Genomic DNA, 143,758 nt, shown 5'->3' on the forward strand with positions numbered 1-143,758 from the left:
GCAAGCCACGTCCAAATTTGAAAGAAATAAGTTAGAAACATATTTGCATATATTACAGTTAAGAACACATATTATGACAAGAAACATCACTTTACAGGATTCTTTACTGATTCCTTTTCCAACCCCAAGGGAAACCACCATTCAATTTGTAAAATTCCCATTACCTACAATTTTTCAAGGGTGATATATTTAAAAATCAGGATGTACTATTTGTATTTCTTGTAATATATTATAAATAAAAATTTTTAAATTGTGGTTGAGAAAAAAATTTGGGCATATATCACTTAACTACTCAAAAATATCTGAATTGTTGAACTTCTATTTCAATGAAGAACTTTGCTCAAAACGCCTGTATTTTGTGTATTTATTGATGAATAAGAATTAACTCATGAACATTCAGTGGTATTATCCTGCAGAACATGAAATTCCACAAGCCACACTGCACAGTTCTCCTAAGTCCGGCCCTTCAAACACATACTGTCCTGGATGCTACAGACTCCTCTCGGGTTCTTTGCTCAGAATAAGTGCATGTCCAATTCCAACCAAGAATACTAACCCAAAGAGGAGACAGTCTCTCCCATAGTCTCTAACTGAATGGTTGCAAAGGCAGTCTGCTTTATTGTTAAATGGCACTTCAGGGATTTCACATTTCTTAAATTGTTTTCCCTTTACAAAACCCATATAAAAAAGTAAATTATAAATTCTTTACGTTTTGGATGTTTTGTTCTGTTCTGTCTGAACAAACTATTTTGTGACCAAAAATTTAAAAAAAAGTCTATTACAGTTAAGTATACTGTCTCCTAAAACCTCAATCAGAGGATAAGAGGATACCACGTATTTCGGATCTGACACCACTTTTCACAATTAGGAATGTATTTTGTAGGTGAATGAAAAGAAAGGACCCAGGAAATGTGCCCCAAACTTGGCATAAAGAAGAAATCTACTATCTCGTCTTTTACGACTTGTTAAATCTTTTGCGGTATCTATACATTTCTAAACCTCATACACACTGTCCTAGAAATAAACCAGAAGTCTTGTTCCAACCACACAAACTTAAAAAAGGGGATCGGGGGTTGGTGCACTGTTTCTTCAATAAAAATCAGAACATTCATTGAAGAATGGTGGCTAATTCAAGAGGGGCTAATTAGGGATCCCCCTGATCAAAAGAGAAATTTACATGGTCACAAGTGAAAGTTGCCATCGAAGTTTTTAGTTCTTACCTGAAGGAATAAATTTCATCTAGCCCATCTTCACCTTCTAAAGACATCATCACCTTTTTCACCATCCGAATACCTTCTTTTTGCTGCTCAGTAATTCCTTTTAGAGGAAAGGAGGGTTCATGGTGGTCTGAGCTTGAGTTACCATCTCCCCTGTCCCCGGTTCCATCCTCCTTGCCAACGGGGAAAGGCAAACTATCGGGAAAAAAATCAGCAGTATTTAAGAAGACAAGCCCTGAAGCCAAAAAATAAACTGGGCTCCAATCCTATGACTGTCGCTCACTGGCTATGAGAAAATGGGCATGTCGGTCACCAGAGCTTTCTATTCCTCATCTGTCAAATGGCGCTTATCGACCTTAGTCAATATTCTATCAGTTTCAAGTGACGAAAGCCTTTTTGGCCTGCTAAAGGGGGGAACTTATTGGTTTATATAACCAAATAACTGAAAGTGCAGGGTTGCACATGGCCTCAGGACCACTGGACCCAGTCGCAAACACCTCAAGGACTACCTGACCCTCCCACTGTCTCGGTGTTGTCTCCATGTGCCTTCATGCTGGCTTCCCTCTCTGCCTGGCTGCCTCCACATCGCCTGAGTGCACTCGAGCACACACTGCCCAGCTCTACTACCAAAGAGAATGGACTGAGTATTTAATACTATATTCTAGTCTCAAATTCAAACAAGCTGGGTATCAGTGGTAGCCTGGGGACTAGAAGATGTTGGCCCTCAGTCGAGTCATGAGGTTAAAGGGTAGGAAGGGGCGCCTGGGTGGCTCAGTTGGTTGGGCGACTGCCTTCGGCTCAGGTCATGATCCTGGAGTCCCGGGATCGAGTCCCGCATCGGGCTCCCTGCTCGGCGGGGAGTCTGCTTCTCCCTCTGACCCTCCCCCGTCTCATGTGCTCTCTCTCTCTCATTCTCTCTCTCAGACAAATGAATAAAATCTTTAAATAAATAAATAAATAAATAAAGCGTAGGAAGGATTTCTTCCTAGAAAAAGGTGGGCGATGTTCTAGGCAGCCAAAAAGAATAATAATAAAAAATAAAATACACTTTAATGATCCCTCAATGTTATTATGAAGATTAAATCACAGAATGTGTACAAAATACTTAAAACTCAAATACTGTTACCTTTATTACTGTAGATCTAGAATTCCCATACAGACATCACTTAATTGCTGGAAATAGGGCAAATCAATTTTGTTCTTGTGTTCCACTCCAGTTGTTTGAAATGAGACTAAAACTAGATTGGGATTACCAGTCACGGAGATATTCAATAATCAATATACAAATTGAAAAATCAACCAACCAAACACACTTTATGGTAATATTCTATATGACTCTTTACAAATGCTTTCATGCAAACAACCTCATTTAATCCTATCTATTAGGTGGACAGAGATTTCTACCTCCATTTCCTAAAAAGCAACTGAAGCTACAGAGATGAACTAATCTGGCCAAGCCGCACAGCTAGTGAGTGACACAGCAAAGACTGTCACCTGACTGAAGGACAAAGTCCTTTCCAAGGCAGCGTATCACCTCACTGCCCCTGAAACCCAAACAGTAGACTTTTCAGTTCACTCAACATCACCTATTGGTCACCCCTATGTGGATGGTTATTTTTAAGGTAATTTCTTTACCATTTAATTTGCTATCATTAAAATAGCGCTCCCTGGGGCACCTGGGTGGCTCAGTCAGTTAAGTGTTTGCCTTCAGCTCAGGTCATGATCCCAGGGTCCTGGGATTGAGCCCCACATCGGTCTCCCCACATCGGTCTCCCTGCTCAGCTGAGAGCCTGCTTCTCCCTCTCTCTCCGCCTACTTGTGCTCTCTGTCAAATAAATAAAATCTTAAAATAAATAAATAAATAAATAAATAAATAAATAAATAAAATAGCGCTCCCTATTTAAATGTTTTCTACGTGCACTCCACATGACAGATATGCATGTCCTGTGTGACCTATCGGATAAAGAGCTGCCAGGGATCGGGGTATGGCACACAGGATCTGCACCAGGCCATTGCTGTTTCCACTACAGCAACATGGAAAAAGGGGAGAGTGACACGAAAGTCAAGAGTCAGGAAGCTATCCTGGAAAAAGAAGTCACAATAACAGTCCTTTCTACCCCAAAAAAGTGGTCACAAAAAAATGTATATATCTCAACAGCCAAAAGAAGAAACTAAAAACAAGGTCCAAGGAATGAACTTGCTCAGAACACAGTGCTTCTTGGGCCTGTTCCAACTGGAACGATCAATCATACCTGGGTACAACTAACAATTAAAACAGAAACTCCACTCTGTATGCTGGAGATTTATAGCACAGGAACAGAGCGTATTGCCCAAGAAAAAACACAACCGGAACTAAACAGGGACCTACAATAAGGCTATGTTCCTTCTTCAACACACTTTATAGTATCACTCAGACAAAAAAGCCCTTTCCAATGACACTGACAGAAGTGCAGTATGCTTCAACCATGTAAAGGCATCCTGAAATTATGAACAGGGAAGAGGAGCCAGGCAGGGCTTTTGAAGTACTGAGAAAACCTCAACTCAATAAGAAGTGTCACTTAAAAAGCACTTAATTTCTCTGAAGTACTATCTTTACAAGTATCATTTTGATGGGTTATTCTGAACTACTTTTCTATAGTTCTACAGAAAGGAGATGCCCCTCAGCAGTCTTAAGAGGTACATACATGCAAGAGAGGTTCTTAATTCCCCATAGCAGCATTTCAAAGAAGCCAAAGGCTTACCACTCTGAGCTAGAGGCTTCCTGGCACAGCTCTCAGTCTGAAAAATGAGTGTCCCCAGAAGACAAATAAGTCAACATCCTATACCATCACTCTGCTTTCACCAAAAATAGAGGACAAGCTAAAACGGGTTTCGAATGCAGCAGGATTAGTGTGGTGAAAAAACTTTCTTGTTAGGGATAGAAGATAAAGAAAGTAAATGCCTGGGGTGGGAAGGGGGGCATTCAAGTTATTGGGGAACGAGAGAGATTGTCTTGCAACGAATTGTGAAATATTTTGTGAACGTTTTTTTTTTTGAGAGAGAGAGTGTGTGTGTGTGAGCGGGGGGTGGGGGATGGGGGTGGGGGATAGGAGGAGGGGAGGGGCAGAGAGGGATCTTAAGCAGGCTCCAGGCTCAGCACAGAGCGCAGTGCAGGGCTAGATCTCATGACCCTGAGATCATGATCGGAGCCGAAATCAAGAGTCGGATGCTTAACCCACTGAGCCACCCAGGCACCCCTTCTGCCAACATTTTTGCCTGTAATCTGCACACTCCATTTCTAAATACACACAAGCAAATTACATTTTACATAAATGTGCATATCCATTAGATTTGAAAAAGACTTATAAATAAGCATTCTATGTGTTTAAAATGATTCTCACATTGACATTTCTCTCTACCCTAAAAACATCTACTGCCTGCAAAACACAGTACCCTAGAGCTGTTTAACAAAAGAAACCATCAATCTGGTAATTGTTTGTATAATGTCCTCTATGTAGGCAGAGATAAACTGAATATCCTCAAAAGATTCCTCAATTCTTTGAGTCCAAGAAGAGCCAACAAACAATCTGCTATTGAGCTAAACTCCTGTTTCACTGTGACTTTCATCCCTTTATCACCAAAACTCAAGAGTTCCTGGAATAGCAGGTACTCCAGCGAACGTCTGCTGAAGTCAGTCATCAGACATATTTCGACTCTAAGCACAAACAGAAGACTCGTGGGAACCAAGCACTCTATAAAGGGGCCCCACTCCCTGTGTTATAAGAGTATAGGACTGGTCTTCAGACATTATTCTCATGGTCTTACAAGAACTGCAGGGAGATGCCAAATTTCTTCAAGTTATGGATTATAACATCCAGCTGATCTTTGCTGAATGGGCTGCTGAGGTCAGTGAACACTTCAATATGCTTCTTCTCAAACTTCTTTCCTCTAAAAGAGAGTTATCACAGTTAGAAATCATTCTCTGAATTATTGCCCACAAACTCAAAAATACTTGGTCACTGAGCAGAAAGAGGCTAAGAAATGAATCTAGTTAACAAATCTAGATAGTTAACAAAGCAGTTAACAAATGTGATTACATTCTAGAATCCCATGTATCATTGATGCTTAGTTAAGTTCCTACTAACATATAATCAAATAGCTACAATCTACAAAACATATAATCAAAATTTTTGAGCATTATGGAAATATTAAATCCCAATGATGTGGTCACTGTGATTAGAAAGGATCCCTTTCCAACCTCCACTTAGGCAGAATGTAAACAAGGAACTCTCCCAGTGATGACAACATCAGCCTTGCAAGGGTTCACTTTCCAAATACCCTGGTCTGATTCCACTCACAGGGCTAGTGGCAGGATTTTACACAAATACACAGAGAAATGATAATACAAATTTAGGCAAATTTTGTGCAAATGTTCTTCCTAACAGCCAAGGGGTGGGTGGGTGTGTATATATTCAAAGACCCACATTTTAAAGGTACAGCAATTAAATAAGTAATGAAGTAGGAAGCTGTGGCCAGAGCTATGCATTTAATTTTTTAGCTTTTAAAAAAAAATTTTAAGTTTTTATTTTAATTCCAGTTAGTTAACATATGGTGTTATATTAGTTTCATGTATTTAATTTCAGTAAGATTAGGAACAATACAACTTAACATTTTTTAAAGTTCCTGGTAATTAAGTCAAAAAGGAAGGAACTTGAAATAAGCCAAACATTTATTTCTCCCAGCAAAATTCCCATCAACTATAGCCCTTTCTCTTTTTAAACTCAAAAAAAAGAAAGGGCAAACTGGACCACTGAATTCTATCAAATGTTTCCTTAGCCACACAAACATGCGGCTCGATTACAATGAATCACACTACGCACAGAATACTATGCACAGAATACATCAACATGCAATTTTTGCTGAGAGGCTCATTTCCATCTTTCCTCAGTTGAGACACTTACACAGTTTCTTGTTGAATCACATCCATGCACACAATGAGTGCATCCAGGACTTGGCTAGTTAAGGGCAGAAGATACCACTAAACAGTCCCTTTATCCCAAGAACATGCAACTTTTTTCCAGTGAGGTCCACAGGGCTTGCAACTGTGGACTCTGGACTGACTCTGTGATGATTTAAAAGTACTTGCCAAATTACCTTCTTCCAAAGTTTATTTCACTAACATATACTCACATATGCTATATACCAAAGTATATATCAAAGGATAAATAAAATAAACTCAAAGGTAATCTAACATATTCCCATTCATTGAGACAAAAATTATGATGCCATTTTACAATATCTGGAATCCATTTTTGGTGATTATAGTCTATTCTTAAAGATGAAGTGAGTTAAAATTTAGCATTTGCAACTAGGCACAGCAGCACCTCCCAGTGATCAGGGATACCATTACTGCTTAGAAAAGTAAGAGTAACCCCTTAAAATCATAGCATCTGTGGAAGAAATGAGAAATCTCAGTTTAGATGTCAGTCTGATTTTTGGCACAAAAATACCCTCCGTCCAGGAAAGCACTGAGAATACTAGTGCTATATTCTACTTATATCTTCTCTACATCCAAACATTTCTAACCATCACGACCACCAATCCCTCTGCACATATCAATACACAAATATACCCACTAGTATCTTCCCCTTATGGTGCCTCCCAACCCCTCAGTATCACTGGTAGAGAGAAAGGGCTAGTAACTGGAGGGCCCAATCCAAACTAATTAATTTCACATTAAATCCTAACATATACCACCTCAATGTCCCCAGAGCCAAAAACATCCATATACTCAGAGCTGGGACTCTAGGGAGCCTCACCAAACTAGATTATGATTCCCCAGATTAAAGGAAATTTCTTAAAGAGTCTTCTCTGGCTGAAAAAGGATACAGTCAGCTTGTTGAGAACCTGGTTGGATTTTTCTTTCAATGTCCTCCAGCAAGTCAAAATCTGGTAGCATCAGGTGTCTGTGCACTGTGATGTTCTGATACTGATCCTTACCAGCAAGGGCATTCTCAGTGCCATCTGTACCAAAAAGGACTAATGCAACTTCATCCCTGCTCTCAGCAAACACCTAGAGAAGAACGTTAAAAGGTTAAGAATCACTGAGTATCACCCGGAAGCCACTAGATACCTAACCTTCAGGGAGTAAGACAACCATAACTCCCTATGGCATCTCCCTGGGGCCACCGTCAACAACAGAACACTGGGCTAGATGGCCCACGGGACAATGACAGACAATTCCTAGGCTCTAAGACTTTCATTGAGTATAGGTCCTATCATTCATTTCAACAGAATTTAGGGGTAGGGGAGTGGAGAGTGGTAACTGCTCTTGATGACTTCCAGCCAAATCAGACTCTAATTCTCAATGAAAACTAATTATGGATAATTTGAAATTATTTTAGTCTATCTTTCTGGAATGACTATTCAAGGTTTCAATTTTCCAGAGGATTAGAAAAATAATTGCTGGTTCATGTCCTGTATCCCAGCAATTTCACTTATATGTACATACACCATAGAGAAATTCTTGCACATGTATTCAAAAAGACAAGGACAAGAACATTCACTTCAAGAGGGTTCACTTGGACACTGTTCGTAACAGGAGAGAAGCGGAAACTAACTACCCATCCACAGAATGCAAAAACACACGACAGAATATTTATAGAACAAAATATTACACCTCAATAAAAAATGAATAAATTTGTGCATGGTTATCAGTATGAATAAATCTTAAAAACATAAGGTTGAGAAAAAATAAGTTCCAGAATTATAGGTACCATATAAAAACATTACACCATTTTTTAAAGTTTCATACGATACTAAATATTATTTATGAATATGCTTACATCCAGAAGTATAAAATATGCATGGTAATGACTGAAAATTCTGAGGAAAAGAGGAAAGGAGAGAATTGGGAAGAGATACATAGGGGGCTTCAAGTTTATCTGTAATTGTGTGTGTGTGTGTGTGTCTTAGATTTTATTTATTTGAGAGAAAGTGAATGAGAGAGAGAGTGTGTGCATTCATGAGCAGGGGGAGGGGCAGAGGGAGAAGCAGACTCCCCGCTGAGCAGGGAGCCCAACATGGGGCTTGAACCCAGAACCCCAGGATCATGATCTAAGCCAAAGGCAGATGCTGAACTGACTGAGCCACCCAGGTGCCCTGAAACATTTCACAAGAAAATATAAAAACAAAAAACAGAATCTGACACAAAAGGTGGTTCTTTTCCGACCAACTTAACCTAAGCCTTTTCCATCAGTGGGAAGAACACTGCAAGGGGAGAGGGGATGGATTCTGTCATTCTTTATTGTTGTTTGGTCTGTTAAATTCCCAGTGTGCTAATAATTCCAGATACAATTCCCAGCTGCACATGGGGAGAAAAAACTCTAGCTGTTGAGGTTCAAACATGTCCAGCACACTACGGGGCAGCCCAGCTAGAATTCTATCTGTGTCCTGGACAAGACTTCATCTTAAGGCAAGGTAATCTTGCTCAACAATAAAACCTCAGCCAGGAGAGGGAAGGAAATTTTGAATGCAGCATGAGACTGGCACCAGGTGCTGTCTCCTAGCCTTCCAGATTCAGACTCCCAAGGAAGAGGCAAAGCCAAAAAGAAAAACTGGAAGCACAGCTTCTCTAAAAAAAAAAAAATCTAGGGGCATCTGGTTGGCTCAGTCAGTAGAACATGCAACTCTCCATCCCGAGGTCGTGAGTTCAAACCCCACATTGGGCAAGGAGCCTACTTTTAAAAACATAAATAAATAATAAAATAAAAAACAAAAATCTGTATATTTAGGCATAGCAGCATTACTTAAATACAAATAACACAAACTACTATAACCAGGAATGGGGTTAGAGGCATTCTCTTGACACATCAAGGACTCCAGGTCATTAGAATTTGTTAACATCTAGGATGACGGGGGTATGTCACAGTGCCTAGTGAAGAGGACAGCACCCAGAAGAAACAATGGAGGTGTCCAGGAGGGGCAGCAGCTGCCAATGAATGAGGCAGAAGTTCATGGGCTTAGGAAAAGTAGCAGTCATACCAAGTAGAAGGGACAGAAATCAACAGGGGAGTCTTATTCACCCCCACCTCCCATTCCTGCCCTATGAATGTGAGCTGGTCTTAGTGACCTGCTTGGCTCCTAAGAGCAGAAATGACTTTCTGGGATTTCTAAAGCTGGGTCATAAAAAGCCACATGCAGGTCTCTTAGAATACCCACTCTTAGAACCTTCCTTCTTAGAACTAGCCGCCCTCCTCTAAGAATCCCAAGCTACATGGAAAGACCACATGTAAAGGTTCTGATGGACAGTCCCAACTGAGCTCACAGCTGGAGTTAAGCCGGAGGCTTAACTTCTAGCCATGGGGGTGAGCCATCTTAGACATCCGACTCAGTTTAGCCTTCAGGTGATTCAGCCCAGCCAACATCTGTGTGTGCCCCTGCACAAGCGACCACAAGAAGCCCAACTGAGCTACACAGTCATCCCCTAAAACCAGGAGAGATGATTAAAAAAAAAAAGTACTTTAAGACATTAAGTTTTGGGATAATATGTTATCAGCAAAAGGTAACTGGAATAGGCACAAAGTAGTTGAAGGACTTGTTTAAGATTACCAGATTAGTAAAAGTCATGACAGAGCAAAGATTCAAACCCAGGCCACCTGGCTCTAGAGATTGTATTTGTAAACATTTTTACATTGCCTTGTTTCTGATAAAAATTATAATTTCTACTGGAGGGGCCAAAACAAAGGAAGAAAAAAAGGTCAGGCTCTAGTGGTAGTTGGACTTGCACATAAGTATATGTTAAAAAACTCCTCAGATTCCCAAAAATACTGAGGCTGGAGGCACCTGGGTGGCTCAGTTCATTAAGCATCTGACTCTTGATTTTGATTCAGGTCATGATCTCGGGGTCCTGGGATCGAGCCCCCATGCTGGGCTCCATGCTCAGTATGCAGTTGGCTTGGGATTCTCTTTCCCTCTCCCACTGCCCCTGCCTCTGCTCATGTACTCTATCTCTCTCTAACAAAAATTAAAAAAAAAAAAATAAAGTACCAAAAATACTGAGGCTGGACATCATAAGCAGGCTGGTATCTTGCATTACTAAGTGGAGACAACAAGCAGTTAAAACAAGAGTTATAAGCTCAAGACCAGTGTGAAACTTACCTGTCGCTGCACAAACATGGTCATCACCTTCTTTGCTAGTTCAAATGGGGATTCTTCACCAGGAAGCGAGTTACTCATGGCAGAGCCCACATCCATACACAGTACAACAGCTGCCTAGAAATAAAGTCCCAGAGTGAGAAAATGTTGATAATGGTCATAAAAAAAGAAAACAGGTATGGCCTATGTTTATTTCACCCACAGAACCTATACTCTAGAAGACTTAGGGAATGCAGGTCATTCCCTAAGAGGGAGAGGGAGTGTTCTACTTAGAGAATGTATATAAGACATATAAATGTTTACTACAGAGGAACTTTAAATAGTCCTAATATTTTCTGAAAGATAGAAAGCCAGGATAGGAGCATGCTCCAGGAAGCTGCTGTTCTTCGGCCTGAGCCCAAGAATAAACCCAAGGGGAGCAAACCTGAAAACAATCTATAGGCCAGAACTAAGTCCAGCGCAGCTGAGCCCAAAATACATTAAACAAACTGCAGTTGATTTTGCAGAACCACAAGCATGAGAACAGATGCTTTTTTTGTAAGGCTCTGATTTGGGGGTAGCTTGTTATGAAGCGTTTTTGTGGCAACAGGTGACTGCTACAATCTATACATACTAAAACGATATACCCCAACAATTTGAATCAGTTCATGAACTGGGGATCTAAAATGAAGACTAAGACACCAAATCTATCCTAGTAGGGGACAAAGACACATAAACAAATAATAACAGCACAATATTCCATGCCAGATGTGTGCCATGGGCACTGAGAGAGTACATGGGAGGGGCATCTACCCAAAACTGGTGGAGGGGATAAATGAGGGGTAAGGAGGCAGAAAAGGCTTCTGGATGTGATCTTTGAGTGAGTCTTAAAGAACAGGAGTCAAACATGTGAATAAGGGGAGTTATAGGTAGAGGAAACCACACAGACACCTAGTCATTAGGTAGCAATCCCATACGGACGGACTAAGGAAATAGGGGAAACAAACTAAAATAAAACAGTTACATGCAAAGTTCTATGTTTGGCATCCAGAACTCGAAAGAATATGAGTCGGTGGAGACCTGAACAAACAGCAACTCACGATTTCAGTATGGATTATAATGTGTCACCAGTATGACATGGCTACAGCACTACATTCCCCACACCTATCTCATGTTTTTAGGTCGTATCAACAGTGTGTTGAATTCAAGGACGGAAACAAAGATCTAATGGTGAAAAAAAGACTAGGTTAGCAATCTGGAGATCTGAGACTTAGTCCCACCTTTATTACCAATTAGCTCTGAGTCCTTGGGAATGTCACTTAACCTCGCTGTTAATTCTAGGCAGGAAACAGTTGTCGGACTAGATGAGATCCAAGGTCTTTTCCAGGTCAATGGTCTTTGGCAGTGAGTCTCACCTGTGCTTTGTACTAATCAGACCACATGTGACAAACTGTGCGCAGTTCTGTGCACATCTTATGAGAAAGACTAATTACAAGAGAACATGAAATATGCAGGTTAGAGAAAGATCTACAGAACATGGGTTGTGAGGAACAGTTGGAAAAAAACTAGATATTTGAGGCAGATGAGAAGATTTAGGGGAACATGATAGTTCCAACTATTTGGCAGCTGTGTTATAAAAGGACTGGTCAGAGAGAGAGATGGAATGGATCAACAGATGGAAGTTACAGGAAGATTGGTTTGAAGAAAAATAACATTAAGAAGTGACCAATAGGGCGCCTGGGTGGCTCAGTTGGTTAAGCGACTGCCTTCGGCTCGGGTCATGATCCTGGAGTCCCGGGATCGAGTCCCGAATGGGGCTCCCTGCTCGGCAGGGAGTCTGCTTCTCCCTCTGACCCTCCCCCCTCTCATGCTCTCTATCTCTCATTCTCTCTCTCAAATAAATAAATAAAATCTTTAAAAAAAAAAAAGAAGTGACCAATAAAAGAACTACTGTTTTCTGAAGCAGTGATCTCCTGACCCTAGAAGTGTTTGAAAAATCTGGGGTGCCTGGGTGGCTCAGTCAGTTAAGCATTCAACTCTTGGTCTTCGGTCAGGTCTTGATCTCAGCCTCATGAGTTCAAGCCCTACATTGGGCTCCATGCTGGGCATGGAGCCTACTTTAAAAAAAAAAGTGTTTGAAAAATCTGGATGCATTCCTATGAGAGAAGTTACAGATGATTTCTAAATTTGGTTATATCTCAGGCAACAGATGGAAAAGAAAGACTTTAAGTTTTTCCCTAGTTTACAAAGCACAGAACATAATGCACTAGTTTTTTTTTTAAGATTTTATTTATTTATTTGACAGAGAGAGACACAGCGAGAGAAGGAACACAAGCAGGGGGAGTGGGAGAGGGAGAAGCAGGTTCCCCGCCGAGCAGGGATCCCGATGCGGGGCTCGATCCCAGGACCCTGGGATCATGACCTGAGCCGAAGGCAGACACTTAACAACGGAGCCACCCAGACGCCCTGAACATAATGCACTAGTATTAAGAAATTAATGGAGTAAAGACAGGACGTTTGAAAAAAGGGTGATAATAAACTACAAAATTCTTTGAAAACAATAAAATTTACACCCCATAGCTTCAATGCCCTGAGCATAAGAATCTTGAAATTAAGAGTTCCAAGATATGTCACTCCATTTATCTAATATACCAGAAAACGGTTTTAAAACTCTGTTAAACCAGAAAACTCTAAGTTAGATGATAAAGGCTTTTTGGTCCAGAAAACTTTTTTTTTTTTTTTTGTCCAGAAAACTCTAACTTAGAAGAATAAAAGTCCTTTACTAGGAATCAAGTATCCAGAAAATGGCATCAAAGGGTTTTACAATATAGGACTTCTTTCTGGAAGCAGAAGAATGGTCTGTGTGATACTTCAAGTTCCTATCCGGCAATAGTAAGAAAACCAGGAAAGGGAAACTGAGCAGCATAGCAACTCTTCATTTACACAAGGGGGTGCCTGGGTGGCTCAGTCGTTAAGTGTCTGCCTTCAGCTCGGGGGGTCGTGATCCCGGGGTCCTGGGATCAAGCCCTGCCTCGGGCTCCCTTCTCGGTGGGAGGCCTGCTTCTCCCTCTCGCACTCTCCCTGCTTGTGTTCCCTCTCTTGCTGTGTCTCTCTCTGTCAAATAAATAAATAAAATCTTAAAAAAAAAATACACAAGGAAACAATACAGGTTGTTAGAATTTTGCTGCAAGTCCACCTGCCATAAACAGCTGCTCCATTAGAGCTGCAATGTTTTCAGCAGCTGACAGAGGAACAGAAAGGTAAGTGGCATCAAATGTTCATAATCGCTTTAATCAACATTCCCCAATGGGGAGTTGTGGGGACTACGGATCAGTTGCTCAAACTCCTATCTCGCTTATCTGTATACCAGATGCCTACTAAAGGGCCTAGCCTTTGGATGTTTGGATGAACAAATAATTCTCTGGAACACACCTCTCTCTAGTGATCATCCAGAGACAACCACCACTCTCTGCCTACACTGAAAAAACCATTTTAAAAATTCATCATATTGTCTATTATTAATCTGGGACACTGAGGGTCATAGGTTCCTAGCAACACAGATGACTCTGAAACCAGGCAGCCTGGGTTCAAATCTGAATTCCACCTCTCAGGGACTGGATAACCTTGGGATAATCATTTCACTTTCTTTATGCCTCAGTTTTCCCAACTGTAAACTGGGGATAATAATTCTCACCTCATGGGCTTGTTGTGAAGATTACATGAGATAGGAATAAAGCGCTTAGATCAGTGCCTCACAGAGTAAGATTTCGATAAATGTGAAATATTAGATTATGATGGGGTAATATGACGCTTTACATTTTAAGATACATGTTTTACTGACGGTCCCTCTCTGAAGTTTTACAAATCTGTGGGTAGGTGTTTATCAAAGCGAAATTTCATTCTCCTATAGACTGTAAAAATCCAGGCTCAAAAGCAATGGAGGAGGTGAAGGAAGTAAGGGAAGAGAAGGGTGGACTAGGGTAATAAGAAAGGAGGCAGGCGGAAAGGAGAAAGTGGTGGGATGAGGAGGTGGAGAGGGTGGGAGTGCTGAGGAGGCGGAGTGAATGGGGAGTGGGCGAGGCTCAAATTCAGGTATTCGGACTCCAGATCCCCAGCGGGTCTCTCCGTATCCCTCCGGCCAGCCCTCGGGACCCAGCCGTGGCCCGCCGTGATCCCATGATTCCCGATCCGGAACCACCCTCTCCGGATTCCCTGCACCCGCAAGGCCCAAATCCACGCTCTCTACCTTATTCCCGGACCGCGCCATGTTGCCGGTGCGCGGGTGCCACGGCAGCCTCTTCCGGGCGGGAACCCCGAGCGCCGCTAGGAAGGTCCGGCGGAGTCTGAGCCAGAGTGTCGTAAAAAGAGCCGCTTCCCACAGAGCCTGGAAGAGGCGGGGAGACTGTGCGCTGACGCTCTGAGCATGCGCAGCCCCTGCGTTCCGCTCTACGAAGGGGTTTGTAGAGTTGCTCGGGTCTCTAGACCTGGATTTGGAGGAATGACTTCACGGAAAGGTTCATTTCCGTTTCCTGGTGTTGAGAGTCACCCCTGCAGCGTTTTGTGTCAGAGTTGTGGACTTCGATTTCCTTGAGTATGAATATGAATCCAGAAAGTCACATAACTTCTCTAAAATCAAAAGGGGGAGATAATGAAAGGCTTCACAGATGCGATGGCATTGGAACCAACTGCTGAAAGAACAGATAGTGGGATTGATTCCTTACTTTGCTGATAGTGGGATTGATTCCTTACTTTGCAGAGGAATGAGACATGCACAGGCCAGGAGGCATAAAACAACACCTGCTAAAGATCTCCCAATAGTTTGAAGTGTCGCTAGTTCGGAAGGAAGGAGGTGAGATTTAATTTGGAAGGCCAATCTAGGGAGATGTTCTAGAGGTGGGGGCTATCAGTCAAAATGCCTGACATGCTCACTGTTGTAGAAAGTGGTTGGGGTTTTCGAATGTAGGTAGGTGAGATCCAGAGCCCACGTCCAAGAAAGAATTCTTGAGAGGTCTTTGGTGCAAAAACGTGGATTTATTAAAGCATAGGGACAGGACCTGTGGGGGCGCCTGGGTGGCTCAGTCGTTAAGCTTCTGCCTTCGGCTCAGGTCATGATACCAGGGTCCTGGGATCCAGCCCCGCATCGGGCTCCCTGCTCCGCGGGAAGCTTGCTTCTCCCTCTCCCATTCCCTTTGCTTGTGTTCCTGCTCTCGCTGTCTCTCTCTCTCTGTGTCAAATAAATAAATAAAATCTTAAAAAAAAAAAAAAAAGCATAGGGGCAGGACCTGTGGGCAGAAAGCTGCACTGGGGTTGTGACAGGTGACTGATTATATATACTTTCAATCTGGGAGGGGATTAGGGGGTAGCGTAAGTCTCTAAGGAATTTTGGAAGCAAGGTTTCCAGGACCTTGAGAGGGCTAGCTATTGTTAGGAAAAGGTCATTTATTACTGTTTGGTAAACCCTCAGTCCTGAGACCCTTCAGATGTATTTCGGTGCTTGGGGGATGATAGCAAACATGTATCTTGGGGGGGTAGAGATAAAGGAAGTTTCCAGAGGAATTTTTATATGTTAAAGTAGACTCACAGGATCATGGGGGGTTGGGCTAAGATTGCCTTTTGCCGCTAGCAAAGTATTAACATCAAGGGGCACCTGGGTGGTTTACTCGGTTAAGGGTCTGCCTTCTACTCAGGTCAGGATCCCAGGGTCCAGGGATCGAACCCCTCAGCGGACTCCCTGCTCAGTGGGGAGTCTGCTTCTCCCTCTGCCCCTCCCTCCGCTCATGCTCATGTGCTGTCTCTCTCTCTCTCTCTCTCTCTGAAATAAATAAAATCTTAAAAAAAAAAGTATTAACATTGAGGCAGCTGAGTTCCTAGAGGAATATCATTCTGCCTGTTTCAAGGACTTGTTAATGGACTGTAAAGTAGTAGGAAATTTAATTTTTCTTTTGCCTTTATTTCCCACATCACCCACCAGCCCTTTTCAAAAGAAAATGCCCAGCTTTCTTTGAAGGAGGCAGGCCCAAGCCTAACCTTGCCCATAAACAGCTGTTTTCTATACCAAATAGCTGACAAGCTATGAGGTGATTGGACAAAGGGTCCTGCAATCTGCAAAATAGCTGCAAACCCCTGTCCAAACCGGGAAATCAAATCCAACCAGATACTCTCCCTCTTGAAAACGGACCTGGAAAAAGCAGAAACTAAAGCTGGAAAGATAAGGATGGAGGGGTCTCGAGGGAGCCAATGTTATAAATGCCCTGAAGCCATAGCGTCAGGCATTTTCAGTGTGCTCATAGAGCCTAGGAGGTTCTTCGTAATGAGAACATGCAAAAGAAATGTAGATAAAATTAAATTTCCTTACAGTTTGCAGCCCATTGACAAATACTAGAGACAGGCAGTGACATTCCTCAGGGAACTCACAATTGCCTTTATGTTAATGCTTTGCTAGGTAAAAAGCAACCTTAGCTTGATGATAGCCAGACCTCCAAGATCCTGCAAGTCTTCTTTAACGTATGAAAAATCCCTTTTAGAAACTTCCTTCGTCTTTACCCTTCCCCCCAACTTAAAAGTATATAGTCAGCTCCTCACAATCCCAGGGCAGCTCTTTCTGCCCACAGGTACTTTCCCCAGGGTTTAATAAAAACAGCATCTTGGGGCGCCTGGGTGGTTCAGTTGGTTAAACATCTGCATTCAGCTCAGGTGTGATCCCAGGGTCCTGGGATCAAGCCCTGTGTTGGGCTCCCTGCTCAGCGGGGAGTCTGCTTCTCCCTCTCCCTCTGTCTGCTGCTCCCCCTGCTTGTGCTCTCTCTGTCAAATAAGTAAGTAAAATATTTAAAAGAAAAAGAAATTTAAAAAAATCTTTTGGGGGGCAGGGGAGGAAGCGAAGGAGGGGCAGAGAGAGAGGAAGAGAATCTTAGGCAGGCTCCATGCCTAGCACAGAGCCCAACCTGGGGCTTGATCTCACCACCCTGAGATCATGACCTGAACTGAAATCAAGAATCAGTCAACCAACTGAGCCACCCAGGCACCCTAAAAACACCTTTTTGTGCCGAAAATACCTGAAGAATTCTTTCTTGACCGTTCACTCCTGGCCCACATCACATCACTTCAAGCTTTCAAGCCCAAGGAGTTCTTTTGAAACTCAAATATTAATTTTTTTAAATTCTCTCCATAAAATGTAAGAGAGAATTAGTAGTAATTCACTATGGTGAAAGAAATTTGTATGTTTCATGTTGATGATAAAAAACCTCTCCAAAAGCCTGATATACAAGGGAAGCCATTTCAGAGGTCCGGAGCCGATGGCCAACAAAGAATTCTTGAGATGTCTTTGGTGCAAAAAAAGGTGATTTTATTAAAACATCAGACAGGACCCTTGGGCAGAAAGAGCTGCTGCACCAGGGTTGAAGGGGTGACTAATTATATACTTGGGAGTTGGGGGACATAGGAAAAGGGAGGTTTTCAAAAGAACTTTGAGATGCTAAAGAAGACCTACAAGATATTGGAGGCCTTGCCACTGTCAAATTAAGCTTGTTTTTCCCTCTAGTAAAGCATCAGTAGTAAGACAGTTGGGAGCTTCCTGGAGGAATGTTATACTCTGCCTATCATAAGTCCTTGCCCATGGGCTGCAGGTTATAAGGAAATTTAATTTTATTTACATTTCCTTCTACCTTTGTTTCCCACATCACTATGGATGGGTGGGTGATGTTAGAGCTACAGGAAATTGAGTCTATGGGTCTCTGGAAGTTAGGCTATGGATAAGAATACTTTTTTCTTGTAAATTACTAAGACATTTGTGAACTAAGGGAGACTTATGTCCTGCTGGACTGTGATCTCTATCAGTTAGCCATTTGTTTTTCCTTCCCTTAGCTTTAGGGCAGCCAGGAGTGCCCGAGTAATGCCACACACAACCCACCTGGAAGTGGGGGGGAGGGGAGGTTGTGGGGTGTCACCTTGTGCTTTGTCCTCAGCCTGCCTTCTGTTCCCTCGTCAATTGTAAATAACCTTTGTTCAGACCCAAAGCCTGATTTATGGGCCACCACACATGCATTGTACATCTGCTTTGTGAATGACAAAAATTATCTTGTCCTTGAGTTATTGATCAACACTCCTATCCCTTTACAGTAAAACTAGTGATACCTGCCCGTATGCTAATCTATAATCTCAGTGAAAAAAGTACATAACCCTGTAAAAACTGTTCATTTTCCAGGGCACTTTCTTCCCTGTGAAGAGCGTGTTTCCCTGGCACCTGTTCTAACTTGGGCTCAAATAAAACTCTTTCTTACTTTTAGAGATTCTGAAAGGTTTGTTCATTTTGTGTCAACCATATCAGTGTTTTTATCTTGTATGTAGTTTCTATTTCTTTTTTTTTTTTTTTCTTCCTCTCTCTCCTTTATCTCTCTTTTCTCTCCCTCCCACCCACACCTCCTCCGGTACAGGTTTGTTTCCTGGGAGAAATAAAAGAGATTCTAGTACCTCTGCTTGTTTGCATCTCAGGGGGGAAGGAGGGAGGGCCAATTATGTTAGCCACTAGGCTTTTGCAACACTGCAAAATATAAGTCCTGGGTGGCCATCAAGGGCACAATGAAACTTTCAGGTCATCTAAACTTTAAAATTTAGAATTTTGTTTTATTGAAAATCCTGGAGAATAAAGGTTTTATTCCCTCTTGGACTTTGAAGTGATATGAAGGTGTTGCTCAATGTCAATAGCCAAGATGGCTCAGGAATAGCAGTATCATCATAGTGGATCAGATATGGTTTACCCAGCTCAGTGTATTATGGCTGCAAAGCCATCAGAAAGCGCAGTCCTCCTTGATGCTCACCATAAAGATTAGGTAACTATGAGCTAACAGAATGTTCATAGATGGTATTAATTCTCTAGGTATTGCTGACAGCAAAGATGAGATTGCTTTAGATCTCTTTGGTTAAGTCTTCCTGCCTCTAGTCTAGGCTTTTACATAACTTACTAGAGCCCTTGTGAAATGATTTCAGTTTCTTCCACTAGGTTGTGAGCCTAACTAGGCTGAAGGCCATGTCCACTTCATCTCAGTATCCCTTGGGCCCCACCCTCACCCCATCCTCCTCCATTCCACCACAGCCACCATACCCTAGTCCTAATCATGATTATTTTTGGCCTTTGCCATTGGTTTCCCTAATCCCAGAAAAATGTGACAAATGCAGTTGCAACTTCCTCATGTAGGCTTAGCTAAATATGTGATCTGTGGAAAACAGTCCACCTAAATGGAATCCCCATAAATTAGTGGTACGTGGAAAGAGTCAAGACATAAGGATCCATATTAAGCTCATTATACATATATAGGACAGCCATCATGCTCATCCTTTTTCTGGAAATGGTAGCATTCAAAGCAATTTTGGAGAAATTCAAAGACCATGTGAACAAAATTAATTTGATTTTATTTTTATTGTCTTTATCTTCATTTCAATTGTTTACATTTCTGCAAAAGCACCAGAGAGCACCAAGTTTACTTTCAAAAATGCTGGGCAGAGTTTTGTTTTGTGTGAAACTAATACTAGTTTTTGTTGTTGTTGTTTTTAAAGGGGGTTCTTCTGAAAGTGGCGTTCACCATACTTTAAGCAAATGTCCTTGGCCTTCTGTGGGAGAGCACTACTGACCCATCTGGTTTGATTCACAGCAGTTCTTAACAGATTCTTCCTGAGACATGAACAAGAAATGGGCACCAGCTGTTCTTGCAAGGACCCAAACCTCCAAAATCTGCTTGATCTCTTGGGATTCAATTTCTTGACATGAGAAAGACACCCTCAGGAAGAAATTTATAAAGAAAAAAAAAAGGTCAGGGCGCCTGGGTGGCTCAGTTGGTTAAGCGACTGCCTTCGGCTTGGGTCATGATCCTGGAGTCCCGGGATCGGGTCCCGCTTCGGGCTCCCTGCTCGGCAGGGAGTCTGCTTCTCCCTCTGACCCTCTCCCCTCTCATGCTCTCTCTCTATCTCATTCTCTCTCTCAAATAAATAAATAAAATCTTTAAAAAAAAAAAAAGAAAAAAAAGGTCAGATTCTATTAACCTGGATTCATCTGGTATACGCCCCCTAGTGGCCAGGAAGACACAATTTCACAGCACAGACAAGATACTGTTCCTTAAACTCCAGTAAGGTCCTAGTGGGTGAGGCTGTGAGGTCTTGCCAAACAACAGAAAGCTAACCCTGTGTTCTATGTGCTTAGGGCTACTGATCCCTGGTGGGGGTTGTTTGCAATCCCTCCCTACACAGTCTTTAATACGTAGATTAGATTAAATATCACTACCCAATCCTGCCTTCACTACCAGGAAAAAAGTTACGCTACTAATTGTATTCAGCTCTTCACTCTTCCGTTTCTAAAAACCCTGAAACCACATGACATTACAGACTAATTGCAAAGTACATGAACTGCTAATATCTATTTATAGCATATACATAGTATATGTAACTAGTATCTATGTATAAATTCTCTGTGTAACATTTGGTCCTAAATAAATAAATAAATAAAATTGTATTAGCAGTTTGGGATCTGAATATATTTAAATAATTACCATGAATGAAGCTGAGATTCTTTTATGCCTACCAAAATAGCCATGTTTCTCTTTTTGCTTAAATTAGCAGAACCCAAATATTTAACCTAGACTATTGCTACCTAACCAAAAGACTACATTTCCCAGCCTCTTTTCCTTGTGAGGTCATGTGACAAAGGCCTAGCCAATGAAATACAGGAAGTGTTGAGTGAGACTTCTGGGAAGTCTCCTTAAACAGGGAAGAGGTGCACTTCCTCTATTCTGCAAGAACCGTGGATGTGATGGCTGGAGATGTAGTCAGCACTGAGGATAAGGACAAAGAAGGCTATATCCTACTAATGGTAGGGGAATAAAGCCTGGGGTTTGGATGACTCCATCAGGTCCCCTGATGGTCTGCCTCTGGACTTCTTCTGTACAAGAAAGAAAGAAACTTCTATCTTGTTTAAGTCACTGATATTTAGGACTTGAATTATATGCCACTAAACCAAAATCTAAGTGATACACACAAATCTTTACATTCTGCTGCACTGTGGTAGCCCTGTCTCTTAAGTGTTTCTCTCCATCCTACTTACTATCTTTTTGGTGAACTTGGTCTCCCTTGAGCCTCCTTTTTCTCCAGGTCACATTTAGTCACATCCTCCCCTGGGTTCCAGGCACCAGTAACATCTTCAAGCTCCAGAACTTACACACAACTGAGCTCCCTGTCCCAGATAAATGGTCATTTTAGGACAGGTAATGAGAAGAATTCATCAGTGGATAGACTGCTTTGGCACAAATTGCTTTTCCGTTCCCTGCCCTCCTGGAACTGCCAAGATGGTAGAACAGAACAGTGTGGGCTAGAGTTTTCCAGAACTGAGAGGGGTAGGGGTTTAATTTAAAGAAACAATCTTCTGGAATTGGAAGACGATATATAGGCTCCTGGGACCAGAGAAGGACATAAGTTGTTGGACATTTAGACAGTGGAAGTTTCTGCTTCCTGGGTGGGGTCCTTGTTGGAGAGATTGCCTGAGATATTGTCAGATTCAAGCAACTCTACAATGCTATAGGGAGAACAGTCCTCCAGACCTAGCTTGCTGCAGAGCCAGCCACAGAAGCCTTTCTCCATGTCCCGGGCAGCTTGCCACCATGCTCCCCAGGACCATGAGAGCTGGACCACGGCAGCATAGAGACCCAGGGAAGAGGCCATGGCCATGATGAGCACTGGATAGAAGAGAATGAGGCAGGGGCAACATGAGATCTTGTGCCAGAAGGTCCTCTCCTCATTGTACACAAGGAAGATGTTGTACCAGGTGATAGTGCCATAGTAGAAAGAGACAACAAAAGAGAGGATAAAGACCACAGGCAGACAGACCAGCGTCCAGAGGACCACATGGGGCCCACGGTCTGCTCCCATTTGGCAGGCCTTTCTGTCTTCAGGGGTTATCTCCCTTGATGACCCTTTAGGCTTGGTCAACTCTTGCAGCTCCTTCTCCGTCAGTGTGACATGGATGTCCACCATCTGGCCCTTTTTCTTCCCTCGTGTGATGGTCCCAGTTAATGTGACATAGCGGCTGTCCAAAGGCATGTTCCATATCCCTGCAGGGCATCAAGGAGGTGACGTTAAGGTCAGAAGAGTGGACATTTCATCACAGTGTCACCACCTGAGCTAGAGGCTGAATACCACAGTTCCTGTTTTTATAGCACCCAGCACAGTCCCGGAGTCCATGACTCGGGGATGGAGTGGATGGATCTCCCTCAGGAAGCTGATTCCTGACATTACTACTCCCCCAGGGAACTCTTACTCCACACATGTGGACTCTGAAAAAATTGCAAAGCAGGTTAACTTGCTTTTCAAGTTCTCTCTCCACTTTCCTGGACCTCAAACTCGACACGATCTCTGTAATACGGAGGGGTGTGAGGAACTTTGCCATAGACTCCACTTTATAATGATCTTATTTCTAGTTTATAAGTGCATGAGTATCCATTAGTATGTGTGAAGATTGTGCTGCGTGTGTATCCTACTGATGTGCACTGCACTCCCCTTCCCTGCTCATCCCTGTCTCTCTGCTTTCCATCTGTTGCTGCACGGTGATGCTTAATCCGGACACTCGACGGCTTTGTTAGGGGCAACAGACATTCTTATACATGCATCCTTATGCCCATGGGCATAAGTTTCATGGGGTAGATACTGAGAATTTCTAGAACATAAGATATGCAGTTTGAATTTAATAAATATTGATAAATGTCCCTACAAAGCGGGTAAAACAGATCCCATTTCCACTTGAGGTATACTGACAGTACATCTATTTTCTCACATTGATGTTATCATAGTTTTCTCAATTTTTGGCCAACCTACATGTAAAGGAATATTGTAACTCACATGTAATTTGCATGTTCCTGATTATTATAAAAGTCAACTATTAGCTTCTCTATCTTATGTGTATTAAATAATTAGCAGTCTTAAAAATAACTAAATAATAAGCATAGTCTGCTTGTATTACTAATTTCTGTGTATAAATCGGTCTCTTCTATTACACTAGTTCAGAAAGGACAGAGATCTCTTCCACATCACTGCGAAGAGAACACAGTCAACGCTTCATAAATACTGCCCATTTGTTGAATGAAGACTGTAACACTGCAAAAAGAAATGTTATCAACAAGACGAAGTAGGTCAGTGAGCAAATCCCTGTCTGTCTTCTGGAGAATCCTCATTCCTTCCTGTGGCCTTAAGTAAGTGGCCCCAGAAACTTACCATCGTCTGCAGGATAGTCTAAGAAATCATCCCCCTCCTCTTCTTTAGGCTGGTCTCCACCTTCATATTCCCCGGGCTCCTCATCCAGTTTCTCATTTTCTGACCGGTATATGATGATAGATTCGGGGCGGGACTCTTTCCTCTTCTTTTTCCTGCGACCCATTGTGGATTCCCCATCCAGGGCCAAGGCAGCAGCCACAGCCTTCCTCAGAGAGCCCTGGTGGTGGGGGCTTGGGAGCTGGCCCTCGCCTTCTACTGGCGCGAGCTCTTCCATCCTGCTTCCTCACTCTAGTTACTCCTTGTGAAGAGTCTGACCTGCTTCGGCAAACTCACCATCCACACATCACAGAGCTTCTTCCTGGATGGGGCTATGCAAAGATGTTCCATCACTTGAGTTCCACAGGAAAGATAGGAAAGCAAAGCCATCAATGGAAAGGAAATAGGAGGACACCTGGGTGGCTCAGATGGTTAAGCGTGTGCCTTCAGCTCAGGTCATGCTCCCAGGGTCCTGGGATCGAGCCCCACATCGGGCTCCTTGCTCAGCGGGGAGCCCACGTCCCCCCCTCCTTCCGGCTCGTGCTCTCTCTCACTACCTCTGTCTCTCTCAAATAAATCAATAAAATATTAAAAAAAAAAAGAAAGAAAGAAAGAAAGGAAATAGGATGAGATGGAAAGGGGTCTGGGAAATGATTCTCAACTTGGCCAAAGGCTTCTCCTCCCTTTACTTCTCATAACACTGTATTTTGGGAGTGCTGTGGAAATACGCTGACAAGATTGGATTGTTGTGAATAAAACTTTGTGTTGCAATATTTTTGTCATTTATGCAAACTTACAATATTATGCAAAACCCATCAGTTTAGCTGGGAGATATTGAGTATGAGGAAGTTGCGTGAGGAAGACCTATAGATAAATGGGACTTAAGAACTATTCTCACTCCCATGAAACATGACAGTTTGCATGGCTAGGGCCAGTATTCCAGGCAACTGGCTGTCAAGTCCTGCATTACGACCATACTCAAAAGGATGAATGAAACTTTCGTTAAGCTCCCCGAAGACGGCACAATGTCACCAATCGTGTCTACCATGGTATTCTATGAATAACATGTCTCCTGGCTTCTTGTTAGCCCAAGATCCCAGAAAATTCCAGGGATCTGTCCTATCACATGTGGGGAGACCAGTGGAGAGGATGCACACTTTTCCACTCTTAAGATTCTCTCTCCTCTTTCTGTTCTCCAGGTGAAGAGAGGTGGGGAGAGAGGAGAGTCTACATAACATTTTTTAAAGACGTGATTGGCCTGTGTTTTGGGTGCATTGAACCATTAAGAGGAGAGAAATGCTTTCAGTGCTGCTACTGAGGAGGGGAAAATTAGCAAATACCCAGCTAGTCATATTTAGGCAGCTAGTTGCTCGGATGCTTTCTATTTTTATTTTTAAAAAGATTTTATTTGTAAGGAATCTCCACACCCAAATGGGACTCAAACTCACAACCCTGAGATCAAGAGTCTCATGCTCCACCAGCAGAGCCTGCCAGGTACCCTGCTCATATGCTTTTTTTTTTTTTTTAAAGATTTTATTTATTCATGAGAGACAGAGGGGGAGAGAGAGAGAGAGAGAGAGAGAGAGAGAAGGGGAGGGAGAAGCAGGCTCCCAAGGAGCAGGGAGCCGGATGCGGGACTCGATCCTAGGACCCTGGGATCATGACCTGAGCCGAAGGCAGACACTTAACCATCTGAGCCACCCAGGCGCCCCTCATATGCTTTTTTAAACAACAACAACAACAAACAAAAACAAAAACTCAAAAGTATGTTATTATGGACAGTTTCAAACATACTAAATGGAGAACATTTTTATTATGGAAAGAGGCAAACCTGTACAAAAGACAGAGAACAATTTTAAGGACCCCTCATTGTCCCTATCACCCAGTTTCAACAATAATCAAAATATTCATAGCCAATTTATTTAAAGGCAAATCTCAGACACCATTTCATCTATTTCAGTATGTACCTCTTCCATATAAGGAGTCTTAAAAAAAAAAAAGACATAACCAGAGTATCATCATCACACCTCATTGTTTTTTAAAACAATTATTTAATATCATCAAATATCCGGTCAGTTCAAATTTCCTTGTTTGTTTAACAGTTTAAAGTCTATTTTCTGGAATTAGGATCTCAATAAGATCTATGCGATGCACACAGACCCTACCTATGCCTGTTTGTGTACGATAGTTTTGTCCAATAGAATTTCTGCATTGCACCTCACATGATGCTAGTACAACTGAGGAAATGCTTTTTTGAAAAAAATTGAATTCTAGCCAATTTAAAAATAGCCACACGTGCCTACTGACTACTCTATTGGACAGGTCTATATGCTCTCCCTCCAAATATTTTCCTTCCAGTTTCTTTGTTAAACAAAGTTGGTTATTTACCTTGCAGATTCACACAGCCTAGATTTTGCTGACTGCATTCCCATAGGGTGTTCCTCGGAACCATGTATTTCCTGTAAATTGGTAGCTAAATAGGCTTGATTGGATTCATGTTGGAATGTTTTGGGTTGGTTGTTTTGGCCAGACAATGTTATAGAGGGCGTTTTGTACTTGCATCTGAAGACACCTAATGCCAACTGGGCCATTTTTTTTGTGAAATTAGTAGCCATTGATAATCATTGGCTAGATCCATTAATTCATCAGGAGTTGCAAAATGGTGATATTCCAATTCTCTCATTTCTTCTTCATTTATTAGCCAGAATACTCTCATGCACTTTTAACAAACCCAAACAAACTTGGTAGAGGAGGCAAGTGGCCCTGTTATTATCCATTATTATTGGAAATAATACTGGGAAAATATCTTTCTGTAATGACTGCAGTGACAGCTTCTATTAGTATGAAAAATTTCTGACTATTTACCTAATACATTCCCCATTCACAAATAACTGTATTTACAATTGTGCATTGCTAGATTCTACTCACAGCCCTGCCACCCCAGGATCCTGGATACTGGCCACTCTCCAGTGACTCCAGGTTGCCAGCTTTCTGTTACTTTTATTCTCAATTTCCAATTCCTCATTGTCTTTCAGTGGTCTCTGAGTATTTCCTTTCTTTCAATCCCACGTGCATACTCTTTGATTTCTCCGTATCCCCAATAGTGAGGCTTCTCCTCTCATTTGTCTTAAATGGTCCTAATGTCCAGTGGGCTGGCCCAAGCAAGGGGGCAAAAATAAAACAAAAAATCTAACAAGGCTCTAAATGCCACTCGATTTGAAGCAAATCTCATGTCTTAAAATTATGCATCTTTGATATTATCATGTGACAGGGCCAACTCTATATCATATTTCTTCAAATGCCAAAACACATTCTTTTTTCCTCATCTCAGTGTTTCTAAAATTTGGATGCAACTTAATACCAACGGAATGACTTTTCACCCCAAAGGCTGAGCTACCTTCTCAGCAAGTAGCTCTGCTCCACTACCCTTTGCCCAAGTTCTTCTTCGTCATCTATAGTTGTTAATTTTCTTATATGCCTCTCCACTGGATTGCAGGTACTTAGTCTCAATCACCTTTGTGTCCTGGGCACACAGACTGGAATAAAGAAGGTGTTGACTGACAGAAGTGAATATGTCCACAGGTAGAACTGGAAGGCTATAGGAAGTCCTCACAGCCTGACTTTGCCTGGGGCAGGGGAGGCTGTTTGAAAAGAAGGAGCCTCATTATCTTCACAATCTTATGTAAGAGCCTTTAGGTGATGTGTCTAAGAACAGAAAGATCCAGAGCACAAAGGCTTTCCAAGATAAATTGAGTCAGGACTCAAGGAACTCAACCATTAGAAAGATTTGAGGAATCTGAAGAGAAGCCAGAATATGGAACTCAACCATTAGAATACTGAGTTTGCCTTAGGGAGTGTTTAATTTTGCCGTAAGGGTGTCTATAAGCTCAGACGGTACTCTCCTACCAAAGTAGCCCCAGGACAGAAGAGTAGCCATCCAGCCAGAAAGGACTAGAAAGATAGGCTGTGTGTGGCTCTCCCTAAGGTTTGAGTTTTGTTGTTAAAAATGTATGTGAATTTTGAATTATACTTTCTAAGAGTCTGTATTTAATATAAAATGTTTTCCCTGCTGCAAATCCTCTAGTAAAAATGATACTTGGTAAGTCATATCAAGGTAATTCTATGATGCAAGTGATCTCTGAACGCACCACTTTATATCTACTCTAAGGGTACAAACACCAGAGCTTGAGAGTGTGAAAATAAACCAAAGAGGTTTCATTTAAAATAGAGTCAGGAAGCCCAGGCAGGGGAGCTCTCAGGCATCTACCACTCCTTGCAGCCTGCACAACTGGCAGAAAGAGAAAGGTAAGAATTATCTTGACAGTTATCTTTTTTTTTAAGTTTTATTTATTTAAGTAATCTCTACACCCATCAGGGCCTGAACTCACAACCCCAGCATCAAGAGTCTCATGCTCTACCAGCTGAGCCAGCCAGGTACCCCTCTTGAAAATTATCTTAAGGCCATTTTTCACATAGGAATTTCATCGCCTGCTTTTATGAAAAGGAAGGATGAGTCTTCCCTGCCCCAGCAACAATCACTAACCACTGCTTGCAGCCAATGTGAACCAGCCACAGCCTCGAACTCTTTGTTTTACAATGAACTTTTGTTCAAAACAACCCTCCCCAATTTCTTCCCAAAACTTAATAAAAGCTGATCTTCCCTTTGTCTCTTTGGACTCATCTATGGTTCATCATGCATGCATGGAGTAATAATCACTGTTAATGGGCTTTTGCAAACAGAATAATGTGTGGTGTTCTAACTCTTCAGTTTTGGGTGGCTACAACAGACCGGTGTTAGATAATAGTAAGAGTTTCTGGAGCCCTAGAACAGAACACAGAAAACAGGAGTCAAGAGAAGCACTGGCGTCTCTTGGGGATGTAAAGAGAAACATGACTATCTTGTCAGCTGATGGGGTGGTGGGAGGAACAATTCTATCTGTAAGCAAGGATGGAGATGACCCTTGGAAACCCCATTAAAATCCTTTAGAGGAAGCATTAAGTATAAAGAGTTGGTGAGCTCCTGGTAATTCACCTTAGGGGTCTATTCCCTGCTTCCGGGCACAGCTATTTTTAGACAGGTATACAGCCAGTGTCTACTTACGAAATAGGTAACTGTCCCTGATTCACCTCAAAACATGATTTGAGGGGCTCCTGGGTGGCTCAGAGCCCCACGTTGGGTGTAGAGCTTACTTACAAAACAAAAACCAAACAACAACAACAACAAAACCCCCATGATTTGAGAGTACAAAATGGCCCGACAAACTTAAAGTTGGTTTGTTTGGTAGCTCTGGTAAAAGATAGCCATCAGAGCCAGTTTTGAACTTGTTCAATTGATCAACAACAATTTCCCTCAATGGAGATGTTTTGGAAACCAGCCCATTAGAGTCCATCTCTCATTTCTAAAAGTCAATCAGGTCAGTAAATTTGCCTGTCAGAAGCCAGGGGCTTCCACTGATGAGTGGGCATTCAAAAGCATATTCACACAGACAGTTGTTGATCAAACAGGTTTAAAACTGCTTCTGGTGACTACTTGTTATGGCTTTAGAACAGTCTTTTCCTAAATTTGTGGGAACTTTTTTATTCTATTTGCCATGAGGCTGAAATGAGATCAGCTGTGTCTCAGAACAATCTATTGTCCTGTAACAAATTACCCCAAGTTTAGAGGTCTAAAAAAATAACCAACTATTATCCTACACAGTTCTGTCAGTAATCTAGGAGTGTCTTAGCTGGGTGGGCAGTAGTCTTCTGAGTCTGCTTCCCACCTACAGAATTTGGGAGTCCAAAGGCCTTTTTTCTTTTGGACAGTCTCTGAACTCTTTAGGTATTCTGTCAATATCATTTTCTTAAAAACTTTGTGGCTCCCCTGTGAATAGTTTTTCTGGGTCAGAAAATGTGAGAGTGCCTTAGTTGGATGTTCTGTCTCAAGGTCCCTGAAGATGGCAGGGCAGCACTCATCTGAAGGCTTGGATGGGATCAGAGGATCTGCTTCCAAGATGGCACATTTGCATGGTGCTGACTCAGTTCCTCCCTCTGCAGGCCTCTCTGTGCTGTGGGCTGTTTGAGTATCCTCACAACAGTGTCTGGTTTCCCTCAGAGTGAGCGATCTGGGAGCAGATATTTTTCTTGACCACTTCAACTGTACTTCTTTTTTTAAGTTTATTTATTTAGTTTTTGAGTAATCTCTACACCCAATGTGGGGCTCAAACTCACAACCCCAAGATCAAGAGTCATGTGCTCTTCTGACTGAGCCAGCCAGGTGCCCCTCAACTGTACTCTTGATCCTCTATCTTCTTCAGCCTTTATCTCCTCCCTTTCTAATATCTCCAACTTCTCCCCCTTTGCTGATTCCTTTCTGCCTGCCAATAAACCCAGAAGACCCCAGGTGGAAAACTAGCTTTACTTGCCACTTATTCTATCCGATGTCCTGTTTCTCTCTTTGTTTCATAACTAAGCTTCTCCATCAAATAGTCTACATCCAGTCATTATCAGTTCATCCTCTCAATGTCTTGTTCCCTTTACCATCTTTTTCTCCCTTCTCCCGAACGAACCCCTTTCTAACACACACACCACACAGACACACACCCCACATGCACACGGGTAAGTCACGTGAAAAGATAAGGAATAGGCCAGGAAATGAGCATTTATCAAGTCTTATGTGCCAGGCTGTAAGCTAAATTTTTTGTACGTTACCTCATTTGCACATCTCAACAAGCCCACTATTAAATAAAGAAGTGAGAGAACCTGAATTTAAGCCTAAAGTGCATAACTTCAAAAGCCCAGAATTTTCCCTCCAAGATTAGTGGTGGCTGCAGTAGCCAGCTGATGGGTTTTTGTTTTGTGTGGGTTTTTTTGGGTGTGGGGCTTGGTTTTGTTGTTGTTTGTTTGTTTTCGGTTTTTGCTGTTTCAACCTCATTCCTCTTTCCTTTGGTGATAGAGTCACTCTTTTCTGTGTGGAATAATACAACCTTGAAAGTTACCAGTGTGACCATAGTGACGATTTTACCATGCTTATTCTCCTTATCCATACCACAGCCCTAATTCTGCTTATTTCCAGGTCTTTCTTGAACCTTCCCTTACCTCCTTTGACTTTCTACCTTCATTCTCTTGCTACCTCAAATCCTCCTTTTGCCTCCTTTATTCCTTCGTCTGTCTCCTCCACCCATAATAGCCAGTGCTTTGGAGACTCAATTCTCAGCTGATTGCCCTCTATTCTCAGTAATACATTCTCTTCCTCCTGTTGAAATATGCAGCCTTCCTGCCTACCTCTGCAGGACACCTCTATGCCAAGAATGCCCAAATATAGATGTCAAGAATTAATGTATCATCCAGATGGATTTCCAGCAGCCTAGTAGATATTCTCCACCTAAATATCTCATCATTTCTGGCTATGCATGTTCGAACCAAACTCATCATCTTTATTTCTAGCTGACTTAACCTCTTAGTGTTAGCAAGAGGACAGGGAAAGGGGGAAGGGAAAGGAGAAAGGGATGGAGAAGGAAACCCTATAACATTTATGTTGTGCCTATTCTCATAAAAGATAACATTTGTTGACAACATCATTTGTTAGTCTCTGTGTTAATTGCTTATACATGGTTTTCCCATTTCATTACATTCTAATACTTTTTTGGACAATACTAGGTGCCAGATACTGTACAACTGTCCTAGGCACAGCAATTTTAAGAAACAGAAGGTATTGGGGCACCTGGGTGTGGCTCAGTCATTAAACATCTGCCTTCGGCTCAGGTCATGATCCCGGGGTCTTGGGATCGAGCCCCACATCGGGCTCCCTGCTCGGCGGGAAGCCTGCTTCTCCCTCTCCCACTCCCCCTGCTTGTGTTCCCTCTCTCGTTGTCTCTCTCTGTCAAATAAATAAATAAAATCATAAAAAGAAACAAATAGTATCTTACAAATGAGGACATTTGGACCTAAAATTAGTAACAACTAAAACTTATTGGATGGTTACTATGTGTCAGGTGCTGTTCTAAGGGCTTTACAGTAATCATATTGTTTAATTGTCTTTTTTTTAAGATTTTTTATTTATTTATTCATGAGAGACAGAGGGAGAGAGAGAGAGAGAGAAGCAGAGGGAGAAGCAGGCTCCCAAGGAGCAGGGAGCCCGATGTGGGACTCGATCCCAGGACCCTGGGATCATGACCTGAGCCAAAGGCAGACGCTTAACCATCTGAGCCACCCAGGCGCCCTTTTTTTTTTTTTCATCAAACCAATGAAGTAGGTACAATTATTATTACCATCTAGAGGAGCAATTTGCTCAAGGTTACGTAGTAGTGGGGCTGGGACTTACACCCAGGTTTGCTCATTTCAAAGCCCATGTTCTATTCATGGTGCCATGCTGTCTGTCAGCATTTACCCAAGATTCTATACTTAAACCCTTAGAGTTGTCTTCAATGAACCCATTTCCCATGTTAGGGATAGATTCCTATGTTTCTAATAGTAATCAATTTCTAAGTCCTGCCACTCATTCCCATGAAATCTCTTCCTTAAATGTCTTCACTTGAATTTCTACTACCCCCATTTGCCTCTAATACTACTTCCTCCAAGCTGGTTTCTCACCTTCCATTTCAGAATTCTTCCTCAAACGTGTTAAACGGTGATTAACAAAATAAAACATCATCTTTATGTTGTCCAGTAATCATCACTATCTTGTCATGACTGACTAAACTCTATCTAAAAGGGTCTGTCTGGAGTTGAGGCTCTCCCCATTCATGCCGCTGCTAGGGTTCAGGAGCAAGTTTTCCTCTTCCCCAGAACATGACTAGTCAACACACATGAAGATGGTGATGGAACCAACATTAAGTATATGTGCTGACGAGTTATGTTGGTTCCATCACCTTCTTCACTCTTCTCCACCTGTTTCAAGCCTGGCCCAAGACAGACTCACTCATTCGTGTCCCCTTCTGTGACTACTCCAGCCCACCCATCTGTCCCCACCCCAGTCCTAATGCTGCAGAAGAGTGGGGAGAATGGAATGAGTGTTCAAGTACAAAATGTGTACGATGGATTGATACCTCATAAATATTACTTTCCAATCCCTTTCTTTTGCCTTCTACTCTGTATTTCAGTAGCATTTGTCATCTGTACTATGCTCTCTCAGTGCTAATTATGCAGCATTTCATATCATCTGGTATTGAGTATGAATGGCTTCATTATTTTTCATTCATCTTCCCAGGGAGATTATACAGTTTTAGAAATCAGGACCTGTCTTCTTCTTCTTCACCTCCAATGGAAAGACCCCATGGCTAGACATGTGGCAGACACTCAATATGTCCTTGCTGACCTGATAGGACGGAGGGGAAGGGAAAGTGCCTAATCAGAAATAGGATATAAATGGGGGCACCTAGGTGGCTCAGTTGGTTGAGCATCTGACTCTTGATTCCAGCTCAGGTTGTGATCTCAAGAGTCGTGAGATCCAATTGGCTGTTGGGCTCCTGGCTCAGCGTGGAGTCTGCTTGTTCCTCTCCCTCTGCCCCTCCCCCGGCTCATGCACACTCTCTCTCTCAAATAAATAAAATCTTAAAAAAAAAAAAGAAATAGGATATAACTGTTAAGAAAGGAAGGCTTAATTATCTTCCCCATCTTCACACACTTTATTATGCTGTCAATATCTGATCTGAGAAGCAGGTTCTGAACATTTCTCCTTCCTTTTAGATTCCATAAAAGAGAGAGTAAAACAAATTTCCCCAGTTTCCAAGGTTTTAATCAGTAGAGTTAAGAGAAGAGAGAGGACTTTGCTCTTTTCTCTGGAAGTTAGGTCTCACCCACCCTCCACTTCTGCTGCCCTCTGAAAATTATTAACAAACATGATACAGCAGGACACTAACTTCAACTAATCACTAACTCCAAATTCTTGGTCATCCTAGGGGGAAAAATAGGTTTTAAAGAACATGCTTAGACTCTTATGCATAAAATAACTGGTTTTAAGCCACTCTTGAAGGAAATTCTCCAGATACTTCTTAAATTCATCCACTTTTTCCCACCTCTATGGCTATCATTCTTATCTAAGAGGATTTCCTTCCTTCCTTCCTTTCTTCCTTCCCTTCCTCCTTTCTTTCTTTCTTTCTTTTTCTTTTTCTTTCTTTCTTTCTCTTTCTTCCCCTTTTTTTCTTTCTCTCTCTCTCTTTTTAAAAGATTTTATTTGTTTATTTGAGAGAGAGAGAGAGAGAGAGAGCTCATGCCTGGTGTGCAGAGCCCGACGTAGGACTCAATGCAGGGCTGGATCCCAGGGCCCTGAGATCATGACCTGAGCCGAAATCAAGAGTGGATGCTTAACCAACTGAGCCACCCAGATACCCCAAAGTCATCCTTTCTTATGTGTGGTTCTAAAAAATTGCTCCTTGTCTTCTGGCTTCTCCTCCTGCTGTCTTCCAATCAATTCTCCACTCAGCAGTAAGAAAGATCTTTTGAAAACATAAATAAACTCATGCCGTTTTCTGCTTAAAACCTCTAGTGACTCCTCATTGTTATAAAACAAAATCCAAACTTTTTCATATGGCCCAAAGACCTACCTGATGTGGCCCCTCTCCACCCTGCCATGCTATGCAATATACCACCTCCTTCATATATACCTCCTATGCTACAACCACACTGGCTGCCTACACATTCCTCAGGAGCACTAAACGTTTTCCCACTTGAGGCCTTAAATACCGTCTGCCTTGCCTGGTCTCCACAATCTCGCTCTGTCACATGGCCATCTCCTTGGTATTTCCCAAGGCTCTGTTCATTTGTCAGCTCCTCCAAAGCTTTCCTGACACCAAACCTAAAATAGGCTCCCTGCCCTGCCTTTCATGATTATCACAACAGCCTGTTTCCTGTACAAGACTTATCAACATCTGTAATTAAGTTCTATTTTTTTTCTTTAAGATTTTATTTATTTATTTGAGAGAGTGCACAAGCAAGAGAGCACAAGCAGGGGGAGGAGCAGAGGGAGAGGGACAAGCAGACTCCCTGCTGAGCAGGGAGCCCGACATGGGGACTCGATCCTGGGACCCCAGGACCATGACCCTAGCTGAAGGCAGATGCTTAACCAACGGAGCCACCCAGGTGTCCCAAGTTCTATTTCTTATTTTGCTTGTTTATCTTCTATCTCCTCTACTCGACTCTCAGGTCTAGGAAATGCTACCATATAAGTAAGCCAACACACAGATGTCCAATAAACAAATTTTTAAGTAACTGGATTAATGATTTGGGTTGGGGGGGAAATTTGAACTGGTAGCAATTAAAGATTAGCCTGATTTTGTCAAAGACTGAGGCTGAAGGGAAGCTTAATATAGAGACATTACGGGGTGCCTGGCTGGCTCAGTGGATGGAGCGTGTGACTCTTAATCTCAGGGCTGTAAGTTCGAGCCCAACATTGGGTATAGAGAGATTACTTAAAACAATTTTTTTAATCTTAAAAAAAAGAGAGAGGCATTAAAAAGTTCCTCTATGCTTAATAAACCCTATTATGGTATAATTGTATCTATTTTCTCCTCCAATAATGGAGGGTTCTGCTGGTCACATGACTTCCTTCCTAAAGATAACATTTCCCAGCATCCTTTGCATCAGGTGTGATCATATGGTGCCCTGTGCCATTGATTTCAGAACAATCAGGGGTTTGGGTTTTTTGTTTTGTTTTTGTTTTTTTTTTAATTCCCCACTCCCCCCAGAGTTTTTTTTTTTTTAAGATTTTATTTATTTATTCATGAGAGACACAGAGAGAGAGAGGCAGAGGCAGAGGGAGAAGCAGGCTTCCCAAGGAGCAGAGAGCCCGATGTGGGACTCAATCCCAGGACCCCGGGAGCACGACCCGAGCCGAAGGTAGACGCCCAACCGTCTGAGCCACCCAGGTGCCCCAGAGTTGTTTTTTGTACCTTTACCCATATGGTCACATCTCCCTCTTCCAAGGAACCTGAACTGGGGCTGGAAGGGTAGAGTATGATCATTTTCAAGTTAACTTACTACTGTTACTATTACTACAGTGAACTGTGCCTTGCTCCTGCCTTACAGCTCTTTCAATTCTCTCATTTGTGTATCTGTCACCCAAAGGGCCACATATCACCTATCTGAGGTGGCCATACTCTTCCAATAGCATTGTGGTTTACCACCATGAGATGTCCTACGCCAGCAAGGAAATAAAATGCTTACCATTTTAACCACCGAAAATCACCATTAGCCCCTCTCAGGAAGACAGTCTCACCAATGTAAAGGTGGAAGGGAATTTGGCCCGGGCTGATGTCAGTGATTGGAGCAATGATGGAACAGCAACTTAAAACTCCCAACCTCTAGCCAGTTGCTGTGAATTGGTTATGAGTTAGACTGCATCCTGTTCCTTCATGGTCCTGTGAGCAGCATCTCCTTTGTCACTGCTCAACCTACCTGTCCTGAAAGGCTCTCACATTGAGCCTGGTTCATCATCTAGAAGCATCTGGCTTGTCTACAGAGGAAACAGTTCCTGGTAGCGAGGGTAGTGGGTTACAAGGAACTTGAGCATCTCCATATTGTTAAGAGCTGTAAAATTGGATCTTCACTCTCTGATCTTTTGTTTGTTTATAGGGAATAAGGGTGGCCCTATTCCCACTCCCGTCATACCTACATGCTAGAATAAAAACTCTACAAAGGCAAGGACAGGGGCGCCTCGGTGACTCAGTCAGTTCAGCGTCTGCCTTCAGCTCAGGTCATGATCGCAGGGGCCTGGGACGGAGCCCCGTGTTGGGCTCCCTGCTCCGCAGTCTGCTTCTCCCTTTCTCTCTCTGCCTCTCCCCCTGCTCATGCTCGCACGTGTGCTCTCTCTTGAATAAATAAATAAAATCTTAAAAAAAAAAAGGCAAGGATAGCTAACTGTACTGTCCACTGTATTGTATCCTCCATGCCTTGAACAGCACCTGGCATGTGGTATGGAATTGTTTGTGTGAGCTGGTTCAGTTCCGAACTGCTCTTACTTCAAGGTGGGGGGGTGTGCGGGGTGGCTAGATGCCTCATTGACATTCTTCTAGCACCAAGATTCAGTGAGGCTGAATGTTGGGAATCTCACAGGCCCCTGTCAGTATGAGCCAGCAGCTGTTTTGAGGCAGGAAGAAAATGAAGTTACCAGGCAGATGGGGTGGGGGAGGGGTGGGAAGCTGGGTGAGCAGCAAGAACATCCCAGAAGATGAAGGGAGTCTGTGCTAATAGGGTATGACAGAGTGGGAGTGTGGAAGGATCCTGGCCCAGGAGATGCCTTTTTCCCTGGGACAAAGGGGGCGGTGATGCAGAGTGCAGGGTAGCATTTGATTCGGCCAAAGGAACATCAACGTAGCATGGCGTGGATACCTCATGAAGTGATGACTCAACCAGGAACCAGAATTAAAATCTAGAAACAAGGAGTCTCTGTTGCCGTACCTCTAGGCTTTTGGGGTTAGCAGACTTTCAAACCCTGACTGAGGCAAGAGAGACGGGGCAAACAGCACATGCCTTTTCATTTTAAGGGATCTCTCAAAGAGACCCCAACATCTCTCTGAATCACAGAATCTCTGGACTATGAGAAAGAGCCTTGCTGACTGTTCAGACTGTAACTTCATTGCAGCCAAGGAATGGCTCTTTGTCATACTCAGCAGCCAAAACCTGCTTAAAGCCAGCCCAGTCATCTTTTCACTGGAGGACTGCAGAATCCCTCAGTCCTCAGCTGCCATACAAAGGCTACAGTAGAACCAGGCCCACACTGACCCACCCTGGCAGAGCTCTGTGAATCCACAGGTCTAGACCAGATCACAACCACATTAAATTATATCTTTGATAAAAGTATCTTTAAAAGAAACTTAGAGTGTTCTTTGCTCTCAAGAAAGCACGGAATTTTCTGGAATAAGAAAGCCCTTAGAACTGAGTCACTATTTCTCATCATGTTAAAAAAAAAAATACTTTATCACTGGACTCAAAGCTCTTATCTAGCAAATGGGAAGCAGAAGGTGGAAGAGATGTCTTCCTTTCTTTAATGAGTATAGATTGGAACCTGTCATCAACAAAAATAGATGGGCAAGTTTTCTTTCTTTCTTTCTTTCTTTCCTTTCTTTTTTTTTTTAAGAGAGAGAAAAAAGCACAGGAGGGTGGGGGGCGGTTAGGGGGAGAGGGAGAGGGAGAGAAAGAACCGCAAGCAAGCTCCGTGCCCACAACCCTGAGATCATGACCTGAGCCGAAACAGACTCAGATGCTTAACCGATTGAGCCACCCAGGTGCCCCAGGGCAAGTATTTCTTAAAGGAGATCAGAGAAGGGTAAGGTGAAGGAAGATCAGAGAGGAAGTGATGTCTGATTCCACTTTTAACAAGACCCATTTCTAATTCACTTTGTGAGTAACTAGCTGGTGGGTGGGCCCAACAAAAGAATGAAGGCATTTGTTTGCTTTTACATCATTTTAATACCTTGTAGGGGAAAATACAGTACTCTTGACAGCAGACAGAAATAGCATCTTCCCTGGATTGTTAAGACCACAGCACCACCCACATTCCCTAGATCTGCCAAATTCTTAGGCCAAGTCTCCCTAGGCCAGTCCAGGTGTAAGCTCTTTCTGGTGGGTTGACAGTATGAAGCTAGATGAACAATATGGAGGAGAATCTGAATAATAACTCACCGCTACTGGGCATCAAACTGCGGATGAGAAATTCCCCCCCATCCTCAGAATGCTTGCTTCCCTACATAAGGAATGAACTAGAAGATAGGATCTCACACACCTACATTAGCGTTCTTGCATGAAACACACACCCTCGGATTCATCAGTTTATGCAGCCCGGTTGAAATGGATTAGATCCCAAATCTGGTAAAGATAGTCTCTTCCCTTCATTCCTGGGCGGGGAAAGGGAGATGAGGTGGAGGTGGGCTCGAGTTTATTTTTAAAATCATTTATTATCTTGGTTCTGTGGATAACTGCAACTGCATCCTCCCCTCCTCCACCCTACCCCCCCCCACACACACACACCTCTCAGCGCCCAGCGTCCCTTCCAGGGGCGGAAAGGATCTGGAGGCCAGGTTTATTCCCCCTCAGCTAAGCCTGCCCCTTTCCTTCCCAGCCAGAGGCGCACCACAACTGCAGCCAGAGCATCTCCCGACGTCCGAGGCGGCGGGCGGGCGCAGTACGGCTCCCGTGCGCAGCCTCTCTTTCCCCAGATGCCCTGGAGAATTCATCTTAATTAACCATGAGAGCTATAGCACTGAGGATTTTTAGAAATCGAGCACGCTCCCGCTTTTTGTCTGCTTCCCTTCCTCCGGTCCCCACAATGGCCTCGAAATTTAAAAACAAAAACAAAACCCCAACGAACAAGGGATCTCACCTACACATGCCGGGGACAAAGTCTGGCAGAGGATCCAGACCGAGCCTAGCAGCCGCCACCGGGGAGCAGCCGTCCGCCGGGAGGATGGGAACCTGCCGCGGCGGGAGGGCGGGGCGACCGGGCGAGGCGGGGCGACGGGACGGGACGGGGCGGGGCCCCCGGCGGTCACGTGGGCGGGGCCCTTGGTCCCGAGCACCAGGAGGGCCGCAGAGATTCAGTGACCTCTGCGCTTCCCGGACTCAGGCCCTCGGCCGACATGGGCTCTTGCGGCGAGTGGAAGAGCTTCCTGGCGCCCGGATTGCTGCGGCACAAACTGGCCATCGTCACTGGCGGGGCCACGGGTATCGGAAAGGCCATCGCGACAGAGCTCCTGCAGCTGGGTACGTGAGCAGCCCCCCCTGGGTCAGGCTACCTAGATCCTAGGTCCGCAGAGACACACACCGGTGTGACCTGGGGTCGGGAGCCGGGAGGTATTAGGCAGGGCTGGGAGACGTGGACTTGCCAAGCCAAGATTCTGTACATGTGGGTGACATTGAAACCGCGGGGGAAAAGGAAGAGTTCTTTCTGAGAAATGCTGGAGACACGTTGAAAGATGAAACCACTGTTTGTAAACTAAAGGGAAGACTTAGAATCAAAGATAACGTGCTCGAGGTAGGGAACAAGGAGACCTGTGGAAACATGCTATGGAATTCTTTATAGTTGTGTTTAAAATGAATCCATCCTATGTGTATTACCTAATGAGGAAACGCGGGAAGACTTTTAATATTTTTCTCTTTATCACTGGTTTATTTAATTATATCATCATTGCCATTTCTGGTTCTGTTTTTATTAACTGACTTTTCTCCTCATTATGGGTTGTATTTACTTGCTCCTTTACATGACTGCTAGACATTTGAGTTTTACCTTGTTGGACGCTGGTTATTTTTATATTCATTTAAATATTCTTGAGCTTTGTTCTGTGTTAATTGCATCACAGAAGTTGTTACTTCCGTTATTAAGTTACTTGGAAGCAGTTTGATACTTTATATGTTAAATGTTGACCTGAAGGGCCTTTCATCTAGGGCTAATTTTGCTTCACTACTGAGACCATGCCCTTCTGAGTATTTTACCCAGTGCCCCTTCAAACAAGGTTTTGCCTGGTTGGGATACTATTTCCAGTGCTGTCTTGGCCTCCCTGGACTCCCAACTTCATCTCTTCCTGGGGGTCTGAAAGGGTTCCTCCTCCTCCCTGTGCTGGAATGATCACAGGGCTCACATTGTTTGTCTCCATTCTCTGAGATCGCTGTGCCATGCTACCCCATGTCCAGTGCCTGAAAACCATCCTGCATTATACTTTGACCAGTTTTTTAGTCCAGACCAGTTTTGGTCTGGAGGGTAAACTCAGTTACTGATGGTCCATCTTAACCAGAGGCAGAAGTCCTGATTCATTTTTTTTATGGGTACACATGAAACACTTCCTGACCTTTTTTTTTTTTTTTATTTGGACAACCAGTGAAAGCACATTTACTTATTCTTGGACTGTTTTCTTTCAGGGTGTAATGTGGTGATTGCATCTCGCAACTTTGATAGATTAAAATCTGTTGCAGATGAACTGAAGGCCAGCCTGCCCCCCACCAACCAGGCTCAGGTCACTCCCATAAAATGCAACATCCGCAAAGAAGAGGAGGTAATGCAAAAATGTCTGTATCATTTATTCATTCATTTTATTTACAGGAGTGTTCCTAAACCTGTGCTTCAGATGTTCCTATGGTGGCTGTCTTGGATGAGGTTAACTAGAAGCAGATCCCGTAAAAGAAATTCTTTTGCTAATGATTTATTGAGTGTATTACCTCCAGGGGGAGGGGATGGAAAGAAACAAGGAAGCTAAGCAAGGATGTGGTCTAAGCAAGATTACTTTTTATGCCTTTCCCCCTTTAAGTCATTTCTTTTCTCTATTTTTTAAAAATATTTTATTTTTAAGTAATCAGTCATCTCTACACCCAACATGGGGCTTGAACTCACAACCCCAAGATCAAGAGTCACATGCTGTACCAACTGAACCAGACAGGTGCCCCTTTTAAGTCATTTCTTAGTGTTAATTTTAACCTGATTTCAGTTACTGTTACTGATACCATTTACTGTGACAGACTGCAAGTTCTTTCTTCTCCTAGAGTTAGGTGTCAGTCCAAGTAGCAAGTTAGGTTATTAACTAGTTTACTTTTAACATTCTTATTTAGGTGAACAATTTGGTCAAATCCACCTTAGATACTTATGGTAAGATCAATTTTTTGGTAAACAATGGAGGAGGCCAGTTCACCTCTCCTACAGAACACATCAGTGCAAAGGGATGGCATGCTGTGATTGAGACCAACCTGACAGGCACCTTCTACATGTGCAAAGCAGGTGAGTATGATCAGTACCCCAAAAAGTCAAGATTCTTTATTTAAAGATCATAGAGAATCTTTTTTTTCTTTAAAGATTTTATTTATTGATTGATTGATTGATTTGACAGAGAGAGAGACCACATAAGCAGGGGGAATGGGAAAGGGAGAAGCAGGCTCCCCGCTGAGCAGGGAGCCTGATGCCAGACTTGATCCCAGGACCCTGAGATCATGACCTGAGGCGAAAGGAGAGACTTAACCGACTGAGCCACCTAGGTGCCCCTAGATCATAGAGAATCTTGAAAGAGAATTGTTGGGGGCTCAGAAACTCCATGTCAGCAGCACGTACTACCCTGATTTACTCGCATTCAACACAGAAATGTAAATTGTTGCATTTCTGGATAGTAATTTGACAATATTTGTAAAATATGGGTATGGTTTGATCTTATAATTTTATTTCTAGGAATTTATCATGAGAAAATTATTATGAATCTGTACAAAGATATAGCTACAAAGTTGTTCCTGAAATTAAAAAAAAAAACAACTCTCACACTTAGTTTTAAAGAAATGAATCTGTTAAATCTGTTGTAAGGGACTTTTCATTAACTTGTCAAATCTTCAGGGAGAATGCCAGACAGAGTCCACATTCTTTCTGACTAACAACTAATTAGCATACATGCATATCATTGGATTGGAAGTTATATTTCATAGGTGGTGACATTCAACTCCTGAGGTTGAGTAACTCAAGGGTTTTGTTAAAAACTATCAAAGACATTTTTATGATGAAAACCACAGAACGAGTATAATTCCAACCCAAAGGGTTTTCTCCCTAATATGGATTAGGCTTTATATTCTGAATATCTCTAAGTCAAAATTTTGCAGACATTCCCAGCTTTCAACTTTATCTAACTAGTAGTATAAAGCTTTATATTCGTTGTCGCTGGCTATTTCAGTGTAGAGACCATTGCAAAAACAGGAACTTAAATAAGATAGTTTGTTTCTCCCTCACATAAAAAGTCCAGGTAGATAGTCAGGGATAACGTGGTAGTTCCATAATCATTAAAGACTGTGATGTTGTGATTTGTAATGAGTATATATTTTGGTCTGTCTCTGGTTCCTGGTTCATAGTTTCCAAGGCTCTTGGAATTTCCTGAGCAAGAAGAGCAATGGGAGAATCTTTTGTTATAATATTTGGTCTCTTGTCTTAATTCCTGAAAAGGCTTCAGGGCCACACAGGTGAAATGGGTGTCTGTTATTCATAACAAGTCCTGTTCAACCACAACTGAGTTTATGTTAATGAGGTGACTTTTGGAAATCCTGTAAAGATGGGTGTGGGCTAGTTGGTAGGGAACCAACCTTGATGAGAGTTGGACCTCAGTCTTATCTACTGATTTCTGGGAAAAGGAGAGGGGGCTAAAAGTTGACTCAGTCACCAGTGCCAGTGATTTAATCAGTCCGAACTACATACTGAGGCCTCCATAAAAACATAAAAGTACAGGGTTGGTAAATCAGAACACTTTCACGGGACACCCTGCCAAGTCTCAAGCTCTACAGAGGCAGAAGCTTCTTTGTTCAGGACATTGCCCAGTGTATTTCTTCATCTGCCTATTGATTCATATCCCCTAACATCTTTTTTTTTTTTTTTTTAAGATTTTTATTTATTTGACAGAGAGAGACACAGCGAGAGAGGGAACACAAGCAGGGGGAGTGGGAGAGGGAGAAGCAGGCTTCCCGATGAGCAGGGAGCCCAATGCAGGGCTCGATCCCAGGACCCTGGGATCATGACCTGAGCCGAAGGCAGATGCTTAACAACTGAGCCACCCAGGCACCCCTGATTTCAGAGTTATAATATAAAGTACTATTTAACCAGAAGCAGAAAGTCTGTGTAGGGTAATTTAAATAAACTTATTTTTTTCTTTTTTTAAAGGTTTTTTTTTTTTTTTTTTGAGATATTTGATATGGCACATATTTATTTTCATTTCCAAACTTTTCTGGGCTATTCATGACCTTTTATTCTTTCAGATGAATTTTATATTTAGGTTTTTTCCTCAAAAATCCTGGTGGGGGGGGTGGGGGGATGGGTTAGCCTGGTGATGGGTATTGAGGAGGGCACGTTTTGCATGGTGCACTGGGTGTTATGAACAAACAATGAATCATGGAACACTGCATCAAAAACTAATGATGTAATATATGGTGATTAACATAACAATAAAAAAAAATCCTGGTGGGGAATTTGATTGGAATTGTGTTCAACCTATCAATAATTTGACAATATGTTGAAATATTATTTCTGCACCATGGCACATCTTTCTGTTAATGTATTCTTATTTTATATATTTTGGCAAAGTTCTGTGGTTTTCGTCATGCAAATCTTTTTTTTTTTTTTTTTTTTTTAAGTAGGCTCCATGCTGGTCATGGAGCCCAACACAGGGCTTGAACTCATGACCCTGAGATCAAGACCTGAGCCAAAATCAAGAGTCAGACGCTTAACTGACTGAGCCACCCAGGAGCCCCTCTCATATTTTTTTTACTAAGGTTATACCTAGATATTTTGGATGACTCCTTCTATTTTTTTTTTTAAGATTTTGTTTGTTTGAGAAAGACAGAAAGAGCACGAGCAGGGGGAGGGGCAGAAGGAGAGGGAGAAGCAGACTCCCCGCTGAGCAGGGAACCTGATGTGGGGCTTGATCCCAGGACCCTGGGATCATGACCTGAGCTGAAGGCAGATGCTTAACTGACTGAGCCATCCAGGCGCCCTGACTCCTGCTTTTTTAAATGGACTCTGTCCCTAATTATTTTCAGCTAGATTATTGTTGGTTTATGGAAGAATTATTTTTTCAAGTTGATTTTGTAGCTTTATCTAGTAATTTGTATCTTTATCTAACAGTTTTTGAAATTAGTCTTTCAGATGTTTTAGCTACACAATCATGTTGTCTAAAAATAAATAATGTATTTCATTGAGTCAAAGATACACTCAATGTATCTTTGGTGAAATGCACCATCATTTTATATACTACTAAGAAAGTACAAACAGTATTATTGGTATCTTAAGAAGCCACCAACTGTAAAACATATCCCAGTTTCAACAATGTGAAAATAATATGAAAGAATTGTCTTAGAGCCCCAAAATACTATATTTTATGTCTTCTTTTCCAGTGGATTTACCTCCTTTTTCTGTTATATATTATGAATTGGTAAGAAATTCACTGGAAAGCACTGGTGAGAAATTCACTGGAAAGCATTAAGTAATACTGGGAATGTGTTCTTATTTTTGTCTAAGCTTTTAATAGGAATAGGTCTTGCATTGTTCTCTGGCCTTTACATTCAAAAAATTAGATTTCTATTGAAGTGAATCTTGAGGGTACATATCTGACATTGTCTTGATTTGTATGAATAGAGTTGATGGCTAAATATCAATTGGGGCTTCGAAAAGGATAAAATACTTAAAGAATGAGGGACGGCTGGGTGGCTTAGTCAATTGAGCGTCTGATTTGATTTTGGCTCAGGTCATGAGCTCTCATGAAATCGAGTCCTGTGTAGGGTTCTGTGCAGGGTGTGGAACCTGCTTAAGAGTCTCTCTCCCTCTCCCTCTGCCCCTCTGCCCACCCCACCCCCCACCCCCACTCCTGCTCTCTCCCCATAAAAAAAAAAAAAATTGAAAAGAAAGTACTTAAAGAATTAAGTTAACAAAAGAAGGATAAGACTTGTATCTAAAAACTACAAAATATTGTGACAGAAGTGAAAGAAGATAAAAAACTAAATGGAAAAACATTCAATGTTTATGAATTGGGAGACTCAATATGGCTAAGATGGTAGTTCTTCCCAAATTGATATGTAGGTTCAATGCAGTCCCTGTTATTTTTGCAGAAATTGATAAGCAGATCCTAAAATACATGTGGAAGTGCAAAGAACTCAGCATAGCCAAAGCAGTTTGGCAAAACAGGAAAGTTGGACGACTTATACTTCTTGATTTCAAGACAACGTGGTACTGGCAGAAGGATAGATGTATAGATCTTTTGGACAAATTTGAGAGTCCAGAAATAAACCCTTATAGTTGTGATCAAACCCTTGCATTTATGATTTTTGCCAAAGGGGCCAAGGCAGTTCTATGGGGAAATGATAGTGTTTTCAGCAGATGGTATGGGGACAGTTGGATATCCACATGCAAAAAGTAAAATTGTATAACTTTTAAGAAGCAAATAAAGGACAAAATCTTTATGACCTTGGCTTAAGGATCTCAGAGTCCTGAGATACACCGCCCAGCATACCATGCACAAAGTAAAAAAAAAAATGACAAATGTGACTTAATCAAAATTAAATACTTCAAAGACAACATCCAAAAGACAACATTAAGAAAATGAAAAGATAAGCCATAGACTGGGAGAAATCACATCTGATAAAGGACTTGTATCCAGAATATAAAAAGAACTCTTATAATTCAATGTTAAGAAAACAAACCAATTAAGAAATGGGCAAAAGATTTGAATAGATATTTTACCGAAGAAGATACATGAGTGGCTAATAAGTACATCAGAAGATTCTCAGCACCATTAGTCATTAGTCATTCAGGACATGCAAATCAAAACCTCAGTGAAATATCACTTCATACCCACTAGAATGGCTATAATAAAAAAAGTCGGGCAATAATAGTATGGAGAAACTGGAACCCTCATGCTTTTCTGGTAGAAATGTAAAATAGTGGAGACACCGGAAAATAGTTTGGCAGTTTCTTAAAAAGTTAAACATACAATTACCATATGACCCAGCAGTTCCATCCCTAAGCATCTATCCAAGAGAAATAAAAACATGTCCAGGGGTGCCTGGGTGGCTCAGTCAGTTAAGTGTCTGACTTCAGCTGGTCATGATCCCAGGGTCCTGGGATTGAGCCCTGTGTTGGGCTCCCTGGGAGTCTGCTTCTCACTCTCTTCTGCCCCTCCTCCCTGCTTGTGCACTCGTTCTCTCTCTCTCTGTCTCTCTCAAATAAATATCTAAAAAAAAAATATGTCTACACAACACTTTGTATTCATCATCACCCACCAGTGGAAACAATCCAAATGTTCATCTGCTGGTTAATAGATAAATGAAATATGGCATATCTATTCACTGGAATACTATTCGGCAAGAAAAAGTTAACTATTGATACATGTTACCACATGGATGAACCTCACAAACATTATTCTAAGTAAAAGGAGCCAGACACAAAAACCCCCATATTGTGTGATTTCATTTATATGAAATGTTCAGAAAAGGCAAATTTATATAAATGGAAAGTAGATGAGGGTTTGCATGGGGATGGCTTGGGCTGCAGATGGGCACAAAGGAACATTTTGGGGGTGATGGAGTATTCTAAAACTGGATTGTGATAGTGGTTGCATGATGCTGTATATTTATTAAAAATCATTAAATTGTACACCTTAGAAAGTGGATGAGTTTCATGGTATGTCAATTATATTCAATCAGGCTTTTTATAAAAAGGAAATATAAATTAAAATTTTAAAATAGCAAGCAAGATGCTGGGACAGTGTATGAGAAGAGAGTCATGTCACTATTTCATATGATTGTCATTGGTCTGTTTCCTACAGTTTACAACTCCTGGATGAAAGAGCATGGAGGATCTATTGTCAATATTATTATCCTTACTAGAAATGGATTTCCAGGATTTGTGTAAGCATACTTAATGTATATGTATTTTTTCCTTTGTCTTTGGGTTTTGTCCTCTGAATAGGGGGGAGTAGGGTGGAGAAAATTTCATAAGTCACAATCCTTAATCCTGTAATGAGTTTCGATCTCAATATTTAGCATTGCCCTTTATTTGAACTTTAAAAATGTACGTCTAAAACATTACCATGCATAATAGGCTTTCCAGATTTACCAAGAAAATAAAACAAGAGGCCGTGTTAATTTTTTATTGTAAGTCTGTCCCAAATATTGCATGGGGCATATTTACGCTAAAATTTTTTTATTGTTGTTTATCTGAAATTCAAGTTTAACTGAATGTCCTATATTTTATCCAGTAACCCTAATCCAGATGTCACTAAACTGGTCATCATTGTCTGGAGAGATCTTTTTTGTTAACATGTGGAAATGAAACGAATTTAGATTAATTTAGATTTGAATACTGTGAATATACCTCTTCAATTTTAGACAGAACTGCTAAATTGTTACTCCATAATGGAGTTTGACATATTTGACTCTTATTCTGATTTTGGTAAATTTTTATGTTGGAAATAGATTAAAAAAAAAGTCAGTCAGTGAACTAATTTAGCCTACTGGCTCAGTAGATTCTTTAGTAATAATCTAAAAGAACAAAGAAAAACAGTGTGCCAGGAAGCTACTTGAAAACCACACGTTTAGCTGTTAAAAAGTCTGATTTACAAAAAATTCTTTTTGCTGATTTCTTTCATATCTTTTATAAGTTCTGATTCCTTCCCCTTTTTTATTAAAATTTTTTAAAAATTTTCCAACATAGAATATTTCTTCTTATGAAATAGACCTATCTTAGCATTATAAAAACAAAGCATGCTAGTTTTTACATATATATAAAACTGTATAAGGTACAAAGTTGAGTGCTCTATACCTTCTCATCCCAGAGATAACCTGTTAACCAAGTAAGACAGTGACCTGAATTCCTTTATTAGTAATATGTAATCTGTAACCTGCAGGGTGATATTTTGGCACTGCATGAATATCCTGTTTGCCATTGTGATTTTGCAAACATTGTTGATTCTTACCTGAATCACTTATTACATTAGGGTGAGAAGATGTTGATTTTTCTGGTTTCATAATTGCTTCTGTATTTATTAGCTGATATTCTTCCATAAAAAGACTTTTCTGCAAAAATTTCCTTCTTTATATATTTATTATCATTATTATTATTAAATTTTTTGGTATACCACTATTATGGACTTACAGATTTCATATTCCTCTTTTCAAGTGCATGTAATAGCTCAAACTTAATAGAGATTTGTATTGTTTCTACATTTTGCATTACAAATAATTCTGCAGTGAATAACACTGTACATATTTCATATTTGTAGAGTTGTATCTTCAGGGTAGATCCTGGAAGTGCGATTGCTAGGTGAAGGTGAAGGGTAAATGCATACTTTTAGGTATTTTCCAACCAGCAAAGTATGAGAGTACGTGTTCCCCAGAGCCTGACCCAAAATGTGTGTTGTCAACTTCTGGACAACTCCGATGGTCAAGAAATGGTATTCTCAGTGGAGCATCTTTTGATTTGTTGAAAGGCTATCTGGATATCTTGTGTGTATGTTTGAGTTGTATTGCTGTCTTGGCACATTTTTCTTAATGTTGTCTGAGGCTAGTCTATTTTTCATTACATCTGTGCAGGGGGGTTTGGTATGAGCTGCTGATCTTTTGGGTCACTGTCAATAATTATGAAGGCCGGAGCATCTGGGTGGCTCAGTCGGTTAAGCGTCTGCCTTGGGCTCAGGTCATGATCCCAGGGTCTTGGGATCGAGCCCTACATCGGGCTTGCTGCTCAGTGGAGAGCCTGTTTCTCCCTCTTCCTCTGCCTGTCGCTCTGCCTATCTGTGCTCATTCTCTATGTCTCTGTCAAATAAATAAATAAACTCTTAAAAAAAATAATTATGAGGGCAAAAGATAGGTCAAAAAAGCAACTCACGTCTCCCATGGACAGTTTGTAACTCAAATGCCATCAGTGGGTGAATGACTAAACACACTGTGGTATATCTATATAACAGACTACTACTTGGAAATAAGACATAATGAATTATTAACTCATGTAACAACATGGATGAATCTCAAAGTAATTATTCTGAGTGAAAAAGGCCTGATGAATAAGAGCGTATATTGTATGATTTTATGTGTTTAAGTTGTAGACGCATTGAAAACATTGGTTAGTGCTATATTCACTGAAGAGTTGTGCATCCTTCTGCCTCCTGTTTATAAATTAGAGGAAGAAAATGAAGCAGTGTGACAGCCTTCAAGACAGTTTATCACTCATAATCTGTTCCTGCACAGATTGTAAGAGATTTTAAATCATGTCTGATACAGAAATAAGGCCTTAGTACTTAAGGAAATTGGTCATTGAAAGAACAGTTGTGAGACTTGTCATGGAAATGGTAACATATAATCTCAGTCAACTCACAGTTCAAATGTCAGTCCTTCTGGGCTTTTCCTTTAGAAGAAGAGTGACTGGAACAGCACTTCATGTGACCTAGTCATCAACCCAAAGCTGGATTGTCTAGCATCTATTCTGTTCCGATGGGAACCACTTTCCCTTTCTGGAAAGGGAGTCTTTACAAACCCCGTTGGTCCATTCAGGCTTCTCATCCACCTGGACCATCCAGGAATGCCCTTCAGAACAAAGTACTAGATAAGCTGTAAGTCTCTGGATTTGGATGAACTCTTTGCTTTTTTCTTCACAAATGTCACAGTTTTTTGGGGGGTGGTTATTATATTGTTGTTATTGTTGTTTTTTATCCTCAGAGATCAGCTGATTAGGATATGCTGTTTTGGGATCCAGAGGAACTTCTTTCAGTTCTCGAATAACTTTATACAGAGCTGAATACCATGGAGGAAGACTGCATCCTTCTTTCCTTAACTGGAAAGGATGGAGAGCAGGGGCCTCAGGCTCTCACACCTGTTGCAGATGCTCTTGACCTTCACCAGCAATTTCACTTCTGACATCACACCCTTCTCCGTCACCTTCTCTGGTAGATCTTTGAGTATGGAAATGTAGTCTGAACATGCTGTTATGTTTGCATTAAGTTTCTGCTGAATGTCCTTCTCTTCAGCTGTGAAGCTTGAGAAAACTATGTAGGGGAGGAAAAAGAATTTTCCCTCTACCCTTCTGAGCTCTTAGTTGAGACCCGTGTAATAAAAGAAGTTAACAAGACCATAACAGACAACTTTATTCATATGTATACATCATGTATATGTGGGAGAAACCCAGGGGAAAATAAGTAGCTTCCCTGAGTGGCTTAGAACTCAGACTGAACCACTATCTTAGTAAGGAAAGGGAGGAGAGATGGAGGCCTCATAGAAGAGAGTAAATGATTTTTAGGAAAGATGCATGGGCCCCTTGGAAGAATAGATGGGAAGTATGGTAGTTTGTGACAGAGTGTTTCTGGGTTGTGGTGTCAACTTCTAGTCTTTATACTTGTGACCAGAGGCAATCTTCCCTGGTTGATGAAACCCTTGGGGAGGGGATTTATGGTAATTGAGTTCCTTTTGGTGGAACCCAGTCTATCTTTAGGCAGATAAGGGGAGTTCAGAGAAAGCTTCTCCCTGCATTTGCTATTTTCAAGTGTATACAGCTCAAAATAGTATATCAAAACAGCATATTTTGGGTGGCATGTCCTGAGCTCCTACTATCATATTTTGGAGTGGCATATTCTGTTGCTCTTCATCTGCCTCTTGCTCATGTTCAACAAATTGGTCCAGATGCCGAAATTCAGTAATTTCTGTCTCTGGTTTTCCACTGCTGTCTCTCAGTTCTAGTGGCTTTCTCTCTTGGGTGGTTACCAGTTTCTGAACGTCTGCCACTTGCTTCTTCAGGGGCTCAACATACTGCTGAGCCTTTTCCTATGATGAGAGGCAGGACCTCATGTGGTGGCCCTGGTGATCAGGGCACTGAGTGCAAGGGGACAAACACCTCTAGGTCCTCCTCACAGAAAAGGGTCAGGGCTTGATTGTGCTTCTACATAAGCATGTCTGTTCCTGCCCCTTCCTCTTGCTCCTTGTGTTGTGGAGAAGCCTGGCAATTTCCATTATCCTTCCCAGCTGAATGTTGCTTTGGGACCCCTCTTAGCATTGGTGGCAGTAGGCAGGGCAAGGGAACGTGTCCTGTAGATCAACCCAGGACTGCTGGATGCAGTAGCAACAGAAGTTGTGGCCACATCTGATGGTGATGGAGTTACTTGGGTAATTCTGACAAAATAGTTGGCTTCTGCCTGGAGTCCCACCAGGGTTGCTGCAGCCAACACTGGGACAGAGATGGGTTTTCTTTAAGAAGGTTGGACTCTGTAGGTCTTCTCTAGTGAGTGGTGGATATGACCCCAGATCGCACATACTTGGTGCCAACGACCTTATAATTAGAAATTCTAAGCCACAGTGTATCTGTACCTTGTGCATAAGACCCCCTCTAGATGCAGACCTAACTATTTTGAACTTATCTGGAAATGTATTAAAATTTACTTCAACTTTGGTGTGTCTAGAAATTCTATTGATACTATTTTTAGCCCAATATATAAATTTCTTATCTTTTATCATCTAAAATTGATTTAAAAAATAACCACACTTATAACCCTCAAAATTACCAACTTCTTACTTTTTCTACATAATAAAAGATCTTCAAAATATTTCTCTTATGGTCATGGTGTTTGGAGGGTCTTATGTGTGCCTGTAATGTAAGGTTTGTTTGACTATCAGAGAGCTGTGTTTTTGTGTTTTGGCTTTAACATTGAAGGACCCACTTCTTTCCCACTGTTCAGACAAGGACTCCAAAAGACAGACTCAACAAGAATATGTCTGTGGGGGTCTGACAGGTCACTGACATACCTGTCAGTTTAGTTAACAAGAGAAACATTCAGTGGAAGCTGATTGTAATTTTTATGTTTTGTCTTTTAAAGGCATAGTGGAGCTGCCAGAGCAGGGGTTTACAACCTCACCAAATCCTTAGCTGTGGAATGGGCCAGCAGTGGAGTAAGGATCAACTGTGTTGCCCCTGTAAGTAACTGTTCCGTATGAAAGCTGTTGACAAATTGTGCTTTTCTGATTCCATTTGTATTGTCGATGGAGGTATTTGTTAATATGCATGCATACTAAAAAAGATTGGCTTTTAAAAATAGATAAAATTGGAAAGAAGTATGCTTTGATTTACAACTAGACTGTCAAGAAGGTTACATTAAGCCAATGATTATCAATCTTGACAATATATTAGAATTATCGATGAAATGTTTAAAAAATATTGATATGTAAGCTTGACTCTAAACTATGGAGTCTAGATGTTGCTATTTTTTTAAAAGCCACCCAGGAAATTCAAATGCACAGTGAAGATTGAGAACCACTGCTTTACAGAATGAATATTTGCCAGATTATTTTGTTATTTCTTGGTGTATCATTAATGCTTCATTAGGAGAGAGAGAAAAAAACTAAGGTCTAATTCCAAGTTAAAGATTGATTAGAAGTGAAGAGAAAATGTCTTGGCAACATACTTGAAAGCTAGTAAAAGCTAAATAAAAGAATTCCCAAACAATTAAAATTTTAGTTTATTTATATTGGATTCAAATATTTTATCTGTGATTTCACCATAATGAAAACATTGCATTTTCTAAGTCTCACGGAACCACAGCCCAGGCTTCTGTCATAAAGCAGAGAAACCTGGTGGAAGATAGAATAGACTCCCCTATTCCCCTTTTCCTACTTAAGTGCCCCTCTGATCTATCCATTTAATTATGTTTTTGGAAAACACATATTTTCAGGAAAAATGTAGGGCTTGGCTGGCTATTAAGAGAGAAGGGGTGACAAAATGAGCATTCAGAGAATCCATTTGTAATCATGTTTGAGGATATTGAGAAAAATTAATATTAGAAATGTTGACTTTTCGGGGCATCTGGGTAGCTCAGTCATTAAGCGTCTGCCTTTGGCTCTGGTCATGATCCCAGGATCCTGGGATTGAGCCCCGCGTTGGGCTCCCTGTTCAGCAGGAAGCCTGCTTCTCCCTCTCCCACTCCCTCTGCTTGTGTTCCCTCTCTCGCTGTGTCTCTCTCTGTCAAATAAATAAAATCTTTAAGAAAAAAAAATGTTGACTTTTCTAATTAAACTTAACCCACTTTTTGGCATTGGTCAATGACTGCCTTGATGTCTTTGTCATTTTAAAATTTAGTTTTATGTACTTTATTTTGTTCTTTTTTTATTCTTAAACTTAGGGAGTTATTTATTCCCCAACTGCTATTGACAACTATGGTCCTTTGGCAAAAGACTTATTTGGAAATTTCTTTATGAGAATCCCAGCGAAGCGAATTGGAGTTCCTGAGGAGGTAATGTATATTTCTAACATTGATTCCAGTTGCTTTCATTTGTACTTTGGAAAATTGGAACATTTGGTATCCTTTTTACACAATCTGGTTGGCTGATAGAGATGAGCGCTCCCATTGCCACCAGCCCATGCACCCTGCACTTTCTGGCTCTGTGCCTTATACACTCAGAGCAGTCTTTATCCAGAACTGAATGCAGTGTGAATTAAGAACAGCATGGTTTTATTTCACTGCACTTTTCAGCTATGTTATCTTATCACATGGCCTTTGCTGGTACACAGGACCCTAAGCCAAATCAGGTGATGATGGCTATGTGAAGTTCCATACTTGATTTCTGTAAGGTGGCCAGATTTAAGTATGTAGAAATCAGTAGCTTTCTTAAAGGCCAGCAATATCAGTCTTAAAATACAATGAAAAAAGGATATCTTTTCTACAATACTAATAAAAATGGAAATACCTGGCATAAACTTAGCTCTGAACGACAAGAAATTTATTCCTGAAGCACAGAAAAAAAGAATAAGTAGAAACATGTCATATTCCTCAATGGAGAGAATCTATTTTATTAAAATCAAGTTTCCCTTTGTTTGATGACAGAGGGTAGCTACACTTGTACTGAGCATAGCATAACATAGAGTTGTGAGATATTATGTTGTACACTTGAAACTAATGTAGTATTGTATGTCAACTGTACTTTAATAAAAAAATAAAAAATAAAAATAAATAATACCATGTTTCCCTAAACTAATGCATACATTTAGTATAGTTTGGGAATTAAACACACTGATTCTAAAGTTTGTCTAGAAAAATATTAATGCAAAAACAGTCAAAAAATGTTTTGAAAAAGAATAATTGGGGGGGGTTGACCTTCCCAATATCAAAATACATTATAATGCTATACTTATTTAGGATATCTGGTGTTGGCACTGAAATAGAATAAATTTAGTGGAACAAGATGCAGTTCTATATCAGTACCATGTATACATGAGGAGTTTAATAGGATAAAATCAGCATTTCAAATCTGTGAGGAAAGGATTGGCCATTTAGCATAAGTCTTATGGCAATTAGCTATTTAATTAGAAATAAATTAGGCCTCCTATCTCATGCCACATACAAAATAATTTTCTGATATATTAAAGTGCTAAATGTAAAGGCAAAACCATAAAACTCTTAAAAGAAAATGTTTTCTAATTTCTAAACTAGCTTTCATTGGCATTTTGATGTCTTTCCAGAAGTTTACTAGGCATACCCCAAAAGACCCGTATTTACTGACCTTTTTACAAATTGGGATTCTACTCAGTGTGCTATTCTGCAACATGCTATGGATATACCATGATACATTTCATTAGATTCCACTGTTGCACATTTAGATTCCATTTATATTTTCAATATTGTGGTAATTCTGCAGTGAAATCCCTGAACACAGACGTGCACTCTTGTGTCAGGGGTAACTTTCTAGAATTCTTGAAGTAAAATAGTTTTGCATATTAAGTTTTTTGGAAGATACTGTTAAATCAGACATTTGATGGACCATTTTAAGCAAGGTGTTTGGATTTCTATTCTGAAAACTGAGAAGGGTTTTAAAAGATTTTAATCAAGGGGATGATATGATTAAATTTTTATTTTGGACAGAACACTCCCTTTGTTTATGTAAACTATATTATCTCTCTTTTTTTTTAAAGATTTTATTTATTTATTTGAAAGAGAGAGAGCGCAAGCAGGGGAGCGGCAGGCAGAGAGAGAGGGAGAAGCAGGCTCACCGAGCAGGAAGCCTGACTTGGGGCGCGATCTCAGCCTTGACCCTCATGACGTGAGCCAAAGGCAGACGCTTAATGACTGAGCCACCCAGGCGCCTCCCCCCTTTTTTTAAAGATTTTATTTATTTATTTGAAAGAGAGAGAGAGTATATTATCTCTATTTACTGTATAGAAATCAAAATTGAGAAGTTTAAGAAATAGTTATCAGTTCATTTAAAATAATAGTAAAAAGGCATTACATGTTAACATAAATAACATTTTGAATGAAAAATTGCTGTGCTTTAAAAAGCAAGAGAAAACCATTTTTGCATTTGCTTTACACTTTCCTAAATCTCAAATGGATGACTTAACAGAATACAGCTGGATGCTCACCTCTGTGTCTGCATTCCATATACTGCTGTATGTTGTTTTGTTTAAAGCATATGAAGAAATCCAGGTTCATGTACATGCACAGTTGGAAAAGGGAGGAACATTTTAACAGTCTTTTTAGATAATTGGGGATGATATTCTTTGATATTTGACAAGTGGCTGTTTCGTAAAGATAGGTTGCAATGTGGATTGATCTCAAACCATGTCAGTGAATCTGTTGTACTCTGTTACATTAAAATCCACTGGTCTAGGGCACCTGGGTGACCCAGTTTGTTGGGCGACTGCCTTTGGCTCAGGTCATGATCCTGGAGTCCTGGGATCGAATCCCACTTCAGGCTCCCTGCTTTGCGGGGAGTCTGCTTCTCCCTCTGACCCTCTCCCCTCTCATGCTCTGTCTCTCTCATTCTCTCTCTCTGTCAAATAAATAAATAAAATCTTAAAAAATAAAATAAAATCCACTGGTCTTTCTTGCACTTTGACTGCATCTTTCACCCACAGATGATTTTGTGACATAGTTATTGTTCTTTTGGGAATCACTTGTCCACTGAGTTATGGAAATCTTCTAGATGTTGACACACAGTCCATTATACAATATCAAAAGATCACATTTGTGGCCAACAGGCACATGAAAAAGTGCTCAACGTCACTCGGCATCAGGGAAATCCAAATCAAAACCTCAATGAGATACCACCTCACACCCGTCAGAATGGCTAAAATTAACAAGTCAGGGAACGACAGATGTTGGCGGGGATGTGGAGAAAGGGGAACCCTCCTACACTGTTGGTGGGAATGCAAGCTGGTGCAACCCCTCTGGAAAACAGTATGGAGGTTCCTCAAACAGTTGAAATTAGAGCTACCGTTCGATCCAGCAATTGCACTACTGGGTATTTACCCCAAAGATACAAATGTAGGGACCCGAAGGGGTACGTGTACCCCAATGTTTATAGCAGCAATGTCCACAATAGCCAAACTGTGGAAAGAGCCAAGATGCCCATCGACAGATGAATGGATAAAGAAGATGTGGTATATATACACAATGGAATATTATGCAGCCATCAAAAGGAATGAGATCTTGCCATTTGCAACGACGTGGATGGACCTCGAGGGTGTTATGCTGAGTGAAATAAGTCAATCAGAGAAAGACATGTATCACATGACCTCACTGATATGAGGAATTCTTAATCTCAGGAAACAAACTGAGTGTTACTGGAGTGGTTGGGGGTGGGAGGGATGGGGTGGCTGGGTGATAGACATTGGGGAGGGTATGTGCTACGGTGAGCGCTGTGAATTTTGCAAGACTGTTGAATCACAGATCTGTACTTCTGAAACAAATAACGCAACATATTTTAAGAAAAAAGGAAAAGAAGAAGATAACAGGAGAGGAAGAAAAGAGGAGTATGTCAGAGGGGGAGACGAACCATGAGAGATGATGGACTCTGAAAAACAAACTGAGGGTTCTAGAGGGTAGGGGGGTGGGGGGATGGGTTAGCCTGGTGATGGGTATTGAGGAGGGCACGTTCTGCATGGAGCACTGGGTGTTATGAACAAACAATGAATCATGGAACACTGCATCAAAAACTAATGATGTAATATATGGGGATTAACATAACAATAAAAAAATTAAAAAAAAAAAAAAAGATCACATTTGTGAGGAGTCCAAGATGGTGAGAAGTAGGAGACCTTAGTTTGTCTGGTCCCTTAGGAATTCAGCTAGATAGCTATCAAATCATTCTGAGCACCTGCGGACTAAACCGGAGATCTAAGAGAAGAATTGCTAGATCCTACAAATAGAAAAGCGACCACTTTCTGCAAGAATGACAAGATGGAAAAACTCACCCCAAAAGAGAGAATAAGAGGCAGTACTGACTGTCAGGAACCTAATCAGTATGGATATAATAAGTAAGATGCTGGGACTAGAGTTCAAAATAACGATTATACTGGCTGGGCTTGAAAAAAGCAGAGAATCCCTTTCTGGAGAAATAAGAGAACTAAAATCTAATCAAGTTGAAATAAAAAAAGGCTATTTAATTAAAAATGTAGGCTCTAACTGCTAGGATAAATGAGGCAGAAGAGAGAACTAGTGATATAGAAGACAAAATGATAGAGAATAAAGAAGCAGGGGAAAAGAGAGATAAACAACTACTGGATCATGTGGGGAGAATTCGAGAGGTAAGTAATACCATAAAGCAAAACAATATTAGAATAATTGGGATCCCAGGAGAAGAGGAAAGAGAGAAGGGGGCAGAAGGTATACTGGAGCAAATTATAGCTGAGAATTTCCTAATCTGGGGAAGGAAACAGGCATTCAAGTCCAGGAAGCGCAGGGAAACCCCCTCAAAATCAATAAAAATAGGTCAACAACTCAACATATAACAGTGAATCTTGCAAATCTCAGAGACAAAAAAAAATCCTGAAAGGAGCTCAGGACAAGAGGTCCATGACCTATAAGGGTAGAAACATGAGACTAGCAGCAGACCTATCCACAGAGACGGGGCAGGCGAGAAAGGACTGGCATGATATATTCTGGGTGCTAAATGAGAAAAATATGCAGCCAAGAATATTTTATCCAGCAAGGCTGTCATTCAAAATAGGAGAGAAAAAAGGCTTCCAGGACAAACAGAAACTAAAAGACTTTGTGATCATTAAACCAGCCCTTTATGATATATTAAAGGGGATCGTTTAAGCGGAGAGAGAGCCAAAAGTAACATAGACCAGAAAGGAACAGAGTCAATATACAGAAACAGTGACTTTACAGGTAATAGAGTGGCACTAAATTCATATCCTTCCATGGTTACTCTGAATGTAAATGGGCTAAATGCCCTAATCAGAAGACACAGGGTATCCGATCGGATAAAAAAGCAAGACCTGCTCATATGATATTTGGTCATTTTAGAGAGTCATTTTAGACCTAAGGACACCTCCAGATTGAAAGTGAGCGGGTGGAAAGCCATTTATCATGCTAGTGGACATCAAAAGAAAGCTGAGGTAGCAATCCTTATGTTAGACAAATTAGATTTTATTTTATTTTTTTAAAGATTCTATTTATTTGAGAGAGAGAGAATGAGAAACAGAGCATGAGAGGGAAGAGGGTCAGAGGGAGAAGCAGACCCCCCACTGAGCAGGGAGCCCGATGTGGGACTCGATCCCGGGACTCCAGGATCATGACCTGAGCCGAAGGCAGTCGCTTAACCAACTGAGCCACCCAGGCACCCGACAAATTAGATTTTAAACTAAAGACTGTAATAAAAGATGAGGAAGGACACTATATCATAATTAAAGGGTCTATCCAACAGCTGATAGAGATGAGCACTCCCATTGCCACCAGCCCATGCCCCCTGCACTTTCTGGCTCTGTGCCTTATACACTCAGAGCAGTCTTTATCCAGAACTGAATGCAAGAAGATCTAACAATTATAAATATTTATGCCCCTAACATGGGAGCAGCCAATTACATAAGGCAATTAATAACAAAAGCAAAGAAACGCATTGATAATAATACAATAATAGTAAGTGTTGTTAACACTACACTCACAGCAATAGACAAATCATCTAAGCAGAAGATCATCAAGGACTTTGAATGACACACTGGACCAGATGGACTTCACAGATATATTCAGAACATTCCATCCTAAAGTGAGAGTATACACATTTTTCCCAACTGCTGATGGGACATTCCCCAGAATAGATCACATACTGGGTCACAAATCAGGTCTCAACTGGTGCCAAAAGATAGGGATCATTCCATGCGTATTTTCAGACCACAATGCTTTGGAAACTAGAACTCAATCACAAGAGGAAAGTTGGAAAGAACTCAAATACATGCCCATGGAACATTCTCCAAAATAGATCACATCCTAGGTCACAAATCAGGTCTCAACCGGTACCAAAAGATTGGGATCATTCCCTGCATATTTTTGGACCACAATGCTTTAAAACTAGAACTCAATCACAAGAGGAAAGTCGGAAAGAACTCAAATACATGGAGGCTAAAGAGCATCCTACTAAAGAATGAATGGGGTCAACCAGGAAATTAAAGAAGAATTAAAAAAATTCATGGAAACAAATGAAAATGAAAACACAACTGTTCAAAACCTTTGGGATGCAGCAAAGGCGGTCCTAAGAGGAAAGTATATAGCAATACAAGCCTTTCTCAAGAAACAAGATGATGAACATGGATGCAAAAATTCTCACCAAAATACTAGCCAATAGGATCCAACAGTACATTAAAAGGATTATTCACCACAACCAAGTGGGATTTATCCCTGGGCTGCGAGTTTGGTTCAACAACCGCAAATCAATCAGTGTGATACACTACATAAATAAAAGAAAGGACAAGAACCATATGATCCTCTCAATAGATGCAGAAAAAGCATTTGACGAAGTACAACATCCTTTCTTGATTAAAACTCTTCACAGTGTAGGGATAGAGAGTACATACCTCAATATGATAAAAGTCATCTATGAAAAACCCACAGCGAATATCATTCTCAATGGGGAAAAACCTAGAGCTTTTCCCCTAAGATCAGGAACATGGCAGGGATGTCCACTATCACCACTGCTGTTCAAAATGGCACTAGAAGTCCTGGCCTCAGCAATCAGACAACAAAAAGAGATAAAATGCATCCGAATCCATAAAGAAGTAGTCAAACTTTCACTCTTTGCAGATGACATGAAACTCTATGTGGAAAACCCAAAAGACTCCACCCCAAAATTGTTAGAACTCATATAGGAATTCAGTAAAGTGGTAGGATATAAAATCAGTGCACAGAAATCAGTTGTATTTCTATACACTAACAATGAGACAGAAGAAAGAGAAATTAAGGAGTCAATCCCGTTTACAATTGTACCCCAAACCATAAGATTCCCAGGAATAAACCTAACCAAAGAGGCAAAGGATCCTACTCAGAAAACTATAGAATACTCATGAATGAAATTGAGGAAGACACAAAGAAATAGAAAAATGTTCCATGCTCATGGATTGGAGAACAAATATTGTTAAAAGGTCTTTGATACCTAGAGCAATCTACACATTTAATGCAATCCCTATCAAAATACCATCAACTTTTTTCAAAGAAATGGAACAAATAATCCTAAAATTTGTATGGAACCAGAAAAGACCCTGAATAGCCAGAGGAATGTTGAAAAAGAAAAACAAAGCCGGTGGCATCACAATCCCGGACTTAAAGCTCTATTACAAAGCTGTAATCATCAAGACAGTATGGTACTAGCACAAAACCAGACACACAGATTAATGGAACAGAATAGAGAGCCCAGAAATGGACCTTCAACTCTATGGTCAACTAATCTTTGACAAAGCAAGAAAGAATATCAAATGGAAAAAAGACAGTCTCTTCAACAAATGGTGCTGGGAAAATTGAGCAGTCAGATGCAGAAGAATGAAACTGGACCATTTCCTTACACCATATACAAAGATAAACTCAAAATGGATGAAAGACCTAAATATGAGACAGGAATCCATCAAAATCCTTGAGGAGAACACAGGCAGCAACCTCTTCAACCTCGGCCACAGCAACTTCTTGCTGGACACATCTTCAAAGGCAAGAGAATAAAAGCAAAATGAACTATTGGGACTGCATTAAGATAAAAAGCTTTCGCATAGCAAAGGAAACAATTGACAAAACTAAAAGACATCCTATAGAATGGGTGAAGATATTTGCAAATGTCTTATCAGATAAAGAGCTAGTATCCAAAATCTATAAAGAACTTAACACCCAAAAAACAAAAAATCCAGTCAAGAAATGGGCAGAAGACATGAACAGACATTTCTCCAAAGAAGATATAGAAATGGCTAACAGATGTGTGAAAAAATGCTCAACATCACTCATCATCAGGGAAATACAAATCAAAATCACAATGAGATAACCACCTCACATCCGTCAGAATGGCTAAAATTAACAACTCAGGAAACAACAGATGTTAGCGAGGATGTGGAGAAAGGGGAACCCTCCTACACTGTTGGTGGGAATATAACCTGGTGCAGCCACTCTGGAAAAGAGTATGGAGGTTCCTCAAAAAGTTAAAAATAGAACTACCCTATGATCCAGCAATTGCACTAGTATGTATTTATCCAGAGGATGCAAACATAGTGATCCGAAGGGGCACATGCACCCTAATGTTTATAGCAGCAATGTCCACGATAGCCAAACTATGGAAAGAGCCCAGATGTCCATCGACAGATGAATGGATAAAGAAATGTAGGGTATGTGGTGTGTGTGTGTGTGTGTGTGTGTGTGTGTGTGTGTGTGTGTAATATTCCATTCCAAGTAATGGAATATTACTTAGCCATCAGAAAGAATGAAATCTTGCCATTTGCAACAACGTGGATGGAATTAGAGGGTATTATGCTGAGTGAAATAAGTCAGTCAGAGAAAGATAAATACATGATCTCACTCATATGTGGAATTTAAGAAACAAAACGGAGGATCATAGGGGAAGGGAGCGAAATACAAAACAAGACGAAATCAGAGAGGGAGACAAACCATAAGAGACTCTTAACCATTTGAAACAAACAGAGGGTTGCTGAAGGAGTGGGGGAATGGGGTAACCAGGTGATGGGTATTAAGGAGGGCACGTGATGTAATGGGCATTGGGTGTTATATTGAGACTGATGAATCACTGATTTCTACCTCTGAAACTAATAATACACTGTATGTTAATTAACTGAATTTAAATAAAAGAATATAAAAATAAATAAATGGTCACATTTTTAATGTCACCACTGATCTCTTCAGAAAAATCTTGAAATGTTAGGAAACTGTCAAGCTCATGTTGACAAGCGCAAGTTTTCCGAAATTCTGCTTTTCACTTGCAAGCTCAGATCTTTTCATTGACAACAAATACAAAAACCAAAGTTGTTTTCCTCTGAAGTGACATTCTCACTTTGTTCGTTTGTGAAAAAAACTCTGCCAGGTACCCCGGTGTGAGTAACCATAGTGTGTTAGTTGTTCTTTCAAGTAACAAATGGTATTTCACAAAGAGAGTGACTAGTTCAGTTCACAACAGTTACTTCTGTATGAAGCAGAAAAGCTTGATGTGCAGTTCCCACTTCATATCACTAGATATTAAAAAGGATATTGTACCCAATGGTCAAGATCAGTATGATGAGTAATTTTTGCTGCTTCATTGAGGACATTCTAAAGTGAAACAGGCTTTCCCCCCATGTGTACTTGCTGGTGAAGAAGATAGTGACCGCTACCGTAAGGACCGCTAGTTCCGTTTCATGTTCCTGCTGTGATTTGCGCTGAGGCTCCAGCAATTTTGCCCACCATTGCTCTGGCACCGTTACTGCAAATGTCAGCACAGTGAGAAAGACAAACAAAGAGGTAGTATTATAATGAACATAGTTTTATTCTTGCAAATCACCTGGAAAGGTTTTAGGTGTGCTCAAGAGTTTTACTGACCATGCTTTGACTGTTGGAGGTGCAGCCTTCCAATAGTTGCTTGTGAAGGGAAGGAGAGAGGCTGGGAGCTTTTGTGAGATGCAGAGCAAGGGGATGCCTCTGCCTGATTGTCCTAGCATCCCTTGGTCATGTTTCCAAGATATTCTGATTACCCTGGCTAATCATCATTAGTGGGAGCACATTCACACCAGGCCATTGGCTGAACTGCTTATCAATGAGCTCACAATAAGTGACAATAAGTGACAGTCCCTGGGGTAGAGACAGGAGGGTCAGAACGTAACTGTAGTTTTTATTGTTGTTTTAAGATTTTATTTATTTATTGGAGAGAGAAAGAAGAGAGTGCGCATGAGCAGGGGGGAGTGGCAGAAGGAAGGGGGAAACAGACTCCCCACTGAGCAGGGAGCCCCATGCGGGGCTCGATCCCAGGACTCCAGGGATCAACCCACTGAGCCACCCAGGAGCCCCGTAGCTGTAGTTTTAAAAGGAATAGCCAGAGCCCGCACGATGTCCCTCAACATCTCTCGGAAAGGAATGCAGCACTTGGCAGGCCCTACTCACTTTACAAAGTTAAGAAACCAAGGGCCAAAGAGGCGCAATAACTTGTCTAAGGCTATACATGGCTCATGGTACTGCAATTCAAACCCCAGCTTGCCTATTTAAAATCCCTGTGATCTTTAATAAACAGAACTGAAAGTAAACAGATAAAAGAGGTGTTACCCACATAGAAAATGGATACAAGTTGCTAGTCTTGAATTGTGTTTACTGATTGATAAAACTATTGTGAGTGGCTTGGTTCTTCAAGTCCATCCATCAAATGGATTTCATTAAAATGAAAGTTAAGAAGACTCTATCTGAGATAGCACAATAGTGCCTAGTTAATTTGGTAATTATAAAAATTGTATTAGTTCAGTTTAGCTCCGTGTTGAGCTCCCGAAGTAAACCAGGTATCATGAATATTTATCTATCTTTTATCTAGCAGATAGTTTCAGTTCAATTCAGTATCATTTCATAGTTCCCTAGTTTGTGGGCAAAACGCTGTAGCAGGAGCTGGGCCATGCAACATCCCTTCATTTTAGGGGAAGAGATGCATAAAGATCCTTCATTCTGTAAACAATTATTAGGCGCTTATTTTATCCTAAACACGGGAGACCATCAGTCAATATTTCAAACAAAATTCAGCACAAAGTCACATTAATATTAGTCAGGCACAGTCTCCCTGAACAGAGCAGACTATGGCTCTTTCTCTTGTTCTGGAACAAGTGTGGTTTTAGGGGTTTGCAGACTTTTGTAGGTCACGGTTACTGGGATGAGAGGGTTCTTGTTCGGCTGGCATTCAGAAAGGAGCTTATTGGGGTGAGTCTTCCTGGTGCACACGGTGAGTTGTCATTGACAGGCTAATACCAGTTCTGGTAGTTACTTTCAGTCATCGCTCAGAACTGTCTGCGTTTCCTCAGGGATGGGGGATCTTTTCAACGATTAACTCTCTGTACTAGTGCTATCCAATAGAAATATCATAATCATTACATATGTAATTGTAAGCTAACCAGTAGCCACATTAAGAAAAGTAAAAAGATGAAATTAATATTGCTGTAGTAATTTAATATACAATAGATAATAGAAATAATTATATATATTATTATTAATAAGGTTTTATGCAACCCAATACATATAAAACATCATTTTACATTCTTCTATACGTTTTGCCTTCTTTCCATACCAAGTCTTCAAAATCTAGTGTGTATTTTACACTTACAGCACATCTCAGTTCTGACTAGCCGTGCAGAAGGTGGGTTGTGTCGTATGGCTAGTGCCTCTGTTTTAGTGCAGGTCTACACTAGCTTCTAGGGACACCAGGACAGACAGAAGGCTATGCCTAGCCTCCAGGGTCTCACAGCCTCAATGAGGCACAGACATGTAAGTGAACACTCTAAATGGGGCGAGGCAAGCTAGGCATGGACATAAAACTTAAGGATGCGCTCACTCTCAGGGTCGTACGAGTGCGGGGTCTGCCCCGAGAGTGAGCGCCTCCTTAAATACTGCCCCCTAAGCACCTCATTAGCCTCCCCCTAGTCTCCCTCCAGCTGGGGAGTCTCCTCAAGTAGCAGATTCTGGGGACCCAACCCCAGAGCTTTAAATTCAGAAGGTCTCAAGGAGGACCTAGGGATCTGGAGTTTCCATAAACGGACCCAAGGATGCTAATGCCAGTGTTTGGGATCTCCCTTTGAGAAAATCTGGCTGTGCCAAGAGCCTCAGAGAGTTCCTTGATATCCAGTGAAATCATTTCTCTCTCTTTGGTTTTGGGAGTAGATGTTGCTGCAGTCATCTAATTACCTCTGAATTTTTAGGGGGTGCGGTGGGATTCTGCAGCCCCTCTCGTAGAAAGCTCCTGTAGTCTCAGTTCCTGGCCTTGCAGCCTGCAGGACCACTGGCTGAATGCCAGCTTATTGTTCCATAGACACATTGACTACGTCAGGGACAAAAGCATAAAAGGCACATGATGGCGTGGAACAGTGAGTTATGGTAGGCACTGAAAGGTGTGGAAGGAACTGGGTAGTTTGTGGGAAAAATCAAGCACTGTGTTCGCCTTCAGCTTATTCACCCGTGTGTAGCTTATTTGACACGGTGTAGGCTCCTTCACATCTTGCCACACTAGTCACATTTTTTTTAATGGTGCTCAAATAGAAAAAGGCAGTTGATTGTGTTTTGTTAGGTGATGGTACACACAGACTGTAGAATGCATATTACAGTTGTATGTTTCGAGATGTGTTTTCTTGGGCAGGGAAGCAGCCCCAAATGGGGAGCATCTTTTCTGTGTGCATGTGTGTGCTTCTGTTTCCAGATCTCCCCGCTGGTCTGCTTCCTGCTGTCCCCTGCAGCTTCCTTTATTACTGGACAGTTGGTGGATGTGGACGGGGGCCAGTCTTTGTATACGCACATATTTGATGTACCAGGTGAGCCCTCAAGAAATGAGCAGTCACTAACTTTATGCCTTTTCAGGTTCAAGTTTTCAAAATTTCTTTCTTTTTTTTTTTTTTTTAAGATTTTATTTATTTGGGGCACCTGGGTGGCTCAGTCGTTGGGCTTGGGTCATGATCCCGGGGTCCTAGGATCAAGCCCCACATCTGGCTCCCTGCTCAGCGGGAAGCCTGCTTCTCCCTCCCCCACTCCCCCTGCTTGTGTTCCCTCTCTTGCTGTGTCTCTCTGTCAAATAAATAAATTCTTAAAAAAAAAAAAAAAGATTGGGGGCACCTGGGTAGCTCAGTTGGTTAAGCGACTGCCTTCGGCTCGGGTCATGATCCTGGAGTCCCGGGATCGAGTCCCACATCGGGCTCCCTGCTCAGGGGGGAGTCTCCTTCTCCCTCTGACCCTCCCCCCTCTCATGTGCTCTCTCTCTCTCTCTCAAATAAATAAATAAATAAAATCTTTAAAAAAAATTTTATTTATTTGAGAGAGAGAGAGAGAAAGAGCTCAAGCAGGGGGAGCAGCAGAGGCAGAGGGGGAAGCAGACTCCCCGCTGAGCAGGGACCCCCCCCCCCGATGCGGGGCTCGATCCCAGGACCCTGGGATCATGACCTGAGCCGAAGGCAGACGCTTAATGACTGAGCCACCCAGGCGCCCAAGTTCACAGAATTTCTTAAGCAGTTACATAAAGGATTAGGGTTTTCTCTAACAGAACATCAAAAATGTACAAAATGTTTATATTCCTGATAGGATCTTTAAAGGAAATGTTCCCAAAGAAAATATCTAAATATTTTTTATCATAGCACATAGCTTTATATATTAAAAAAAATTGCCTTGTGTGTATAGGTTGGTGGAAGTTTAAGCTTGAAAAATATTCTTAATATGAGTATATAGTAAAAGGAGGAGGCAGAAAAGAGGCAAGAGGTTGCTGTATTTTTAAGATTTAATTCCTCTTTGTTCCTCTAATAAGTGGTTTATATATCTCAGCGGAAGACTCAGACCTGTTAGGTGGGGAGGGGTGCTATGGTACTATTTTACATGATCTTTGGGATGTATATTGAGTGAAACCATATGAATTAGCTGTATTCAACCATTTTTAATATACAAAACCAGCAGTTTTATAAGGCTTAACCAAATATAGATGTTGCCCACAAATACAAAATTCAAAGGTATTTTCACTGTTGCTGAAGAGTGTGAAGTGGCTACTAGCAAATTAAAATGTGGTTGATGTAATGCATGTGTATTTCTTTCTTTTTTTCTTTAAGATTTATTTATTTATTTCAGTGAGAGAGATAGAGAATGCAGGAGGAGGGGCAGGCAGAGGGAAAGGGAGAGAGAATCTCAAGTAGACTCTGTACTGAGCATGGAGTCCGACGCAGGGCTCGATCTCATGACCCTGAGATCAGACCTGAGCTGAAACCAAGAGTCAGCTGCTAAACTGACTGCACCACCCAGGCGCCCCTGCACATGTATTTCAATTTCGTATCAGGGACCTAGGTTCACCCTGCTCTTTTGTGTACTAACAGTCTGCTCATGGCTTCAGACCTTTGCATTAATAAATGATTAGTCTGGGACTTTAATATTATTTGTTATTGCCCCCTCCCATCTAGATTTCTTTACTAATTTCTTTACTAATAACATCAATGTGGTGATGTGCAGAAGATAACCATGGTTTTAAGGCTCCTGGTTAGAAAGACAGAAATGCCTACGTGTTATGCAATACTGTTTTCAGATAGTATTTAAAGTGGCCAAGGTGGAAGGGATACTTTCTACTTCTCTCATCGGTGGTGTTGAGGGTATTTGTCGATTCTCCTTTAGAAAGGGAAAGTGACTCCAGGCAGCTGCTTCTCCAGGACTCCAGTGAAACAGTTCTCTTTTGTAATTCCAACACTGTTTGTTTTGTTTTTTAAGATTTTATTTATTTATTTTAGAGAAAGAGAGCAGGGGGAAGGCAGAGGGAGAGGGAGAATTCCAAGCAGACTCCCCGCTGACCCGGATGCAGGGCTCCATCTCACGACCCTGAGACCATGACCTGAGCCACCCAAGTACCCCAAACACTGTATTTATTAGTGTAAAGATAAGCTTTTGGTGAAATCAGCTACAGCGATTTTTCAAAGAATATACTCCTTCCCTTCCCCCGCCCCCGGAATGCCTGGGTGACTCAGTCAGTTAAGCATCTGCCTTCGGCTCAGGTCATGAACCCAGGGTCCTGGGATTGAGTCCCGCATCTGGCTCCCTGCTCAGCGAGGACCCTTCTTCTCCCTCTGCCTGCCGCTCCCCCTGCTTGTGTTCTCTCTTGCTCTCTCTCTGACAAATAAGTAAATAAAATCTTAAAAAAAAAAAAGAATATGTACACCCCCCCACCCACCCAAATAATGAGTGGGAGCACTTACTGAGCCTTTCTGTCCTGTGTTTTCTTGAAGATTGCCAGCCCTGGAGTGACAAAGCCTGGGGTGAAGCCCTGCTAGACCCTTACTAGCTGTGTGATCTTGGGAAAATTAATTTCTGTATGCTTCCATTTTCTTTTCTGTAAAGTGGGGTTACTTATGGCATTTATTGAGTAAACAGTTGGGAGCATTAAATTAGATAACAAACATTTAAAGCCCTGTATCACATAGGACGCTTTTAGCTGCAGCTCATACTTGCCTGAGCAGGAAAGGCATTTATTGGCCCGCATAACTGAACAGCAAGCCAGACTTGAATCATCTGTTCACTAGCTCATCAGGGACAATTTTTTTTTCTTTTCCCTCTGTTTTTGCTTCTGCTGTGTTGGCTTTATCTTAAGACAGACTCTTCTGGTTGCAGAACAGCTGCCTGCCACCCGAAAGCCCCATGCTTCTTTGTCCCCAGCCAGCTGGACAGAGAGAGGGGAGGGAATGACATTGTTACAGTATTTCTAGCAGAATTCTGAGACCTACTCTGTTTTGGACGAGCTGATGCGCGTGGCCGTCCTCAAGCAGTGACCAGTGGAGTGCACTGCTTGACTTAGCTCAGTTGGTGATCAAAGTGGGGCCACTTCCCCAGAACCTCAGGGATTCTCAAGTGCAGCTGGAGGCTCTTGGAAAGAGGATGAGGGACTGGATGCTGGAAAGGCAGTTATGTGTGCCCGGTACAAAGTAAGCACATGGCTTTCAAGTCATCCTGGTTCCCAAGGTAGTATGTATGCAGTGGCTGCAGTATGCCGAGCACGCTGCATAGGCCATCACATTTCATTTTTACAACTTTAGAAGGACAGATGTTGTTACCCCCCTGAAGAAAACAGGCTCAGGAGGAGGAACTTCTCCAAATTTGGAAAGGCTGGTATGTGTGGCAGGGCTGGGATTCAAAACCAGGATTTTCTCAAGACCTTTGCTAGTTGTCCTAATGATTTCTTTTTTTTTGCTGAGAAAAGAAAAGGGGTGAATTAGGGAAAATAAGAAGAGGGTCTGTTGGAAACTAAGAGGATGAAGGAGGTTAATAGATTTGCAACTGACATGAGGTTTTCCACTTACCAGATCATGACAACTGGCCTGACGGGGCAGGGGACCTTTCTGTTGTCAAACAGATGAAGGAGACTTTCAAGACTAAAGGCAAGCTCTGAGCTAAGGAAACTGGAGGTGTCTTTTGTCCCCAAATGCCTTAATATCTCAAGAACGCACTTTGGTACTTTCCAGGAGCTGATAATATGAATGGAATAATCACTTTCTGCCTTTTTAATGTTATCAACTATGCTTATGCAAAAACTGTTCTTGAAATAATGCGTGTTTAAGCCCCAAACAACACTGGTTATCCTGTAATTAAAGATTTCTCTTTTAGGAATGGGGCTTAACTTACTTTATGATTATGCCTTTTATTTCTGAGCAAGATAATTGGAAAATGAAATAATTTCAAATTAATAATAGAGGTATCATGATCTCCCAAAAGGTTTTAATATTTAATTGTAAAGGTGGGCCATAAATCTAAATTATGGCATCATGATGATTCTTAAAACTAGAGATATATAATGACTCCTATCTTATGGTAGATATCATGCTTTTGGATCCATAAAGCTTTATGGTAATTATCAATGCATGATTTGTTTTGTTCATGAAGTTAGATTTGTATAAAACCTCTTGATTCAAAAGAAAAATGAAGTTATGTGCAGTATTTCTTGGTAGTACTTGATTTGTGTCTTGATTTCCAATCTAAAGTATTCCCTTTTCTTCATGTTTCTCCCTTTGAATGCAAAACGAAATTTTTAAATTAAAAGTTATGCAAATGTATTAGGGTCCAGTATTCTGCCTTCAGTTGATTTTTTTGGGCAATGATCCTGACTTCTGAAATGTCTTTTATAAATTATGTACATTCATTTTTTTGTCTTAATTAAACCTCTTTCAATTGACTTATTCCCTCTTGAAGTCAAGTAGATATTTTCTTTTCTTTATCAGTAATTCTCAGTGCAAAGTAAAGATCTTCCTTGACTTAAGAAGGGGTTATGTCCTGATAAACCCATTGTTAGTTGATAATAGCATTAAGTCAAAAATGCATTTAATATGCAAACAATGAATCATGGAACACTACATCAAAAACTAATGATGTAATGTATGGTGATTAACATAACATAATAAAATTAAATTAAATTTAAAAAATGCATTTAATAAACCCAACTTATTGAACATCAGTAGCTTAGCCTAGTCTCCCTTAAACATGCCCAGAACACTTACATTAGCCAACAGTTGGGCAAGATCATCTCACACAAAGACTACGTTATACTAAAGTGTTGAATATCTCGTGTAATTTATTGAATACTGTGCTGAAAGTGAAAACCAGAATGGTTGTCAGTGTATCGGTTATTTTCCCTCTTGATTGTGTGGCTGATTGGGAACCATGGCTGTCTGCCATTACCCAGCATCACGAGAGAATATGTACTGCATATCACCAGCCCGGGATAAATTCAAAATTCGAAGTAGTTTCTGCTGAAAGCCTGTCACTTTCGCACCATAGTAAAGTTGAAAAACCATGTCAAATCATCGTTAAGTTGGCAACAGCTGTATGTAATTTACCATGCTCTGGGAAGGGACCCATGAATCTGCCATTTTATCAGGCTCCCACAGTGGTGGGGAGGGGTGCGGGACCAGGATGAGGCTAATGATATGCCTGGGGAGCAGCATGAAAAGAGGAGCTCACTCTTGGATTTGCCCAAGTACAGAGTCACCCCTGAGAGGACACACACAGCTGTATATTTTGTGTCCATGCTATTCATGCTATTCAGATCAGAAATCTTTTCCTTCTAGACAACACTTTAAAATGACCTCTGGACATGGTAATATCATAGTTGCTAAGAATTACAAGCCACGTTAGAGAGCAGGCTAACCCTAACATAGGTTGGTGAGGAAGATGGAAGAGGCAGGGCTTGCTTTTCAAATTACCTCATGCCAATGACCACAAACAACCCCATAAATCTCCACAGTGTTGTCACGTGTTTGTTTCTACTTAAGGAGTGGAGGCCACCCCACATAGCATGAGACTTAGCTACCACTCCTTGTTAGATCTTCTTGTTAGACCAATTATTGGACAGCTGACTGTCATCTGTAATTCTAGAATCATAAGTCTACTCCCGAGGACTTCTATACATTTCGTGATAGTGTCCTGTCAATAATGTTCTCTTGTTACTACACTTACTAAATTTTGCTGTAGACTAAATATTCCTGAATAAGTTTAATCACTCAATAATTCTGAGCCCCTATGTACTCAGCATTATGGTAGGAATTGGGTGTGCAATACTCGGAAAAAACACATGGACTTTGTCCCCACAGAGCTTACAAGAGCAAGAGAGAGAGAGAGAGAGCGCTGGGTGTTATACTTAACTGATGAATCACTGAGCATGGCATCAAGGACTAATTCTGTACTATACAGTGGTAACTGAACATAATAAAAAATAAATAACAAAAAAAAAAAAGAAAAACCTTAATCAAGTCACATACAAATTTAAACCTCCCTAAGTGCTCTAAGTGCCATAAAAGGTAAGACTATGGTGCTAAAGGCATGGAACAAGAAGAAAAAGACATCTAGAGGAAAAAACAACTCTAATTATTAATCATGTTAAAAGAATTTGTTGATACAAATGGCCCTTGTGGACGTTACCTCTCCCCCACCCACACACTGCTCTTTTCGTCCATGGCTTGTGTTAGTTCAGGTCCTCACTGTCTAAAAGTAGCTCTGCTCCTCCTACTGGCTAGGGAGACTCCTTGTTTCATCAGCTCGTGCCTGAGTGCCAATGGGCCCCAGACTCGGCCATAGTTCGTAGTTCAATGGGACCTTCCTGGGTCCCCCAGCAAGAGTTGCCTCCTTTGGGACCAGGACTTCCAATGCTGCAGAATCCAGAAATGGATCGAAGCACCAAGTCCCGCGGTGGAGCTTTGGAAGTGATAGTAAGTAGGACCACTCCCTCTTCCACTCATTGGTTCCCAGAAGTGTTTCCAAAGCCTTGGGGGAAATGCGTCCTGACAGATGGTACTGCATCCTCTCAGAAGGTTGCTGGCACTTCAGGCGTGCACTAGTTGTTCTAGTCCTCTGTGGGGCTGGCTCCTTCTAGAAGCACTGTGTGTGCAACCATCGATGGTTTCATGGTCAGGGACCCATTCTCACACCTTTTACTGGGAAGTGGGTCACCTGATTGGATGCTGTTGTGTGGGATTCTGTGCCTGTGGATCAGGCTTTGTATAAGCCCCTGGAGTGTGGCAGTACCTGAGTCCCTGCAAGCAGGAATGGTAAACTCTTGCCTGGAATCAGTATCTGTCACTATGAGCTATCACAGGGGGTGGGAGCAATGAGAGATTGGCTAATAGGAAGTAAGGAGAATTTTGTAAAGAATAATGGAATTGGGGTGCCTGGCTGGCTCAGTCAATAGAGCATGCAACTCTTGATCTCAGAGTGCTGAGTTCAAGCCCCATGTTGGGCATAGAGCTTACTTAAGAAAAAAATATGGGAATAGCAGATATAAAGAGCAACTACTAATCTACTAGGGCCAAGAAGCAATTAACTATGTTCCCCAAGGCCTAAGGGGTGCATTTCACGGCTGCCCCGTGCCTATATCCCGTGACTATAAAACAGTTACCATTGGCCCCTTTTATTTTCAACACTACCCCAAGGCTTGGCTCAAACAAGAAAGAAAGAAAATGCAGACGAGGGGCGCCTGGCTCAGGCAGTTGAGCTTCTGACTTGGTTTCCACTTAGGTTGTGGTCTTGGTGGTGTGGGATCGAGCCCCTCATCAGGCTCCATGCTCTGCAGGGAGTCTACTTGGGATTCTTTCCCCCTCTGTCACTCTCCCCCTGCTCCCGTGCTCTTTCTCGCTCTCAAATAAATAAATAAAACAAATATCTTGAAAGAAAGAAAGGAAAGAAAGAGAGAGAAAGAAAGAAAAAAGAAAGAAGGAAAGAAAGAGAAAGAAAGAAGGAAAGGAAAGAGAGAAAGAGAAAGAGAAAAGAAAGAGAAAGAAAGAAAGAAAAGAAAGAAAGAAAGAAAGAAAGAAAGAAAGAAAGAAAGAAAGAAAGAAAGAAAAAGAAAAGAAAGAAGAAAAGAAAGAAAGAAAAAATGCAGACCACAATTGGTTTACTGAGGGCAGTAACTTCGTGGATACGGGAGAAAGAAAAGCCAGATATGCTCTAGTTAGTTTAACTAAGACCATTGAGGTAAAAGCCCTTCCAATAAATACTTCTGCCCAAAAGTCTGAATTAATAGCACTCACCCGTGCTCTTCAATTGGCAAAAGGCCTAAAAATTAATATTTATACTGACCCCATAGTGCTACATCCCACGTGGCAATTTGGAAAGAAAGGAGATTATGATCAAGTCATAACTCCCCAATCAAATGTGGACCTGCAATTATTGCTCTTCTTGAGGCTGGACACCTACCTCAGGAGGTAGCTGGGACTTGCCTCAGAGGACATCAAAGGGACATGACCTTAGAATGTAAGGGAAACAATTTGGCAGACCGTACAGCCAAGTAGGCAGCACAAAATAAACAAATATTGAGTCTTATACCAGTCTTGACTGCAGACGTTGAAGATTGTTTTTTTCTCTTTGTTCTGTTCACCTATCTTATTTCACAATTCCTTTCTACAATGGGCACATTATCCTGAAATACAAAACCAAACAGCTTGTTGGATATGTGGAGTTTTGCTCATTTTTATTTCTTTTTTTATTTTTTTATTATGTTATGTTAATCACCATACATTACATCATTAGTTTTTGATGTAGTGTTCCATGATTCATTGTTTGCGTGTAACACCCAGTGCTCCATGCAGAACGTGCCCTCTTTAATACCCATCACCAGGCTAACCCATCCCCCCATGCCTCTCCCCTCTAGAACCCTCAGTTTGTTTCTCAGAGCCCATAGTCTCTCATGGTTCGTCTCCCCCTCAGATTCCCCCCCTTTTTCCATTGGACATTCTTTCCCGCTTTGTCGAAGATTAGTTGACCATAGAGTTGAGGGTCCATTTCTGGGCTCTCTATTCTGTTTCATTGATGTATGTGTCTGTTTTTGTGTCAGTATCATACTGTCTTGATGATGACAGCTTTGTAATAGAGCTTGAAGTCCGGGATTGTGATGCCACCAGCTTTACTTTTCTTTTTCAACATTCCTCTGGCTATTCGGGGTCTTTTCTGGTTCCATACAAATTTTAGGATTATTTTTTCCATTTCTTTGAAAAAAGTTGATGGTATTTTGATAGGGATTGCATTAAATGTGTAGATTGCTCTAGGTAGCATTGACATCTTCACAATATTTGTTCTTCCAATCCATGAGCATGGAACATTTTTCCATTTCTTTGTGTCTTCCTCAATTTCTTTCATGAGTATTCTATAGTTTTCTGAGTACAGATTCTTAGCCTCTTTGGTTAGATTTATTCCTAGGTATCTTATGGTTTTGGGTGCAACTGTAAATGGGATCGACTCCTTAATTTCTCTTTCTTCTGTCTTGCTGTTGTTGTATAGAGATGCAACTGATTTCTGTGCATTGATTTTATATCCTGCCACTTTACTGAATTCCTGTATGAGTTCTAGCAGTTTTGGGGTGGAGTCTTTTGGGTTTTCCACATAAAGTATCATATCATCTGCAAAGAGTGAGAGTTTAACTTCTTTGCCAATTTGGATATCTTTTATTTCTTTTTTTGTCTGATCGCTGTGGCTAGGACTTCTAATACTATGTTGAGTAACAGTGGTGATAGTGGACATCCCTGCCATATTCCTGACCTTAGGGGCAAAGCTTTCAGTTTTTCCCCATTGAGAATGATATTTGCTGTGGGTTTTTTATAGATGGCTTTTATGATATTGAGGTATGTACCCTCTATCCCTACACTGTGAAGAGTTTTGATCAAGAAAGGATGCTGTACTTTGTCAAATGCTTTTTCTGCATCTATTGAGAGGATCATATGGTTCTTGTCCTTTCTTTTATTTATGTAGTGTATCACACTGATTGATTTGCGGATGTTGAGCCAAACTTGCAGCCCAGGGATAAATCCCACTTGGTCGTGGTGAATAATCCTTTTAATGTACTGTTGGATCCTATTGGCTAGTATTTTGGTGAGAATTTTTGCATCCATGTTCATCAGGGATATTGGTCTGTAATTCTCCTTTTTGATGGGGTCTTTGCCTGATTTTGGGATCAAGGTAATGCTGGCCTCATAAAATGAGTTTGGAAGTTTTCCTCCCATTTCTACTTTTTAGAACAGTTTCAGAAGAATAGGTATTAATTCTTCTTTAAATGTTTGGTAGAATTCCCCTGGGAAGCCATCTGGCCCTGGGCTCTTGTTTGTTGGGAGATTTTTGATTACTGCTTCAATTTCCTTAATGGTTATGGGTCTGTTCAGGTTTTCTCTTTCTTCCTGGTTCAGTTTTGGTAGTTTATACATCTCTAGGAATGCATCCCTTTCTTCCAGATTGTCTAATTTGCTGGCATGTAATTGCTCATAATATGTTCTTATAATTGTTTGTATTTCTTTGGTGTTGGTTGTGGTCTGTCCTCTTTCACTCATGATTTTATTTATTTGGGTCATTTCTCTTTTCTTTTAGATAAGTCTGGCCAGGGTTTATTAATCTTATTAATTATTTCAAAGAACCACCTCCTAGTTTCGTTGATCTGTTCTACTGTTCTTTTGTTTTCTATTTCATTGATTTCTGCTCTGATCTTTATTATTTCTCTTCTCCTGCTGGGTTTAGGCTTTATTTGCTGTTCTTTCTCCAGCTCTTTTAGGTGTAGGGTTAGGTTGTGTATTTGAGACCTTTCTTGTTTCTTGAGAAAGGCTTGTATTGCTATATACTTTCCTCTTAGGACCGCCCTTGCTGCATCCCAAAGGTTTTGAACAGTTGTGTTTTCATTTTCATTTGTTTCCATGAATTTTTTTTAACTCTTCTTTAATTTCCTGGCTGACCCATTCATTTTTAGTAGGATGCTCTTTAGCCTCCATGTATTTGAGTTCTTTCCGACTTTCCTCTTGTGATTGACTTCTAGTTTCAAAGCACTGTGGTCTGAAAATATGCAGGGAATGATCCCAATCTTCTGGTACCGGTTGGGACCTGATTTGTGACCTAGGATGTGGTCTATTCTGGAGAACGTTCCATGGGCACTAGAGAAGAATGTGTATTCTGTTGCTTTGGGATGGAATGTTCTGAATATATCTGTGAAGTCCATTTGGTCCAGTGTGTCATTTAAAATCTTTATTTCCTTGTTGATCTTTTGCTTAGATGATCTGACCATTTCAGTGAGGGGGGGTCCCTCTGACATTTAAAGGGTCCCCACTGACATGTAAAGAGTCCCCTACTATTACTGTATTGTTGTTGATGTGTTTCTTTGATTTTGTTATTAATTGGCTTATATAATTGGCTGCTCCCGTGTTAGGGGCATAGATATTTACAATTGTTAGATCTTCTTGTTGGATAGACCCTTTAAGTAGGATATAGTGTCCTTCCTCATCTCTTATTACAGTCTTTGGTTTAAAATCTAGTTTGTCTGATATAAGGATTGCCACCAGCTTTCTTTTGATGTCCGTTAGCATGGTAAATGGTTTTCCACCCCCTCACTTTCAATCTGGAGGTGTCTTTGCGTCTAAAATGAGTCTCTTGCAGACAGTATATCGATGGGTCTTGCTTTTTGTAATCCAGTCTGATACCCTGTGTCTTTTGATTGGGGCATTTAGCCCATTTATGTTCAGGGTAACTATTAAAAGATATGAATTTAGTGCCATTGTATTGCCTGCAAGGTGACTGTTACTGTATATTGTCTCTGTTCCCTTCTGGTCTATGTTACTTTTAGATTCTCTCTTTGCTTAGAGGACCCCTTTCAATATTTCTTGTAGGGCTGGTTTCATGTTTGCAAATTCTTTTGGTTTTTGTTTGCCCTGGAAGTTTTTTATCTCTCCCTCTATTTTCAATGACAGCCTAACTGGATATAGTATTCGTGGCTGCATATTTTTCTCATTTAGTGCTCTGAAGATATCATGCCAGTCCTTTCTGGCCTGCCAGGTCTCTGTGGATAGGTCTGTTGCCAGTCTAATGTTTCTACCATTGTAGGTTACAGACTTCTTGTCCCAAGCTGCTTTCAGGATTTCCTCTTTGCCCTGAGACTTGTAAGTTTTACTATTAGATGTTGGGGTGTTGACCTATTTTTATTGATTTTGAGGGGGGTTCTCTGTGCCTCCTGGATTTTGATGCCTGTTTTCTTTCCCAAATTAGGGAAGTTCTCTGCTATAATTTGCTCCAATATATCTTCTGCCCCCCTCTCTCTTTCTTCTTCTTCTGGGATCCCAATTATTCTAATGTTGTTTTTTCTTATGGTATCACTTGTCTCTCGAATTCTGCCCTTGTGATCCAGTAGTTGTTTATCTCTCTTTTTCACAGCTTCTTTATTCTCCATCATTTGGTCTTCTATATCACTGATTCTCTCTTCTGCCTCATTTATCCTAGCAGTTAGAGCCCCAATTTTTGATTGCATCTCATTAATAACCTTTTTGATTTCGACTTGGTTAGATTTTAGTTCTTTTATTTCTCCAGAAAGGGTTTCTCTAGTATCTTCCATGCTTTTTTCAAGCTCAGTTAGTATCTTTATAATCATCATTCTGAACTCTAGTTCCAACATCTTACTAATGTCTGTATTGATTAGGTCCCTGGCAGTCGGTACTGCCTCTTATTCTTTTTATTTTGAGGTGAGTTTTTCCATCTTGTCATTTTGTCCAGAGGAGAATAGATGAATTAAAGAACAAAATGCTTACAGGGTAACAACGACCCCAGAAAAATATACACTAAACAAATCAGAAGAGACCAAGTGAAACTTCCTCCCATAGGTTCTTCTACCGCCCCAAATGACTAGTTTCACTTTCTTCCTGTAGCAGATGTTCAAAGATTCCATCAATTTCTTGTCAGGTGAGGGGTGGCCTTTTTTGCAGCCATAGGGACCTCCATCTTCGGGTGAGGACCTCTCCTCCCCAAAGGGTATCCAAAGGGACATTTTGAATCTTGAGGACAATGCTATTTATGATTTGTTTGGTAACCAGCACCCCCTGTCGGTTAGTGTCTGCCTCCCCCCCCCCCCCCCCCGCCAAGCTGCATCACCGTTCAGCTTTCTCAGCTGTGGCTGGAGTGAGAGGCACGTCTTCCTCAGTGGGAGTCAGATGGTGGGGACCTGCATCAGAGTTGCATTCCTGGAGGTCTCCTTACTCCTCTCATCGAGTGAGGTCCTCCCCTCGTTTTCATCTGCAGCCTGCAAACTTGTTCTTCTGGAGCTTGTCAGTTCCCTAAAAGGAAACCTCTTGAAAACCTCTTCTGATTGAGGCCACTTTGCTGAGGTTACAAACAACCTGTCTGCTTAGGGAACCCTTACACCTTATCCACCTGCTTATTTTGCCCTTTCCTGTGTGTTCCTGCAGAGCTCTTGGTGGACTTTCTCCTTCCATGAGTTATAGCTTTTAAACTCTGCTGGAGTCCAACTGCCTGGTTTCGAATCCCAGCTTCTACCACTACTCTTGTCACAGCTTCAAGACAATTGAGAGATTTGAATATGGATTGGGTATTAGCAGATATTATTCAAGAATTACTTGTCATTAGATGTGATAATAGCAGGGCAGTTACTTTTTTTAAAAAAAATGCCCTTCCCTATTAGGAAAGAAATGATATTTAGGATTTGCTTTTAAATACTCCAGTTTAAAGAAAAGTTGGGGAGCAGAGGGGAGCAGGTGAAATGAGATTGGAAGCATGATAATAATTGTTTAGACCAGTGACAGATACATTATACATTGGATGGTTAATTCTATTCTCTCTACCCCTTTGAGTAAGTTTGGAAATTCCTAAAATAAAAAAAAATTGCAAAATAAAAAATGGTCTCATTTGTTACTTGGCTAGTGGGTAACATGGGGAAGAATTAGTTGGTTATAAATAAAGGTTACTTGGGAGAAACAGGAGAGAGTTTGCACTTGACCTCCAGTGGTTCATGGGGGTACATGGGTGTGGTAGAGGGACTGAAAGGCCAGGTTCTAAATGGAATATGTATTTGGTGGTACAAAGCTGTTGCCTCTTAGCCTGAATTCTGCCCTGCAGGCACTGGGCATAACCCAAGCTCCTGGCCAGCCTCCCACACTGGTTATTTAGCATTACCAGTCAGCCCTAGCACAAGCCAGTTGGGTAAACATGTAGAGTTGCAGGAAAGGGACAATAGTCCAATTATTCCAGTGACATTGATATACCTGAGTTCATATGCTTGAATGGGGAAATGATATCCAATAGGTAAATTTGGGGAAAACAAATCAAATAAGCAAAGTAAAAACAATATTCCTTGATTTTCTTGACTATTTGGACCATTAAGCTTCTGTTTTCATCTGTATACACTGAGTCACAAATTTAGTTAAAATTTGTAGTTTTAAGTATGACTCAACAGAATTACTTTTTCTCAAATGCTAATAATTACTAGAAACTTAAGTAGTAAAGATTCTTTTTAAAAAAGAACTCATTTCTATGGGTAATTCAGAGTAATTATCAGTCGGAATTTTTTACCCTTTAATTTTAACCTTGTGACGTGAAGGCTGTATGTAGCAAAGCTGATTTTGTTAAATTTCTTTGGCTTCTTGTTTTCAGATGAATTGAACAGGGAGGACTAATCTACTTCTTGTTGAAGGAAGATTCCCATGTGAGGCATTGAGTCTGGATTTGGGGTTGGTGGGATTGACTGGTGGGAGGGAGAAGGAGCAACCGTTCTCTTCTATATTGTTGGGGTGGAGTTTAAGGGAATTGGGGGGGATGGATGCCTTTATTGAATTCTAATTAGTTCTTACTATTTTATTTGGAGGAATGAAACTGAGGAGATTTCAGTGAGATACAGAAGAGAATAATTTGTTGAGCAAGCAAAGCATGTGTGTATAGAAATGGGCTTTGTGGTTGACTTGGGAGTTCAAATTGGAGAGCAGAAATACATTGCTCACAGAGCTATAGAATCAATATGTAGGAGATAACAATAGCAATCATTTATTGAGTGATTACTATATGCCAGACACTGCCAAACACTTTCCATGCATGATGTCAAATTAACCTTACAAAAACCATGTGAGGTAGGTTTCATCACTACCAGCATTTTACAGTTGGGGAAACTGGCACAAACAGGCCCAGTAACTTGTTCCAGATCTCACCTAGTGAATGGCAGAAGAGGGATTTGAGTTAAAAGAGTCTTAACTATAGAGCCTGTGACCAATACGATAATCCTGAGAGAGACAGACTATCTCACCAAGACATCAAGAGATAATATAAACATTTTTTAATGAAACTATTCAAACACACACTAAAAGAGAATAGTATAATAATACCATTACCCAGATTTAATAATGATCTATGTTTTTCCAAATTTTTTTATCTCCCCTACTTGATTTCTAAGTATCTTAGAATAAATTCCAAATTTCCTGTCATTTCACAGCAAGAGGTCCTTTTAATCTGATTTAAAATATGAATGTGAGCAGAAAAACATGCAGCCCTCAAAAGTGGGAGAGTGGTCCATCATGGCAGTGTAGGAAAAACCCACATGGCCACCATGGCAGGGCCCATTGACCACTGGTCATAAGACACACGCCCCACCCAAGGGCTACAAACCTTTGCTTTGCTTGGTGTGTACATACCTGTTTTGGAGGATGCATCAGACTTTCAGAACTGAATTCATTAAACCAACTGCCTTCCCTCCAAGTCCATGTCCAAAAAGGAGTCTAAAAATTTGATTTTCTGTGCAGCTTTGCCTAGGAGGAAATAATGAGCTTCTCTGGCACTTGGAATGTTGACCCACTGTGAGAGTTTTGTGTAAGTCTAGACCATGTACTTCAATTCCTGGTGAGTTCATGAGCATGACCCAGCATCCTTGAATTCTGAGAACTCTGGAGAGAGGAATAATAAGTTTGAGTTTTTATTTTTTTTTTGATTTATCATTATTATTTTTAAATATTTCATTTATTTATTTGACACAGAGAGAGAGAGAGCACAAGCAGGAGTGGCAGGCTAAGGCAGAGGGAGAAGTAGGCTCCCCGCTGAGCAGGGAGCCGGGACGCAGGGCTCGATCCTAGGACCCTGGGCCGAAGGCAGACGTTTAACCGACTGAGCCACCCAGGCGCCCCTAACATAGATCTTTGTTTTATAAACGTGACACACTTCAAATGTAGCTTATTTCCATTTAAAGCACTATTTTATATCCTATTTACATGAAGCTTCAGCTATTTAGTTTTGGTACAGAAATCCAAATTCTGGTATGGAATTCAAAATGCTATGAGTCAAATTTAAAATTTTTCAATCTGAAGTAATTGAACATGGAGCGCCTGGGTGGCTCAGTTGGTTAAGCATCTGCCTTTGGCTCAGGTCATGATCCCAGGGTCCCGGGATAGAGCCCTGTGTGGGGCTCCCTGCTCAGCGGGGAGCCTGCTTCTCCCTCTGCCCCCCCCATGCTCTCGCTTGCTCTCTCTCTCAAATGAATAAAAAAAATGTAAGAAAATTGCATTCTTGAAAATTAAGGTAAACAGTAAAAGTTTAATTTTGTTATATAATAAGTCTTAAATGTGTTTTGAAATTTAGAAAGTGTTTTATACAAAATTCTCAAATTTGGAATGCTTTAGAAAAACAATGACATTGGGGCACCTGGGTGGCTCAGACGATTGGGTATCTGCCTTCAGCTCGGGACATGATCCTGGGGTCCTGAGATTGAGCCCCGCATCGGGCTCCCTGCTGGGCGGGGAGCCTGCTTCTCCCTCTCCCTCTGCCTGCCGCTGGTCCTGCTTGTACTCTCCCTCTCTAATAAAAAATAAAAAAATCTTTAAGAAAAAAAATGACATTTAGAAGTGGTTTTTTATCAGAGAGGGTGGGGGAGGGGTAGTGATTTGGCTCTCAGTTGTCTAAAACAGGGATTTTTGTTAATTTGCATATTTTAAACTGACTCTTTTTTCTTTCCTTCTTTGAAGGTTCTGGTATCTTAACTGTTTCATGGCTTTTGGACTGTTCTTTTTACTTCAAAGTTATATTTCTCTTGGAATTCCAGATGATGCTGGGTCATAGTGGTGGAGTGGTGGTAGGGATGTTATTTGTTTCAATATAGTTAAGTCACCTGCGTTTTAGCTTCAAACAAATATATTCACATTGTTATGCTTTCTGTCACCAAATAGCAAACACATTAAAGCAAAATATTCAGATGCAGTTCTTCATGTTTTACCAGGAAAAGATGAATGGTTTTCATCAGTTATTTTTATTTTATTTGTTTATTTATTTTTAATATTTTATTTCTAAGTAGTCTCTTACACTGAAGGTGGGGCTCGAACTCACAACCCGGAGATCAAGAGTCACATGCTCCATTGACTGAGCCGGCCAGGCGCCCCTGTTTCAACATACTTTTAATGGCGTGTGAATCACGGTGCTCCAAACACCTTTTGAAGGAAAATACTCTTACAAACAGAAATTGTCTCCCATGTTTAAAGGAGTTGCTTATTGTTATGTATAATTATATATAATTTTGTTCCCATTTAGTGTCTACTACTTGAATAGGGAGATTGATTTTAAAAACAAATAGTTTCACCTGACTCACCTTGTATAATATGAAGTTACCCCGAGGACAGAGTAACTATATATATATATGGGGGGGGAGGGGCAGAGGGAGAGGGACAGAGAGAATCTTAAGCAGGCTCCACGCCCAGTGTGGACCCTGAGATCATGACCTGAGCTGAAATCAAGTCAGATGCTTAACCGACGAAGCCACCGAGGCGCCCCAGAGTAACAATATTTTAATAACATCCAGGAACTTAGAAGTAAAGGCTTCTTCTACAATAAAGGGTTAACTTGAATACCACGGACTGCATTCAGGGAGGAGGTCTTTTTAACTCATTTTTTAAAATTCAAGTGAAATTGACATATCATAAAATGAATAATTTTTAAATAAACAATTCAGTGGCATTGAATACATTCACAATGTTGTGCACCTACCACCTCTGTCCAGTTCGAAAACATTCCCAAAAGGAAACTCCATATCCAATAGGCACTTGCTCCCCATTTCCCCTCCTCCCAGCCCTGGCAACAACCACATGAGCTGTCTTTTTGGATTTACCTATTTTGGATACGTCGTGTAAATGAATCATATAATATGTGACCTCTCGTGTCTGGCTGTTTTTCACCTACCATAATGTGTTTGAAGTTCACCTACATTGTAGCTTGTATTTTTAATAAATTTAATATGGATGGGATTACCTCCCCTGGTGAACAGAATTCCTTGAACCTTATTTCTAGAATGTTCCCTTCTAAGAGTAGAAGGCTTTAGGGATAATGCCTGGCAGACTTACTATATTGTCCCACAATTAAAAAAAAAAAATCTACCTATCTTATACTGAAGTAATCTGATAAAAGAATTCCTGGCATTTCCAGAGGGAGGCAATTCTGAGCTTGCAAAACAACCCACGCACGGGGACAGTGTTGGGGTTGCCAGGGAAAGGATGCTATGGTGTGCCACACAGATCCTACCTCAGGAAGAAAGGAGTTATGAGGCCAGCCCTCAGCTGTCAGCCCCCTGCCTGGACAACCCCAGCCGGAGAGCGTGGCCTCATCCAAGGTCATGTCCTCTTCCTCAGTGGCCCTCATCCAGAGTTGATTATCACAGGGGTTCAAAGGCTCAGACCTCTCCTACCAACCCAGAACGGCTTCCCCGTGAAGTCCCCACAGGGCTGACGCCCGGTCCTGCTGTCTTTTCCCCCTTCTCTTCTACAGGTGTTGATTCCATGTTGCTCCCTGCTAAACCTCCTGAGAGCTAACTCCATCTCAGAGTCTGCTTCCCCGGGGACCTAATGGATGATACCAGATTTCTTGCATGGCCACATGAGGTGTCTAAGTGGAGGGATGAGGGCCTGCTCCTTCTCTAAGCTGAGAAGCTTTGCCCTTTTGCTGCCAGATGCTTTCTTGCTAAGGGTACCAGAGGTCTTCTCTTCAAGTTTAAAAATTTTTTCCTCTCTTGGTCTTCAAAGTAACCTTTTCTAGGTACCTGTGTTGGGGGGGGGCACTGGGTTACAATTCGGGATTTTGCCTTTATTTGTGAGTCTCACTTTCCTATAGAAATCATTCTCCCATCAGGCCAAGATGCACCCGTTTTTCAAGGATATCAGTGGTGCCAGGAATCATGAAAGAGATATACTCAAATTTCAGGTTAAATTGTTATACCAGCTTTTCATATTTATAATGCATTTTCTATGGGCCAGAAACCATCATTGTTTTTTTAAAAAGATTTTATTTATTTATTTGAGAGAGTGAGAGAGCACAGGTGAGAGAACACAAGCATGGGGAGGGGCAGAGGGAGAAGCAGATCCTCGCTGAGCTGGGAGCCTAATGTGGGGTTTGATCTTAGGACCCTGAGATCATGACCTGAGCCAAAGGCAGCCACCTAACCAACTGAGCCACCCAGGTGCCCTGAAACCATCATTGTTTAACATAAACTGGACAAGGATGGGTCTCCCTTGGACTAAAGAATCCTTGTGATAAGTCACAATAGCCTATGGACAAAAAACCGGAGACCTTGCCTTCTTATGGGGTACATAGGGAAGATGTGAGGGGTAAGGGAGGTGGCTCTGTGTCAAATCCCTACCTTGGTGACAAAGGCCTTTCTGTACTGAAAACAGCCCAGACAGAGCTAATGGAGAGAAGACCCTTGTGGGGCTCAGCAAGGGAAGGGGGAGTGTTGCTTACAGACTTAAGCTAGCAAACTTCACAAAGCCATTGAAAAGGCCCCTCATAACCTATATATAAAGGGGCCTCAGCTTTGGTCATTTAGAAATTAAGCATCCATCAGTTTTTTTTGAGAGTCTGACTCTCTCCTCTTCAGAGTACTGGTGCGTGGTGCTGTCCTGTTCCAGAAGGGTTCACTACCACCTTCCTTCACACACAGCTCACAAAGGATGCTCTCGGGTACTGTCCTCCCTCCTTCCTGCTTCATCTTCCTTCTGGCTTCTCTCCAATCCTTGCTCCCCACACCAACTCCTGCTTTCCCCCCATTGGTATGCAGAACAAGATCCTTCCAGCTCATTCATCAGAGGGAATTTTTACACAGCCAAAATGGCCCATCGACACATTTCACCAAGGACTGTTCTTTTTCTGGGGAATTTTGCTTCCACCCTCCCTTTAATTTATGTCAAGTTGTTTCCAAGATAGATTTGGAAGTACTTTTTATTCCAAGTGGATAAAAAACAAAATAAATAATAAACTTGGAAAACAAAAACTCTTCAGTTTCAGCCACTTATTTAAATTACTTCCTTTATATGAGATTGTAAATCAAGCTAATAAATCAAGTAGCAATAATCAGATCGAATGAAATAGAAAAACAATGATCAATCATCTGTGGCACATGCTGGTAAGAAGAGAGGACTTATTGTGCAGTTCAGCAGTGCCCTAGCAGGTTCAGAATTTGGCTACAGTCAGTTGGAGCCTCACATTTGAATACTGAGATGGTCCTTTAAGATCTAAGTCTACATAGGTGGCGTAGCTGTAGCAACTTCCCATCTGTTGAGCGAAAGAAATCTTTGGAACCCATTTCAGATCCCTAGTCCATCTCCCAAAAAACTGCGATTCATTTACAATGGACAGCCACCAGGTGGCAGCACAGAGAACTATAGGAGGGCTTAAGTGAAATCTTTATGGGGAGGTTTAGTTGGCACTTTTTTTTTTAAAGATTTTATTTACTTATTTGACAGAGAGAGAGACACAGCGAGAGAGGGAACACAAGCAGGGGGAGTGGGAGAGGGAGAGGGAGAAGCACGCTTCCCGCTGAGCAAGGAGCCCGATGTGGAGCTCGATCCCAGTACCCTGGGATCACGACCTGAGCCGAAGGCAGACGCACTGCGACTGAGCCACCCAGGCGCCCCTTAGGTGGTACTTTTGCTTGGGTACAACTTGCGTGGAAAAGTTGCAGGGTTCTAGCCTGTTTATGTATCTCTGTGAGTATTATGGAGAAAGAAGTAATATAAATGAATGGAAAACTAAAAACCTACTGTGATAAATTTGGTCATCTATGAACACTCAGATTGGCAGGATCTGGGCACAGCCAAGGATGGTGCTCATGTATTCTCCAATATTACTGTTACGATGAATGCCTTCTCCTGTTTTGTATCTTTGTGTCACCTTGCATGTAGCAAGTGCTTAATACATGTTTATTAAGTAGAGTTTAATCAGATTAGGAACAAATGTGGTATAATTAATGGATCCAGGCTGATGTTTAATTTTAGTTGGCTATACTGGGGAGACTTGGCAGGCTGTAGAGCACTTCGGATTACAGGGGAGGGTCTTCCGAGGTGTGAAACAGTTTCGTCCCTGAAGATGTGAGGATTGAGACTGGGCGTCTAAACAGTGTGTGTCACAGCGGGGTAGTTAATGACAGTAGAGTAGAGAGAGGAACATAGTTATGATGGGAACATTGTGGGAGCAGTACAGGATAGTTAAACATGAAAAAGATGGGGGTGAAGGAAGGAAGGACACACTGTAGGAATCAAAATGTTGAGCGCCTTGGGGCACAGATAAATACAGAAGACTTCAGTGTCATAATTCTGCAATTTTCGTTCTGGGTAGATTTGCTCTGAGTAATAGTCTGAGGACTTTATTTTTCATCTTTGTATTCCACAAGAGGTTTAGCACAGTGCCATGCTTATAAAGTTGGCATTCAATGAATATTTGTTAAATAACTTTAGGTGGTCACGATTAGCTGTGTAAGGGGATGGAGTAGAATCTGATGAAAGTATGTATTTTTTAAAAATTTTTCATTTATTTTTGAAGATTTTATGTATTTATTTGAGAGAGAGAGCAAAAGAGCACCAGCAGGGTGAGCAGCTGAGGGAGGGAGAAGCCGACTCCCTGCTGATCTAGGAGCCTGATGCGGGGCTCCATCCCAGGACTCTGGGATCATGACCTGAGCCGAAGGAAGACGCTTAACCATCCCAGCCACTCAGGCGCCCATAAGTACGTATGTTTTTTAACATCAATAATTGTAGCTGACGTTTACAAAGTGCTTCCTATTTTCTGTGAAACTGTGCTGTGTATTATTTCACCTCATCCCGACTGTAGCCACACGGGGGCGCTGTGATGCCAGAGCCCATGCTCTTAACCACTCTGCTCCTGGTTCTCAAATGTCCTATGTGTGTCAGTTTCCTGGAGTTGCCTTAACAGATGCCATACACTTGGTGGGTGAAACAACAGAAATCTACTTTCTCACGGTTCTGGAAGCTGTGAGATCACGGTGTCAGCAGGGCTGATATCATTTTGAGGCCTCACCTTGGCTTGTAGATGGTGGTCTTCTTTCTTTGTCATCACCTGGTCTTCCCTGCATGTCTGCATCCCAATCTCTTCTTCTTATGTCATAATGGATTAATGACCTCATTGAACCTTAATTAGCCCTTTAAGGGCTCTGTTTTTAAATACAGTCACATTCTGAGGTACGAGAGATTAGGACTTCAACATATGAATTTTGGAGGGGGACACACAGTTCAGTCCGTAACAGTGTGCCTCAGAATTCCCAAGCCTTGGAAGTAGGGCCGGGACTAGGGTCTGGGAAGTGAGGGGCATGGGGTGCAACAGTGAGGACATGCTCACTTTCAGGTCTGTTTGTACAAGTACAGAGTCTGCACCAATAGTGAGTGTTCTTTTAACTACTGTGCCATAAGCACCTCCTGAACCTCTGCCTGGTACCATCCTTGCTGGGGAGCCTGGTAAAAGAGCAGGGGCCGGGGCCCCAGCCCAGAGCTTAAGATTCAGAAGGGTCTCCGGTAGGGCCTTGGAATCTGGAGTTTCCATAAGCATCCCCAGGGATTCTAATGCAGGTGTTCAGGATCATCCCTTAGCCTCAGAGAGAGCTCCTTTACATCCAGTGCAATAATTTCTCTCTTCTTCTTTGGTCTTGAAGTAGATGTGGCTGAACTCATCAATTACCCCTCTGAATTTTTAGGGGGTGGCGTGGGATTCTGAAGTCCCTCCTGCAGAAAGCCCCTGTAGTCTGAGTTGCCGGGCATTGACCTTGAGAGGACCACGGACTGGCTTTTTTTTGGGGGGGGTCCTTTTGGTCTGTTCCAGAAGGCAGAAGCTCCTTGGATACACACAAGCATGTGTGAACCAGAGCATCAGCCACTGCCATTACAGAGTGCAGGTTACACTGATTCTAAGTACGAAGTTGTTTCCAAGAGTCTCTACTAAACTTTGACAGAGCCAAGATGTTTGTTGCTTGAAACTGAAGAAGGAGCAAAGACTGATTAGTAAGGTTTTCTTAGAGTCCACATTATGGGGGAGGGAAGGAAGTGAAATTGATCAGCAGACGGCACCAAATAAAAATAGTGTGACCAAAAAAAAAAGGAAAGTATTTTGCATTGTGGAGAACCACAGAGTGATATGACTGAAGGATTCTCGGGTGGCGGATCTTTATTTCCCTTCAAGGAGGAGAGATAAAGCAAAGAAACAGACAAAAATCTCACCTGACTTAATCAAACTTTGGACTGTTGTGTATGGCCCAAAAGATAGTCGTTCTTTCATAAATCTCTCTCGGAGCACAAACACCCCTTTTTTGTTTCTTAACCCTCTTCAGTGGGACTGTGTGGGTTTAGCTCTGAAAGCAACGGAATCTGACCCTCATTAACTTTAAGCAAAAAAAAAAAAAAAAAGAAAAAGAAGTATTGATTTGACAAGTGATGGAGTAACCCACAGAATGATGGGCAAACTAAACAGCTACAACAACTGAATTTTGGAAAATCCAGGAACAGGCAAGCTCCAGACATCTAAATAGTAATTGCTGTTGGACCTCTTCTTTAGGATGCTGTTTTGAAAATAGTACATGTCTCAACTCCAGCCATTTTCTATCTTTGGCTCCTTGTCCTTAAGATGTAAATTTCAGGAAGAGTGTCTAATCAGCCCATCTTGGTCACACACCCATCCCTCATTGGAGGTTAAGGTCTGAGGGATGGGGGGAGTACATTCATTGTCATCCCCAACCCATGGGATCGGAGCGAGGGTCTTCCTTAAAGAAAAAGAGGAGGAGACTTGAGGCATGCTGCAGAGACAGAAACAAGAGACCCAAAGGAGACCCTTGGCTGACTTTTACCTTGGTGATTTCACTCCCTGATGTGACTTCTCCAGAGACAGGAGGCATGTTAGCTGTCCATCTAGAGTCACTCAGAGTGAGTGATGATGCTGAGGTCAGCTTGGAATACTGGCTTGTCTCAGAAGATACCTGTTTTCTATAAGGAAGACAGTGTCCTTTAGCTCTCTACTGGATATGGTTAGCTCGTAAACGGGCTCTTCAGAAATCAAACATAACTTCATGCAAACTCTGGGTTCACTAAATAGCTCTTTTTCTATTTTCACACATTTCTTTAACACATTTGTTAAGTGCCTACCATGTGCCTGCACTGTTCTAGATGCTGTCTTACAGAATTCCCTTCTGTTTATTGGGTCCCTAACCTGGATCTGCACGGTTCTAGGTGCTGGGGATATTGCAAGAACAAAACAAAGTCCTTGTTTTCATGGATGGAGCCCACATTCTAGTTCACCATTGCATCCCCAGGACCTGGCTCAATAAATATTTGTTGAATGACTATATGAATGACATCAGCTTAAACTATGTCATTGCAAGCCTAGCTTTTCTGTGGAATGCACTCATGATGTGCTCTTGGAGCTTAAGAATTTGATTTTCTAATCTTTCCTGCCCTGCATATGCCTTTGCCTCTAACTCACAGGAGTCATCAATAAATTCTTAAAGAAGATAGTTGTTTTCAAAGCAGGTGCTAGAGTTTTTGCTGTCATGGAGAAAGCTGACAACATGGGCCCCCAGTTCTGCCTTGAAAACAAACAGCTGATGGGTCTGTGAGTCACTATGTGCCCCAGGAGACTGCCTACTCCCCCGACATCAGATGCCCAGGGGATCTTGGTAAATGTCAGATGTTGCTGTCTGTGGTGGGTGGTGTTGGCATCAACTCAGGTGGTAGGAACAATCTAGCATCACGCTAAAAAAAGGAAGGCTCGCTGCTCTCCCGCGAATGAGGTCTGAAACAGGAAACAGGGTCAACCGAAACGTGGTCTCAGCTACCTGGAAGCTGCAGCTGGAGGGTTTGGTAATATTGTTCTTCCTATCCAAGGTCCAATTTACTAAAAAACAGGGAAATCATGAGGGTATTTAATTTCCAGGAAGATGAGCACTACAAGAACACAGATATAATAATCCTTAGGAAATTGATAAATAGAATACTCACATCAGTTAAAATGAATGAGGGAGTATTATGTGTGCTAATAAGGATAGACATCCAAGACATATTATTAGGTGGAAAAAACTGGCAGATTGACACGCACCTTTTATATTAAAACAAAACACTGCCCAAAATAACGACACACACAATGATGCTAAATGTACATCACAGGGGCACCCAGGTGCAGTGTGTCTGGAAAAAGTTGGTACTGTACTCATAACAAGTTTACCCTGGAGGAGGTAGAAAATGAACAGGAGTGTGGGTCATGGCCAAAAGGCACTTAAGCTGTAATATTTAAACTTTTTTAGAGGAATGTTTCACTTATAAGCTTTAAAACTTTAACTTTAAAGGAAAAATATTAAGAATTGTTAGAGCAGGCAAACAGTATAAACGATTCTTAGTAAGTCAGGGCATCAACCTCCTGATCATGTTTGTTAAGCAGATTTGGTTCCATGGCTTTCTAGAAATATCTTGTCTGAAACAGACCACATAAAAGATGCCCACACATGGCAGAGGTAAAAAAATATTGTCAGGGGCAAGCCAAATAATATTGGAACCAACATTTGCCCAATAGGCTTATACTGGATTTGATCAATAGTGTTGAACTTTGATTTCTAAGGAACTTTATGGTTTTCAAACTATCTCATTTGAATCTTCTGGTTTGGTAGGGCCAGATTCATCATCTCCATTTCACAGATTAGAAAACTGAGGTTCAGAAAAATCAAGTGACTTGTCTAAGAGCAAAGCAAGTAAAGGGGCAGAGCACCTATATTTTCCAAGAGCAGAAAGCCTTCTCTCATTTATCCACTCAATAAATCCCACTCCAGTAGTTAATAGTAGCTGCTAGAACTACATCTTCTTGCTGGCTGAGCTCACGTTTGGCAGCCCTCTCTACCCACTCTCTACTTGAACCTAAGTGGATTGACTTACATTCAAAATCCAATTTTAGAACCTAGTGCATTCTCCCAAAGGGATTTTCCAGCCAGTAGGAAGTTTGCTGTCAAGAACAGCACTCAGCCTCCATCCTGCCATAGTTGCAAGCGATGAATGATGCGGTGCTGGGCTTGATGCCACAGCGCCGCGCTGCCTGGCAGCAGCAGCTACTCTGTAATGTTGACTTTATGTCACGGGTCCTTATCCAGTCTCCCCAACTAAGTCAAAGTCAAAGGGGACCTCCCTCTTCCTGTCCTTCCGTAGCCAGCCTGTCAGGGAACATGCATTTGGTAAGTGCCTTCAGCTTCATGATGTAGCCAGAATAGGACACACTCACGTGTAGCAACACATTTAAAAAATTAATACACTATCCATGAGAATTGACACTTCTGAAAATAAACTCTTGCTCTTCCTCCACACCCCTGCAAACCTGCTCCCCCCACATTCTTCTCTATCTCAATCAATGGCAAGTCAACTATTGCAGCTTGTCAACCTGAAACCCTTAGAGTCACTCCTTTCTTTTTTCACACCCTATTTCCAATCCTTTAGCAAATCTTGTTGGCTCTACCTTCAATTTCCATCCAGAGTCCATACCAGTTCTACGGTGACCTCCCTGGTCTGTCACCTGGATCATTAGAATGGCCTCCATTTGCATCTCCCTGAACAGCCCTTGGCATCCAGTTTCTTCTCAAGATGGCAGCTAGTGGATCCCACTGCCATCTAGATAGACCATATCACTCCCTCCACTCAAACACCTCCAAGCTGGAGCTTAACTTGGAGCAAAATCCAGCATCCTTGCAAAATCCTACAAGGTACCATATTCCATCATTTCCTATTACTCTTCATCCTGGCCTACACCTCTCCAGGGACCCTAGAATTTTCTTTCATGCACCCTATAGTTTATTCTCTGTCCTCTGGGATTTTGCACAGAGTCTCACTCTCCCTGAAATGCTCTTCCCTGTGATATCATAGCTACCTTGCTTATGTCCTTCAAGTCTTGGCTTAAATGTCACCATATTAGGAGGCTTTCTGTGACCACCCCATTTAAAACTGCAGGCACCATCCCTCTCCGCAGCACGCGCGCGCGCACACACACACACACACACACACACACACACCCTCCCTGGCACTTCTTGTCTCCTTCCCTGCCTTATTTATCCCCAGAGCATGCATTACCTTCTAACACACTAAAGAACACACTTGTTTTGTTTGTCTAACTCTCCTCCTAGAATGTTCGCTCGAAGAGAATAGGGGTTTTTGTTTCTTTTGTTCACTGCAGTTTCCCCAGCGCCTAGTACAAGTTTGGCACATAACAGATGCTGATTAAGTATTTGTTGAATAAATCAGATTGGCAAAGATGAAAAATTAGATGGTGACTTGATTGGCGGGGGTATAGGGAAATAGATACTTTCACATGTTGCTGGTCAGAGTGCAACTTGGAATTGCCTCCTTGGAGAGCAATCTGGCAAGATTCATTAAAATTTAAAAAGGCATCTTACTAAGACCCAGCATTTAGCTGCCAAGCATTTACTCAATAGATAAACATGTCCAAACACATAGTTCAAGGATGCTCATTGGTGCATTATTTTAATGACAAAAGGCCGAATGAACTGAGATGTCAGTAGATAGGGGTCTGCTTGAATAACATATGGGAACCGGTATGACAGCATAATAAATAACTGTTAAAATGATAGAGGAAGATATACATGTATTGCTGTGGGACGGTCCCCATGATCTCCTGAGTGGAACAAATGTGTGAGGTATGCCAGTGAGGGGGATGTAAGTACACATGCTTACAAGTTCGTACAAGCATACATAAATATATAAATAAGTACATAAATAACTCTGGAAAATTGCAAGAAACTAATGGTAGAGGTTGCCTGTTCTGTTATTTAAGGGCTGGTGAGCTTGAAAACGACTGGAAAAATTATCGTGAATATAGTACTTAAAAAAAAAAAACCTCTTTGGGGGCGTCTGGCTGGCTCAGTGAGTAGAGCGTGGGACTCTTGATCTGGGTTCGAGTTTGAGCCCCATGTTGAGTGTGGAGATTACTTAAAAATAAAAAAATCTTGAAAAAAAAAAAAACCACGCCACTTCTGTAATGTGACAATCCATGCTCTTCTGCTAGCTTTTACTCTGTGTGGGGCTGACCTGGTAAAAAAAAAAATCTGCCCTAACCTCCGCTTTGAAGGCACGGGAGTAGGAAGGAGGACCTTTTATTTCCTGGGGCAGTGAAGCCAGTAAAACGTATGAATAGATTCAGCCCAACCTCGTGCTCCTGACTCGAGGGCTCGCCCCCTCCTTCCCCCAGCCCCGGGCCGCCCGTCGGAGGTGCCGGCTGCCTGGAGTCCCCGCTTCCTCCTGAGAGGGCAGCAGCGGAGCGTCTCGGGGACGCATGCGTCCCAACTGGCACCCGGGGAATTAAAAGAAAGGCGGGGGGAAGCCCCAACCAAACAGGCGCCCCAAACAAAACCCAAGTGGAGGAAAGCGCGCGGCCGCGCAGACCCCGGCCGTGCAGGCGTCTCGGCCTCGCCCGCGTCCCCGGCCGCGGCGTGATGCGCACGGACCGGCCCGCGACGCCCGGGCCGCGACTGTCCACGCAGCTGGAGGCCGGCCGGGTGGCCGCGCCCCAGCCGCGCTCGCTCGCCGCCGCGGCCGTCTCCCCGTGTGCCGGCGCCGCGGGGCACCTCGCTCCCCATGGGGCCGCGGGACTGGCTGAGGACCGTGTGCTGCTGCTGCCCGTGCCGGTGCCTGGAGGAGCCCGCCGCGCCCGAGAAGGAGCCCCTGGTCAGGTGGGTGCGCGCCCCGGGCCGCGAACTGGGCTTTCCGTGGCGGCGGCGGGCGGCGCGGAGCCGGGTACCTGTGTGCCGGTCCCAGCTGGGGAGGGGGGGGCTCGCTTCACGGTGGCACTGCGGCGCCCACTCAGCCCCTCGGCCCCTTCCTGGAGATCCTGTCCCTTGGGTAGGATTTTTGCCCGCGAGCACAAACCTCCGGAGGCGCGGGAGACCCGGGTGGACGCCCGCGGGAAGCGCCGAGCGAAGCGCGGGAGAGAAGTTTGCGTCGGGGTCTCATTTGGAGGATTTGCTGTGCTTGACCGTGTATGTAATAGGCGTATTTCGGTGGAACAGGCGACTGTGAGTTTCTGTTCCACCCAGGAAGAAAGTTGGATACTGTGCATTCAATGTTATTACCAAAGAAAGACAAGTTTAGGTGACTGAGCCCAGGTGATACTTTTCACATTAAAAAAATGCTTATTTTCTGTAGGGACCGCCTATTCACTAGGATGTTGACTCATTACAGGTTAAGTTAGGAAGTGTGAGGAAATGGAACGCACATTTGCAGTGCGCTTAGTGGCTCTGTTGAGGGGGCCAGGCCACACAGTTTTGTTCTGGGCTGTCATTTTAAGCAATTACTTTTGTACCTTCACCGTGATGAAATGAGGGTTCCACTAGGTCATGCCTACGGGGTAGCTAGGACAGCAACGCAAGATTTAAAATGAAATTGGGCACAGGACATGAGGGGAAAGTAAACAAATACTGAAGCGAGCATCTCTTGTGAAACATGCAGCTAACATGATAAAGCTTTCCCAAGTTTTCAAAAGCATGATTTACCTTTTCTTACTTTGTCAAGTCCAAGCACTTCCCTTGACTTTTGAGGTCTTATGTAACCCCTTACTGCTTGTCCACTCTTATTTTCCAGCATATTAAATACTGTGCACTCCTTGATTTAATCAGACAGGCATCCTTGCTGCTCTAGGGACAATCCAACTTTCTTATTCCCCCCAAGCTTGCTTCAAGGAGTGACCTTTATCCTTCCTGCCCCACCACAACCAGCTAAATGCCGGTTCTCAAGCCTCTCCCCACCCCAGCAGCTCTCTTTGATGACTTTGAGCTTATTCATCTCTCACTCCTATGATTTAGGATTTAGAATTTACCATCTGCCCCTCACTGTTTAGTGAGCACACATGTATGTAGATATATATGTCGTATCTGTTTTATATATAGAAACAATTGTACACACGATGCACAGTGTTTTTGTGTGCTCTTGCTGATGGTTTCAACAAGAAACCTAGATTATTAGGCTAATATGGACAGGGAGACATCCAGTAAACTACCCTTAGTCTTAAAAGAAGTGGATAACAATCTGAAATTTCATGCTTGCTTGTACGTGCAACTTGTCAGTATTCACTGTAACGAGAAATACAGTACTCATCCTCAGTGTCTTGGGTCTTTCCAGTTTTACATGCCGGATTGCTATTTGAGTTAATAGTTTTGGTTATTTAAAAATCTTGACCTGCCCTGGTTTACCTTGTAAGTCAGTGAATTTTGCAAGTGATTTTAAGAAGATGGGGTAAAAAAAAAAAAAAAAGGAGTAATTTGGGGGGAGAATTGCCTAGTGTTCATGAGTCAGACTGCCTGGGGAGAAAATCCCAACTGAGTGACTGGGCAGAAATTATGAAATTTATTTGCGCCTTAATTTCCTCATCTGTAAAATGGGGAGGACAGCAGTGTGTACCTCAAAGGGTTGCAGTGAGAAATGAAAGGAGCTAATCCATGTAAAGTGTTTAGTAGAGTGTCTGACCCATAGTAAACACCCAATAAATTCTAGTTATTGTTAATTATCATTGTTACTCTTCTGAGCATGCAAATGTGAATGGACTGAAAAATCTTTTGTTGTGGTTTAGTGTCAATCCTGGCATCATTTCAATGCAATGCTATTTGGGAAGAGTGGCTTATTAATGGAAATGTGGAACAGTGATGGGTGTGTTTATGGGTATCTATCTTCTTTCTTACTCAAGTCATCAGAAGGTCTAGTTAGAAATCTTTTTTATGTTTATTTATTTTTAAAGTGGGAACTTCAGTGGTTTTTCGCATATTCAGAAAGTTGTACAAACATTACCACTATCTAAGAACATTTTCATCACTCCCAAAAGAAACAACACACCCATTAGCAATCACTCGCCACTCCCCCCTCCTTGGCCCGCCCCATCCCCTGCAACCACTGATCGGCTGTGTGCCTTCCTAGATTGGCCTCTTCTGGAAATTGCGTATAAATGGAATCGTACACAGTGTGGCCTTGGCACCTGGCTTCTTTCGCTCAGAATCATGTTTTTGAGTTTCATCCATGTTGTAGCATTTATCAGCACTTCATTCCTTTTTACGGCTGAATACCCTTCTTTTGTTTGGCTTTCTTACATGTTATTTATCCATTCACCAATGGATGGACATTTGGGTTCTTTCCACTTTTTGGCTGTGAACGTCTGTGTACAAGTTTTTGTGTGGACGTATGTTTTCGGTGACCTTGGGTATATTCCTAGACATGGGATGCTGGGTCACACAGGAATCCTCCATTTAACTTTTTGACAAACTGCCAGACTGTTTCCCAAAGTGACTGGTTTGAAATCTTGATGTGGTGAAATCATGGGGCCAGATGGTCTTAGTTTTTATTTTATGGAGAACTTCATTCTGTATGTCTTTTTTTTTTTTTTTTCATTTATAAAAGAAGGTTTTGTATAAACGCTCTGACCCTAACTAAATCCTTTTTGGTGACATAATGGTTTTCAAATTTTGTTTCGTGCCACAAGGGAACAGTGCCGGGATGAGGTGTGCTTGGGGGAATGACAAAGTGTCATTTGTGTGTGCGGTCACCTGCAGGCCTTTTCCAACATGCACCAGGGACTCTTGTGAGTTCAAGAAAAGCAACTCTGAGTCTCATCTCCTTTGCCAGTCTGATTATGCCTTTTGTGTTTTGATCTTGTTCTTTTTTTTTTTTTTTTTTTTTTTGCCTTTTCTGGAACTTTATACTTGAAGGGAAATGTCTGTTGCTTGTCTGGTTTACGTCTGTATATCTCTCTGTTCCGCTAGTTCTTTTTTCCCCTTTTTCTAGAAATACCCTGACTGAAAATTCATCCTGATACTACCAAGCCCTTCAGTTACCATCCTTTGCTTCCTTTTGTGTCAGGCACAAAGGTTTTTGAAAGAGTTGTCAACTGTACCGCCCACCCCCACTTCCTTCTTTACCACCCATTCCCCATGAAATCTGGTTTCTTTCTTTTTTAATTTTTTAAAAAAATATTTATTTTTGAGGGGGGAGAGGAGCAGAGGGGGAGAGAGAGAGAGAGAGAGAGAGAGAGAGACAGAATCCCAAGCAGACTCCCCGCTGAGCAGGGAGCCAGACGCGCGGCTCCATCCCACGACACCGAGATCACCACCAGAGCCGAAATCAAGAGTCAGAGGCTCAACCGACTGAACCACCTAGGTGCCCCTGACCCCTGGTTTCTGGCCTCTGCCTGATTACATGAAAATTGCTGTCTTGCAAGTCACAAGAGAAAGAAATCTGATGTTCTTTTCTCAGTGTGCAAGCAAGCCACACCTCTGTGCTGACCGTCCGTGCTTGCGTTCACACTTCTCTTTCCCTGGCTTGTCTGATTTTGTGTTCTCTGGTTTCTGCCTGTGATCGGTCCAGTCACGCTGGCCTCTCCCCTGGTGTCTTTGCCGATGCCATATTTGTTAGCTAGACATCTTTTTGTTTTTTTCTACTTCTTAAGCTTCTGCTCTGTTCCCCAGGCCCATTTCAGCTGCCATTTTTTTTTTTTTTTAAGATTTTATATATTTATTCGACAGAGAGAGACACAGTGAGAGAGGGAACATAAGCAGGCAGAGGGAGAGGGAGAAGCAGGCTCTCCGATGAGCAGGGAGCCTGAAGTGGGGCTCGATCCCAGGACCCTGGGATCATGACCTGAGCCGAAGGCAGACGCGTAACTGCTGAGCCACCCAAGGGCCCCATCAGCTGCCACCTTTGTGAGGGAGCCTTAGAAAGTCTCCCCAAGCAGTTATGGTGTCTCTTTACTTTCTTTTTACCCCTCGGGTCACTTCTGGTTATGACAGTTCTAAGCTGGGTGCTACAACCCCAGCCTGACTGGAGGTTCTAGTCTGGGTTGGAGGGGATAAATCCAGCTCACCTGCCAACCCCCGCCGTGCCCAGCGCAGTGCTTAACATGGGGTAAGAACTGAATAGCTACTTTTTGATGGATAATGATTACAATACTAGCTGTTCATTTGTTAATTTCCATGTGTAAATTTTTAAAAAATTTATTTAAAACAAAATGCTATTGAGCCAACACACATACACCCAGCATCCACCTTAAGAAAACAGTGATAGAATTGAAGCCCTCCACCTATCTCTCTTGACTGCATCTACTTTCCTTCTTAACTTTATAGAAATGGTGCATCCTGGGTGTAAGCCATTGCGTGAGTGAGGTTTCTTTGCATACCTTCTGTCATTAGTCATCCCTAGGACTGAATGAAGTAGGTGTTATTTACTTCCATTTTACAAAGGAGGAACCCAAGGCTTAGAGAGTTGAAATGAATTCAGAGTCACAATTGGTAAGTCAGAGAGCCAGAATTTGAATCCAGGTCTGTCAGACCTCCAAGTCCATGCCTTGCATTGTAAAAAATTCAGAAAACTACCAAATATTTTCCAGAAGTAACTTATAATAGTTGTGCATGAGAAACTGGTGGATATCAGTAGCCTTCACTCCTGTCTGTTTTGGTCCCTTTCTCCTTCCCTTTTTCCATGTCCTTCGTAGGTATAGTTCTTTTACCTAGAAGTGGAAGCAACCAGGTCCCGTGAACTGAGCCCAGTTGGAGTTAGGAGACCTGAGTCCTAGTTTCGGCTATTAACTAGCTGTGGGATTTGGGGGGGGGGCGCCTCTTTACCTTCCTCAAACTTTAGTTTCTTCTTTTGCAAAATGGGGAGATCAGACTTTTTTTTTTTTAAAGATTTGTTTTAGACGGAGAGAGAGTATAAGAGCAGGGGGAGGGGCAGAGGGAGAGGGAGGCAAAGAATCCTCAAGCAGACTCCTCACTGAGCGCGGAGCCCCACACGAGCTCGATCTCACGACCCTGAGATCATGACCTGAGCCGAAATCAAGTCGGACTCATCCGACTGAGCAACCCAGGTGCCCTGGGAGATCAGACTTTGATGCGTGATCTTGCAGGGCTCTTCCAGGCTTGATGCAAATCGTCATCCTCCTGTGGGCTTGTGTCCGCTGAAATCGTTTGACTTGGACCCCAGGGGCAGTGAGACCGTCTGTGGTACAGGGAGGGCACCTGAAGGCCCAGGGCATATGCATCACAACCACTTGTCCAACTCCTTAGCTGCCCAGGGCTGTTTCACCAGCGAATAGGTGAGCAGTCATCTCTAATGCCAGGAAGCTTGAGAACAGGTCTGGAGAAAGGACACAAGACCTGACCTTCACACCAGGCTTCAGGCCCAAAGAAAGCCAGAGGTTTTGTTCAGTCTCACTGTTTTCTCCCCCTTCACTCCGATTTTAGGACTGAGTCGTCTAAGACTCATCTTTTCAATCATCTTGGAATGTTTGAGGTTGTGCACGCCGTTCTTCTCTGTCCTGCCTGTATTCCTAAAATAAATAGTGATCAAAACCACAACGAATCAATGTGCACTGAGGACAAATGGATTGTTTTGGAAAGGCTAGATCGTTGATCATTTGTCTGTAAAAAAGTGAATGACTTTTTGGCTCAAGGTTTCATGTTACTAATGAAAAGAAACATATGGGGTGTGTATCATTAGTTTCCTAGGGCTGGCACAACAAAGTACCACGAATCTGGTAGCTTAAACCAACAGAAATGTGTGCGTTCACAGTTCTGGAAGCTCTAAGGACTCTAGGGAGAATTGCTTCTTGCAGGTTCCAGCTTCTGGTGGCTGCTAGTGCCCTTGGCTTCTGGCCGCCCACTTCCAGTCTTTGCCTCTGTTTCCTTCCATGTGCCTCTTCTCCTTTGTCTCAAGTACCCCTCTCTTTGCTCTTGTAAGGATACCAGTCATTGGGTTTAGGGTCCATCCTAAATCCAGCTTGATCTCATCTCAAGATCCTTAACTTAATCACAGCTGCAAAGTCCCTATTTCTGAATAAAGTCACATTCACAGGACCCAGGGGTTGGGACTTGGACAGATCTTTTGTGGGGGACACTCTTCAACCCACTATGGGGTACTTTCGGGAAAACGTTTGAGCTCAGAGCATTGGTTTTTATTTCACTTTTATAGCATGGCTTTCTTCCATCCGTGGTAAAAGCATGCTCTTGCCATATAAAAATCCCCCCCCAAGCATGAGTTGTGGCCCTTGAAATGACATGATTCTGGAAGCACAGCTGCAGTTAGCCTTTGAGCAGAGCGATGTCCCAGTCCTCTGGCACCAGAGTCCACTACCATATGACATCCAACAGGGACAGACCTCGGAGATCTGGAAGAGCCTACGATGCAGTGTGAGGGGAGGGCCGTGCAAATGTCACACTCTAAAGCCTATTTCACAAGGGTCACTTTGAAGTGTGTCGGGGAGTACAATTCTTACTCTCTAATTTTTACTTACTCTAATCTCTGATTTTTTATTGGCTGTCGATAACTGATAAACACCATGACCACCAACTTGTTGAAAAGCCACAGAAGAAAGGGAGAGAATTAAAACCGTGGCTGAGTTTTTTTTTTTTTTTTAAGATTTTATTTCTTTATTTGACAGAGAGCACAAGTAGGCAGAGCAGCAGGCAGAGGGAGAGAAAGAAGCAGACTCCCTGCTGAGCAGGGAGCCTGACATGGGGCTCGATCCCAGGACCCCGGGATCATGACCTGAGCCGTGGCTGAGTTTTTATTCATGGCTCTCTCTTAAGCCACCTAAGTGAACCACGTGATGAGCATCCACATGGCTTTTAGCTCCCTGCTCTCCTCCACGACCCCCCCCCTCCGCCCGAGCCTCCACTCCTGAGAGCAGAATTTACACACATATGTATCTGTGGGTGGTGCACAGAGACAACCTTCTGTGTCTCCTTTTTCTGCAGTGCCTGGAGTTCCCAGCAGGGAAAAAGAAAAGAAAATCTCAGTTTGCTCTTGAGGGTTGTTTTCTGCCATTCTGAGAAGGAATTGAACAGGACCTGCGAGTGTGGGCAACAGAATGGAATTTCCCAGACCCTAAAGGAACGCTGGGTGTGCACTATGCTTGGGGGCCATTCTAAGCAGGGAAATCACCAATAAAAAGCACAAAAATGCAAAAAACATGGCACTAAATACACAACGAAAAGGACACTTGTCTACACTACGAGAGCCGAAACAGAAAGCAGAGCAACGTCTTGTTGGAGCTCAACTGGGGACATGCCCCTTGAGTGCTGCAGAAGCACCCCCAGTATCGATTTGGGGTGACAGGTAAATTTTAGCACGTGGGTAAATGTGCAAACATGGGAATGATGAAGCTCAGCTGTAACTGTGTCTGTAATCACTTGATGGTTGAAGAAACTGAGGCCCAAGAGCTTCGGTAGCTTGCTCAAAGGCATACTTGGCCGAGCTGAGGTTCAAATCCTATTAGAAGGAGCAGGGGCTGCCTCGTACACAGGGAGATGTGTAACTAGCTTTTTATGTGATGTGTGCTGGAAATTGTGTTTGTAGTATGGGACTTGCCCCGAATTGTTACAACCTGGGGTCGAGAGCCCTCGGGCCCATTTTTCTGTATTCAGGCTGCCCGTGGGAAAGCAGGTGCCCGCGGGAAAGAAGGGTGGTGGGTTTAAGACACTTGGGAGGCAATCACCACCAGCTCGAGAGGAACAATAATCCTTTACATGTGTGGAGTTTTTCATTTCACAGTGTGGACTCACGTGACCTCCAAGCTGAGTAAATTGTCTTCTGCCCTTGGAAGGGCTTAAAAAAAACGTTGGCTGAAGTGTTCGTGTCAGTGAGATCTCTGACTGGGGCCCAGATGGCTTGACTCTTTCCCCGGAGTGTGGCGCGGGGCGCCCCCCCCCCCCCCCCCCCCCCCCCCCCCAGCTAAGGCAGCTCGGCCATGACTTCCTGCAGAACCTGCAGGTACAAAGCCCAGAGCCCTGGGCCAGACCGTGATTCATAGGAAGCGCCTGGCGAGGCACAAAGGATTCCTACTGCTGGAATCGGCTCCCAGCTTGAAGAATCTATTGCAAAGCCTGGATTTTTACCTTCTTGAAAGCCAGAGGGGAGAGAGGCGTGGGTCAAGGGCACAGTTCCCAGAACGGGGCCTCAGGTCCAATGAGTAGGAGGTGAATGCTTTACCAAGAAGTCAGCCACTCAAGGTTCACAGAAGGATGACTTTTAAAGGTTTTCTTCCCAGGCGACCTCCAGAGTCCTTCTTCCCCTTTTAGTGAATGGCATGAGTCAGTCTTAGTGACGTTGGAAGTCCCTGAGAAGATGAAATTTCTTTCTCTTATGCCTCCTGTGATCTAGGTTTCCTGGAACTTTTTATTCTCTAGATAGCTTGAAGGGATCTTATCACTACACCTTTGTTTAAAAAGTAAATTCTGCTCCAGTGCTGGGTAAAATAAGTTTATTTTGTTAGCGATTGAAGTCCTTTTTAGTCTGGTGAATACATATTTGTTTGGTGCCAGTTACATACTGTGCACTCTGTTCTTTTGGGCCTTTTTTAGGGAATAATTTTGGCGAGACGCTGTGTATCTAAAGTACCCCCCTACTGCCCAAAGGTGGTAAGAGTTTTCTGAATTCCCCTGTTGTACCCCCCACCCCTGATTGTATCTAGATTTTTGTGATAGTCATTTCCTGGCTTTTCTTTAAAGCTTTACCATCTATGTGTGCACCTTGAAAATGTATTTTAGTTTTGCCTGCTTTTAAGCTGTACCTAAATGACATCAAACTGTGTGAGATCCATCCACTTTGCTGTGCATAGCTTAACTTGTGCTGCTCAGTGCTCCGTAGGCTATCCATTCTGTTCACCCGTTCCACTGTTGGTGGACTTTTGGGTGGTGTTGGCTGGTGAAATTGTTCATCCTTCAGCCATATGGGCCATCCCTTGGGTCCTCAGATACACCAAGCATGCTCCTGTCTCAGGGCCTTTGCACTTCCTGCTCTACCTGTTTAGAATGTTCTTTCTCCACTTACCTGTATGGGTAACTCCCTCACTTTATCCAGGTCTCTGCGCAAAGTCATTTTATCAGAAAGTGCTTCCCTCACAACCCCTTTTAAAACAGTGCCCCCACACCCTCACTCTGTCTCTTATTCACCATGTATTCCTTCCGACCCCTGAGCATCGCCTTGACGTAATCTTATGTGCTTATTGTCTGCTTCCTCCCGTGAGACTGTGAGTCCACCTTCGTAAACTTAAATAGGTAAAAAATGTTAAGAATTTGTCTGTGAGTCTGGAGACAGGGATTTCCAGCCTCATTTCTACCATTCAGAGCCCTATGAATTTGGGAAACAACAATTCATCACTTAGCAAATATTTACTGAGCATCTCCTATGTGCCAGGAGCTGTTGTAAGCACTTGTGATATATCACCGAGCCAAGTAGGTAGTGATCCTCTCCTCCTTTTATTCTAGTGGGGGGAGGAAGCGGCAAACATAGTAAGTAAATTGGAAGATAAATATGTGTGTAGGAAAAAGAAAAGGCAGAGCATGGGCAGGGGGGTACGCTTGCCATTTTAAGTAGATTGGTCAGCTCCTCATCCAGGAGCTAATGTTTAGACAGAGATTTGAAGGAGGGGGCGGAGTGAGGCATGTAGATATCTGGGGGAAAACATTCTAGGTAGTGGGATCAGCCAGTGTGACTGGCGGGTTCAGGGAACAGCAAAGAGGCCAGAGTGGCTGGGATGTCATATGGGGCCCAATAGAACACTGAATGACTGGCTTATATTCTAGGTCAAATGGGAGGCACTACAGGGTTTTGAGGGAGGGGCAACATGGTCTGATTTACATAGTAAGGAGATCACTTTGGCTGTTGTGTTAGGGATAGAACTGGTGGGAGGCAACGGTAGCCAGAAGTAGGTGGAAACAATGAGTAGAGGGTTTTCTATGCCAGGTGTAAGACAGAGCCACCCTGGTTCACCAGACCCCAGACTCTGTGCTGGGGTTTGCTTGTGCCTGCCCCTTTTATCCTTGGCTCAGGGTGGCAGAGGTAGAGGTGGACATTTTCTGAACGTCGAGCCAAAAGCACTTTCTGATGGATTGGAGGTAGGGCATGAGAGAGCCAAGAGTGACATCAGGATCTTGGCCTGAGCCTTTGAAAGGATGGAGTTTCCACGATCTGAGTGGAGGCTGCCGGTGCTTGGTTTTAACCATGGTGAGCTCGAACTGCTTATCACACATCCACAGAAATGGGAAGAAGCAGTACGTGCGGGAGTCTGGGGACACAGGTAAGTGTAGACTTAGGAACGTGCCTCACGTAGATGGTATTTGAAGCCGTGAGAGCGGGTGAGATGGGCAGGAGTGGTGCGGGCAGAGCAGAGACCAGGAACTGGGTCCCATCCTCCTGAGCCCCCCCTGCCTGCTTCCCAGGGTTCTTGTCAGGGCCATCTTCAAGCCGGAAAGCACGGGACACGTGCACCAGATGAGACGGCACGGGGCTTTATGTCAGCCCCAGGGACGGAAGGCAGGGAGGGCAGGGGCACAGCGGGCACCAGGGCCAGAAAAGGGGCCCCCGGTCGGGGCTTTTCTTGCTTCACATTGAGGCGGGCGGTGCCTCCGGCATTGAGGAGAGTCATGGACCTCAGTGGGGAAAGGCTGAGAAAAACTGGCATCTCTGGAACCCGGTTTAGAATGGGGGTCAAGTGATGGATCAGCCAGGTGTGAGAAAGAGCCAGAGTATCTGGTGGGAGGGAAGGAAGGAAAAAAGCCAGGGAGGGAATGTAGGAAGCGGGGGACAGAGAGAGACAGAAAGGGAAAAAAACAGAGGAAGGACAGAGGAGGGAAAGGAGAGGGAGAGGATCTTGGATCCTGCTGCTCCGTCACTGGGAGGCTTCCTTCGCAAGAGGAAGGAAAGGTCTGGAAGCCGCGGGCTCCGTGGGAGACCAGTTCTCAGTGGGGAATCAGATGAGGTGTCCTAAGGTAGTCACGGGGGTGCCACCAAACGGCCTTCGGGGTCTGTTTTATGAGACCTTTGGTTGCTGTTTATTGGAGATTTTTAAAAAATCATTTATCTGTCAGAGGGAGAGAGAGAGAGCACGTGCACACAAGAGAGCGCACAGGGTAGGGGAAGGCAAAGGGAGAGGGAGAGAATCTCAAGCAGACTCCTGGCTGAGCACAGAGCCTGACATGGGGCTTGATCTCGTGATCCTGAGATCACGACCTGAGCCAAAACCAAGAGTCGGGCTCTGAACCAGCTGCACCACCCAGGCGGCCCTATTGGAGATTTTTATCTTTTCACTGTCTTGAGGGCTTCAGTCTTACACCAGCGATCTCTGACCCACGGCCTGTCTGTGGGGAGAGCTGGGGGGTCACTGCAGCTCCAGGTGTCAACAGCTGCATTCTGTGGGGTAGGGAGGATTTGTTGGTAGGGAGGACTCATGGGAAGCTCTGGAAGCTCTTGGTAAGCAGCCTTAGTGGCCGCTGGCTCTTTGCACCCGTAGTCCCCAGGCAGCGAGTCCGGTGTTCCCAGATCTTGAGTCTCCTGGGAGCTGCAGGTGGGTTGAAAGAAAAGACTCCTGAGGGATTGGGTCTTGTGCCCCCAGGTGGGACTAGGGGTGGAATCATCCTACCTTTTGCGAGTGAAAGCTGCTTCTGCTTCTAATGTGACTTCCGAGCCACCTCTCAAATTCCCAAGCTTAATAAAATATTTATCATCAGCAGATGGTGGCCAGGGGCAAAACAGCTGCTCTCACTTTCTTTAGAACCTTTCCGAAATCATTATATGGGGGGAGGGAGAGAAAGTCAAAGTTCCCGACTCAACACTCCCCCATCGTCCCTGCCTTCTGTCCTCCCTGGGCTTCTTGGGCTCAGACCTCAGGGCCTTTGCACTGAATTCTCTTTACACAAGCCCCAGATCCTTCACAGAGCTTCCTGAGCTGCTTCTCCAGTCGTTTGCTTTCGGCATTTTTTTTCCTGGTCTCTCCACCTTAAGGGTTTACAGTTTTAAAATAAAGTGGATTGATGCCTGGACTGGGTGGGCGGTGCAGGATAAAAGGAACAGGGGCTAGCATGCTGGAGCAAAGAATCCGGGATCAGTGAGTCGGGCGGCCTCTGACAGAACCCTCCCTCACTTTCATCTTGACCAGTATGTGGTTGACCAGATGGGCAGGCCACATTCCACACTCCGGAGGACGGCGGGAGCCCCAGATGCGCAGGCCACATTCCACACTCCGGAGGACGAGGACGGCGGGAGCCCCAGGCAAATAGCACGGGTCAGAGTCATTGCGCGCCCAGAGGGAGAAGCGCGCGATGCTCTTGCCTGTTTTATGCCATTCCCCTGGGTGTCGGTGACTAGGCAGTCCGAGGCTCGTGGGATGCCAGGGCAACACGGCTCCTAATTAGGGCAGTGCTACAGTGGTGGAGAGAACTCTGGAGGCCCCACCTGTCTGGAGGCAGGAGCCCTTTGAACAGGCCCGCTGTTGACCTCCCTGCAGAGCTGCGTTTGGGTTTGCAGTCCAAGCAGGAGAGGCTGTGTTTTATGTTGGCTGGAGTCACGCATGTTCCTGTGTGTGTGTGTTGGAGTGAAAGACAGACAGACAAAGAGGGAGAAAGAGAGAGATTGGCTTTGAGAGGCAGGGGGACTAGCCAGGGAGGCACCTGTTGTAATCTTCTCAAAACATGCAAAGAAATTGTGGATTGCTAGCAGAAAGTGGGCTAGATTATTCGTGATCAGATGTTGTTGATCACCGATAATGCAGGTGGATACTGGCTAATTTCTCAACCTTGGCTTTGGGGAAGTTTTAAAAAGGTGGCAGGGGTGAGTTGTGGCCGAGATTTCCTTTAACATTTCACTCTGCTACATTCGACACGTACTTTTGAAGCACCTCCTCTTGTGCCTGACCCTGCCAGGCCATGTGGGATGTCAAGAAGTACAGAAAACAGTCCCTGCCTGGAGGAACTTTCCAGCCGGTGGCAGAGTCAAGATTCACACGAATGAAACAAATTCGGGGATGAGTCAGAGAGTGGTTTCAAGAAAGTACTAGGGTTTTGAGGCCCTGGAGGGAAATGTCCCGTGCATTGGGAGCCCGGGTGGTGTCTCCCGTGTGCCTCTGGGGTCTCAGGGCCGGGAGGAGCCACCCTGGGGGGAATTTGCCGGTTTGTACAGGGACCACGGCACACGTGTACTCCTTATCTGAGCCGCTCCATTTGTGGGTGTCCAGCATTTGGCTGTCCAGTCTGTGACACGTGTCTGCTTGGAGCCACCCCACTGGGGACCTCCTGCTGGGAGGACTGTCAGCTGGCTGTCAGTCCTCTACGGATGGTTAAGCAACACCAGAGTCTGGTCCGTGTCTGCAAAGGGGGGATAGCGTTACCTACCCTTCTGACCTCAGATGGCCCTGTCGCAGGAAGCATGGGATGTGGGAGCCCTCGGACAAAGCTCTGTGTAATGCAGTGGCGCTTTATCGACAGTGTAAAATCTACTTAGGCGGAGAGCCATCCGAGGCAGCACCCTTCAAATTAGGGACACCTCTCTGGTGTCTGCCTGCCCTTTGGAATTCCTCCCGGCCCCACCTTCTGTCTTCCTTGGGGCTCACCTGCTCTCTCCAGTCACCCCCCCCTCGCCCCCCCCCCCCCACACTGCTGTTTCAGTCTAGCTGTTCCCTGAGGCCTTTCCTTACTCCCCAGGCCCAGGCCGGGCCTCCGATGCTACGGCTTCCAGGTGATGGAAATGCACGTGCATTTCTCCCTAGTCTAGATGGCCAGCACCGTCCTCGTTCCTCAGCCCGGATCCTGGCCTCGCTGTGAATGTCTCGTAGGCTCGGGGTGAACCGTGGCCTCCTCTGTGCGGTGCCTGTTGAAGGCATCCTCTCCCTCGTCAGCTAGGCCTCTGCTCGCACCTCGGGGCTGCCCACCACCGGGCTCCAGCATCTTGGGATGTCTGTTCCTGCCCTGTTTCTGCAGCCACCCCCTTGCCTGTGCTCACCCCAACCAGTATTTCAGATGTTTAGAATGACATATGTATTTGTTAGCAGAACTCCCCCTTCCCTGTGCCCCAAAGAAACCTTCATTGTAACTCTAAAAATGAGATTTAAATTGAGCAGCCCTGGTGGTTGTGGCTGGTTTGTGGGCTTCTGTCTCTGTCTGCCCATCTCCTGCGGCACTCCTTCCCCCCCAGCTGCCCCCTGGGCCCCTGACAGAGGACCTCAAAGATCAGGTCATGAACACCGCATCTGCCATCTTGGCATGGCCTCCTAGGCCATGTCTTTGTTCCTTCTTTCCCCTAAGTTGTTTCTGTTTTTTTTTTTTTTAAGATTTTATTTATTTGTTTGACAGAGAGAGAGAGAGAGAGAGAGCACAAGCAGGGGAAGCAGCAGACGGAGAGGGAGAAGCAGGCTCCCAGCCGAATAGAGAGCCCGATGTGGGGCTCGGTCCCAGGACCCTGGGATCATGACCCCAGCCAAAGGCAGACGCTTAACTGACTGAGTCACCCAGGTGCCCCCCACCCCACGCCGAGTTGTTTCTAAAACCCGGACCTGACAAGGCTCAGAATCCCCTTAACACTTGACAGTTCACAGAATAAAGCCCGAACTCCAGCACTGCCATCAGTCTGACCCCGAACGACCTTTTCTTCCATCTTTCTGTCTCCCTCTGCACGTGCACCGTGTGGTGTAGCCAGACAGGGAGGCATGGAATCTCCCAGCCCTGTGGGCACCTCAGCGGCTCCTGCCGGGAACACCTTTCCCCTGGCTTCTCCTGGCGACAGGCTGTGCTTCCTCAGGTCTGGGCTAGATGTCGCCTCCATGAAACATTTCTTGAACTTCTTTCCCATCACACAGGTTGTCACTCCTTCTCTGGCTCTATGACATTCTGTTTATACTTAAAAAAATTTAATTTCACTTATCTCATTGCACTTATAGTCACAGTAAGGGCGGGGGCAATGTCCTATTTATTTTCAAGTCCCCAGAGAACCCTGGTGCCCAGTATACAACAGGCATCCTATTCCATGTTCGTTGAATCAACAACTGACAGAATGAATGAATGAATTTGACATGCTTGTTAAAGCCCGTGTGGCCAGGGCACTGAGGCCTCATTTGCCTCCTCTTTTGTTGGCTCATCATTTTTTAAAAAATTTTTAAATTTAAGTTCAATTTAGTTAACATAGAGTGTGTTATTAGTCTTGGAGGTAGAGTTCAGTGATTCATCGTTGCAAACAACACCCAGTGCTCATTACATCACGTGCCCTCCCCAATGTCCATCACCCAGTTACCCCTTCCCCGCGCCCCCTCTCCTCCAGCAACCCTTAGTTTGTTTCCTATGATAGAGTCTCTTATGGTTTGCCTCCCTCTCTGTTTTTATCTTATTTTATTTTTCCTTCCCTCCCCCTAAGTTGGTCTGTTTTGTTTCTTAAATTCCACGTGTAAGTGAAATCATGTGGTTTTATCTTTCTCTGACTTATTTCGCTTAGGATAATGCCCTCTAGTTCCATCCACATCATTGCAAATGGCAAGATTCCATTCTTTTTGATGGCTGAGTAGTATTCCTGTGTGTGTGTGTGTGTGTGTGTGTGTGTGTGTGTGTACCCCACACCTTCTTTATCCATTCACCTGTTGATGGACATCTGGGCTCTTTCCGTAGTTTGGCTATTGTGGACATTGCTGCTATAAACATTGAGGTGCATGTACCCCTTCGGATCCTTACATTTGTATCTTTGGGGTAAATACCCAGTAGTGCAATTGCTGGATTGGATGGTAGCTCTATTTTCAACTGTTTGAGGAACCTCCATACTGTTTTCCAGAGTGGTTGCACCAGCTTGCATTCCCACCAACAGTGTAGGAGGGTTCCCCTTTCTCCGCATCCTCACTAACACCTGTTATTTCCTGACTTGCTAATTTTAGCCATTCTGACTGGTGTGAGGTGGGATCTCATTGTGGTTTTGATTTCTATTTCCCTGATGGCTAGTGATGTTGAGCACTTTTTCATGTGTCTGTTGGCCATTTGGATGTCTTCTTTGGAATAGTATCTGCTCATGTCTTCTGCCCATTTCTGACTGGATTCTTTGTTGGCTCATCATTCTGAAGAGGAAGTGCTTCCTGCATTTCCGCCTTTGCCGTGTCGGGCCGCCTACATGACAGCCAGACGGCTGAGAACACTGTGGCCGAGCAGTCTGGTTCCCCAGAGGTTGCTCCTTTCCCGATCGCTCTGGTCTCTTTGTCCAGTCCCAGACCCTGCATGTTGCACTGCAGCTAGAGGGATTTAAGGGTCCGGTGTCTCAGCCCTCTGTCTGAGGCAGATAGTGGCCTCCTGCTGGCCTTAGCTCCAAGATCCCCTCCCCACTTATGCTCCACTTTTTACAAGTGGGCCCCCGGCCCTCCCCAGGGTCTTTGAATGTGTTGTTTCATTTGCCTGGAACTCTGTTCTTGTCTTTCAGCTTGAAGTTCAAGCACCCCTTCTTTACAATGCCTACCTGATGCTTTCCCCCGCTGGCTCTCAAGGCTCTCTGAACTCCCCCTCTGTAGCACATCTCCCAGTTTTTCACTAGATAGTCATCTGGCCATTCATTAATGTGTTTCCCTCCCTGGGCTCTAGTGAGGTCCAAGGATGGGGATCGTGTCTGTTTTGTTCACAGTTTTACAGAGGCCTGTGATTAACATGGAGTCAGCACTTCATACATATAATTAGATGAAGGGAATAGCCCCGGCATGACCCTACCTGTGCAGTCCCACAGAAGCTCACCAGGGCCGGGTACAAGCAGGTCCTACGTATGGAGCTTTGCTGCTCACCTCCTCCAGAAGCCCAAGCATGGATACCACCTTGTAGAACATAAATCCTACAACAAACACACAAGATGGGATGACTGAACTTCTTACTCAACATCTCACATCGTCTGCTGAAAGTATTTGGATATGCATATTCGTTTCTTCACTTTCTTGTGAGGAATTTGATAGACATTCCATTGCCATTGTGTTCTCAGTTTATTGTGCTTCTGTGAAAAATTCACCTCTTCAGGTCAATTGTCAGTTTCTTCTTTTAATCACACGAGAATTTTATCCCCCCTCTGTTGGATTTCCTTTTTGTGTTTTCACTGCTGGGATGGGTAGTGCTAAATTTCGTGTTGAATGTAGTAAAATCACCTCTACCCAGGCGTCTGCTTGCATTTGTTCTCTGCTATTTTTAAAGTGATTTTTAAAATTGTTCTATTGTGCTATGCTTAATAATTAGAGACAATTCAGACCTTGTTATTAGAAATATATATACTTATATATTACATTGTATATTATACAGTTTCTAACATTTGTATTATATGTTACATGCGTATGATGTATACGTTATATGTATTACATATATTACCAAATGCTTATACCCCTTTTTTTAAACACCATAGTAATAGCAATCCGTATTCTTCGTTTGGAGCAACTCTGGCGAGAGATGATGAAAAGAATTTGTGGAGCATGCCCCACGATGTGTCCCACACAGAGGCAGATGATGACAGAATCCTGTACAATTTGATAGTCGTGCGAAATCAGCAGGCCAAAGATTCAGAGGTAAGCAGATCTTGCTGTGTGCCGATGATAATGGCCAGTCCGAAATAGCAGTGACCCAGAAGTCCAGCTTGGAATAAAGAAAAAAAGGAAAAGGGAGATATTCGGAATGAGGACAGGTATTTTAGCAGCCTGGGGTTGCTAATTATAGCTGGTCTTGGCCGACCTGCTGGATACACAGATAAGACTGACTTCCAGGCACGACCTCGAAGATGCAAGGATTATAGAAACAGCAAGGCAGTGTTGCTGACGACGGATCATCTTCCGCGGCTTACTTGTGCTTCTGTAATTTTTCCGGTTGCTTGGCAAGCCGCAGTTAGAAGATTCAGACCGACGTGGAAGGGGATTTTGCGTTACAATGAATCGTGAATTAGTGGGGCCTGAATTAGTTTTATTTATTTTTTCTGTTGATAGCTTCTTAAATTGTGCGTGTTGATTAGTTAGCAGCGTATCATAATTTTTGTGATGAAGCATGAAATCTTTTTTTTTTAGTAGTAGCAATGTTTAAAATTATTAATTTTTCAGAGCAGTTTTAGATTTATAGAGAAATAGAACAGAAAGAACAGCCACTACCTCCAAGGTCCACAGTTTCCCCCATTATTAATATCTTGCATTGGGGCCGGGGGGGGGGGTACATTTGTTACAGACAGTATTGATACATTTAGCTGAGGTCCAGAGGTTACATCAGGGTTCAGTCTTCGTAGTGTATTGTACAGGTTTTTGTTTTTGTTTTTTTAAGATTTTACTTATTTATTTGACAGAGAGAGAGACAGCAAGAGAGGGAACACAAGCAGGGGGAGTGGGAGAGGGAGAAGCAGGCTTCCCACTAAGCAGGGAGCCCGATGCGGGACTCGATCCCAGGATCCTGGGACCATGACCTGAGCCGAAGGCAGATGCTTAATGATGGAGCCACCCAGGCACCCTGTACAGGTTTTGACAAATGGATAATGACAGGGGCTGAAAACACTCTTTTAATGAACTCTTACCCCCAAGTTATTGCTATGGGAACTCTGGAATATTGAAAAGGACAGAACTATAGTAAGTTAAGAGAAAACAGGGGAGATCATGTTTTATTTTCTCATTATAGTACTATATATAATACAGTATATTATAGTATGATGGGTATCATTTTCCAGATAATACGAAGTTTTCTCAATTCTGCATTCATCAGTGAGTTCTGAGTAGATACCTATATTAAATATAGACTTCATGTTTTACTTTGTATCTTATAGTAATTGAAAAGAATAAGGACATTGAAAACCCCAGGCTCTGGCTCTGAAGAGAAATACCAGAGAGCATGTATGTGTGTTGCTGGGGGCAGGTGCCATGGGGGGGGTCATCTGTTCCTTATCTGGGTTTCTTTATTTTTGCTAATTAATTGCTAACTATTTCTTTCCCCAAAAAAACATGCGTTAGCAGGAAGGGATGACTTTTAGAAGAGCCACGTGTCCTTTTATTCTGGTGTGGCTTGGATATGTTTAGGGGGTTAGAAGCAGGTGTGGAGGTGCGGACCATGGGGGTGGGCAGGACTGACACTTGCCTCTGGTCCTTCAGGCCCAGGGGAGGGGTGGACTGGAGAGTCCGCAGTGGCTATGGAGGAGAGGCCTGTCTTGGGTGTGGAGTGCTGATGAGGACGGCCTCTGCTAGACATCTGTCACAGGGTTTAACTCAGGGGCACAGCATCCCTCAAGTGGCCGGCTGTGTTCTGCACTGTCCCCAGCTCCCTGTGTCCCCGGCACAATTCCGTCCACTGCTAGTAACACCGAAAGCACATCATCAAGCCCCTCCAGCCAAGTCCTGCCACCCTGGCTGCCCTTCTTGAGCATATGGACAGTAACGCGTGACCTTGCTTCCCCTTGATGAGAAGAGCCACCCCTTACCCTACTGAATTGGGCTGAGCAGTGAGGGTTCCTTTCTGCCGGTGAAAATAGACCTCTTCTGACCCCACCATGCCCAAAGCTGTTAACAGCAAGAGGGCCGCAAAACATGGCGCACCCCCCTCTCTCCAGGGCCCCAAGTAACCAGGGAAGGGACTGGAAGGCGTGTCTGGCGCTGAGACTGGCAGCTCTCTCTGGAGGAGAGTCTTCAATAGTCTTCACTGTTGAAAAGCCAGGGCAGGAGGTAACAGGAGCTACAGAGCCCTGTGGATAAGCACAGCTTCCCAAGGGGCCTGTTGCGCCATTTCTGCTCTGCTCTGGGGACTGTGTGAAGGGCCGTGCAGGAGGCTTTTTCTCCTCCTCGCCTCAGAGATGGGTGAGCTTCACTCTAGAGGAACTCTGTAATGGAGATGGGCAATCGAATAAATAATATGAAGATGTGACGATAATCACACACGAAATGATTCGAAATATCTCTGCTCATGGTGCTTCCTTTTTTTCTAAGTGTAAAATATATATAACTATATATATGCACAAAGTATGTATATTGCATAAAATAGACACATTTTATATGCAATTGCATTACAAGTGTATGTATTATTATATATATTATATATGTATATACAATAGGGACACCTGGATAAAAATTTTCTATTTTCTTCCAAAAATTTGAAGCACATATAAAAGCATATATTAATATATCTCTTCATTCCCGCCACATTACATACTGTTCCTCACCTTGCTTTTTTCTACTTAATGATATATTTTATTTATTTTTTTAAAAATATTATTTATTTGACAGAGAGAGACACAGTGAGAGAGGGAACACAAGCAGGGGGAGTGGAAGAGGGAGAAGCAGGCTTCCTGCTGAGCAGGGAGCCCGATGCGGGGCTCGAACCCCGGACGCTGGGATCATGACCTGAGCCGAAGGCAGACACTTAATGACTGAGCCACACAGGTGCCCCTAAGGATATATTTTAGACATAGATCCATTTCAGGATGTTCTAGATTGACCTCATGGCTTTGGGGAAGGGGTCTCTAGTATTCTCTTACCTGGATTTGCTGTCATTTATTCAACCAGTCCCTGTTAACGTTTATGTTGGTTCAGGTTTTTTGAGGCAGTGCTGCAGTGGATATCCATACATACTTGTGTGACCTTGGATAGATTTTTCAGGAATAGAATTGCTGGGTCAAAGTGCATTTAAATGCTGGAATTGCCACAGCACCTCCTTCTTGGAGGAACAGAGGAGAGAGCCCTGAGACTGCAGAACTGGGGAGCATTGGAAGCTTATCCTGTGCTCAAGGGGAGCAGCTCCTGGGCTCCAGACAGCTATTTGCCATGCCGAGGACATGGATCTGGAAGTGCCAGAACTTTTGATTTTTTTAAAATATTTATTTATTTATTTTAGACATTGAGAGACAGAGGGAGGGGAGGGGCAGAGGGAGAGGCGCTTCAAGCAGACTCCACACTGAGTGTGGAGCCCGACGCGGGGCTCAATCTCACTACCCTGATATCATGACCTGAGCTGAAACCAAGAGTCGGATGCTTAAAGGACAGAGTCACCTATGCACCCATAAAACTTTCGATTTTTTAAGGGAAGCTGAAAATCCAAAATTAGAAATAAAATGTCCAGATTTTTATTTTTATTTATTTATATATTTTTAAGATTTTATTATTGGGGTAGGGAGAGCACAAGCAGGGGGAGTGGGAGAGGGAGAAGCAGACTCCTCGCTGTGCAGGGAGCCCGATGCTGGGCTCAATCCCAGGACCCTGGGATCATGACCTGAGCTGAAGGAAGATGCTTAACTGACTGAGCCACCCAGGTGCCCCAGATTTTTAAATGATAACTCACATTAAAAAATGTGTCGGCTAGACAAAATATGTTTATGGGCTGCAAATATATAGGGAACATTTACAACAAGGATGGACTAGTACATATTATTATTGTTATGTTGTCTGGTATGAGTGAAAAATGAACCCACCATTGATTAAGGAGGTGAAGTTGGGAAGCCGGTTGGGTTGTGTTTTAAGTTTGAAGGAGTTCCTTGTTTATTAATGTTGCTTATTTTCTTTTTCACAAAGGATGAAACTGGTACAAATGTTAATAAAACAGAGGATTTTAGTTTTGAAAGAAATTCTACCTACTGAGGTACAAGAACCCTAGATATTCCTGTATGATATAATTTAGAAGCTCAAGCAAGGTATTAAGGAAAACCGGGCATTATGGTTTTCCTTGAGTAGCAATAGCATGCTGGGAATGTCCATACTTGTAATTCCCTGAAAAATGAAAAATAATTTCAAAAGTGTGTATACTTACATCCATTCCCCCAGTAGAGGAAACACTGCAGATAGTTAAGGCTAAATTTGCACTGTTTCCCCAAAATGAAAAAAAAGAATCAGAAAAGCAGTATATACAGAGCAAATAATGAAGCAAGGCCTGAACTTAAAGTTACTTACAGTGACAGAAGATGTAAAATGGTGACATTATTGAAATCGAGTAGGATGCACTTTCATTTGCAAAAGCTTCAAAAGCTAATTGAAAACAGACTTTCAGTAGAGGAAATAATGCATCTGCAGACCTTCAAGCAGTGGAAAACTTACTGCTCTTGTCTTCGAATGATGCTGTAAAATACTTTATGTTTGAGAAATAGTGAACAACTTCAAAATCACGCCCCTGAATCAGGATTGTTATGTTCATTCCCATTAAACGAATTGCACTTCACATAATCCACTCTGTTCTAAGGCACTTACAGTGGTTTATGATATATCGACGCCTTCTAATTATTTATTTGCATGCCTAATTTTAATCATACTGAGCTATCTTTTTCTCCAAGATATCAATAATAATGAAAAGAGTGCCAGGTACTGTTCACCCACATTGCACATATTAACTATGTCCTCTTCACAACAATGCAGTGAGGTAGGCACCATTATTATTTCTTTTGGAAGCCACTTGTCTGGGGCCACACAGCTGAAAACGTGCAGCCGAGATTTGAATCTTGGCTTTGTGAATCCAGAGACATCGTATATCATAAGCGCCGTGATTGAAATTGTGAGAAAGGGATAGGTATTGTCTGCAAGTTGATGTAGATTTCAAAATGGGTGAGCCAGGTCTGCCCAAAGCTTATTTCTGTGACTTGTTGATGCCAGGGATGAGAGCTGTGTTTGAGGTTGAGGATCATGACCACGTTTTAGGGCGTGTTCTTGGTTGTACCATTAGCACACCTTTCCCGGCTGATCCTTTTCTGTGGGGATCACAGCCAGTCACGGCTCCTGTCCCAGCTTCTGTTTTATCTTGTGCCCTTTCACCCCATCTCCGCTTTGTTTAGTGTTCCCTGACCTAGGTGATTTGATGTCCTTTCTGACGGTTCAGGAACGGTCAACATTTTTACTCTGCTAAAAAAAACTTACATGTTTGTTTACGAAAATAAATGCGAAAAGTCAAATCGTTCTTCTAAACCCTTTGAAGCACTTTTTTGGTCCAAAATTGGTCACGTTTATTTGGTGGGATCAGTGATAGTATGCCTGTTTTTAAAGCTCTTAAGTCATTACGTGCTCAGGAATGTCCATAGTTCTCATGACCCGTGCCTGCCTCCCCGTCCCTGAACAGGGCGGTATTTCTACACCAGCAAGATCCATGTGAACATCAGCTGCTTGTGTGGCTGGAGTGATCCCATCAAAACCACACTCTGCCGAATTCTGGGGAACCACGAAATGGTATTATTTTTTTAAAACCATAGAGGCAAAAGCATAAAACATTCCTGGTTTATAATTTGTTGGTGCTTCCCGTGTGTCAGGATTCTGCTGGGAGAGTGTTGCCAGGCATTGTAAACGGTTTGTATAAAAAATGTCTAAAATAGCCACAGACCTCCCCAGGGGTTGGTGGTGGTGTTTGCATGATACATTTAGCCTGGCATAGCCCTGGCACTGAAAGGAAAGCGAACACAGGAGTCGAGGGGAGCGTCTGGTGGGAGGATGTGAGGAAGCGAGAGAAGAGAGGGTAGGGTACCAGCCATGTCACTGAGATACACGTGGAGCCCGGGATAGGCCATCGGGCTCTGCATGACAGTCTTAACGGGTCTCCACCCGTGGGCTGAGACGTGCTCTGGCAGGGCCAGCCGGCTTCTCTGTAAGTGGCTGAACATTGGCTTCTGTGGGAGATAGGAGTGCAAGTTTTATGCCAAGCCTGGAGCGCAGAATAGTAGAAAATGAAAGCAGTTCTCTAGATAACTCTGGGTTCCCCCAAAGACCTTTCTCTTTGGGAGCCCGGAGCATCAGGATTGTGGAAGTGGGCATTCTTTATCTTATTTTGCTAGTGAATATTTGGGTTCGCGGGCAAGAGAATAAAAATCCTTATTAGGATCTGAGAATCAAGTGGTCTTACCCTCTTTTCTAGGCAGCAACATCGAGTATTACGCTGTGTGCTAACCAGCACACTCTCCAGGCAAAGGCTGAATCCTCACAGCAACCCTGGGAAGGAGGCATTTTGACACTTAAGATTAGAGACTGAGTCGTCTGTACAAGGTGCTGGAGGGAAGGAATGGGAGGTTGGGATCCCAGCTCAGTCTGGATGACCCAGAAGCTGGTGTGGAAACACTGCTCCCCTCTCTCTGATGAGCTTAGAAAAGGCCTCAGTGGAATCCTTCTGGTCAAAGATAAACTTACCAAAGGGAAGCTGACTTCCTGCCTCAAGTAGCCGCTCCTGTCTGTGTATGTGTTGACATGACACACCCTGTACCAGCTGAATCACAGAGTGACTTTGGTATTTGTTTAGTATCAACATCTGTGTTGGCCGCTGCATGTAACACCCTCCAGACGCTATTGCTTTGGGACTTTTTAACACCCCAGGCACCATTCTGGTTCGAAAACCCATTGGACCACACCAGGAGACATTCTGTTTGTGATATTCCTTTCTATTCTTGTCCACCCACCCTTTAAAAAAATAATACACACACACACACAGACACACACACACACACACACATATACACACATATATATAAAAGCATTTCTGGAGAGCAGCATTAAGGTAATGTTTCTTACGAGGTAGGTAGCACATCAAAGCTCTATGTAAGGCAGCAGAGTTGAAATGATAAATGTTAGAAAACTTGATGTTGTTGGGGAAATCATTAGATACTTGGTAGGGTGTGAGGTGGTAGAAAGGATGGGCTTTGGAATTAGACAGATTTAGGGATAAAAGTTATACTCTTCCCATGTTTTAGCCAGATGATACTGAATAGTTATTTAACCTCAGGGTTGTCATTGTCCAGTTTGGGACACAGTCACAGGGCTTAACTAAGAGGAAAAGGAGGTGCTAATATCAAGTATGCCAGGCCAAAGATATAAATTGGGGCTGCCCTAGACAAGCTGGGACATATGATCACCTTTCTTTTTTTGATTGTAAAATGTATATAACTTAAAATGTACCATTTTAACCATTTTAAAAAAGATTTATTTTGTTATTTGAGAGAGAAAGCACAAGGGGAGGTGTAGAGGAGAGGGAGAGAGAAAATCTTAAGCAGACTCTCCATTGAGCATGGAGCCCAATGCAGGGCTCAATACCACGACTCTGAGATCACAGCCTGAGCTGAAACCAAGAGGCAGATGCTTAACGGACTGTGCCACCCAGGTGCCCCCATTTTAACCATTTTTAAGTGTCCATTCAGTGGTATAAGTACATTCACATCAGTGAGCAACCATCACCACCCTGCATCTTCTGGACTTTTATCTTCGCACACTAAACTCCCTACCCATTAAACAATATTGCTGCTTATACCTCCCTCCCAGCCCCTGGTAACTGCCATTCTACTTTCGGTCTCTATGAACTTGACTACTTTAGGTACCTGGTATTAGTGGAATTGTACAAGATTTGACTCAATGTTGGCTTTGGTTTTTGCTAAAACAAATGAGATCATCAGAGACGCCTGCCTATCATCTGGTCAGGGTGTCTTCTGCGTGCATTACCTGGCTCTCACCACAGTCTTTTGAAGTAGACAGACTATTTATTAAAAAGAGGGAGACCCAAAGAGCTTAAGTGACTTTCGTGATTGTGTCCAAGCAGAAGTGGGTTTCTGACTAAGCGTTCTATACCCTGGACTACACAGTGGAGAAGGAAAGCCATCAGGTTCTGAGGATTTAGGGCAGACAGTGGAATGACTTTCTATGTCCTACTTTATTTTATTTTAGTATCTATTTATTTATTAAAGATTTATTTATTTGAGAAAGAGAGATAACTCAGGTTAGTGCATGCATGTAACCACACACCAGCAGGTGGAGAGGCAGAGGACGCGGTAGAAAGAGAGAAGCAGACTCCCCAGTGAGCATGGAGCCCTATGCTGGCTGATCCCACCACCCTGAGACCATGACCTGAGCGGAAACCAAGAGTCAGATGCTCAACCGACTGAGCCATCCAGGCACCCCTGTCCTTTATTTAAATGTGAACAGGAATAAATGGGTGTTCAAATAAACCAATAGCCATAGAACTTTGTAGAACATACACTGTCCAACTTATTTCTCTCTTAAGGCAACTCCAATGTGTGATTCTTTTTTCAAAGTCTAGGCTATTCTCATATACAAGAGTTGTTTCAACAAAAGCTCAAATTCTGTCTGGTGTGTTGATTTATTGGTTAATTTTGTTATAAATGATGTGTCTAGTGTTAAACAGGTTTGATTTGGAATTATAGTGTTGTTAGTTACTCATATGCCTGAAAGGCTAATTTTTTTTTTTTTTTTTTTTGAGAGAGAGAAAATGAGCATAGTGCATACATGAGCAGGAGGTTTGGAGGGGCAGAGGGAGAGAGAATCTCAAGAAGATCCCTGCGAGTGGGGAGCCTGACACGGGGCTTCATCTCATGACCCTGAGATCATGGGACCTGAGCTGAAATCAAGATTTGGATGCTCAACTGACTGAGCCACCTAGGTGCCCCAGGCTAATATTTTTTAGTCTTTTTTTTTTTTAAGATTTTATTTATTTATTTGACAGAGAGAGACACAGCGAGAGAGGGAACACAAGCAGGGGGAGTAGGAGAGGGAGAAGCAGACTTCCCGGGGAGCGGGGAGCCCGACATGGGCCTCGATCCCAGGACCCTGGGATCATGATCTGAGCCGAAGGCAGACGCTTAACGACTGAGCCACCCAGGCGTCCCTGTTTTTTAGTCTTGATATTAATTTGATGTCAACAATGTAGGAAAATGGCTTTCTGTTCTTCCTGGATCCCTCACCTCTCAACTCAGTATGAGAACTGATTGATACTTCCATTAGGTTAGTTTCTCCTTTCATCATAAAAAGGACCCACTTCTAGGTTCACAACTCTTCTTAGGCCAGTGTGATGGGTGTGTATGTGAGAGAGGCTGGTTGGTTATTCATGCAAAGCTCACAGGCTTGTAATACCATGGGTGGTGTCACTTCTGCCCAAAATCTGGTGATCAGCTTTGCAAGGTCTTTGAACTTGAATTTTTCAGGGCATCTAGAACTATATGAATATAGAGAGTATATTAAAGTTCTTTGGAAAAAGAAACAACAGAAACTATCTGTCTCCCTATGTATCTATCTATTTATCTATCCATCTATCTATCTATTTATCTAACTATTGAGAGATACTTATTTTAAGGAACTGGCTCACAGTTGTGAAGGCTTGGTAAATCCAAAATCTGATAAGGGAGGCTGGCCAACTGGAGACTTGGAAGAGTTGCAGTTTAAGTCCAAAGGTAATCTGCTGGCAAAATTCCTTCTTGCATGGAGATTACTCTTTGTTCTATTAAAGCCTTCAAGTGATTGGTTAGGGTCCATCCATATTATGGAGGGTAATCTGCTTTACTGAGAGTATGCCACTTAAAATATTAATCTCATCCCCAAAACACCTTCACAGAAACATCCAGAATAATGTTTGACCAACTGTCTAGGTACTGTGGCCCAGTCAAGTTGACATATAAAATTAACCATCCCAGGGGGTTTTACTAACAGTAACCAAAATCACAGGAGACTGTTGTATAAACCCAAATGCATATAACCATTTCGGTGGGCCATACACCTGAGTGGTCCTGGCAGTCTCTGCCCTATAATAAAATCCATAAGGGAAATCAGTGACCAGACTAGAAGGTAGCTTGGTGAAAAGGAATCAGACAGTGAGAACGATGGCAAGGGATATTTATGGAGCTGTGTACCAGGTGCTGCTTTAAGTACATTACATATACTGTGTTAACTACCCTTGTCCTCCGGATGTGATCATGGTAACCTGGTGCTTTCACCTCCAGTATCAAATTATTCATGTCATTTGGTTAGGACACCTTGCCCCTTGATGGTAGTAGATAGATATATTTTTTTTTAAAGATTTTATTTATTTACTTGACAGAGAGACAACGAGAGAGGGAACACAGCAGGGGGAGTGGGAGAGAGAGAAGCAGGCTTCCCACTGAGCAGGGAGCCCAATGTGGGGCTCGATCCCAGGACCCTGGGATCATGACCTGAGCCGAAGGCAGACGCTTAACCATCTGAGCCACCCAGGCGCCCCTAGACAGATATTTCTGAACACCACCCCCAGGTGGACAGTAGCCTCAGGCACTGGATTCAGGCATGGATTTGGGAGGGCGGGCAGAATGTAGAATCAAGAGAAATCTAGAATAATGTGATATCTCCAGACACTGTCGTCCAAATGAAGCACACAGATTATAGAATCTAAGGTCCTGCCAAGGCCCAACGAGTCCTGCCATCCCACTTTCTGCCATAAGACTCTTGACTATGTTCTCAATCACGTAATGATACCATCTCTACTGCCCATCCGTAGCTACACTTCTGCGATTGGAGTCTAACTCATTTTCTTGCTTTCTTACTTAATATCTAAAACTGCCCTTAGGGCACAGAAACTGATGAGGCTGTTGAGCTTGGAGGAATCTCTGCCCAAACAGACTGTGGCAGCTTTCAGGAAAGACCTGCATTTTTCTCTTGGCGGAGACACAAACGAGCCCACGGGAAGTGGTTGCCCCAGAATGGAATCCCTTGTGATCGAAATAGTGCCTCTGCTTCCTCAGTTGTCATTTTGGCTCCGTTCACCAGTTTGCAATTCTTTTTAAGGGGCAGTAGCCTCAATATTGAATCTGAATTAAATCAATTCCTGCAGCAGTTTTGCTGCCGGCAGTCCGTCCGTCCTACGGATGTTCTCACGCCGTTAAACAAAGATCCATGTGCTTCTCCACGTTGTTTTGAAAGTAAAAACCTGGAAATAGGGGCGCCTGGGTGGCTCAGTCGTTAAGCGTCTGCCTTCGGCTCAGGTCATGATCCCAGGGTCCTGGGATCGAGCCCCGCATCGGGCTCCCTGCTGCGCGGGAAGCCTGCTTCTCCCTCTCCCACTCCCCCTGCTTGTGTTTCCTCTCTCACTGTGTCTCTCTCTGTCAGATAAATAGATAAAATCTTAAAAAAAAAAAAAACTGGAAATAAAATAATCCAATGACAGTACTGGGTACAAATTCGTGAGGTAGGGTTTATAGGTATTGACTTTGAAAGGGAGTTATGATCTGTTGCTAAGCGAGGGGAGGAATCATGTCATCCCGCTTGTGGAAAAGCTAATGCAAATAGAGGTAGAGTTTCTGGAAGGTTAACCTAGGCTTGTTAGTCATGGTGACCTCTGGGGAGCAGAAGTGGGTGCAGGGAAGGAGACTTTTGTCCTCCTTTAACTTCACGGTCTTGGTACTGTTTGAAAACAATTTTAGATCATATGCCTGTATCACTTCATGGATGCATACTGCTTGTAAAATCATTATTTCACAGCACATGTTATGGTGACGGTTTCCCTGGGTCTTTCCAAACCGTTTTGGTTTGTTGTAGGGAGGGTGTGCTGTGGGCAGGGGAGGTGGGGGGCGGGTGCCCAGAGAATGAGAGTTAGTTTAGGAGGAGCTGGAGCAAACTCTGAGGAATCCTGCCAAAATGGCCTGGGGCAGACCGTGCCCAGAGCCATCAGTCAGTATTTATCTTTTCAACGTTGTCAGGTCCTTCTGCTAAATCAGGCTCTTTCTCTGGAGCTCCTTTCCTCTCCAGCTGCACTTGGTAATTAACAGGGCTTTATTTTTGGCCTCTTTACCCCCTGCTCCCCCCTCCACCACCCCTGCCCCTTCCTTTGGTTGGGTTTGCTCATCTCAGAATAATGGAAAATGGCTCTTAACTGCACCCCGCCTGTGTGGGTCCCGGCTGCTGACATGCCAGGCCGTCCCGTCAGGATGTGCTCAGCTCAGGAAGTCTCGGCAAGACTTCTGAAGAGCTTTCCTGAGGAGCCACTTGGCTTGCTTTCTGGTTTTGATTGCACTCAAAGGGAAAATGGAGTTCTGGTGGGGGCAGATCTGCTGCTTCTCAGACTTAAAATCCCCAATGTATTCTAGAAAGACACTTCATATAAAACCACCCTTCCGTTTGGGTGCCCCAGCCCTGGCTACCTAGTTACACACGATCAGGCGTTTTCCAGGGCGGGAGTGAGCTGTGCCATCGGATGGTTTTGCAAGAGAAGAGGCAGGCCACGTGGCTCAGGTACACAAACCGGGTACACCCTCTTGAACTGTTTGTCTTGTTTCATGACAAACTAGTTGAGGTAAAGCCGTGCCCAAGCTCTTACGCCACGTTGTTGTTATTGTTAAAGAACTTGGAGCAGATTTCAATAGACCTGAGTCAAAATTAACCGCGTCCCTTCTTCCTTAAATAATGTTTTGTGGTCAGAGGCCACAGGCATCTGGGAAATGTGCTTTGGGGCCACAGGTTGCCAGTCCTATCTGTGGAATCAAGTTTTTCAACTAAGAGCCAGAAGATCAGGTGCTCTTCCTGATTAACCAGGCCCGGGTTTTGAGCAAGTGATGAGGGAGGAGTGTAGCAGGAGCAAGTCTTTTCGAAGCACGACCAGAGTGTTTTTGTTCAGCTGTAGAGCTGAATGCACTCCAGTCTGTTTGAGATGATTTGCTGATTTTCTTTTCCTTCCCCCCCCCTTTTTTTTTTGGCCAGCTTTGGTGAATTTAGCAGAAGATACTGAAACCAAGTACAAGTGGTGGAGGTAAAAATCCACTGCAGTTGGATTACTAAACACAGGTCATGCTTCATGGCTGGGACCTTTTACCCAGGAGCCCTCTTTCCCAGGCTGTCACTGACAATCTGGGGGACTCTGAGGGAGCTAGAAGTAGAAATGACAACAGCTTGTAAGAAGAGAGAGAGAGACCTTCAGACCATGGACTGTTCAAGCATGGTTCTTTCAACCCAAGCATGGCAATGTGCAAAAATTAATTCTGAGATGCCATCTGTCATCTTATACTATGCATACTGTAACCTGTCTGAAGTTAGCGAAGTTTCCGTATTTTTTTCTAATGGGAAGTCACTATAGTGCATACTCTTAAGCCCTGATCCCTTTGTCTCTCCAGGCCGAAGTTTGGAGGGAATGGGTAATGTGTCGGAATGAAGTGGGGTATATTTGTGATCAGCAGGAGGGGCAGCCTTCATGTGCCAAACCCTTTCCTGCCCTCTGGGCCCCTCTTCTCTTCCGGAGGCCCCTCCAGGGATCACCTTGTGTCACCCTCTGGCTGTGCCCCCTGGCGTTGGCTCCTCACCAGGCCTGGCTCTCCCCAGCTGAGTATCCCATTCCTAACTTTTTTCTTCTTTCTCTCTACCCAGTTAAACATCCATTTATTCTGTGTAGGCTCTGCTCAGCCAGAAGTTAAAGAGAAGCGGGTATTAGGAGAAAACCAGAGAACTTCAGTGAAGTGTGTGAATGATTTCAAAGAGGAACTTGGGCATTTGAGAAATGATCTCTCGTCTAGCAGGCAGACCCTGGGCTGATGTGGAAACACTGACTGCCCCTCATACCACTCGTTCCACCCGCTCTGCCCTAGATTTGAAAGGTTTTTTTCTTCTCTTCTTTCCCCTGCTTCCAATCCCTTCTGACTCTGGTTCCAGCCACTGAAAGCCTAGAGCAGGGCTATGCCAAATAACCAGGAAGGAAAGCAAGCAAACCTCTGCAGGGTTCATCCACCTTTTATTCCTTTGGCTTGCTCTGATATTCTCCGGGCTGTCTGTGCTTGTTGTTGTGTAAATGTCTCAGCTGACACAGGCCGTGTTCTGGTGAGAGAGAGAGAGAGAGAGGAACGGGCTCAGGCCCAGACGCATCCAGGCCTGTGATGGCCAAGTGTTCAAAAATGCAGCATTTTGTGGATACCTTAGTCTTCACCTTAACATTTTAATCCACGACATAGTATTTATCTTTTTACCTGTTTTCTGTTGAGCAGGGAGCCCGATGTAGGGCTTGATCCCAGCACCCTGGAATCATGACCGGAGCCCAAGGCAGACGTTTAACTGGCTTAGCCACCCAGCGCCCCAATCTTTTTACCTGTTTTAAAGTGACATTTAATAGAAGGCACCTTAGGTCCATAGAAACTAGAGAGAGTACATACTGAATGGAATGTTTCAGAGGGATGATTTTCCACTGAACTCCTGCCTCCAAGAGTAGAGAGCGGTTGGCATTCAAAATCATGGCAAATATCCCTTCTTATAAGGACACTAGTCATATTGGATTAGGGCCCACCCTAATAACTTCATCTTTAACTTGGTTACCTCTCTAAAGACACCATCTCCAAGTTGGGTCACAGTCTGTTGGAGTTAGGACTCCAATACAGGGAATTTGGGGGTGTGTGCGGTTCAACCCATAATGGTGGGTAGACCATTGATAGGATTATAAATAGTTGTTTCTTTTGGTGAACAGATACAGACCCTGTGGGCATAGCAGTAAACAAAGGGCCTGCCCTCAGGGGCAGAAGGAAGACAGATACATACAAAGTAGGTTGTGATGACAGCACTTTAAAGAAGAAAAATAAGACAATCGGAGGGGACAGAAAGCAACTCCGGGCTGGGGAGTGGAGGCCTGAACGAGGCGAGGGAGTGAGCTTCGTGGAGGATATTCCAGGCGGAGGGAATGGTGGAGGCGCGAAGGCTCCAGGCAGGAAGGAGTGTGGTATGTGCTGGGGACAGTAAGGCCTGTGTGGCCGCAGCAGGGGGAGGTGGGGAAGGGGCTCTGCAGTGTGGCGCCGGAAAGCCAGCAAGGACCAGAGCAGGAATGCCCACTGGCCCATGGCAGAGCGGGGAGGGGAGGAAGATTTGAATTTTGTTCTAAGAAGAATGGGGGGCACTTCCTAACTAAACAAGTAAAACATGCTTGTTTATTTGTCCCTGTTCAAGGTCTGTTGCTTCTCCCTGGCCCCTGTCATTCCCATTCTGGGAAGCTCATATTCCTTGGGATGCCTGAGCAGGCCTGGCCGTAAACCTTGTGAGAGAATTCTCCACGAATCTCTTTTTCTTTTCTTTTCTTTTTTTTTTTTTTAAGAATTTTATTGATTTATGTGTGAGAGAGAAACAGAGCAGGAGCAGGGGGAGGGGCAGAAGGGGAGAGAGAGAGAGGGACAAACAGACTTCCCACTGAGCGGGGAGCATGGAGCCAGATGCTGGTTTCCCTACCAGAACCTTGGGATCATGACCTGAGCTGAAGCAGATGCTTAACTGACTGAGCCCCCAGGCGCCCCTCCATGGAGCTCTTGATCTCTGCACATGTTGTGAGCAGAGGCACTGCCTAGCTTTTGTCCTGGACTGTGTTTTCAAGGGTGTTAACATAGTGAACAGCCCCGGGAGGTGTAGGTAATTCTGTCTCCAGAGCAAAGGGCAGGCAGGCCTACTGTTCATTATAAAAGATTCAGGTTCCCTGGGTTCAGGGTACCTTTCCCATAATGCAGCCGACGGCACCTGCGCAGATCATCTGACCCCCCCCCCTTCCCATTACTGCTTTGGAATTGGAGCTTAGAGCACTGCCGTAAAAAGTACTGAACCCCGATTGCTGGGTCCTTTGTCTTCCCAGGGGTCTCGTGTTTTTTGCCATGTCTCATGCCACATATGAAACTGTGGCTGGAGAACTTGTTACCTTGTAAGGGAGTCAAATCTCAGATGCCTCACAGTTCTTGACACCCTTAGAATAGCTTCTCTGTTGGCATCATGACTGAGACCTTGACCTTGGGCCAATGCTTTGGCATCTGTTTGTGGTTTTTCAGTTTCTTTTTAAAATAAAGTTGCAACAGGGGTGCCTGGGTGGCTCAGTCGTTAAGCGTCTGCCTTCGGCTCACATCATGATCCAGGGGTCCTGTGATCAAGCCCCACATCGGGCTCCCTGTTCAGTGGGAAGCCTTCTTCTCCCTCTCCCACTCCCCCTGCTTGTGGTCCCTCTCTCACTGTGTCTTCTCTCTCAGTGTCTCTGTCAAATAAATAAATAAAAATCTTAAAAAAAAAATAAAGTTGGAACTCTTCCAGCACCTGTCCCCCACAATGAAATCTACCAGGAAACTGACCAAATTAAAACTGCTCTGGTGGAAGGTTTCCCATCTCCAGAGCCCTCTGCCCCTGCCCATGTGTCTTTGGAAAAGTCAGTTAACATGATTTTAAAAACACTGTGTTGAGCTACTAAAAAGCCCCTTTAAAACTCAAATCTGATATCTGGGAGCAATAATACATTAATTCTTATCAGAGACCGATTACGTATGTCTTAGCAAAAGTTAATTTACATTCCATTAATATCATTAATAGGTCAGCACAGATGACCTTTTCAAAGGAATGGGATCCAGGATTAAGATTGCAGGATATGGAGCGGGAGGTTGGGAGGGAGGGGCACTGCCATGCTTGGCCCTGGGCATCAGGACAGGGCTGAAAAGTAGAGGAGAGAGCACTGGAAGCTAGAGGCACAGAGAGGATAGTAGGTGATAAGTAAAATCACATCTGACCTGTCTGTCAGGACTCTCACTCCACTGCTCCTCTGTGCCCGTGTTGAAAGGTCTTTTCTTCTTTACTTGTCTGTACTTGGTTTCTTTGATCATTATGATCCCTTCAAGGTGCCCCAGGAGCTTTGAGGGCAACCAGGCAGAGGGAGGGAGGCACCGTTACTTTCACATATGTTTCATATTGGGGTTCTACCTGAGATATCATTTGGAAGAAAGACTCTCCTGCCAAAACAAGTTTGTGAGCTCATCTACTTGACCCAGAGCTCTGGCAGGGTGTTAAAAAGGAAAGGTTGTTAGAAAGGAAAGCAGGTGCTTATTTCATAGAGCACGACAGGGAGTGTGGTGCTATAGAAAGGGTTCCTGGGGTTCAGGCCCAACACTACTACTAGCTCCTGACTATACTGCTGATTTGCTGTGTGACCTTTGCCAAGCCACTCAACCTCTCTGGGCTTGTTGCTTTCATCTGATGGAGGGAGGTATGGAGGACAGGATCTCAAAGTCCTCATATATAAAGGCCTGTGAATTAGGGAGCAGTGATGTGGCTTTTAACCCAAGAAATATTAAGAGTTGCACCCCTGGGCACCTGCACTGTAAGGAGCTAGACTTCATTCATGTCCTTTGAGTGAGATACATGCACTGTGCTTGGAATGGGGCTTGGACAGTTCCGAGAATAAAACAGGTAGGTTTGATTCTGCCATGCCACTGTTTCCTCCATATTCCAGAAAAACCTGGCTCACAGGCCAAATCCAGGTTGGTTTGTTTTGTTTTTCCAAATCCAGTTTTATCGGAACACAAACATGCCCATTTGTTTGCATATTGTCTTTGGCTGCCTTAGTGCTTTAGTCACAAAGCTGAGTAGTTGTGGCAGAGACCCTATGTCTTGTAAATCCTTAAACATTTACTATCTGTCTTGAGGCCATCCACGCTTGGCCTTTGATTTGCCGCTAAGTACACTTTGCTTGAATGATTGTGTGGGTTTTTCCTACCAAGAGGATATATAACCAACTCCTTTGAGCAAGGCGTCCTGTGACCCCCCCCCCCCGCCTCACTTTGTGATCCTTTTGAAGAAGAGATCCTCTTTAGAAACCGAGGGACTCTTCCGGCCTTTTCATTTTTCGGGTGCAAAACATTTCTCATTTACTGATGATTTTTTTTCTTTTGGAAATGACTACACAATTATCTATTACGTGAGATTAGTCAAAAATTTAAAAAATACACTGTAATTTCCAAACATGTTGAATGTGCAGTGGACTCATGCCACACCATGGTTTTCCCCTCCCATTCTGGGATTTCCAGTGCACAGGAGTTGTGGTAGGGGCTTTGTTTGACTTAATAAAAGCCTGCCATGTTGATGAAGAAGCAAGCAGATGCTGACCAGGCAAAGGTCTTAAAAACTGGAAATGGCTGCCTAATTCAGGATTCACGAGGCAGTCTCCTAATTGGCTTGGCAAAGGGTCATCTGTGTGTCTCTAATAGCCAGTAAAGGCTGGGATAATTATAAACAGAAGTGTTAACCAGTGAGTTTCCAGGCAATTATGGAACTGCTTCTGCCTAAGTGATTATTTTGCCTCAAGGCTGTGGCATTACATCATGCTTGAGGCTTGGTCAGCGTACCCCCAAACACTCAAATAGGGGAGCCAGCACCTCTGGAGGCTCAGTTGAAGGTTGGAGGGGAGTAAGAGGTAGGCAGTGAATGAGATACTGGAACTGTAAGGAAGAAAGTTTTATAAGGCTTGGATTTAAATAGTAACTCCTAGCTGTTAATGGAACTGTGTTGTCATTGACAGGTGACACAGGCAGCAAGCATCTTTTGCCTCTTGTGAAAGGATCAATGTGACTTGAGTTGTGTTCACAGGGTTGTAATATACTGGAGATGTGCGTGGTGTGACCAGGGCAGTAGTTTGGTGTGCAGCTCCGTGTCTTAAAAAGGATATCAATAACTTAGAGAAGGTCTAGAGTGGACAGTGAAAATATGGAGAAATTAGAATGTAGGAGTCAAGGGATGGGGGAGGGGTGGAGTGAGCAAAACACAGATCGTCAGATCAGAGTCACGTGGATCATAGCTCCTACCCAGCTAGCATCAAGTTTTGCTAATACTTGCAAAGACACAGGCAATCAAGAGGCTCAGCTGAAGCAGGGAGAGGTTTGGAACATTGAGAATGTCACCCTAGGACGCCCTTCCCCCACAGGACATGCACCTCTGACTCAGAACACTAAATCAGTCTAAATGAAGTTCACCAGGTTACCTCACATCGTGAAAAGCATTTGAATTGTGAAAGGGCTTCATCTGGCATCCCTTGATTATTTTGTAGTGTATGTGACATTCTCCAGGGAGCCGTACCCCAAAGATGTTCTGTGTCTTGAGTGCAAGGAATGCTTTGGCCAGAGACATCATGCTAAGGGCATCTGTAAACAAGGTTTCCTTCTCCTAGCAGATGTCATACCTCTAGTTACCAGGATGTTTGTTTGATAAGGAAATTAGATTGGGTCACCTGCCAGGGTCACCAGTCTTTTTTTTTTATTTAAAGATTTTATTTATTTATTTGAGAGAGAGAGAATGAGAGAGAGCACGAGAGGGAAGAGGGTCAGAGGGAGAAGCAGACTCCCCGCTGAGCAGGGAGCCCGATGCGGGACTCGATCCCGGGACTCCAGGATCATGACCTGAGCTGAAGGCAGTCGCTTAACCAACGGAGCCACCCCGGCGCCCACCAGTCTTCTTTTTTAAGATTTATTTATTTTAGAGAGAGAGAAAGAGAGAGAGAGAGTGGGGGGAGAGGGAGAGAAGCAGATTCCCCAGAGTCCAGACCCAATGTGGGGCTTGATCCCTTGACCCTGAGATCATGACCCGAACTGAAACCAAGAGTTGGATGCCCAACCAACTGAGCTGCCCAGGAACCCCTTCTTCTCTTTTTCTCGGGGGGCTTACTCCTCCCCCAAACACACAGACACACACAAATGAGTGAATGGGTCTCAGGCCAGTTGCCTTAACTCTTTCCTCCTAGGAGGCAAAGATGAAAAAGACTGGTAAGATTCAGTGCCAGGCAGATACAAACAAGCTGACAGCTTTCAAATACAGAAAGGACAATGATTAGTCGGGTCCCTGGTGATAAGGTATGCAGGAAGAATAATTACAAAAAGTTACCACTACATGGGTGCCTGGGCGGCTCAGTCTGTAAGCATCCAACTCTTGATCTCAGCCCAGGTCTTGATCTCAGGGTTGTGAGTTCAAGCCCCCTGTCGGGCTCCATGCTGAGCGTGGAGCCTACTTAAAAAAAAAGTTACCACTTACAATAAGCAGTGTTTGGGTTGAAAAAAATGAGAAACTTTTGGATTTGGGGGGTTGTTAGTTTAAAAAAGCAAATTATAACTTCTGATTTCTCTCTTCCCTTTCTTTCTCTCCCTTATGTTTCTACCTGGCTCCCTTGGATGTCCACCATCTCCAGATAATCTCAGCTCTGCTGGGGCTCCTTCCTCACCACACCTGACTTTGTCCTTGCTCTGCCTGCCTGCTTTCTGTCCCCTTCCTCCTCTTTAAAGCTGGCAGAGATCGTGGAATGCACAGTTAGTGCTCCACAGAGACAACAGTGTTTTCGACTAAATACTGAGGCACACATACACACACACACACACACACACAGGAACTTGCAAATTTACCCACAGGATTTTCAATTTAACAGAATTAATTGAAGTCATATGAACTGAGTAGGCTCTGTGAGTTGCCATCCAGAATATAGTAAATATTTCTTTAAGTAAATTCAAATGGTAATAGTACTTATAACTAGACTTTTTCATTTTTGAGGTAAGTAGACATTAGGTTGGGTTAACAAAGGAAGCTGTAAAACTGATCCTTCTTAGATACTTTAAAGTTTCTATTCTGATTATAAAAGAAGTACATAACCATTGTGGAGAGTTTGGAAAGTATAGGAGAAAAAAATCATCTATCTATCTACACACACACACACCCTGAGATGAATATTAGTGTACTATTTTACTGCATTTTTCTTCTGTTATTTTCTTAAAAGATTTTATTTATTTTTTGACAGAGACACAGCAAGAGAGGGAACACAAGCAGGGGGAGTGGGAGAGGGAGAAGCAGGCTTCCCGCTGAGCAGGGAGCCCCATGAGGGGGGCTGGGGATCCCAGGACCCTGGGATCATGACCTGAGCCGAAGGCAGATGCTTAATGACTGAGCCACCCAGGCGCCCCTCTTCTGTTATTTTTGAGACATTGTGTGTGTGTGTGTGTGTGTGTGTGTGTGTGTGTGTGTGTATACACACACACACACATTTGGAATTTATACTGTACACACATATACATATGTACTATATATACTTGTCTCAAATATATATATATTATAATAAATAAATATTCTGCCTTAACACTGATGACTAATGTATCTTAGGTCTTTTTTCTTCACCTTATTGCATTTCCAATTTGTGCTTTAATGAATATTCTTTGCATTCACATACTTTGTATTTGAGATTATTTCCTTAGGATAGATTCTTGTAACTAGAATTCTTGGATTAAATATTTTACCCATTTTTGTATATTTTGAAACACACTGCCAAAAAGTTTTCACGCTTTGTGAAAAAAATAAAACGATGCCAGTTTTATAACTCTCAATTGTAATGAAGGAGCCCCTTTCCTCACCCACTGCCCAGCCTCAGGCATTCTCATTGTTGTTTCCCATAGATAATTTGGCTAGATAGCAGCAACACCAAATTCATTGTTTTCTTGAGAATTCTTGAAGAGCGGGTGTTACCCTTCTGTGAATTCTCTCTTGACGTCTCTTGTTCATAAGCGTGATTTTTCTGTTAACCCCTTGCTATTGTTTGTATCAAACACTTTCCCCAGCATGTTACTTACCTTTGTATTATTATTTTCTTGTAGAAACTTTTGAGGTGGGGCACCTGGGTGGCTCATTTGGTTAAGTGTCTGCCTTCTGCTCCGGTCATGATCCCGGGGTCCTGGGATCGAGCCCCGAGTCGGGCTCCCTGCTTCTCCCTCTGCCCCTCCCCCTACTTGTGTTCTCTCGCGCGCACCTTCCCTCTCAAATAAATCAATACAATTTAAAAGAATAGTTTTGGGTTTTTATTCAGTCAAGATATACTTTTCTGTTGTCTTGAAGGTCTTTTAGAGGTGATGGGACTTTTGCCTAGGTATAGGTATCATGTACTTGAGATTATGGGTGTGAAAGCACTCTTAAAAACTGAAAGACACACTAACAATAAAAGGAGCAGGGACTCATTAACCCCCATAATTTTGCCACATTTTGAAATTAAACCATTGGGTATAGTATTATCTAGATCAGCACTGTCCGATAAAAATATACCGCAAGCCACCCAAGCAATTTTAAATTTTCTCCTAGCCACATTAAAAAAGTCAAAATAAATAGGTGAAATTGAATTTCATAATATCTTTTCTTTAACCCAGTATATTCAGAATATTATTTCAACATATAATCGCTATAAATCTCATAATGAGGCATTTTATATTCTTTTCGTTTTTTTCGCTTTGGTACAAGGTCTTCAAAATCCCGTGTGTCTTTTATACTGAGAGTGCTTCTGCATTCAGACCCGCCGTGTGTGGCTGCTGGGGACGGAACTGGACAACGCGGGGCTGGGTGCTGAAGGATAGCTGGGTCTTAGTGGGCTTCTAGATTCTGGATTCAAACAACCCATCCTTAAATCTAAACTCGCCTCAGTACTTGGGGGCAACAGCCTTCCTTGCGGGTACATGAATGGGTCATTTCTATCTTGCCAGAAACTGAAGTCCCCCTTTGCTGTCCATGAAGAGGAATATAGTCTTCTTATCCTTTGCTTTTGGTGACAGCAACGAATTGTCCTTCCCCCGCAGTGACCTGAGCAGCAGGACTTTGAGCTGGTTCCAGCTAGTTGATGAGGAATAACAATGTTACATGCAGCCTCCAAGCCCCAGTTCTTCCCACTGGCAGCATTCGCCAAATCACATCCTGAGTCTGGCCCTTCTCCTAACTCTGAGAGTGGGAGTGGGCTGGAACCCCCCAAATTAGACAAAACTGACTTGAAATCTCATTGCTCAGAAGCCCTGTTCGTTCCATGGCCTTGCTGGCAGACTTTGGCAGCAGGGGCCCTGAGCCATCCTTTGACTTAATCTGGTTAAAACCAGATAAAGAATTAGGTCAGGGGCCTCTGGCTGCGAAGTAGTCTGTTTCCAGAACCCTGGCAGAGCTGGGGAATGAAAATAAACAAGAAGAGCTGGAAAGGCTTTGCTTGGCATTTACGTCTGACTTGTTCTAGGTCAACATTCTAGCTTTAGTTCTAGGTCAAGACACATGAGCATTGCAAGGGACAGTGGGACCGCTTTAGCTAGCACGGTAGGGCTGTGCCTCTCCAAGGCACTCCAGGCAGTAATTCCAGGATGGTATTAGGGGTTTGAGACTCCGAGTCATATGTAGAGTCAAACTGCCTAAACTGCCAGACCTTTGAAAAGTTTCACTTTACTATCTTTTAAGTCTCAAGAGCGTGTGGGGGTGGGGCCTCAGGGCCTGGTGGTCAGCCCAGCAGGCTGGTCCTAGACCTGGGAGGATTGTGAACCCCACTAGGCCCAGCTTTCACTGATTCAGAAGAAGGGCAAGTGGATAGTTCTGGAAGGTCCATAGGGAGGAAACCCAGATGCAGATCTGTAGCCCAGAGGTTTATTCTTAATGTCACTGAAGAGGTGGGTCTGATCAAACTTGGAGAGCGAGAACTGCATCTGAGTCTGATCTACCCCGCCGAAAAGGCTCATTTCCATAGACCCTAGCCACCAACAGATGCTCCAGACCGAAGAGCTGTCCAGGCAGAAAAGATAAAGCCAACCCTTGTTGGGAGCAGCTGGAGGGCCCTCCGAGCCCCGGAGCCCCCAAGGACCTAAGTGTCAGGTCTCTGGGCCCTCCTTGGCCACCACTCCTCACTACCCAATCATCCAAGGTCGATCTCTCTGTTGTTTATCCTTTAGTACGCCGAGTTTCTCTGCTCTGTCATTTGATCCTGTGCCATTTGGGCTGAGGGGGGAGGCAGAGGGCTAATGAACGGCCAGGCTGTGTAGGAATAGTGAAATACAATCCTGTCTTTCCCACTTACACACCCTATCTGGCGGATGGCGAAAATAGGCTTTTATAGCCCTGAAAGAGGATGCCCCTCCTGGGTCCGTGGCCTTGACACTGTTCAGAACCAGCTGTGTTTAAAGGAAGCTCCTCTGCGTAATGGACCGCGGCCTCCTTTCCTGGCTCGCTCTCCCCAGCCTGCCCCTTGCACTGGCATCTGGTCTCTCCTTTGGCTGCTGGGCAGTGAGGAGTGAGTCAACGAGGGGTAGCTGGAGAACAGAGGAGGGGGCCTGTCTCTGTTTTGGACCCGAGTGGCTGTGCCAGAAGCCGCTTTTGGAATGTCCCTGCATGTTATGTTCCATTTCTCTCCTTGTGTCCCAGTTTCCACACTGGTGACAAGGAAGGACAGCATAGTGGGCTAAATTTGGGCCTAATTGAGGGACAGCTTAGGATACCAGGAGGAACATGGGTTATGGAGTCAGATAGACTTGTGTTTAAATTCTAGGTTCTCCTCCTAATAGCTGTGAGATCTCAGCTGGGTTATTTAAACTGTCAGGGCCTCACTTCACACGTCTCTAGAAAGGGCTCCATGAAACGGTCGCACTGGATTTTATGCCTGGGACAGTACCTGCCACACAGGGTGGCCTCAACATCTCTTATTATTTAAAAGCACAAATGTGAAAAGAACTTTTGAAATATCAAATGCTTGATCAGGCACAGAGTGCAAGAGGGGAATGGATTATTTTGTTTAATTTCACCCTTCTCAAATTCATCGTTTCCCCAAAATACGGAAATCAAAATAATTTGATGGTACAAACCAGCCTTGTCAACAAAAGGCATGGATTAGAGCCCACGTAACTTTTTCTGATAAGATTTAGTGCCGGTTTCTAGATCAAAATAGGCACTGAATCACTGGCAGACTGCAGCCTTTATGTGATTTGTCATATTTCTTTGAATTCAGCAAACCCACTGGGGCACCCCTGTGTACAGAGGATTGTGTAAGACGTGGGTGAACCCAGGTTCTTGTACCCAAGGATCCTACAATCTAGTAGCGAAGGGGACATTACAAATACCTTTTTACCAATGTCTATACAGTAAATAGCTCTACAACAGTTTTCATAAAGGGGCTGAGGAATTTCAAAAGAAAAAGCAATTATTTTCAATTGGTAAGAAAGGTGAAGATCTCTGAAGGTGGTGGCCTTTGAACTGAGCCTTGAAGAGTGAATAGGATTTAGATGGCTCTCGAATGAGGAGGTGAGTGAACGTGGTCAAAGGCACACAGGTTCAAGGCGCTGTGGAGAACAGACCAGTGGTCCTGTGCGGCGGGGGCACTCATGTGTAGGGGGGACGTGGTGGATCGAGACTGGTTGGTCGGAGCATGGCGAGCCTGCTTGGAATTGCAGCTTTATTCAGTAAGTGCTGGGGCACCACCCAAGTCTGACCCAGAAATATACCCAACCTCACCTTCAGGAAGACAGCTCAGGGGTTGGGAGACCTTAGCTTCTGGAAGGAAGCCGAGGGACCAGTTTTGGCTGCTGCTCAGGCCAGGTAAGGCTGGGGCGGTGGGAATAGTGTGGCAGAGGGCAAATCGGCAGGAGCAGATGACTGGTCTGGATCGGGGCGTGTAGGACTGAGGAGAGCGGGCAGCGGGGAACCAAGCTGGGAGCGTGGGGGGGGTGGTTGCTGGCTCGAGGGAGGCTGGCAGGGGGTCTCGTTGGTTCTGTAGAGTGGCCTGTCCCCCCACGTGGAGACAGCCAGAGGAAAGGGGCCCGTGGAGACCCTCAGTGGAGGCGTGGGGTTGGGAGGAGATCGGGAGTGACCGACAGAGAAGTAGTGACCACAGGAGCTGAGTCGTCGGGGGGATCATCTGGGCAGATGGCAATGGGACGGCCCAAGGCAGGGGAGGGGGATAGGGGACCTTTCTGTGCCTTCCCTCTCTTTCCCGCAGAAACCCGGAGAGGCACATTAGAAGGGGCCGGCCGTTAGCAGTCCATGCTCTTAGGGTAGGGTGAGGGCCACCCCTGACGGCGTGGGTGAGACGAGAAGGTGGGGAAGGCAGCCTAGCGCTTGCTGTGAGTAACTGCTCCAAAGGGGGCCGCCTGCCAGGGACTGGTGAATTGAGGGGGGGATGAGGAAGTGAGAGCCGTAGGTGGAAGCCCCCCAGGGAAGCCAGTGGGCAGAGGGGCCTGGAGAGTGGGCTAGAGCTTGAGGCAGCCACAGGGTTGGAGGAGCAGGGCACCATGGCTGCTTGCGTCAAGGAGTGACCCAGCTGTCTTTTCAAGAAGAATGAGCTGATTCCTTCCCGAATCCTTTTTCTTGGACATGGCACATGAGGTCAAGCTTTTGGGTGTCTACTGAAAGCTGCCCACTGGTGAGGTCTGGGAGGAGGAAGCCCGCCGTGTGAGTGAGTGCCCTGGCTGGATGTGGCGGTCCCGTGTGCTCTGGGGAGGACATGGCTGGGATTCTGCGTTAGGCATCCTGGTAACAGTGAGGCGGAAGAGGGCTGCAGGCTCCCCAGGGACTTTTCCAAGGGAAGGGAGGTTAATGTGGCTGGCTTCCTTTCAGAATGAGAGGTGAGGCAGCAAGAGAGAGGATCAGAGGAAGGACCTCGGGTAAGTCTAGGAAACCCAGGGTTTTTTTTTTTTTTTTTTACCCAGTCCTGGAGCCTGAAGCATAGTTTCAGAAAAGTATGGGGAGTTTCATGGCTCTCCGTTGCAGACGATTGTAGTTCAGGCCCAAATACTGACTTTTTCTCCTTGGTCCTCAGAATCTCAGACCTTTGCCAGTTAGGCCACCCCTCACCACCTACCACCCCACACCTCGGAGGGAATGGCTTTGCCCGTGTCGCTCTGCTCACAGAGGACGTGGGGAAGAAAGCGTCGGGCCGAGTGGGAGCGGGTTGAGGTCCTTTCCACCTGCTCTGAACTGAAGTCCCCAAAGGAAGGACTCGAGCACGACTTCCCAGCAAGCCAGCCCTCGAGAAGGCTGTTGTTGGGTTTGGTAGCATTCTGGGCTAGAGCCTGGAAATACCTGGTCTCGAGAAAAGTTCTCTCCCAAGACTTCAGTTGTGTTTTCTCGGTTCCTCCTCGGGCACAGCTGCTGTGGCTGCAGGTTGGTTTCTTCTCTAGTCAGCTGTTCTTCTTTGCTCTTCCTCCACTTCCTTTCCTCCCTTGCTGCCTGCCGACACGTCCCCTCTCTTCCTGTTTTAGAAGGCGGCGTGGACAGTGGCAAAGTGCATTGGCCCCACAGCCACGCTGCTGGGACGCGAAGCCCCAGGTCTCACTAGTGCGCACTCGGGCAGGTTGTCTCGGTTTTCTCATTCTCAAGATGTGACAGTGCGTCTCCCAGAGTAGCACACGTCCTGGGGGTTACCTGAGTAAATACATGCAAAGGGCTTGGAGCAGTGCCTGGGAAGATGTAAGTGCTCTATACCTATTATCTCTACCTCTCTGTCCACCTCTCTATCTCTACTTTTTTGTAAATGCCTTGAGATTCTTTTAGATTTTGTCAGTTGATGTAGGAAAAATATATTATATTGAAAGAGCCTATAGAAATTACGTTTCTAGGGGCTCCTGCGGGTCTCAGTCAGTTAAGCGTCTGCCTTCGGCTCAGGTCATGATCCCAGGGTCCTGGGATCGAGCCCTGAATCGGGCTCCCTGCTCAGCCGGGGGTCTGCTTCTCCCTCTCCCGCTCCCCTTGCTTCTGCTGTCTCACTCTCTCTCTGTCAAATAAACAAATAAAATCTTTTTAGAAATTTAAAGTTATATATAGTTGACCCACGAACAACATGGGTTTGAACTGCACCGGTCCACTTACACAAGGAATTTTATTTTGATAAATACAGTACAGTACTGTAAATGCATTGGCCCTATTTTCTTTTCTTTATTATTTTAATAATATTTTCTCTTCTCTATCTTACTTTAAGAATACAGTATATAATACACATAATACGCAAAATACATGTAAATTGACTCTGTATGTTAATGGTAAGGCTTCCGGTCAACAGGAGGCTGTTAGTAGTTCAGTTTTGTTTTTTTTAAGATTTTATTTACTCGGGGCGCCGGGGTGGCTCAGTCGTTAAGCGCCTGCCTTCGGCTCAGGTCGTGATCCCAGGGTCCTGGGATCAAGCCCCGCATCGGGCTCTCTGCTCCGCGGGAAGCCTGCTTCTCCCTCTCCCACTCTCCCTGCTTGTGTTCCCTCTCTCTCTCTGTGTCTCTCTCTGTCAAATAAATAAATAAAATCTTTAAGAAAAAAAAGATTTTATTTACTTATTTGAGAGAGACAGAGATAGCGACAGAGGGCATGAGGGGGGAGGAGAGGGAGAAGCCAACTCCCCGCTGAGCACGGAACCCAACATGGAGCTCGATCCCAGGACCCTGGGATCATGACCTGAGCCACCTTAACCAATTGAGCCACCCAGGTGCCCAGTAGTTCAGGGAATCAAAAGTTATGCATGGATTTTTGACTTTGCAGGAGGTCAGCACCCCTCACTCCCAAGCTGTACAGAGGTCAACGGTGGTATATTTCCTGTAGACATGATCCCTTCGAGGTCCAGTGATGAAGGGCTCACTGTCTTACAAAGACTTCATTCTGAAAAGAAAGTTCCTTTTTCCGCTGATCTTCCTTCTTGGGGCTTTTCTGTTAGTCTTAGTCCTGCATTTTGAGGGTATATAGAGAAGAGAAAAGAAGAGGAATCCTTCCTCCACACAGCAGCTGTCGAGGCTTGAGGAATGCCATCACGTACCCCCAAAGGCCTGTGGTTTGCAGATCCGTCAGCCAGACCGCCATGACATGGCTTCCAAGCCCCTCATCTCGTCTTGGTCCCTCTCCTGGCTGTACCACTGTTGGACAGGATGCCTCTTTAGGCAGCGCCCCCACTTCCCCCTGGTGGTTCTGTGTGGAGTGCAGAGATGCTCATGATTAATGCAGTATAATACACATTCGTTTTGGGGGCTACCTTTAGGGCAGGCTCCATGTGCTATTTATTTCGGGAAGCCCAGACTTGTGCTTGGCACAAAGCAAGTGCCCGAGAAATGCAGACTGAATGCCCCATTTTGGGTGGATTTGGAGCTTTTGGTTGATTCAAACCCTAGACCTGTCTTTGATGTGAACTGCTGTGTAAGTGGGTCCCTGCATCGGGTGCTTTGGCTGTGTTCTGCTGTTTCAGCCTAACAGTAGGATATATCTCCATTTATTCCTAATAAATTTCAATGTATAGATTTTATTTTGTAGGCCTTATTTGTTGCATATTTTCAACTCTTGTTTCTCTCCTGCCGTATATCAGCTATCTCTCCTACCTCTGTGGCCTCTGATTTCACGAAGTCAATGATAAAAATGATGACGAGGCCCCCACACTGAGCCCTGTCCTGCATTACTGAAAACCCTTCGCCAGACTGACATCAACAGTTTTGAGTACCCTTCAGTAGTTGCAAAACTACCCTCATCTGTATTATCCATCTCGCATTTCTCTGTGAGAAGCAAACATGAGAGAATCTGTTAGCAGATGTGCCTCCACATATTACATGTCTCTGACTTATCAGATATTTCCCACCACATACAAAATGAAGGAAAACTGGACTAGAGATGCAGGCCATATGATTTTTCTATCCTTTAGAGAATCTCTCTTCGTCCTAAGTAGAAAGTAGTATGAGATGATATAAACTGGCAAAAATTGAAAGAAAGAGATAGCAGTTAACAGTGTTCAAAGGATCTACTTTACCAAGAAGCTGTCATTTTCAAGTAAAAGTGTTGGGGTCCCATTCACTATGCCATTCCCTGATCTAGATGTTTAACTTTCATCCAAGGCAATGTTGTTATAGCCAACGTGTCAGTGTTGAGTTGAAGTGGAAATTCCCGAAGGGACATCTATGGCGCAGGACACATGTGAGTCCTTGATCATTTATGACCGTCATAATGAATGAATAAAGAATGATGGGGAAGCAAAAGGTCTTAAGGCATTTTTTAGTTTTGAGGTACGTTTAGGAAAATATTGTAATTTTGGGGGGACATTTTCTATAAAACAAATATATATACGTTTCTAAAAGATTTTTATTTTTTTAAAGATTTTATTTATTTATTTGAGAGAGAGGGCGAGCATGAGTGGGGGAGGGCAGAGGGAGAGAGAGAAAAGGGCAAACAGACTCCCCACTGAGTGCAGAGCCCGACGAGGGGCTCAATCCCAGGACCCCTGAGATCATGACTTGAGCCGAACTCAGACGCTTAACTGACTCCCCCAGCCGCCCCTTTAAAGATTTTATTTTTAAGTAATCTCTATACCTAATGTGGGGCTCAAACATACAACCCTGAGATCAAGACTTGCATGCTCTACCAACTGAGCCAACCGGGCACCCCAAATGTATATGTTTATTATAATTTTGTGTCTGTCTACACCAAATGGTAAAAAAGTCAAGTTAAAGAAGGATCTGGAACTTTATATTCTGATACAGAATGATTGCTAAAATATATTAAGTGAAAAGTACAGGATATAGTATGCCAGCATTTATGAGGGAAAAAAATGCAAGGGTGCGGGAGAAGTTGGTAACATTCCTTATTTGTAGAAAGGACACTGATGGCTGGGGGACAGGGCCTTTATTACTTTTTGGATTGTGGATCATATAAATGTATTACCTAACTTACATAAACAAACCATAAATATGCAAGAAAAAGGAAGCTGTGTTGGGGTAGCAACAATAACTAGTCATTCTTTTCTGTTTCCTTTTTTTTTTTAAGATTTTATTTATTTATTCATGGGTGACAGAGAGAGAGAGAGAGAGAGAGAGAGAGGCAGAGGGAGAAGCAGGCTCCCAAGGAGCAGGGAACCCGATGCGGGACTCAATCCCAGGACACTGGGATCATGACCTGAGCCAAAGGCAGATGCTTAACCATCTGAGCCACCCAGGCGCCGTGTTTCCTTTTTTAAATTAAGGGTAGGTAGACTTTGGAAGTAGATTTGAATTCTGGCTTGACTGCTACTGGCAGTTGAGCATGAGGGAAATAACATAACTCATGCAAAATTTGGGAAAGGCTCTTCTTGCCGATCAAATACAATAAAGACCATTTCTTAAAGTTCAGTTTGTGACTGTCTGATCCTGGGATATGGAATGAAGGTGACGACAAAGAGGATTTAAGCCTGGGTATGAACATCTTCTTCTTCTGAAGATGGTTTTTGACCATCCAAGAAAGACAGAAACCAAGATATCCTAATGCTTGGGTTTCAGATGGTGAATAGGTTTTGACTCAAAGTTATTATGGATCAAAAGTTAACTTTGAACTGATCATTAGATCCAGACAGAAAGATTCAACATATGTTTTTAAGTAAGGGAATTGAGTGGTTAAGTCAATGGTAGCTGGACCCCTCTCCATCAGATCAGTGATGGAGATATAAGCTACATCCTCTCTGCTCTTCTAACAGTCTTGCCCAAGTGAGAAGCTCTGCTCTGATGGACAGAATTCAGGGGAGGCACCGTAAAGCGTTCCCTAGACCCAGAAAAGGACTGCTATTATATTTGTGTCATTGCCTAAGTCACTTCTGGGACAGAAAGATCGAGCCGTTAACACTGCATTCTCTGTAAGCCATAACCTCGCTCAGCTAAATAGGTCTATATGCCGAACGTTCTCCCCCAGGAGCCAGAGGTAGGAAAACGTGAGACTAATGTTTTGTGCGGTAGTTATAGTTTCCTTTTTGCTTATGTACTCAGTGAGTGCACTTTGTAACATGAATCTTTCGGATGCAGGGAGCAGAGAAAGAGCTCCAGTTGTCTAAACCTACGTGGAATTGTGTTGGATGACAGAGAGTTCCAGAAGTACGACTGACTTCAGATGAGATAGGCTCCTGGGGCCCAGATGTCCTTAGGCTCTCGCTCTCTCTCTGATTCTTTCACCTTTGTCCTCCTCTGAGAGTTGACTTCTTCCTTAGGCTGACTCTGCTCAGGGCAGTCACAGTGAAGGAGCAGTTCTAGTTAGTTCTAGGTTTCTTACCCTCTCACTACATTGTCCAGGGGAAGGGAGAACATCTCTCCTGGTCGCTCTTGAGAGCCTCACAGATTTAGCTGCATCTCCTTTGAGGAGCTGGTTTAGGTGCCCATTACTGCCCCGGTGGGGGTATGCTGACGGACGTAAGGTATTGGATTTCAAACCTGGCACCCCTTCAAAGGATTCTGATTTCATCAGCCTGGGAGGTGGATCTCG

General features: G+C 43.4%; 4 protein-coding genes across 11 annotated transcripts in view; 2 read left to right on the top strand and 2 right to left on the bottom strand.

Moving 5' to 3' along the window:
• XRCC5 (X-ray repair cross complementing 5) overlaps positions 1–14,715 on the bottom strand; it is an 88,179-nt gene extending 73,464 nt beyond the window's left edge. Inside the window, exons 1-6 of one of the 2 annotated variants that reach the window (XR_012374237.1) lie at positions 14,578–14,715; positions 10,356–10,469; positions 7,086–7,269; positions 6,158–6,206; positions 5,022–5,144; positions 1,221–1,412 (exon numbers count right to left, since the gene is read on the bottom strand). Coding sequence is in view for 1 of the 2 variants with exons in the window: in XM_025891933.2 (XP_025747718.1) it covers positions 1,221–1,412; positions 5,022–5,144; positions 6,158–6,206; positions 7,086–7,269; positions 10,356–10,469; positions 14,578–14,598 (683 nt within the window). In the remaining variant the exon portion in view is untranslated. The remainder of the gene's footprint in view (positions 1–1,220; positions 1,413–5,021; positions 5,145–6,157; positions 6,207–7,085; positions 7,270–10,355; positions 10,470–14,577) is intronic. The other variant, XM_025891933.2, reaches the window with a different exon arrangement.
• A 5,029-nt stretch (positions 14,716–19,744) lies between these two features.
• On the bottom strand, positions 19,745–39,020 carry TMEM169 (transmembrane protein 169). Of its 3 annotated transcripts, none has more exons than XM_073878935.1 (3): positions 38,912–39,020; positions 23,577–23,944; positions 19,745–22,420 (listed from the first exon to the last, which is right to left on the bottom strand). In XM_073878935.1, exons 2-3 carry the CDS (start codon positions 23,848–23,850, stop codon positions 21,798–21,800), a joined length of 897 nt encoding a protein of 298 aa, XP_073735036.1. In that variant the 5' UTR covers positions 23,851–23,944; positions 38,912–39,020; the 3' UTR covers positions 19,745–21,797. The 3 variants fall into 3 exon arrangements, with proteins under 3 accessions (XP_073735036.1, XP_073735035.1, XP_025742810.1); XM_073878934.1 differs by having other exon boundaries at positions 38,908–38,979; XM_025887025.2 differs by having other exon boundaries at positions 23,577–23,965; positions 38,908–38,978.
• Positions 39,021–39,079: 59 nt separating this feature from the next.
• On the top strand, positions 39,080–70,151 carry PECR (peroxisomal trans-2-enoyl-CoA reductase). Of its 2 annotated transcripts, XM_025891947.2 has the most exons (8): positions 39,080–39,287; positions 40,440–40,573; positions 41,124–41,289; positions 46,850–46,931; positions 51,881–51,977; positions 53,180–53,290; positions 65,670–65,781; positions 69,286–70,151. In XM_025891947.2, exons 1-8 carry the CDS (start codon positions 39,164–39,166, stop codon positions 69,369–69,371), a joined length of 912 nt encoding a protein of 303 aa, XP_025747732.1. In that variant the 5' UTR covers positions 39,080–39,163; the 3' UTR covers positions 69,372–70,151. The 2 variants fall into 2 exon arrangements, with proteins under 2 accessions (XP_025747732.1, XP_025747739.1); XM_025891954.2 differs by lacking the exon at positions 65,670–65,781.
• A 23,561-nt stretch (positions 70,152–93,712) lies between these two features.
• Positions 93,713–143,758, top strand: part of MREG (melanoregulin) — a 58,032-nt gene continuing 7,986 nt past the window's right edge. The window contains exons 1-2 of one of the 4 annotated variants that reach the window (XM_025891961.2): positions 93,713–94,223; positions 111,697–111,856. In XM_025891961.2, the coding sequence (XP_025747746.1) occupies positions 94,129–94,223; positions 111,697–111,856 (255 nt within the window). In that variant the 5' untranslated portion in view covers positions 93,713–94,128. Of the gene's footprint in view, positions 94,224–101,368; positions 101,641–104,406; positions 104,603–111,696; positions 111,857–143,758 lie in introns of those variants that run through there. The other 3 variants (XM_073878938.1, XR_012374245.1, XM_073878940.1) reach the window with 3 other exon arrangements.

Source organism: Callorhinus ursinus, unplaced genomic scaffold (assembly GCF_003265705.2).
Source record: "Callorhinus ursinus isolate GAN/ISIS: 27379988/994484 unplaced genomic scaffold, GSC_fseal_2.0 scaffold2, whole genome shotgun sequence".
NCBI lineage: Eukaryota > Metazoa > Chordata > Mammalia > Carnivora > Otariidae > Callorhinus > Callorhinus ursinus.

Bases quoted from the DNA above. Each gene is read 5' to 3' on its own strand.
- TMEM169 (XM_073878935.1), bottom strand. From the start codon at position 23,850: ATGGAAGAGCTCGCGCCAGTAGAAGGCGAGGGCCAGCTCCCAAGCCCC. The intron at 22,421-23,576 runs GTAAGTTTCTGG...GATGCCCTGCAG, and splicing joins AGACTATCCTGCAGACGATG to GGATATGGAACATGCCTTTG.
- PECR (XM_025891947.2), top strand. From the start codon at position 39,164: ATGGGCTCTTGCGGCGAGTGGAAGAGCTTCCTGGCGCCCGGATTGCTG. The intron at 51,978-53,179 runs GTAAGTAACTGT...TCTTAAACTTAG, and splicing joins GGATCAACTGTGTTGCCCCT to GGAGTTATTTATTCCCCAAC. The intron at 53,291-65,669 runs GTAATGTATATT...TTCTGTTTCCAG, and splicing joins GAATTGGAGTTCCTGAGGAG to ATCTCCCCGCTGGTCTGCTT.